Genomic DNA, 144,179 nt, shown 5'->3' with positions numbered 1-144,179 from the left:
GGTTCTCTTTTTGCCTATGGATATCCAATTGCTACAGCACCATTTATTAAAAACATTACCCTTCCTCTATTAAATTGCTTTTGCTACTTTGGAAACCATCAGTCAGTTGTATATTTATGGACATATTTCTGAGTTCTCTATTCTGTTCTATCTTTATGCCTACCCTTCTACAAATAACACAGCCCTTATTACTTGAGTTATGTAATAAATCTAAAGATCAGGTGTAGTAATGTAACCCACTTTATTCTTCATTTCAGGATTGTATTAGCTAAAAAATTATACTTCTGTTCTTTCTATATTAAATTTATGATAATATCTGCCCCACAAGTTTTCCAAAGAGTGGCTGGTGGATTTAAACTGCTGACCTTTTGGTAGCAGCTGTAGCTCTTAAACACTGTGGCACCAGGACTCCAATCCATGAGCAGATGTATTTATTTATTTATATCTTCTTAGCTTTCTTTCATCAGCATTTCATAATTTTTAGTATATAAGTCCTCTACAGATTGTGTTAGGTTTATGCATAAGTATTTTTTTTAAGTCTCACGCTCTGTCAGTCTGTGGTAGCTTGCATGTTGCTGTGATGCTGGAAGTTATGTCACTAGTATTTCAAATACCAGCAGACCACACATGTTGGACTGGTTTCAGCAGAGAATCCAGCCTCAGACAGACTAGAAGAAGGACCTAGCAGTCCACTTCTGAAAAAAGTGACCAGTGAAAACCTTATGAATAGCAGTGGAACATTGCCTGGTATTGTGCCGGAAGATGATCCCACCAGGTTGAAAGGCACTGAAAATACAACTGGGGAAGAGCTGCCACCTCAAAATATAAAAAAATATATAGTCTATATTAATGACATGGATGGAGTCAAGCTTTCAGGACCTTCATTTGCTGATGTGACTCAACTCAAAATGAGAAGGAAACAGCTACAAACATCCATTAATAACTGGAACATGGAATGTATAAAGTATGAATCTAGGAAATTTGGAAGTTGTAATGAAATGGAAGGCATAAACATTGATATCCTAGGCATTAGTGAGTTGAAATGGACTGGTATTGACCATTATGAATAGGACAGTCATATTGTCTACTCTGGTGGGAATGACAGCTTGAGGAGGAATGACATTGTATTCATCATTGAAAAGAACATTTCAAGATCTATTCTGAAGTACAACTTTGTTAGTGATAGGATAATATCTATACGCTTACAAGGAAGACCAGTTAACAGGACTATTATTGAAATTTAAGCACCAAATACTAATGCCAAGGATTAAGAAATTGAAGGTTTTTATTAATTTCTGTAGTCTGACATTGATCAAACATATAACCAAGATGCATTGATAATTACTAGTGATTGGAATGTGAAGGCTGGAAAGGAAGGATCGGTAGTTGGAAAATATGGCCTCAGTGATAGAAATGATGCAGGAGATCACATGATAGAATTCTGCAAAATGAATGACTTCTTCATTGGGTATACCTTATTTCAACAACATAAATGGTGACTATACATGTGGAGCTTGTCAGAAAGAATACACAGTACACAGAACTCAAATTGATGAAATCTGTGGAAAGATATGATGAAGAAGCTCAATACCATCAGCCAGAACAAGGTAGAGGGCCGACTGCAGAATAGACCATCAATGGCTCAGATGCAAGTTCAAGTTGAAGCTGAAGAAAATTAGAGCAAGTCCAAAGGAGCCAAAGTACGACCTTGAGTATATCCAACCTGAATTTAGAGGCCATCTCAAGAATAGATTTGACTCATTGAACACTAATGACTTAAGACCAGACAAGTTGTGGTATTACGTCATGGACATCATACATGAAGAAACAAAAATGTCATTAAAAAGAGGGAAGAAAAGAAGGACTAAAATGGATGTCAGAAGAGGCATTGAAACTTGCTCTTGAATATAGAGTAGCTAAAGGGAATGGAAGAAATGGTGAAGTTAAAGGACTGAAGAGAAGGTTTCAAGGGGGAGCTCTAGAAGACAAAATATCGTAATGAAATGTGCAAAGACCTGGAGTTAGAAAAAGGAAAGAGAAGAACACACTCAACATTTCTCTAGCTGAAAGAACGGAAGAAAAAATAGAACACTCGAGTTGTAATTTTGAAGGATTCTACAGGGAAAATATTGAACGACACATAAAGCGTCAAAAGAAGATGGAAGGAATAAAGAGAGTCACTGTACCAAAAAGAATTGGTTGATGTGCAACCATTTCAGGAGGTAGCCTATGATCAGGAACAGATGGTACTGAAGGAAGAAGTCCAAGCTGCACTGAAGTCACTGGTGAAAAACAAGCCTCCTGAAAATGACAGAATACTAATTCAGGTGTTACAACAAACGGTTGCAACACTGGAAGTGTTCACTCATCTATACCAAGAAATTTGGAAGGCAGCTACCTGGCCAACCAGGTGGAAGAGATCTATGTTTATTCCTATTCCGAAGAAAGGTGATCCAACAGAATGTGGAAATTATGGAACGATATCATTGATATCACATGCAAATAAAATATGGCTGAAGATCATTCAAAAGCAGCTGCAGCAGTATATCAACAGGGAACTGCCAGAAATTCCAGCAAGATTCAGAAGAGGATGTGGAACTAGGAATATTGTTGCTGATTCCAGATTCATCCTGGCTGAAAGCAGAGAATACCAGAAAGTAATTTACCTGTGTTTTATTGACTATGCAAGGCATTAGATAATGTGGATCACAACAAATTACAGATAACATTGCGAAGAATGGGAACTCCAGAACACTTAATTGTGTTCATGAGGAACCTGTACACCAATCAAGAGGCAGTCATCTGAACAGAACAAGGAAATACTGTGTGGTTTAAAGTCAGAAAAGGTGTGCATCTCGGTTGTATCCTTTCACCATACCTATTCTATCTGTATGCTGAGCAAATAATCCAAGAAGCTGGACTCTGTGAAGAAGAACAGGGCATCAGCATTGGAGGAAGACTCATTGACAACCTGTGTTATGTAGATGACGCAGGCTTGCTTGCTGAAAGTGAAAAGGACTTGAAGCACTTAGTAATGAAGATCAAAGACCACAGCCTTCAGTATGGATTACACCTCAACACAAAGAACACAAAAATCATCGCACTGGACCAATAAGCAACATCATGATAAACAGGGAAAAGATTAAAATTGTCAAAGATTTCATTTTACTTGGACCCACAATCAACACCCATGGAAGCATGAGTCAAGAGATCAAAAGACACATTGCATTGGGCAAATCTGCTGCAAAAGACCTCCTTGCAGTGTTGAAAAGGAAAGATGTCACCTTGAATATTAAGGTGTGCCTGACCCAACCAATGTTGTTTTCAATCACCTCATTTGCATAAGAAATCTGGACACTGAATAAGAAAACCAGAAGAAGAATTGACACCTTTGAATTGTGGTGTTGTCAAAGAACACTGAATATACTATGGACTGCCAAAAGAATGAACAAATCTGTCTTGGAAGAAGTACAACCAGAATGCTCCTTAGAAGCAAAGATTTTGAGATGAGTTTCAGGTATTTTGGACATGTTATCAGAAGGAATCAGTCCCTGGAGAAGGATCATGTTTGGAAAAGTAGAGGGTCAGTGAAAAAGAGAAAGTTCCTAACGAGATGGATTGACACAATGGCTGCAACAATGGGCTCAACCATATCAACCATTCTGAGGATGAAGCAGGACTGGATGGTGTTTCCTTCTGTTGTACATAGGGCCTCTATGAGTTGGAACCTAGCTGATGGCACCTAAAAACAACAACAGGCAAATGCCTTCTTTTTTTTTTTTTGTATTTAAAAAAAATAACTGCAAGATGATTATGGATCAGTTAACTGAATAAATATTTATCAAGTGCTAATGTGAAACCTTGGTGATGTGAAACTCTGGTGATGTAGTCCTTAAGAGCTACAGCTGCTAACCAAAAGGTCGTCAGTTTGAGTCCACCAGACGCTTCTTGGAAATCCTGTGCGGCAGTTCTGCACTGTACTATAGGATCACTATGAGTCAGAATCGACTCCACGCAATGGGTTTGATTTGTTTTTGTTTGTTTAATGTGATAAGAAGCAGCTCTAGTGGTATAATGGTTAAATACTCAGCAGCTAACTAAAAGTTTAATGGTTCCAACCCATGCAGCGACTCCAAAGAAGAAACACCTGGCCATCTGCTTCTACAAAGGTTACAGCCAAGAAAACCCTATGGGGCGATTCTACACTGTCAAATGGGGTTGCTATGAGTCAGAATCAGATGTAAGCACTGTGCTAGGTGTACACAGGGGGCTATGCTTGGGCAGGGGTAGAGGACACTGTGATCAAAAGCAAGTACACAGCTGGCTTTCTTGGGGCTTAGAGTTTAGGGAAGGAGTCCTGGTGGCGCAGTAGTTAAATGCTCGGCTTCTGACTGAAAGGTTGGTGGTTCGAACTCACCAGCCTTTCCATGGGAGAAAGATGTGGCAGTCTGTTGCAGTCTGTTTCCATAAAGATTACAGCCTTGGAAACCCCAAGTGGCAGTTATACTCTGTTCTATAGGGTCACTATGAGTTGGAATCAATTCAAGAGCAATAGGTTTTAGAGTTTAGGGAGAAAACAGACACATTTTCAATCACAAATACATATAAATTTTATGGCAGCATAAGTGCTACAAGGTAGGGATATTTGCTCATGGATGCATTGAAGGACGTGAACTTTATAAAAAATATTTAGAACAGCAGAGCCTGGCTCATGGGAGGTGTTTGTTTATGGAGCACGTGGATAGACACGCTAATCACGTGGCACTGCTTTAATCCATCACAAGGTGGCGAAAGCACATAGAAGAAAATGATGAAAGCCTCTTTAACTTTCCATTCCACATCCAACTCCCTTCAAATTTAGCTCTCTTCAGATGAGATAATTTCCTTTTAACAGAGTTTTTAAATTTACATTTGCCTAAAAAAAAAAAAAAATTATAAAAGCTTCCTTGCAATTACAATATTTTACCACTGGGATCTCTTCCTGAGGGTTGTTCCTGTCAGTTGCCATGTAGTTGGCCCCCTAATCATGGCAACTCTGCATAAAAATACAAAACTCTACTTGAGCAGCTGCAATCCATAGGATTTTCATTGCCTGATTTTTAGGAGCCCATTATTGGCTTTTCTTCCTAGTTTGTCATAGTCTAGAAGCTCCACTGAAACCTATTCAGTATCGAAGAAACATGCAAGCCTCAACTGACAGACGGATGGTGGTTGTGCCTGCGGAGCACCGGTGGGCAATGAATCCGAGTGTTCAGCATGGAAGGCGACAATTCGACCACTCAACCATCTTGAGGGTACTCATTGCTGTCCAGTCAATTCCGACTCATAGCAACCCTGTAGGACAGAGTAGAACTGCCTCAGAGAATTTTCAAGGCTGTAATTGTTACAGAAGCAGAGAGCCACGCCACTCTGTCATGGAGCAGCTGATTAATTTGAACAACCTACCTTTCAGTTAGCAGGTGAGCACTTAACCACTGTACCACCAAGACTCCTTACTTTGAGGGTAGGGACTACATTTTTGTTTGCTTGTTTTGTTTTTTAACCAATGGCAATCCTAGTTGGGTGGAGGATACACACACACATACCCAAGTGCACACACACATACAATATACATGTGGGATATTAAATGAATGACCAAAACTCCTTTATTGGGTTAAACTATGTTACAATTCAAGTTCTTGAGAAGTTTCATCTTTCTTCTGAACAGTGACTTCAAATTCAGTTTCTTTCCAATTTTTGATGCACCCAGATCCAATACATGACCGCCATGGTTTGGCAGAAGACAGTGGATGATTATGGAATTTTATGGCCAGAAAAGAAATTGTATACTCACTTTTGTGCTATGCCATTGGTCAGATATAGTCGCATGGCCTTAGCTTAAATACAAAGCGTGCTGGGAAATGTAGTCTTCCTGAGTGCTCAGAAAGAGAAGATGGGCTTGGTGAGCATCTAGCCTGTTTATGCCACTCAGTAGAAGGTAATCTCCCTGAGGAAAGGAACATTCTTTTGAATCATAAATGAAAGAATAAATTATTGTTCTGGAATTTTTACATACATTGATGCTGTTATTTCATACAAATGAATTACAGTCACTCTTATTGAAGTTCACGTAAAACCAGTAATCCTTCATTTAGGAAGTTCTTCTCTTTTTTTTTTTTTTTTTTCTGATAATCATTACAGTGAAATATCAGTATAGTCTTACCTATTCCCTTTCCTTGACAATGTTTCATACTATTTAAATCTAGTTTTCTTCCTCTTTTATTCATTTTCAGAGTAATAAGATGAGAAATGATTTTAAAGTTTGGCTGACAACTCTTTCCAAGTCTATAAGATCAAAGTTCTCTGGAAATATAAAGGAAATTTCATCTGGTTTCCCTTTTATTACTCCAAGTCCTTTAGTAAAATCCATTTCAGGAAGTGTCTCCCTCATTCTAGAAGGCTTTTAGTTTGAGGAATGCAAATAAAAAGCCTGTAGCTCAAAAGCTCTGAACCATGAACCCTACTGAGAATCCAATAGAAGCTATGGGCCCTCCTGAACACATATGCATACTGACAAAATTGCCATGTCTCATCTTCAGAGGTCTTCTTTGACCCCTTGTAGCACTCCCTAATGATCAAGGGACCCAACATTAGAAATCTCTGCTCTAATAAAGGCAGAGAAAGCCATTCAAGTGAAAAAGAAGATGGAGGACTAAGTGCTAAAGAACATAAAACAAGGCACAATCAAAGGAGAGCTAATTATACTAGCTCTACGGTTAACTCTCTTCATGGCCTTGAGTGAGTCATATCAACTCTCACAATCATACTAGGCAACGGCTTTCCATTTGAAACTATAAGTAGCACAAGAACAAAGATTGTGTCTGCTTTGTTCACCTGGGCTATTATTGAATCTAACTCTCCTTTGTGCCTGGAAGCAAAGAGGGGTGTTGGGGTTGGGACTTAGTAGACACTGGCATCCCTTGCAAGTCAACTGCTTTAGACAAAGTCATTGAAAGATTTGTTTCTTTTATTTTTCTCTGGGTAAAACCATTTCCCTGAGACAAAAGAAGAGGGACTGATTTAGCAGCCAAGAAAATTTCAGGGGTATTTGGGGGTTCAAAGTTATTAGCACAAACTCCTGTATATATTTCTTTCCAAATATCTCAGATTCATCTGTTTCTCACCAAATCCATTGCTATTAAACCAATCTGACTGCCATCAGACATCTGACTTAACTACTCTATCTTCACACTTCTGTTCATCACATTATAAAGAGAAGTCTTTTTTTTTTTAACTAAATTTTACTTGGTCAAATTGTGCATCTGATTAAAACGATTCAATGGCTCGCCATTGAAATTAAGGTATATTCTAAAATATCTAAAATGGACTACACAGTCCCTGTGCTGCCTGGCCCTGCTGAATCCACCTGCCTAATTTGTTTTGATGAATAAATATATTCATGGTCTGATGTAGAGGTAAAATTTACACTTATGATATGACTGCCTGTGAACCATTAATTTTTCTGTCTCTCAATTTCATTATTTGTAAAATGAGTCCTTTTTTTAAGTAGTATTCAGCATGTTTCAGGACTAAAATTCTATGGTATTTTCAATATTGTTACAGTTATATTAAAATTATTGTGAACTGTAAATGATTCCTGAGCATCTACTGTCTGCAGACTGTTCTGTTAGCTTAGACCTTTTTGTTCTGTTTTTGTCTCAAATGCATAAATGAAACTCTTCAATCAGCAGAGTTTTCGGGTTAATTGGAACAATTACATTCATGAAAATCTCTCCCCATATCCTTCCAGAAAGCCAGTTGAGCATTGTAGTTGGTCACTTGGCACTGGAACAGCCCTTGAGGATTCTCTTTGTTTTCAGCGGTATATCCCAAAGGGATGCTCAAGCTTATGTGTTCTCCATACTAGGAAGAAGATGCTTGTGGAAGGAGTAAAAGGCACTTTGTATTCTGAGGCAATGTGGAAAATTTTGAATTTCAGTTGAAATTCTAATGAAATGACTATTTATATTCCTGACAATAAGCTTTGTGTTTAATTATTCTGGGGGAGAAGGACAATAGGTCACAATATGGACAAAGATTAAAAAAAAAAAAATCTTAATTTATATTATAATTATATTTCATGAAACAAAGTAAGGTTTTCTTTGGTGAAGAAAGCTAAGGTATCCCCAGATGTCCCCCTTCAGGCCTTGTTTCCTCTTGTAGTGAAGCAAGGAATTAGAGACGTAGGGGATGACTACTTGGGAGATGCTTTCATTCTCACAAAGCCTCTGTAGCTGCGGCAGACTGTGGTCCCTGCTGTCATCATTCAGGAGCAGCATTCGTCCTCAGAGTATGTCAATTTGTAGAAAGCTTAAAATGTGTCAGTATTTTCATAACTTCAAAATGCTTTATTTTCTATATTAGGCAGTTCCTGGCATAGAAGCTCCTTGAGAGAGGGAGTGCAATTATATGTCTCTTTGGGATAATACAATACATTCATCTTTAATATATGATTTAAGAAGTATCCAATTAAGGTACCAAACTAAATTGTACATGTGCATTAACCCTTGAGAAGAACTGAGAAATCAGTAAGAGGTCAGCTCCTTTCTGTGTGACCACTCCAGAGGGAGCTACTTCTAAAAGAGGCTTCCTGGTGAAGGAAGATACCTGATGGACGAGAAGGAGATTTTTTGTGAGGAGAAAGCATCTCAGGATCCCTCGAATCCAGTACGGATTGCAGCTACCTTTAAATCTATGAAAGTAATGGCAAATAAATGTAGCTCAAAAATACTCCCTTGTATCTATAAAAATACTTTTAAATATATCATACACTGTATTTCAATCATTTTATAAGGAAGCTCTAGAGAAATGATTTCTAAAGTTTGTATCAAGAGTGGTAATGACTGGCTTTTTGATTGAGGGTTTGTATTGTTTTGTTTTGTTTGGTATTGTGGACAGTGCTAAGTATGTATATGGGCTGCAGGAATTATGAGTCAAATTTGTGGTCCACCCAGAACAGTGAATAGGACTTTCTGTGTGATTTTATGTAGCTTTTATCTCTGCTTCCATTTCATAGACTGTTCTTTTTTTTGCTTTTCATAACTTCTTAATAAATGTATTTACCTACATCTTAGGAATCATAGGCTGAGTAGGTATCATAGTAAGCAACCTTGCTGTTGTTGCTGTTAGGTGCCATTGAGTTGGTTCCAGCTCATAGAGACCCTATGTACAGAAAAAGGAAACACTGCTTCGTCCTGCACCATTCTCACAATTGCTGCTATGCTTGAGCCCATTGTTGTGGCCACTGTGTCAATCTATCTCATTGAGGGTCTTCCTCCTTTTTTCTGTCCTTACATTCCACTTTGCAATTATTAATGGATTTTGCAGCTATTGCTTCTCATTTTCAGTTATGCCACATCAGCAGATGAAGGTCCTGAAAGATTTTCTCCATCCTCATCACTAAAGTTGAATCTACTTTGAGGAGGCAGCTCTTCCCGGGTGATATTTTGAGTGCCTTCCAACCTGAGGGGGCTATATCTTAAGGGGTTGTATCAGACAATGTTCCGCTGTTATTCATAAGGTTTTCACTGGCCAATATTTTCATAAGTAGATAGCCAGGTCCTTCTTCCTAGTCTGTCTTAGTCTGGAAGCTCCACTGAAACCTGGCCACCACGGGTAATCCAGTTGGTATTTGAAATACCTGTGACATAGTTTCCAACATCACAGCAACACACAGGTCAACACAGTACAACAAATTGACAGATGTGTAGGGAAGCAACCTTAAACCCTTTTTAATTTGTAAAGCTTTGAAAAACGTTTTCATATATGTATATAAAAAAATATAGTCACACTTATATTTGTTTTATACTTTAATAACTGTAGAGGAAAACAAGAGAGGCTAGAGGAGAATCATCCCTTAAAACATTAATGAGGAGGTGGGGCCAAGATGGCGGACTAGGTGGACGCTACCGCGGATCCCTCTTGCAACAAAGACTCAGAAAAACAAGTGAATCGATCACATACATAACAGTCTACGAACCCTGAGCAACAAACACAGATTTAGAGACGGAGAACGAACAAATACAGGAAGGCAGCAATTGTTTTCAGAGCCTGGAGCCAGCGTACCAGTCAACGGATTTTCTGGAAAAACTAGTTCCCCAGTGATGGCTCAGAGACAGCAGTTGATATCAAATCACATAAAGAAGCAGACCATGACAGCTTCTCCAACCCCCCAAACAAAAGAATCAAAATCTTTCCCAAATGAAGATACAATCCTGGAATTATCAGATACAGAATATAAAAAACTTAATTTACAGAATGCTTCAAGACGTCACAAACGAAATAAGGCAAACTGCAGAAAAAGCCAAGGAACACACCGATAAAACTGTTGAAGAACTCAAACACATTATTCAAGAACATAGTGGAAAAATTAATAAGTTGCAAGAATCCATAGAGAGACAGCATGTAGAAATCCAAAAGATTACCAATAAAATTACAGAATTAGACAACGCAATAGGAAGTCAGAGGAGTAGACTCGAGCAATTACAATGCAGACTGGGACATCTGGAGGACCAGGGATTCAACACCAACATAGCTGAAAAAAAAACAGATAAAAGAATTAAAAAAATGAAGAAACCCTAAGAATTATGTGGGACTCTATCAAGAAGGATAACTTGCAAGTGATTGGAGTCCCAGAACAGGGAGGGGGGACAGAAAACACAGAGAAAATAGTTGAAGAACTCCAGACACAAAACTTCCCTGACATCATGAAAGACGAAAGGATATCTATCCAAGATGCTCATCGAACCCCATTTAAGATTGATCCAAAAAGAAAAACACCAAGACATATTATCATCAAACTCGCCAAAACCAAAGATAAACAGAAAATTTTAAAAGCAGCCAGGGAGAAAAGAAAGGTCTCCTTCAAGGGAGAATCAATAAGAATAAGTTCAGAATACTCAGCAGAAACCATGCAGGCAAGAAGGGAATGGGACGACATATACAGAACACTGAAGGAGAAAAACTGCCAGGCAAGGATCATATATCCAGCAAAACTCTCTCTGAAATATGAAGGCGAAATTAAGATATTTACAGATAAACACAAGTTTAGAGAATCTGCAAAAATCAAATCAAAGCTACAAGAAATACTAAAGGATACTGTTTGGTCAGAAAACCAATAATATCAGATACCAGCACAACACAAGGTCACAAAACAGAACATCCTAATATCAACTCAAATAGGGAAATCACAAAAACAAATTAAGATTAATTAAAAAAAAAAAATGCTCATAACACGGAATCATTGAAGTCAATATGTAAAAGATCACAATAATCAAAAAGAGGGACTAAATACAGGTGGCATAGAACTGCCATATGGACAGTGATACAAGGCAATATACAACAATACAAGTTAGGTTTTTACTTAGAAAAATAGGGGTAAATATTAAGGTAACCACAAACAGGTATAACAACTCCATAACTCAAGATAAAAGCCAAGAAAAACATAACAACTCAACAAACATAAAGTCAAACACTACGAAAATTAGGATCTCACAATTTACAAAGAAAAACGTTTCAGCACAAAAAAACATGCGGAAAAATGAAATTGTCAACAACACACATAAAAAGGCATCAAAATGATAACACTAAACACTTACTTATCTATAATTACGCTGAATGTTAATGGACTAAATGCACCAATAAAGAGACAGGAGTCTCAGACTGGATAAAGAAACACGATCCGTCTATATGCTGCCTACAAGAGACACACCTTAGCCTTAGAGACACAAACAAACTAAAACTCAAAGGATGGGAAAAAATAAATCAAGCAAATAATAAGCAAAAAATAAATCAAGCAAATAATAAGCAAAAAAGAAGAGCAATATTAATTTCTGACAAAATAGACTTTAGACTTAAATCCACCACAAAGGATAAAGAAGGACACTACATAATGATAAAAGGGACAATTGATCAGGAAGACATAACCATATTAAATATTCACCCAATGACAGGGCTGCAAGGTACATAAATCAAATTTTAATGGAACTGAAAAGTGAGATAGACACCTCCAAAATTATAGTAGGAGACTTCAACACACCACTTTCGGAGAAGGACAGGACATCCAGTAAGAAGCTCAGTAGAGACACGGAAGACCTACTTACAACAATCAACCAACTTGGCCTCATTGACTTATACAGAACTCTCCATCCAACTGCTCCAAAGTATATTTTTTTTTCTAGTGCACATGGAACATTCTCTAGAATAGACCACATATTAGGTCATAAAACAAACCTTTGCAGAGTCCAAAACATCGAAACATTACAAAGCATCTTCTCAGACCACAAGGCAATAAAACTAGAAATCAGTAACAGAAAAACTAGGGAAAAGAAATCAAATACTTGGAAAATGAACAATACCCTCCTGAAAAAAGACTGGGTTATAGAAGACATCAAGGAGGGAATAAGGAAATTCATAGAAAGCAACGAGAATGAAAATACTTCCTATCAAAACCTCTGGGACACAGCAAAAGCAATGCTCAGAGGCCAATTTATATCGATAAATGCACACATACAAAAAGAAGAAAGAGCCAAAAGCAGAGAACTGTCCCTACAACTTGAACAAATAGAAAGTGAGCAACAAAAGAACCCATCAGGCACCAGAAGAAAACAAATAATAAAAATTAGAGCTGAACTAAATGAATTAGAGAACAGAAAAACAAGTGAAAGAATTAACAAAGCCAAAAGCTGGTTCTTTGAAAAAATTAACAAAATTGATAAACCATTGGCTAGACTGACTAAAGAAATACAGGAAAGGAAACAAATAACCCGAAGAAGAAATGAGAAGGACCACATCACAACAGAACCAAATGAAATTAAAAGAATCATTTCAGATTACTACGAAAAATTGTACTCTAACAAATTTGAAAACCTAGAAGAAATGGATGAATTCTTGGGAAAACACTACCTACCTAAACTAACACATTCAGAAGTAGAACAACTAAATAGACCCATAACAAAAAAAGAGATTGAAACGGTAATCAAAAAACTTCCAACAAAAAAAAGCCCTGGCCCGGACGGCTTCACTGCACAGTTCTACCAAACTTTCAGAGAAGAGTTAACACCACTACTACTGAAGGTATTTCAAAGCATAGAAAATGACGGAATACTACCCAACTCATTCTATGAAGCCACCATCTCCCTGATACCAAAACCAGGTAAAGACATTACAAAAAAAGAAAATTATAGACCTATATCCCTCATGAACATAGATGCAAAAATCCTCAACAAAATTCTAGCCAATAGAATCCAACAACACATCAAAAAAATAATTCACCCTGATCAAGTGGGATTTATACCAGGTATGCAAGGCTGGTTTAATATCAGAAAAACCATTAATGTAATCCATCACATAAATAAAACAAAAGATAAAAACCACATGATCTTATCAATTGATGCAGAAAAGGCATTTGACAAAGTTCAACACCCATTTATGATAAAAACTCTTACCAAAATAGGAATTGAAGGAAAATTCCTCAACATAATAAAGGGCATCTATGCAAAGCCAACAGCCAATATCACTCTAAATGGAGAGAACCTGAAAGCATTTCCCTGGAGAATGGGAACAAGACAAGGATGCCCTTTATCACAGCTCTTATTCAACATCATGCTAGAAGTCCTAGCCAGGGCAATTAGGCTAGACAAAGAAATAAAAGGCATCCGGATTGGCAAGGAGGAAGTAAAATTATCTCTATTTGCAAATGACATGATCTTATACACAGAAAACCCTAAGGAATCCTCCAGAAAACTACTGAAACTAATAGAAGAGTTTGGCAGAGTCTCAGGTTATAAAATAAACATACAAAAATCACTTGGATTCCTCTACATCAACAAAAAGAACACGAAGAGGAAATCACCAAATCAATACCATTCACAGTAGCCCCCAAGAAGATAAAATACTTAGGAATAAATCTTACCAAGGATGTAAAACACCTATACAAAGAAAACTACAAAGCTCTGCTATAAGAAATTCAAAAGGACATACTTAAGTGGAAAAACATACCTTGCTCATGGATAGGAAAACTTCACATAGTAAAAATGTCTATTCTACCAAAAGCCATCTATATATATAACGCACTTCCGACCCAAATTCCAATGTCATATTTTAAGGGGATAGAGAAACAAATCACCAATTTCATATGGAAGGGAAAGAAGCCCCGGATAAGCAAAACATTACTGAAAAAGAAGAAGAAAGTGGGAGACCTCACTTTACCTGACTTCAGAACCTATTATAGAGCCACAGTAGTCAAAACAGCCTGGTACTGGTACAACAACAGGCACATAGACCAATGGAACAGAATTGAGAACCCAGATATAAATCCATCCACGTATGAGCAGCTGATATTTGACAAAGGACCAGTGTCAGTTAATTGGGGAAAAGATAGTCTTTTTAACAAATGGTGCTGGCATAACTGGATATCCATTTGCCAAAGAATGAAACAGGACCCATATCTCACACCACGCACAAAAACTAACTCCAAGTGGATCAAAGACCTAAACATAAAGACTAAAACGATAAAGATCATGGAAGAAAAAATAGGGACAACCCTAGGAGCCCTAATACAAGGCATAAACAGAATACAAAACATTACCAAAAATGATGAAGAGAAACCCGATAACTGGGAGCTCCTAAAAATCAAACACCTATGCTCATCTAAAGACTTCACCAAAAGATTAAAAAGACCACCTACAGACTGGGAAAGAATTTTCAGCTATGACATCTCCGACCAGCACCTGATCTCTAAAATCTACATGATTCTGTCAAAACTCAACCACAAAAAGACAAACAACCCAATCAAGAAGTGGGCAAAGGATATGAACACACATTTCATTAAAGAAGATATTCAGGCAGCCAACAGATACATGAGAAAATGCTCTCAATCATTAGCCATTAGAGAAATGCAAATTAAAACTACGATGAGATTCCATCTCACACCAACAAGGCTGGCATTAATCCAAAAAACACAAAATAATAAATGTTGGAAAGGCTGCGGAGAGATTGGAACTCTTATACACTGCTGGTGGGAATGTAAAATGGTACAACCACTTTGGAAATCTATCTGGCGTTATCTTAAAAAGTTAGAAATAGAACTACCATACGACCCAGAAATCCCACTCCTCAAAATATACCCTAGAGATACAAGAGCCTTCACACAAACAGATATATGCACACCCATGTTTATTGAAGCTCTGTTTACAATAGCAAAAAGCTGGAAGCAACCAAGGTGTTCATCAACGGATGAATGGGTAAATAAATTGTGGTATATTCACACAATGGAATACTACGCATCGATAAAGAACAGTGACAAATCTGTGAAACATTTCATAACATGGAGGAACGTGGAAGGCATTTTGCTGAGCAAAATTAGTCAGAGGCAAAAAGACAAATATTGTATAAGACCACTATTATAAGATCTTGAGAAATAGTAAAAACTGAGAAGAACACATACTTTTGTGGTTACAAAGGGGGGAGGGAGGGAGGGAGGGAGAGGGTTTTTTATTGATTAATCAGTAGATAAGAACTGCTTTGGGTGAAGGGAAAGACAACACTCAATACATGGAAGGTCAGCTCAATTGGACTGGACCAAAAGCAAAGAAGTTTCCGGGATAAAATGAATGCTTCAAAGGTCAGCGGAGCAGGGGCGGGGGTCTGGGGAACATGGTTTGAGGGGACTTCTAAGTCAATTGGCAAAATAATTCTAGTATGAAAACATTCTGCATCCCACTTTGAAATGTGGCGTCTGGGGTCTTAAATGCTAACAAGTGGCCATCTAAGATGCATCAATTGGTCTCAACCCACCTGGAGCAAAGGAAAATGAAGAACACCAAGGTCACACGACAACTAAGAACCCAAGAGACAGAAAGGGCCACATGAACCAGAGACCTACATCATCCTGAGACCAGAAGAACTGGTTGGTGCCCGGCCACAATCGATGACTGCCCTGACAGGGAGCACAACAGAGAGCTCCTGAGGGAGCGGGAGATCAGTGGGATGCAGACCCCAAATTCTCATAAAAAGACCATACTTAATGGTCTGACTGAGACTAGAGGAATCCCGGCGGCCATGCTCCCCAGACCTTCTGTTGGCACAGGACGGGAACCATCCCCGAAGACAACTCATCAGACATGAAAGGGACTGGTCAGCGGGTGGGAGAGGATGCTGATGAAGAGTGAGCTAATTATATCAGGTGGTCACTTGACAGTGTGATGGCAACTCTTGTCTGGAGGGGGGATGGGAGGATAGAGAGAGAGGGAAGCTGGCAAAATTGTCACGAAACGAGAGACTGAAAGGGCTGACTCAATAGGGGGAGAGCAAGTGGGAGTATGGAGTAAGATGTATGTAAACTTATATGTGACAGACTGATTGGATTTGTAAATGTTCACTTGAAGCTTAATAAAAGTTAATAAAAAAAAAAAATTAACTCCCAATTTGGTCTCTGTAAACAAATTTCAGCAATTGCTCAGCTTGTATAAAGTTCCACAGTAACAAGGAATAGTTTCTGTGAGAAAAAACTAGAAACTCTGGAAGTCATATCATGGGTACAATTGGAAATCTTTGGAATTTAAAGCAAGTATATCTGAGAAAAAAATTTTTTTTTTTTTTTTTTTATATCTGAGAGGGGATTTGAGATGAGGAACTTGCAAAACTTTCGAAAATGTAATTCCCAGTTTACGACATCTAGTGTTAAATGTTTTTTCACATGTGATCTCATTTGAATTCATGAAATTCTACTAAACTAAGAAAGTAGAGTTTCAAAGGGCATGATTTTTAAAAATTGTCAGTGGTCATCTTACATCAAAGCAAGTATCTCCTGATTCTGGGTCCTAAGCTGCTTATAGATATATGCTTTGTTACAAATGACCTCAGCACCGACAATCATGAAATACTTGTCATGTATTCCAATCCTCTTTTTGTTATTATGAACAACTTCTACTTTAATAATGTTGTTGTATTGTTGTTAGATGCCTTCCAGCCAATTCCGAGTCACAGCAACCTTATGTACAACAGAACGAAACACTGCCCTGTCCTGCGCCATCCGCACAATTGTTATTCTTGAACCCACTGTTGCAGCCACTGTTTCAATGCATATCATTGACTTTAACAAAAATTATGGCATTAAAATGTGTTCTAAAATTTGAAAATTATACCTTTTTACACTCTAGTGACTCAACTAGATGGCAACTATTGACAAAAAACAGCCACTGTAGTAGAAAGAAATTTTCTCTCATCAAATAAATGAAGTTCCAAGAGAATATTCTTTATTTTTCCAGCTCTATTTTAAGTCCATGGGGTGGCATAATGGCCAAAGCAAGATTTTTTATTTCCCCTAGCATAAGATATTTTCAAGTCATAGACCTATTAGCAAAAATTTTAACATCCCCTGCCAACCAAGAATCCTTGCTATTGTGATTTAGCTCTTCCTTGAGCCTTGGTGGTGCAGTGGTTAAGAGCTTGACTGCTCATCAAACGGTCAGCAATTCCAATCCACCAGTCGCTCCTTGGAAACTCTATGGGGCAGTTCTACTCTGTCCTATGGGGTGGCTATGAGTCAGAATCATCTCAATGACAATGGGTTAATTGTTGTAGATTGTAGCAGAGGTCCTCTAGGCTATAACACAGAAGTTGAGATGATCCTTCTCCCATGGTGGGATATACTCCAATCTCCCATTTGTACCTCTGTGGGCTTTCAGAGACTATGTTCCATAACTTCCCAAAACCATTCTTCCAGACAGTTTTTAAGAACTCTTTATTCTATAGAAATTGCAACACACATTATGAACATTACCATCCATAACTTAGTATTGTCACTTCTCTCCAGAGTATATTTGGGGATTATAAAGTAGCCATGGCTCAAATTCTATTATCTAAATAAATCTAGTCTTTTGTTCCACAATTTGTATATTATGACAAACTTTCTGTTTGGTTTTGGGGATAAAAAGAGAACAAAATATAGTTATTGCCTTCAAGAATATCACAGTTTAGTAAACTTTCACAGATAGTTCAAATTCTGTTGGAATAATGAGATTAAGCTTCTGTATATAATTCTATGGAAAAAGACAAAGAACTCAAAGACATGAAAAGTTGTCAGAGCATTCTTTCAAATTTTCATTTTTATGTCCTTCACATAGTCCTCAATCACCTAAGTGTGGCCAAAAGAGGAAGTTATTCAAATCACTCTTTCCTCAAAAGAAAGAAAAGTTAGATCAAAAATATAAGGTGATACACACTATTTTAGATGCATAACAACTGAGTTCTTAAAACTATACCATGGAACTGGTTTCCCAGCTGTGTCAAAAGGAATAACACCCAGGTTACCAGGAACACATCTCACAAACAACAATGTATGTGCATCAGTTGGATTTTTTCATTATCTAAAACAGCAAATTATGAGACAAGGGAGCTTCTAATATTTTAATTCATGACCTATTTGTTAATTCTCTCACAGGAAAGAGCAACTGAAACCCAAGATCAATGGAAGAGAAAAACTTCACCAAAGTGAAGGAGCTCATACTTTTAGGGTTCATAGCCAACTTGAGGTTACAGAGAGTGCTCTTTTTCATCTTCCTGGTCAATTATGTCATCAGTGTCTTAGTAGGAACATCTCCCCGATTTCTCTGATCTGTGGTGACTCACGGATCCACACACACACGTATTTCTTCTTTGGGAATCTATCATTCCTGGATCTCTGGTATTCCTCTGTCTACACCCCAAAGATCCTAGTGACCTGCATCTCTGAGGACAAAAGCATCTCCTTTGCTGGCTTGTCTGGCTCAGTTCTTCTTCTCTGCTGGGCTGGGATACAGTGAGTGTTACTTGTCTGCCATGGCTTATGACCGCTACGTGGCCATCTCCAATCCCTTGCTTTATCCCTAAGCTATGTCCCCAAGGTTATGTACCAGTCTTGTTGCAGCTTCATACCTTGGTGGATTTATTAGCTCAACTATCATCACCAGTGAAACATTTACCCTGAACTTCTGTGGCATATCATTGGTAATTTCTTCTGTGATCTTCCCCCACTTGTGAAGTTGGCATGTGATGTGCAGGACAGTTACCAGACTGTGCTATATTTCATACTTGCCACCAACGTCATTACTCCCACCATGCTCATTCTTGCCTCCTACCACTTCATCATTGCTGCCATCTTGAAGATTCTCTCTGCCCAAGGCCACCTCAAGGCCTTCTCCACTTATGGCTCTCACCTGACAGCAGCCACCTGTACTATGGCTCCATTCTCTTCATTTACTCCAGGCCAAGCACTAGCTATGCCCTGGAATGGGATAAATTGGTGTTAGAGTCCTACACTGTGGTGTTTCTGATGTTGAATCCCTTGACCTATAGCTGAAGAAATAAAGGTGTCAACGATGCTCTGAACAAAATGTTAGACAGAGAGCAAAGTTTTCTTAAGTGGAAATACCTGGTAAGCAACAGCTACTTTTCGACAGTTATCTCCATTTCGTTGTTATCAGCCTTTACTCTTAGAAATCAAAATTTAAAAAAAGAACCAAACAGACAAACAAAAAACAATTGAGCAATGTAGAAATACCATTTTGCATTTGTCTTTTTAACTCATGTACTAATGTAATTCAATGTATTTTTAAAATAAATGGCACTGGGGCATTTGGAAAAACTTCTGTCTGCTAGTCTAGAACACAGTCTATTAAACTGCTGAGATTCTGAGATGGCTAAAAGAAAAGCTGATTTTTTATTTCCACTTGAATATTCATAAATTGCCTGTGTTTAATATTTTGATCTATAAATAGGAATAATATACCTGATTGTCGAACCATTGTCCAGATTAAACGAATTAAATGTCTTCCTTCAAATCCTGTAGTCCATGGGGAGAAAGGAGGAATGTAAATCCACAAGTCCCAACTCCAAAGGTCCTTATCCTGCTTATTGGGAGAGAGTGAGTTAGAAAGAAAAATACCTACTGTAAAAATGCACTAGAAACAAGTTTGCTTGTTTGTTTTCTTTCCTGATTCTGATTCTTGAGTTGCTATGACATAAAGATAACAGGTTTCATTGGCAATAGGCACGTGAGGGAACAAACACTTTTGGTTAGAGTCACTGTGAGCTTTCAGCAAAATATTTTGTTTTTCCTCCAACAATTAAAGAATCGAGAGCTAAATTATAGAAGCTGTATGAGAGAGGCAGAATTAGAGCTGGAGATACAGATAGAAAAGGAGGCAGAAAGAGAGAGATTCCAATAAGTATTAAATCTAAAGGAATACTTAGTGTGAAATCTTTATTGAGGTAGTGATTAATAACCATTAAGCCAAAATCAAGCCAAATCCACTGTCGTCAAGTCAATTTTGATTCGTAGTCTCCCTATAGGAAAGGGTAGAACTGCCCCATTGGGTTTCCAAGGGTGTAAACATTTAAGGTAGCAGACTGCCTATCTTTATCCTGTGAATGGACTGATGGGTTCGAACCACTGAACCTTCAGGTTAGCAGCTGGGCACTTTCACCACTGCACCACCACGGCCCCTAATACCCATTAAGGCATATAAATATTTACATCTGTTTTCTCGTTCAGCTTTATTTATGGAGAATTTACAATGAAATAGTAGAGCCTGTTTCCTTGAGATGAACACTTTTCTTAATTGTAGTAGTATTTTTACATATAAGACATGAGGTTTTAACAATGTAAAAAGGCCCTGTAGTTGGTTTCCCAGAATGGGTAGTGGTTTGCTGAAGGACAAGACAAGGAAGAGTAGCTAGGACAGAGGGAACAAGGAACAAAATTATGGACCACGTAACACATTCTAGAAAATGTAATGAGTACAGTTTGGAGAATTTCTATTATCAGACATATTTAGTGTTTATATGCTGGCTTACATCATAAAGAAAAAGCTAACTTTTAATTTTTAGTAGAATACTCCTCATTTCATCCTGTTCTAATTAATGTATCGTCCCTAAACTCCAAGTGAGATCTAATTGAGTCTTTGGGGGCTAAGGTAAGTATTTCTGGGCTGCTATGTGGAAGAAGTCCCAAAGGACAGCTGAGGAAATGCATATATCCCCTCTAACTAAGGCAGGTCAAAGCACCAGAGAGGGGACTGTGTGTCATTTCCAGGAATCAACCTCGCCAACAAAGGGTAAGCACCTGGGGTCAGGGCCAGCTAAGTGGCTTGGCCTCTCTGTGACCTCAGCTGCAACTGGAATGGGGCTGTGGAGTCTGGGCAGGTCTTCAAAGGATCACTGTGTGCCAAACTCCTATGTGCACACACACACATAAGTTCCCTTCTAAACTGTATTCCATCCAAGATCTATCTGATTCCATCTAGAATTGGAAGTTCAGTCCTATAGTTACACTGAGGAGTCACTGTCTGGTGCAAAGGTTAACATCCTTGGCTGCTAACCAAAAAGTTGACAGTTTGAATCTACTCAGACGGGACGCAGAAGAAAAGCCTAAAGATCTACTTGTAAATAATCAGCCATTGAAAACCCCATGGAGCACAGCTCTACTCTGCACACTTGGGTCACCATGAGTCAGAATCGACTCCATGGCAACTGTGTGTGTGCGTGTGTGTGTTTAATTAGTTACTAGGAACTGCTCTTTTTCTGGGGGTATAGCAATAAACAGAACTCACCCTTCTTTCCGCTCTTGAGGATGTTGTATTCTGGTGAATGAGAAACAGACAATATATTTTTAATGAGCAGGAGTTGGAGAAAGACAGTAGGTATGGGGGACAATCTGAGTAGAGAAGGAAGGAGGGAGAGTGCAGGGGTGGGGTGGGAATGGAATTTTAAACAGAGTAATTAGGATGGGGCTTAGTATGCAAATGACATTTGAAAAGGACATAAAGGAGATCAGGGGGTGAGCCATGCAAATCTATGGGGGAATAGTATTCCAGGAAGAGAAGACAGACAACCTAAAATGTCTAATGCTGGGCTGTGCCTGGCATGCATGTTTGAAGAAAGGGTAAGAGAGCCAACAGACTCAGAGCAGGGTAACCCAAGGGGTGTGAGTTAGGAGACGAAAGTGCACAGGTTATGAAAGGCCAGCTCATGTAGGACCTTTAGACTATTGTACAGATTTGACTTTAACTTCAAATAAACTGGGAACCTTAAAAGGTATTAAGTACAAGAGTGACATCATTTGAGTTTTTTTTCTTTTTCTAAAGGTCCATAATGGCTGCTGTACTGAGAATAGGCTGTAGGGGACAAGAGTGTAGACCAGTTAGGAGGCTACGGCAATAGTCTTGGCAAAAGATGGTGTTGGTTTGGACCAGGATGGTAGCATTGGAGGTGGTGACAAGTGGTCAGATTCAGAATACATTTTGAAGTTTTAAAACAAACAAATGAAAAAAAAAAGTGTTGCCATGGAGTTGATTCTGACTCACAGCGACCCTATAGGACAGAGGAGAGCTGCTCCATAGGGTTTCCACAGAGTGGCTGGTGGTTTTGAACTGCTGACCTTTATGATTAGCAGTCGAGCTCTTAACCACTGTGTCAGAATTTCCTGGAAGACTGAAGATGAGGTGTATGAAAAACTTTTAAATACTGAGGTGCCTGTAGGCCTAATGGGAGAGATTTCAGAACTAAAATTAAGCACTCCATTCAGAAATTAAACTGAGGGCTTTGCTTCTACACTCCTGATAACCATTAGACTTCTGTTAAAGTTGCCTTTTGAAGAACAAAGTTCAGTCATGGTGTTTGTTATGCTAAGAGTTTTCCCCTGGCTGGCTTTAGAAAAAGCTTCACTGAGTTATTGAAATAAATTAGAGCCTACAGGTAAATATTTTGTTTTAACTGACTTTAAAGAAGTTCCCCTTGTGGCACAGAGGCTAAGAACTCAGGCTGCTAATCAAAAGATTGGCAGTTTGAATCCACCAGCCACTCCCTGGAAACCCTGTAGGGGCAGTTTTGCCCTGTCCTATAGGGTCCTTATGAGTCAGAACTTATTTACACTTTCCTAATTAATGGTCAGCAGTTCAATTCCACCAGGAGCTCCTTGAAAACCCTATGGGGCAGTTCTACTCTGTCCTATAGGGTCACCATGAGTCGGAATCGACTCATTGGCAACAAGTTCTTGTTGGTTAACTAATGGTTGGCTCTCTGATGGCACAGTGGTTCAGAGTTAGGCTGCTAACCAAATGGTCTGCAGTTCGAATCCACCAGGCACTCCTTGGGAACACTCTGGGGCAGTTCTACTCTGTCATATAGCGTCACTATAAGTCGGAATCAACTCGATGGCAAGCGGTTTGGTTTTTGGTTTCAGGTAACTAGTGATCAGTTGTATATTCAAAGATTTAAATTAAATTGGCCCAGCTATAATTATATCACTAACTTCCATATCACTAAACTTTCATGTTGAAATTGCTAAAATTTTCATTTAAGAAATATTACCTTAGTTAAAATGTACGAAGTAAGAGAGATTTGTGTTAGACTTGAAACTGATGTAAAGAAAGTTTCATAGTTAATTGCCACCCTTGTCAGTCTCACCTCCTTTCCTGCCATTGCTTTGATGTGAAGTTGTTATCAGTAGCCACTCGGCTTGTTAAATATCTCTTTGTTTTCCCTTAAGACAGAGCATACCATTACAGCCCAAACTGAATGCATGCTTTCCTGTGGTTCATTCCTTAAATAAATTTAATTTGTTTAAATATCAAATTAGAGTGTTGCTCCAGTGACTTCACGAGGACAGAGGTAAGAGGAAAAAAAAAAGAGTAAGATAACTTCAAATTTTTGCTTTGATGAACTGGAATAGTAGAATTTTATTAAATGATATGGAGAATGAATGAACTGATAGACCAATTTTTGAAGATTGTTGTCCAGTTAGAGTCCATGCCTTGAAGCAGTCGGGCCAATGATACCTACTCCAAGTCAGAAAGAGTGAGAAAGTTTATTCGGGAGATGTATACATCACTGGGAAGCCAACAGCAACACAGATTGTCTCTATGGAGTCCCAAAAAGCAATTTTACATTAAAGCTTATGTAGAATTTTTACAAGACTTGGAAGTATCTTTGTAGGCTACAGATGGTGTGGCCCGAGGAATTATTCATTACAAGATAGTGACAAAAGACTCTTTATCAGACTAAAGAGATACATACCTGACATCTCCTTATCAGGCTAAAGATATACTTGTCAGACACCTGGGCTCTGATTTCCAAATTTTTCATAAGGTGAATGTGTTCCAAAGTCACAGATGGTCAGACAGAACGAAACAAAGTTATTTGCATTGGATCAAACAAAGAACAAAGTCATTAGTATTAGGTTAAAACATAGTCTTTAACGAAGGTATAAGAAGGAAGAGGCAGGCAGAGGGAGGAGAAAAACTTAAAGGTTCATGATGGCCTTAGTTATGTCAAGCTCTCAGTTGCCATTTTGAGAAGGAGAAAACATGCCGGGGAGAATTAGGGTCACAAGAAGCACACTAGGAATTCAGTTTTAAACATGTAAAGTTTGATATATCCATTATTCAAAGGATCTTTTATAATTACAGAATGTTAACACTGGTGAGAAATGTAGACATCTTGTAGTTATGAAAATGTTAATGGAGAGTTATAACAAGGAAATCCATGGATAGATTTATGGGGATTTCTGAGCCCTCTGAAAATTTGTTTTTTGGTTTTTTTTTTTGGTGGTGTGGAGGAGTAGAAACACTGTCTTTTTGTCAGAATCTCAAAGAGATCCATGATTTCAAAAAAAATTAAGAACCATTTATTATTTGCAGATAAAGAAATTCAGGAAGGGAAGAGTTAGAGAACACTCACAAGCATACAGTTTGGATTTTTAGTGAAAAAAGAATGAGAATCCAAATCTTGAAGTGAAAAGAGGAAGGACATTGTCTTTAGTCCATTCTGTCGCTCACTTCAACCAAATGTGATACTGTCCTATGTACCCAAAGACAGATGTGTATAAAAGGGCTCTTAATCTCTTCTATCATACTGTATTGCTGAAGTTATCTATTCTTATCTTTATAATTGATTCTACAAGACAGGCTAAAAAATTGGAACCATAGAAGGATGGCTCTGGAAAACGGATCAACCAAAATTTTTGTATGGGTGAATGCTGTTCCAGAGAGGAGAGGTGACATTCTTCAAATAATGAAGGTGATTAGTATCAGGATTGGGTCCCAATCACAAGATTCCTCAATCCAATGAACTTTCTACTTCTAAGCCTGCCACTCTTTTGCCAAATTACATAAGAATAAAACCAAAAGCCTGTTGCCTTCAAGTTGATTTCTACTCATAGCAAACCTAAAGGACAGAGCAGAACTGCCCTGTAGGGTTTCCAAGGAGTGGCTGGTGGATTCAATCTGCCAAACTTTTGGTTAGCAGCCAAGCTCTTAATGACTATTCTACCAGGGCTCCTAACATCAAAAAGAGGTGACAAAATATTAAACCTTAAGATTTTAGAAAGACTATTAATGACACCCTGGTGGTACAGTGGTTAAGAGCTCGACTGCTAACGAAAAGGTCAGCAGTTCGAATCTACCAGCCACTCCTTAGAAACGCTACGAGGCAGTTCTGTTCTGTCATTTAGGGTCACTATGAGTCAGAATTGATTCGATGGCAATAGGTTTGGTTTTTGGTATGAGTGATATCACCATTCTGTCTTATGTTGACTTTTTGTAGAAAATTTTCCTTATTTTTCTTCCTCAAGCTGAGCTTTTATTAATGTCAGGTATTATTCCTCTCACTATGAATAAAAATATCCACCATTTGTTAAGTATATTTGATGTGAAATACCTGGCTAAGCATTTAACTTACATTTTCCCTAATCCTCAAATTATCTTATTGCATAGGTATTGTTCTTACCTTTTTCAAAAGTGATGAAACTTAAGTGGAGGGGTTGTTAAGAGACTTTCCCAAGATTACAGAGCTACTAAATAGTGGAATTAAAATTTGATCTCAGGTACCATTTCCATTATGCAATCCTACCTATGCCAGACCTGTCTGCTGTCAGCTAGTCTTGTTTAGAGTTTGTGGTCAGTTGTTAGTTCGGTTAGGTCTGGATGATCTAGAATGGCCCCACTCACATGTCTGGGGGTTGCTGTCAGGGAGCAACACTTCTCTGATAGATGTCACCCTGGGGTAACAGAGACAAGCCTTCCAGGTGTCTCATTATCCAGCAACCTAACCCAAGCTGGTTCACATGGTGGTGGCAGCATTCCAAACTGATTAAGAGAAGCATCAAAGTCTCTTGATGTTGATGGCTACTGACTGATTACAGTGGCGGTGCTGAAGATTGGGGTGGCTGTGGCAATTTCTTAAAATAAGTCAATGAAGTTTGCTGCATCTATTGACTCTTCCTTTCATCAAAGATTTCTCTGTAGTATGCAATGCTGTTTGATAGCATTTTACCCACAGTAGAACTTCTTTCAAAATTGGAGTCAGTCCTTTCAGAATCTGCTACTACTTTATCAACTAAGTTTATGTAATATTCTAAACCCTTTATTGTCATTTTAACAATATTCGCAACATCTTTACCAGGAGTCCAGTCCATCTCAAAAAAATCACTCTCTTTGCACATCCTTAAGAAGCAGTTCCTCATCCATCAAGGTTTTATTATGAGATTGCAGTAATTCATTCAGCCACATCTTCAGGTTCCACTCGTAACTCTCGTTCTCTTGCTATTTCCACCACATCTGCAGTTACTTCTCCACTCAAGTCTTGAACCTCTCAAAGCTGTCCATGAGGGTTGAAATCAACCTCTCCCAAACTCCCATTAGTATTAATATTTTGACTGCCTCCCATGAATCAAAAATGTTATTAATGACACCTAGAATGGTGAATCCTTTCCAGAAGGTTTCAATTTACTTTGCCAAGTTGCATCAGAGGAATCACTGTCTATGATAGCTATAGTCCTAAATAATAAGACTTGAAAGTCAAATGTAATCCTTCATGCATGGGCTGCAGAATGTATGTTGTATTAGTAGGCATGAAAACAACATTAATCTCCTTGTACATCTCCATCAGAGTTCTTGGGTGACCAGGTTCATTGTCAATAAACAGTAATATGGTAAAAGGAATCTTTTTTTCTGAGCTGTAGGTCTCAACAGTGGACTTAAAATATTCAGTAAACCACGTTGTGAATAGATGTGCTGTCACCCAGGCTTTGTTATTCCATTTATAGAGCATGGGCAGAGTAGATTTAGCGTAATTTTTTAAGAGCCCTAGGATTTTCAGAATGGTAAATGAGCACTGGCTTCAATTTAAAGTCACCACCCACATTAGCCCCTAACAAGAGAGTCAACCTGTTCTTTGAAGCTTTGAAGCCAGGCATTGATGTCTCCTCTGTAGCTATGAAAGTCCTAGATGGCATCTTTTCCAATATAAGGCTGTTTTGTCTACACTGAAAATCTATTGTTTGTTGTTCCACCTTCATCAATTATTTTAGCTAGATTTTATGGATAACTCGCTGCAGCATCTACATCAGCACTTGCTTAATCTTGCATTTTTATGTTATTGAGATGGTTTCTTTCCTTAAATCTCATGAACCAACCTCTGCTAACTTCAGACTTTTCTTCGGCAGCTTCCTCACATCTCTCAGCCTTCATAGAATTGACGACAGTTAGGACCTTCTTCTGGATTAGGTTTTGGCTTAAGGGAATATTGTGACTGATTTGATCTTCTATCCAGACCACTAAAACTTTCTCCATGTCAGCAATAGGCTGTTTCACTTTCTTATCATTCGTGTGTTCACTGGTGTAGCACTTTTAATTTCCTTCAAGAACATTTCCTTTGCATTTACAATTTGGCTAAATGGTGCAAGAAGCCTAACTTTTGGCTTATCTAGCCTGTTGACACGCCTTCTTCCCAAAGCTTGATCATTTCTAGCTTTTGATTTAAAGTGGGAGACATGCAACTCTTCCTTCCAGTTGAACACTTAGAATCCATTGCAGATGGTCATTGTAAGATCATTAATTGGCCTAATTTCAATATTGTTGCGTCTCATGGAATAGAGAGGCCCAAGGAGAGGGAGAGACACAGGGAATGGCCAGTCATTGGAGCAGTCAGAGCACACACCACATTTATCCATTAAGTTCCCCATCTTACGTGGGTGCTGTTCGCAGTGCCCCAAAACAATTACAGTAATAACATCAACGATCACTGATCACAGATCACCATAACAGATATAATAATAATGAAAAAGTTTGAAATATTGTGAAAATTACTGAAATGTGACTCGGAAACATGAAATGAGCGCTTGCTGTTGGAAAAATGACACCAATAGCCTTGCTTCATGCAGTCAGGGTTGTCACAATCCTTCAATTTGTGAAAAATGCAATGTCTGTGAAGTGGAATAAAGTGTAGCACAATAAAAGCCATATACCTACTGTCTTAGTCATCTAGTGCTGCTATAAGTGAAATACCACAAGTGGATGGCTTTAACAAAGAGATATTTATTCTATCACAGTTCAGTAGGCCAGAAGTCGGAATTCAAGGGATCAGCTCCAGGGGAAGCCTTTCTCTCTCTGTTGGCTCTGGAGGAAGGTTCTTGTCGTCAGTCTTCACTTTTTCTAGGAGTATCTCAGCACAGGAACCTCAGGTCCAAAATAAGTGCTTTGCTCCTGGCTCTGCTCCCTTGGTGGTATGAGGTTCCCCTATCTCTCTGCTCGCTTCTTTCTTTTGTATCTCAAAAGAGATTGGCTTAAGACACTGCCTAATCTTGTAGGTCTCATCAGTATAATTGTCTGTAACCCATCTTATTACATCATTGTGATAGAATTTATAACATATAGGGAAATCACATCAGGAGATAAAATGTAGATAATCATACAATCATATAAGGGAATCATGACCTAGCCAAGTTGACAGATATTTTGGGGTGACACAATTCAATCCTTGACACCTACACTGCCTCATAATGTCAGTGGCTTCCATTTGTGCTGGCTTAAAGGCCAAAATTCTTAATATGGCTTCCAATAAGCTTTGTGATTTTGTGACGTCTGTGGCTCATCTGCCAGTACCTTGCTCCACACCATCTTTCTTTACCCTTTCTCAGTTCCTTGAACTCACCAGGTTCTCTCCCTTGCAAGCGCTTGGATACTTACTCTTTCTTCTTATGGAACTGCTCTCTCTCCTTACCACTACGAGGGACTGCTGTCACACTCAACATTGTCAATTTTTTTGATTGTTTGTTTTTGGATCTCTTTTCAATATCTCTTCTGAGAAGACTTTTTGAGCAGTAGACCAGAAGGTTTATTTTATTACTAATTTACCTCTAAAAAGAAAACAACATGGACTATAGTAATTGATTCCATCCAGATTTTTCCATTTTAAGCCACATTACATTGAATTAAAAATGCATTTAATAAGTCCCAGCAGTGGTGTCACTACAGTCGTATGGGAGTTTGAACTGCTCTAGGTGACACTGTCAGAGGGAGTGTCACCAGAAAGACTGTCTATAAAATTTTTGTGCAGTGTTTTAGCAGAAATTTATTATTTTTTATACAAATATCACTGTTGGAAACAGGGATATTTTGTTGTTGGAAACAACAAAAACTATTTCCTTAAGCCCAGTTTACATGTATCAATATACCTACAAGACTAAAATTCTATGCTAATTTACTTTTGAACTTTCTAATGCCCTCAAGTCAGAGCTACCATTATTACCCAATTACTATGACATTTCCAATACGTGGTTTCCCCTACACACACCACAACCACGTGCTGTTTTCTTTGCTGCCAGTGTTTTTATTGTTGCCGATTTTGTTAAATTTTCTGGTGACTTAGCTACAATATTGTGGTAATCAGTATTTGTGGACCTATATCAATAACTTTTTTGAGAACGAAGTAGTAATTAAAGAAAAGAAGGAGTAATATCAGAGAATTATGATTTACAAGTAATATTACTACAAAAAACATTATCAAGAATTATATATGGTCTGGTATGAGAGGAGGTCCATGAGGGGGTTGACACCATGAGTTGTTGCATTGGGTGACACCAACCCTAGTGATGCCACTGAGTCCCAGATATGTTTCCTTGTATAAACAAATGATAACGTTGCAGAGAAAGTTCAGAATAACCTTTGAAATGGTGACTACAGTAAAACTTTTTTATACATTAAACATACATTAATCACATTTCAGCCAAGGCAACATGTATTCAAACTTAAGCAGATTCAGAAATAATATTATATTAAACATATGGATGGCAACACAACATAATAAATCTACCTGTGAAGCTGGTAGTCTGTATGAGATTATTATGGGGAAAGAGATCACGAAAGTGATCTAGTTTTATTGAAGTCTTGTGTGGATAAAGACAAGCAGCCAGAAAGGATGTTGGGAAGGCAGATTTAATCCAGCCTTTGGAGAACCTCAGGTATAAGGCTAAAGCATCTGTATTTTATGTGCTAATGGGTACCAAAGCCAAACTAAACCTGTTGCTGTTGATTCTGATTCATATTGACCCTATAAAACAGAGTAGAACTGCTCCATAGAGTTTCCAAGGAGTACCTGGTGAATTTGAACTGCTGACCCTTTGGTTAGCAGCCGTAGCACTTAACCACAATGCCACCAGAGTTTTAGAGATCCATTATGTACTAATAGATAGAGAAATGGAATAGTTTTCAGGACCCTAGCTGCTTTTTTCCATAGTGTCTTTAATCAAGTCACGTCCTTTATGAATATCATCGGCTATATTTGAAAAATGAGTACGCCCATGCCTCAATTCTTAATAAGCAAGAACAGTAGAACTTGAGCTAGGGTCTTGGTATGGCATTCCAGTTACAATGCTGACCTGGGCTCAGGCCAAAAGTGAAAGTTTTAAACATTGAAATAAATTGCAGCCCTCTCTTGGATTCAGCTTTCCCTCACTGCAATTAGAGCCATGGATAGCCAGTTGGTTACTGGGATATCAGCCCAAATTCAGTAATGTTTTTATTGTGGTACCTTAATTGATATTCTCATTTACTTCTTACAATAGAAAAATTACTGTTTTTTTTTTTTTTTTTCCTCATAACTTTAAACAGACTTTCACCTCTGTGGACATGGAAGTGGGAAATCGCACGATCCTGACTGAATTCATCTTGATGTGCTTCTCAACAGACACCCGGTTGCAGCTGATTCTGTTTGGAATATTTCTGTTGCTGTATTTGGTAGCTTTGTCAGGGAACATGATTTTGGTTATCTTAATCCGGATTAACTCCCGTCTTCACACACCTATGTACTTTTTCATAGGCAATCTGTCTTTCCTAGATTTCTGGTACATCTCTGTGTATACCCCCAAAATCCTAGTTAATTGTGTCTCAGAAGATAAGCGTATTTCCTTGGCTGGCTGTGCAGCCCAGATGTTCTTTGCCTGCTTTCTAGCCTACACTGAGTGCTATCTCCTAGCAGCCATGGCGTATGACCGCCAAGTGGCAATTTGTAACCCCTTACTCTATTCAGGTACCATGTCCAGTTCTCTCTGTACTGGGCTAGTTGCTGGCTCCTACATTGGAGGGTTCTTGAATGCCATAGCCCATACTGCCAACACTTTCCGCCTGAGTTTTTGTGGTAAGAATATCATTGACCACTTCTTCTGTGATGCACCACCATTGGTAAAAATGTCCTGTACTGACACAAAGGTCTATGAAAAAGTGCTCCTGGGTGTGGTGGGCTTCACAGTCCTCTCCAGCATTCTTGTCATCTTGATTTCTTATTTCAACATCTTGCTGGCTATCGTGAGAATCCGCTCGGCCACAGGAAGGTGCAAAGCCTTCTCAACCTGTGCTTCCCACCTGATCTCAGTCATGCTCTTCTATGGATCCTTACTCTTCATGTATTCAAGGCCTAGTTCTACCTACTCCCTGGAAAGAGACAAAGTGGCTGCTCTGTTCTATACTGTAGTGAACCCATTGCTCAACCCTCTCATCTACAGTGTGAGGAACAAAGACGTCAAAGAGGCTTTCAGGAAAGCTATACAGACCATACGACCACAAGGATGAAGGTCATCATTTATCTTCTTAATGAATGCTTTTACTGTATTTTCCAAATCATTGACTTTAAGACATGTTTGAAAGAATTGATCTATTTTGATGAAATTCCACAAGTTAGATTTAATGAAATAATAAGTAAACAATTCTTTAATTTTTATTATTATGTTGGTTAAGACATGTTTAGCCAACAACCCAACCCAGCCCAGTCCCGTTGAGTCGGTTCTACGCAGAGTAGATCTGCCCCATAGAGTTTCCCAGGGGCGCCTGGTGGATTTGAACTGCCTACCCCCTTGGTTAGCAGTGGTAGGACTTAACCACTAAGCCACCAGGGCTTCCAAGGAGATGTTTAGATTATAAAAAAGAATGCTTCTAAATTCATAGATAAAGATAGCTCTATAGATTTGTCTATCACCTTTTTAAAAAAGAGTGATTTCTCCCTCATACAGTGAGTATACCACAGAATCATCCCTCGAGCCACACCACCTTATATGCCCCTACTAGGGGAAAATAACAAACTCAGGTGCAACAAAATGAAACAGAAAAAAAAAATTAAAAACCACTGTTTCTAGACTCATCTTTTGTTTTCTTCTACCAGAAAAATTTAAAGAAAGTTCACAGTTCAATATCTGACACAGAACAGATGTTTAGTAAAAATTATTTCAATACATTCTAGGACACTGCAAGTTAACAATTATTAATTCCATTTTACAAACGAGGACTTTGAAGCTCAGAACTTAGACCTTTGATACTGAAAGATTGTAACTACTACTGGAATGAATACCTTTACAAAATGCATCTAAATTAAAATTTTAGGAAAAATAATTATAGCCACTTTACCTTTTGTGTTACTTGCGGCATATCTGATCTTTCTTTTCACCTGTATTTATTTTCTAATGGATCAATGTCCACATTCTTTTCATCACAAACTTCTTAACAACCTGTATTCTTCTATCACCATGGAAACCCTGGGAGTACTGGACTGAAAAGATTTGGGATGTATTCCATAAATTTTAACACTCCATATAACATTTTCTTCACGTTTCCCTAGTAACCATCACTTGAGGAAAAAAGAAAAGACAATTTCAGGGGAGAAAGCCATGTAAAAATTAAAACATTGGGCTCTAGAAGTAATACATACATCTGTTTGTTTTACATTAAACCAAGATTCCTTTTTTTAAAAAACTACATTAATATTAAACAGACTCTTCCTTATTTCACATTAAACCAAGATGTATATTTTTTAAAAACTACATTAATATTAAAAAAACAAAAAAATTTAATATTAAACTGTAGGTATATTATATAGTGGTCCGTGAGTGACACAAATAGTCACATACTCAGCTAGTAACCATAAACATTGGAGGTTAAAACCCACTCGGAGGCACCCCTGCTTCTGAAAGGTCATGTTGTTGTTGGTAGGGGCCATGGAATCACTTCCAAATCACAGTTACACTATGTAGACAAAACAAAGTACTGCTAGGTCCTCTACCATTCTCTCAATCTTTGCTGTGCTTGAGCCCATCTCATACCCACTGTGTCAGTTTTCTTGTTAAGGGTCTTCCTTTTTTCACTGACCCTCCACTTTACAAAGCATTATGTCATCCTACAGGGACTAGTCCCTCCTGATAACATGCCCAAAGTATGTGAGAAAAAGTCTTGCCATCCTCACTTCTAATAGCTCTTAAAAACCCTATTAAGGCGAAGCCAAGATGGCGGAATGGACAGACGCTTCTGGTGAGCCCCCTTTACAATAAAGAGCCAAAAAAACAAGTGAAATGAGTATATTTGTGACAAGCTGGGAGCCCTGAGCTTCAAAGGGAAGCTTAGAAATGAATTGAGGGGGCAAGGGGAGGAAGAGACCATTCAGAAGTGGAGAGGAGTACCGGATCTGAATCACGGGGAGCCCTCAGGAACCATTCCCAAAGAGATGGTGGCAGGCTGGTACTAGTGTTCAGCCGCAGTTTCCTCAGGGAGAAGCAGCCAGTTACACAGCCTATTCACACCTCCGCATCCAGAGAAGAACAGCACTTTAAGCAAAAGCTAAGTTCTTGTGTATATTTTACCTTGTCCCCCCACCCCCAAGCCAGCTTCAGTGGCTGAATTCCCTGGGTCTCAGGTAGGCACTCTTGAACACCTAGAGCCATTCTCTCGGCCTTAGGGAAGGAAAAAAATTTGCAATTGGGGGAAAAGATAATTTGCTGTCTCCACTACCTGGGGGAGCTCAGGACAGAGGCAGCTCCTGTCCAGGTATAAACCATCCATCGCCTTTGAGCACCTTTCCCTTCTGTATGGACCTGTGTGGGCCTATTTTCGGAGAATAGGCCCTTGTTGGCAGACTCCAACCAGTTCAGCTGTGCGGTGGAGAGGTGGGTGTTTGATGTTTGACAACGATTTGCCTGTTAAGCAAGGTCTTCACCTACCCACATCAGGGGCCTAAGGACTGGTAGCTCCACTCAGGTCACCCAGCCCCTCGACAGGGGTCCAAAGATAACTGGTACCACCCAGTCCTTACAACCAAAACCTTTGGGTGTCCATGGTCTGTCTGCAGAACCCACCCACCTGCATGCTTTAGGAAACAGGGATGTGCTTTCCTCATAGACACTCGGGGGTCAGTTCTCAGCCAACTGTCTTGTTCAGAGCATGACCCCCTTCTGGAACCAGTTACGCCAACCACCCCTATCCCTCTAAGACTGTAGGACAGAGCCTATACCACACACTTGATTATCACCTACCTGGACACCTAAGCTGAATTCATACAAGAAAACTGAATGAACTCCTAGACTGATATACTGGATAACGGCTCCAGCCATCTGGGGAAAGGATATCAGGGCTCCAAAGGCGAAAATAATCAAGCTAGCTCACTCAAGCAACCCATAGATGTACCCAAAACAAAACAAAGCAAGAAGCTACAACACAGTAAGGAAGCATAAACTAATACAATAACTTATAGATGGTTTGGAGACAACAGTAAATATCAAGTCACATAAAGAAACAGACCATGATCACCTCAACAGGCTCTCAAAACAAAGAATCCAGGGATCTTCTAGATGAAATTACATTCCTAGAATTACCAGAGCCAGAATACAAAAGTTTAGTTTACAGAATCTTTCAAGCCATCGGAAAGGAAATGAGGCAATACTCAGAACAAGCCAAGGAACACACAGATAAAGCAATTGAAGAAATTAGAAAGATTATTCAGGAACATAATGAAAAGTTTAGTAAGCTGGAAAAATCCATAGACAGACAGCAATCAGAAATTCAGAAGATTAACCATAAAATTACAAAAGTAGACAACTCAGTAGAAAGTCAGAGAAGCAGAATTGAGCAAGTAGAAGCTAGAATTTCTGAACTCAAAGACAAATCACTTGGCACTAATATATTTCAAGAAAAATCAGATAAAAGAATTTAAAAAAATGAAGAAACCTTAAGAATCATGTGGGACTCTATCAAGAGAAATAACCTATGCGCAATTGGAGTACCAGAACAGGGAGGGATAACAGAAAATACAGAGAGAATTGTTGAGGATTTGTTGGCAGGAAACTTCCCTGATATCGTGAAAGATGAAAAGATACCTATCCAAGACGCTCATCAAACTCCACATAAGGCAGATCTTAAAAGAAAGTCGCAAAGGCATATTATAATCAAACTTGCCAAAACCAAAGATAAAAAGAGAATTACAAGAGCAGTGAGGGATAAAAGAAAAGTCACCTACAAAGGAGAGCCAATAAGAACAAGCTCAGACTACTCGGCAAAAAACCATACAGGCAAGAAGGCAATGGGATGACATATTTAAAAAACTGAACGAGAAAAATTGCCTGCCAAGAATCATATATCCATCAAAACTGTCTCTTAAATATGAAGGTGAAATTAAGACATTTCCAGAAAAGCAGAAGTTTAGAGAATTCATAAAAACCAAACCAAAACTAAAAGAAATACTAAAGGGAGATCTTTGATTAAAAAGTCAATAATATCAGGTATCAACCCAAGACTAGAACACTGGGCAGAACAATCAGAAGTCAACCCAGACAGGAAAATAAAAAAAAAAAAAAAAAAGAACATTAAAAAAATAAATAAATAAATAAGGCCAACACGGGGTAACAGCAATGTTATTATAAAAAGAAGACAACATTGAAGTAATAAAGAGGGACTAAAAACTGTAATCATACACCTTCGATACGGAGAGGAAGACACAGTGATACAAAGGAATAAAAGTTAGTTTTAAACTTAGAAAAATATCCTGCTCATCAAAACAAAATACAAGGAAAAATAGAGACATAGCAGAAACAAAATCGACAACAACAAATATGAGGAAAGGACAATACATAAAGATAATCTACTAAGCACAGAAAATTAAGTGGGAAAAAGGAACTGTTTACTACACACAAAAAAAGACATCAAAATGATAGCACTAAATTCATACCTATCCATAATTACCCTCAATGTAAGTGGATTAATTCACCAATAAAGAGACAGAGAGTGGCAGAATGGATTTAAAAAACAAGATCTGTCTATATGCTGCCTACAAGAGACACACCTTAGACTTAGAGACATAAACAAACTAAAACTCAAAGGATGGAAAAAAATATGTCAAGCAAACAACAATCAAAAAACAGCAGGAGTGGCAATATTAATTTCTGACAATATAGACTTGAAAGTTAAATCCACCACAAAGGATAAGGAAGGACACTGTATAACGATTCAAGGGAAAATACGTCAAAAAAATATAACCATATTAAATATTTATGCACCCAATTACTGGGCTGCAAGATACATAAAACAAACTCTATCAGCACTGAAAAGTGAGATAGGCAGCTCTACAATAATAGTAGGAGATTTCAACACATCACTTTTGGTGAAGGACAGGGCATCCAGAAAAAAGCTCAACAAAGACATGGAAGATCTAAATGCCACAATCCACCAATTTGACCTCATAGACATATACAGAACACTCTACCCAACAGCAACCAAGTATACTTTCTTTTCTAGTGCACATGGAACATTCTCTAGAATAGACCACATATTAGGTCAGAAAGCAAGCCTTAGCAGAATCCAAAACATTGAAATATTACAAAGCATCTTCTCTGACCATAAGGCCATAAAAATGGAAATCAATAATAGGAAAGTCAGGGAAAAGAAATCAAACACTTGGAAACTGAACAATACCCTGCTGAAAAAGGACTGGATTATAGAAGACATTAAGGATGGAGTAAATAAATTCATACAATCCAATGAGAATGAAAACACTTCCTATCAGAACCTTTGGGACACAGCAAAAGCGGTGCTCAGAGGCCAATTTATATCAATAAATGCACACATACAGAAAGAAGAAAGGACCAAAATCAAAGAATTGTCCCTACAACTTGAACAAATAGAAAGAGAGTAACAAAGGAAACCCACAGGCATCAGAAGAAAACGAATAATAAAAATTAGAGCTGAACTAAATGAAATAGAAAACAGAAAAACAATTGAAAGAATTAACAAGACCAAAAGCTGGTTTTCTGGAAAAAATCAACAAAATTGATAAACCATTATCCAAACTGACAAAAAAAAAAAAAAAAAGAGGAGAGGAAGCAAATAACCCGAATAAGAAATGAGATGGGCCATACCACAACAGACCCAACTGAAATTAAAAGAATCATATCAGACTACTATGAAAAACTGTAATCAAATTTGAAAACCTAGAAGAAATGGATGAATTCCTAGAAACACACTGCCTACCTAAACTAACACAAACAGAGGTAGAACAACTAAATAGACCCATAACAAAAGAAGAGACTGAAAAGGTAATCAAAAAACTCCCAACAAAAAAAAGCCCTGATCCGGATGGCTTCACTGCACAGTTACACCAAACTTTCAGAGAAGAGTTAACACCACTACTACTAAAGGTATTTCAGAGCATAGAAAAGGATGGAATACTACCAAATTCATTCTATGAAGTCACCATATCCCTGATACCAGAACCAAGTAAAGACACCACAAGAAAAGAAAACTATAGACCTATATTCCTCATGAATGTAGATGCAAAAATCTTCAACAAAATTCTACCCAATAGAATTCAACAACATATCCAAAAAATACTTTACCATGACCAAGTGGGGTTCATACCAGGTATGCAGGGATGGTTCTACATTAGAAAAACAGTTAATGTAATCCACCACATAAATAAAACAAAAGACAAGAATCACATGATTTTATCAACTGATGCAGAAAAGGCATTTGACAAAATTGAACACCCATTCATGATAAAAACTCTCAGCAAAATAGGAATAGAAGGAAAATTCCTCAACATAATAAAGGGCATTTATACAAATCCAACAACCAACATCACCCTAAATGGAGAGAGCCTGAAAGCATTCCCATTGAGATCGGGAACCAGACAAGGATGCCCTTTATCACCACTCTTATTTGACATTGTGTTGGAGCTCCTAGCCAGAGCAATCAGGCTAGATAAAGAAATAAAGGGCATCCAGATTGGCAAGGAAGAAGTAAAAGTATCTGTATTTGCAGATGACATGATCTTATACACAGAAAACCCTAAGGAATTCTAAAGAAAACTACTGAAACTTACAGAAGAGTTCAGCAGGTAGCCGGATACAAGATAAACATACAAAAATCAAATGAATTCCTCTATACCAACAAAAAGAACATTGAAGAGGAAATCACCAAATCAATGCCACTTATAGTAGCTCCCAAGAAGATAAAATACTTAGGAATAAATCTTACCAGAGATGTAAAAGACTTATACAAAGAAAACTACGGTACACTTCTGCAAGAAACCAAAAGACTTACATAAGTGGAAAAAATACCTTGCTCATGGACAGGAAGACTTAACATTATAAAAATGTCTATTCTACCAAAAGTGATCTATACATTTAATGCAATTCCAATGCAAATTCCAACGACATTCCTTAATGAGATGGAGAAACAGATCACCAACTTCATATGAAAGGGAAAGAGGCCCCAGAAAAATAAGGCATTACTGAAAAAGAAGAACAAAGTGGGAGGCCTTACTTTACCTGATTATAGAACCTATTAAACCTCCACAGTAGTCTAAACAACCTAGTACTGGTACAACAACAGATACATGGACCAATGGAACACAATTGTGAATCCAGACAGAAATCCATTCACATATGAACAGTTGATATTTGACAAAGGTCCCAAAACAGTTAAACGGGGAAAAGACAGTCTTTTTAACAAATGGTGCTGGCATAACTGGATATCCAGCTGCAAAAACATGAAACAAGGCCCATACCTCACACCATGCACAAAAACGAACTCAAAATGGATCAAAGACATAAACATAAAATCTAATATGATAAAGATCATGGAAGAAAAAATAGGGACAACTCTAGGAGCCCTAATATGTGGCATAAACAGTATACAAAACATTATTAAGAATGCAGAAGACAAAGTAGATAACTGGCAGCTCCTAAAAATCAAACACCTATGCTTATCCAAAGACTTCACCAAAAGAGTAAAAAGACTACCTACAGACTGGGAAAACATTTTTAACTATGACATTTCCAATCAGCTCAACTTTGCAAATTGATTTGGACCTTCCTTAAAAAGCTAGAAATAGAACTACCATATGATCCAGTGATCCCACTCCTTGGAGTAAATCCTAGAGAAATAAGAGCCTTTACACGGACAGGTATATGCACACCCATGTTTACTGCAGCACTGTTCACAACAGCAAACAGATGGAAGCAACCAAGGTGCCCATCAACGGTCGAATGGATAAATAAATTATGATGTATTCACACAATGGAATCCTACGCATCGATAAAGAACAGTGAGGAATCTGTGAAACATTGCATAACATGGAGGAACCTGGAAGCATTATGCTGAGTGAAATTAGTCAGTTGCAAAAGGACAAATATTGTATAAGACCACTATTATAAGAACTTGAGAAATAGTGTAAACTGAGAAGAAAATATTCTTTTGTGGTTACAAGAAGTGGGAGGGAGGGAGGCTGGGAGAGGGGTATTCACTAATTAGATAGTAGATAGTATCTACTTTAGGTGAAGGGAAAGACAACGCTCAATACAGGGGAGGTCAGCGCAATTGAACTAAACCAAAAGCAAAGAAGTTTCCTGAATAAACTGAATGCTTCAAAGGCCAGCCTAGCAGGGGTAGGGATCTGGGGACCATGGTTTCAGGGAACATCTAAGTCAATTGGCATAATAAAATCTATTAAGAAAACCTTCTGCAACCCACTTTGAAGAGTGGCATCTGGGGTCTTAAACAGTAGCAAGCAGCCATCTAAGATGCATCAATTGGCCTCAACCCACCTGGATCAAAGGAGAATGAAGAACACCAAGGACACAAGGTGATTAGGAGCCCAAGAGACACAAAGGGCAACACGAACCAGAGACTACATCATCCTAAGACCAGAAGACCTACACGGTGTCCAGCTACAACCGATGACTGCCCTGACAGGGAACACAACAGAGAACCCCTGAGGGAGCAGAAGAGCAGTGGGATGCAGACCCCAAATTCTCATAAGACCAGACTTAATGGTTTTACTGAGACTAGAAGGACCCCGGTGGTCATGGCCCCCAGACCTTTTGTTGCTCCAGGACAGGAACCATTCCCGAATCCATCTCTTCAGACATGGATTGGACTGGACAATGGGTTGGAGAGGGATGCTGGTGAGGAGTGAGCTTCTTGGATCAGGTGGACACTTGAGTCTATGTTGGCATCTCCTGCCTGGAGGTGAGATGAGAGGGTGGAGGGGTTTAGAAGCTGGTGAAATGGACACGAAAAGAAAGAGTGGAGGGAGAGAGCGGGCTGTCTTACTAGGGAGAGAGTAATTGGGAGTGTGTAGCAAGGTGTATAGGGGTTTTTGTGTGAGAAACTGGTTTGATTTGTAAACTTTCACTTAAAGCACAATAAAAATTATTAAAAAAAAAATTGGAAGGAAACTGATGTTGAAGTCACGATTTAGAGGAAAGATGAAATTTCCCAAGAACTTGAATTATAACATAGCCTGTCCCAGTAAAGGAGTTTTGGTCATTCATTTAAAATCAAACATATATATGTGTACGTGTGTGCATGCACGTGTGTATGTGGATCCACCACCCAACTAGAATGGCCATTGATTAGAAAACAAAACAAACAAGCAAGCAAACAAACAAAAAAATATAGTCCCTACCCTCAAAGTAAGGAGCCCTTTGGGTACAGTGGTTAAGCGCTCACCTGCTAACTGAAAGGTAGATGGTTTGAACTAACCAGCTGCTCCGTGGCAGAATGGTGTGGCACTCTGCTTCTGTAATGATTACAGCCTTGAAAACCCTCTGTGGCAGTTCTACTCTGTCCTATAGGGTTGCTATGAGTCGGAATTGACTGGACAGCAACGGGTACCCTCAAGATGGTTTAGTGGTAGAATTGGCACCTTCCACGTTGGAGACCCAGGTTCATTTCCCATCAGTTCTCCTCAGGCACAACCACCTGTCAGTAGATGCTTGCATGTTGCAGTGAGACTGTATAGGTTTCAGTGGAGCTTCTAGACTAAGACAAACTAGGAAGAAAAGCCAATCAATAAAAAAATAGACTTCTGGAAATCAGCCAATGAAAACCCTATGGATCACAGGTGTTCAAGCAGGGTTTTGTCCTTTTATGCATTGAGTTGTCTTGATTAGGGGGCCAACTACATGGCAGCTGACAACAACAACCCTTAGGAAGAGAACCTAGTGGTAAAATATTGTAATTGCAAGGAAGCTTTTATAGTATGATTTTTTTTTTTTTTAGACAAATGTTAATTTTAAAACTGTGTGAAAAGGGAATTATCTCTATCTCGTAGGAAGAGAGTTGAATTTGAAAGGAGCTGAATGTGGAGTGGGAAGCTGAAGGGGCTTTCATCATTTTCTTCTATGTGCTTTTGCCAACTTATGGTAGATTAAAGCAATGCCACTTTAGTGTATGCATCCATGTGCTCCATAAGCAGGCACCTCCCATGAGCCAGGCTCTGCCGTTCTAAATATTTTTTATAAAATTCACTTCAATGCATCCATGACCAAATATCACTACTTTGTAGAACTGCTGCTGCTATAAAACTTTTATGTGTCTGTCTTCTCCCTAAACTCTAAAACCTCTTGCCCTTGAGTTGTTGATTCAAACCCTATAGAACAGAGTAGAACTGCCACATGGGGTTTCCAAGGCTGTAATCTTTATGGGGACAGATTGCCACATCTTTCTCCCATGGAGAGGTTAGTGGGTTCAAACTACCAATCTTTCAGTGAGCAGCCAAGCATTTAACCACTGTGTCACCAGGGCTCCCTCCCTAAACACTAAGCCCCAAGAAAGCCAGTTCTGTATCTGTTTTTAATCACAGTGTACTCTATCCCTACCCAAGCATAGCCCCTGGATACACCTAGCACAGTGCTTAGATTTAATTCTGACTTATAGCAACCCCATCTGACGTGGTAGAATTGCCCCGTAGGGTGTTTTTTTTGGCTGTAATTTTTGTAGAAGAAGTTGGCCAGGTATTTCTTCTTTGGAGTCGCCGTACTTTCAGTTAACTGCCAAGTGCTTATCCATTGTATCACTAGAGCTCCTTCTTTTCACGTTAAAACAAACAAACAAACAAACCAAACCCATTGTGGTCCAGCCGATTCCAACTCATAGCGACCCTATATTACAGAATAGAACTGCCCCATAGGGTTTCTAAGGAGCTCCTGGTGGATTCAAACTGCTGACCTTTTGGTTAGCAGCTGAAGCTCTAAGCACTAGGTCACCAGGGTTTGACATTAGCGCTTGATAAATATTCAGTTAACTGATTCAGAATCATCTCCAAGTTATTCTTTTTAAATACTAAGAAAAAAAAAAGACCCAGAACAGTGTGTAAAATATCCCATTTGCCTGTTGTTGTTAGGTGCCATCAACTTTGTTCCAACTCATAGCGAATGAAACACCACCTGGTCCTTTGCCACCCTCACAATTGTTGCTCTGCTTGAGCCCATTGTTGCAGCCACTGTGTCAATCCATCTCGTTGAGTGTCTTCCTATTTTTCACTGACCCTCTACTTTACCAAACATGATGTCCTTCTCCGGGTACTGGCCCCTCCTGATAACCTGTCCAAAGTATGAGAAACAAAGTCTCGCCATCCTTGCTTCTAAGGTGCTTTCTATTTGTACTTCTTCCAAGATAGATTTGTTCATTCTTTTGGCAGTCCGTGGTGTATTCAACGTTCTTCATCACCGCTACTATTAGAAGGTGTCAGTTCTTCAGTCTTCTTTATTCATCGTGCAGCTTTCAAATGCAGATGAGGTGATTGAAAACACCATGGCTTGAGTCAGGCACACCTTAGTCTTCAAGGCGACATATTTAATTTGCTGATTTGCCTGATGCAATGTGCCTTTTGATTTCTCAACTGCTCCTTCCATGGATGGTGACTGTGAATCCAAGTAAAATGAAATCCTTGACAACCTCAGCCTTTTCACTGTTTATCTTAATATCACTTATTGGACCAGTTGTAAGAATTTTTGTTTTATGTTGAAGAGTAATCCACACTGAAGCCTGTGGTCTTTGTTCTTCATCAGTAAGTGCTTCAAGTCTTCTTAACTTTCAGCAAGCAAGGTTGTGTCATCTGCATAAAGCAGGTTGTTAACAAGTCTTCCTCCAATCCTGATGCCCTGTTCTTCTTCAAAGAGTCAAGATTCTTGGATTATTTGCTCAGCATACAGATTGAATAGGCATTGCTGGTGGGAATGTAAAATGGCACAGTCACTCTGTAAAAAAGATTGACTGTTTCTTTAAAAAACTAAACCTGCAGTTACCATTGTTGTTATTAGCTGCCTTCAAGTTGGTTCCCACTCATAGCTACCCTATGTATAACAGAAAGAAACGCTGCCCAGTCCTACCTACATTGACCTCACAATCGTTACTATGTTTGAGCCCTTGTTGCAGTCACTGTGTCAAGCCATCTTGTTGACGGTCTTTGTTTTTTTCACGGATGCTATACTCATCATACTCATAACAACCCTATAGGACAGAGTCGAACCTCCCCGAACACCTAGTGGATTCGAACTGCTTACCTTTTGTTTAGCAGCCGTAGTTCTTAAGTACGCCACCAGGGTTTCCATACTTACCATACAACCCTGCAATTGCAGTCCTGGGCAATTATGTTTACATATTATGTGCACTAAAACCTATATATAATTTTTTATAGCAACTTTATTTGTAATAACCAGAAAGTATAAACAATCAAAATGTGCTACATTAGGTGAATGATTAAACAAACTGTGGTACATTTATACCATGGAATACTACTCCACAGTAAAGAGGAAAAATTATTGACTATGGGATAGCAGAATGGGTTACAGATGGCTACATACCAGTCCGCTGCCATAGTAGCCAGGAGGTAACAGTTGGTAGGCACAAATGTAATATAAGCCAATAATTGTATTACACATCCCATGAATGATACTGATTTATTTTCAACTATGAGTCCGTGCAGCGTCTTGGGAGTAATGGCAGAGGTATAACAGATGTTAACGAAAGCCAAATGTTGTAGGAAAAATGTACATGGGTGTTTGAAGCCTGGAATCTGTTTTGATGAGTAGTATCATTCCAATATTACCCACCATGGAGGTCATACAGATCACTAGAAATACAATAACAGGGTATAAGAAAACTTGTGTTGGCCACCAAATCTGAGAAGAAAGAATTCAGTCATTTCCATGTCATTTCCTTGTGTTATGGCTACCAAAAGTCTTGCAAGGGCCAAGAAAAGGACCAAGAAAAGAGGGGAAATCTTTGTGATGTCTTGAAATTAAAAAAAAAAAAAAAAAAAAAAGGCTCTTGTGTTTCAGGTTATCTTTTTGACTCGGATTTTCACAAAACTCACAACACTGTTTATTGATTCTCCAATATTTTTTCTATATTCTTGGTAGAACACTACCAGGTAAGTGGTGATACTTGAGCAATGAATTCATTTTTGAAATGAAAAAGATTATCATAGAAGGTGATTTCTAGTATGTGTGGTTCTGAGAAATATTGACACACTTTTCCATTGATCAAACAAGTATCCATATTTGCATAAAGCAATATTCAAATATGATTATGTACATTTCAACAAGCAATAGTGTTTCTCAGGCACTAATAATTTCAATCATAGTCCAAGCTCTTGAAAGATAAGAGTGAGATATAATATTTTTCAGTTTAGGGTATAAAAGTAATTTTGTAATCAATCAATCCAAATGAAGGCCATAAATCCGATATCAGAGGATAATAAAAAAAAAAAACAAGATGAACACAGATCACATTAGATGGCATAAATAAATCCACATCTTGTAGTAAGGAAAATAAATGTAAGTAGACTAAACTCACTACTAAAATTCAGAGATTGTCACATTGGATTGTAAAAAATAAAAATGAAGCCATCTGGTATAACAGGAAAAAATTGGAAAGAAAATGAGTGACTAATGATTAAATCAATTCTGGCATACAATAGAAGAGAATATTCTGTGGCAGTGAAAATGAATTTCACTAGAGCTACTTTTCTCAACTCAAATCTTAAAATCATCACATTGAGGTAAAGAGCTAACTGATTACTCACAGCACAGTATAATAAAAAATATACTGGGGCTTAATTCTATCGATGAAACACCACAGCTATTTGGTAGTTAGCAATATTCATTGTTTATTCTATAAATGCTTTCTGTAACTGTTAGGTATTTCTTAAATGCATTTTAATCCCTTATATTTTCTTTAAAGCACAGTTTATAGACATACTACCTTTCAGCAAGTCAAAACACTGCCAGTTTCAACCCTAGCACTGAGACAAATTCTATTTTCTTGGCTGAGTTCTAATCGAAGTTGTTTGCATTCAGGGATTGTGTTTCATACAAAATCTTTTTCTGGAAATACTAGACTCAAATTCATTCTTTGGTGTTTAGAGCTTCAGTAGTTCAAGAAAGGAAAGGAGGCAATGAGAGACTGATTCCTTCCTAAGGCCAAGGAGGGAGTTAGTCTGCTGACGTAGTTCCTGAAAGGTTTTTTCAATCAGCCATAATGAAACAAATATGCATACCCCAAGGAGTCCACTTTGAAAGTCTACATTCATTTGGATCTATGAATTCAGGTGCCTTGAACAAGTAAAATCATTCCCAAATTCAACAACGCTCAGAATAAAGCAGTTATTTAATCAGAGCCACGCCTGTTTTACAAGGCATTAGATAAATCAGTTACTAGCATTCTTAGAGTTAAAAAGCGTCAATACATTTGAAAATAAAAATTGAGCATTGTGTATGCTGAAATTTATGTGCAGAGACTTAGGGTCTACAATGGTAAGTTAAATCCTCAGTCCTCGAAATATTTAGATCACTTCTCCATAGTAAACATCAGAGAAAAGGGTGTGCAAACAGGGATGCAAATCAAATGTTGTTTGATTTTCATTTAGGGAAAGAGCTCATCTGGTAGGGGATCCAGAAACCTTACCCCAAATAAGTGAGGTCGCATTTGGTTTTAGAAATACATTTGGGATTGTACCAGGTGGAGATGGGCACTGCCAGGGAAGACAACTCCAAGCAGAGGAAGAAACTTGAGCAAAAGCACGGTGACAGTGCCTCATAAGCTAAGGGCGAGAAGCAAAAGAGACGGATATCTGTACACAATTAAGTCAATGTTGCCTTAATTGGCAGCAGTTTCTACATTCAAGCATTACTGACTTTTCCTGTAGCCCTTTCAGAGATATTCTTAACTAAAGCAAACTTTGGGTCTAGGTGTGGCTTCTCTCTTACCCAAATGTTAGTTGGTAACTAAGACAAGTTATTTACTCTGGAGTTCCAGACCGTCAGTTCAGAGAGCTCTAAGGATCCAGCTAGAATTCAGCTGCCAAGTGGTTCTACAGGATTGAAATCCTTTCCCAGGCAGTAGATGCCCTGGCAGGGAGTTTTTGCTGAACACCAATGGATTGTCATAAATTCTTCTTTTAATACTTCCTCTCCTTATATAATAGTGATGCCCTATGAAGTATTGAATGGCTTTTTTTGTTTGGTTTTGTCTTGTTTCATTTTGTTTGTTTATTTTTTCCTAGGACTGTGGGCAAGTTGAAGTATGGCATTGGGTTTAAAGCATGAACTCTTGGAGTCATTCTGCTTGGGTCCAAATCCTGAGTCCAGTATTTATTAACCGAGTTAAATGGTCAAGGTCTGAACCTCTTTGAGACTTCAGTTTTCAGGTTTCATGGGTTTAAGTATGGTATCTTTCCTTCAATTATTTAGTCAATATTTATTGATGTGTTCAATACATTTGAATTTGTTGCTTGCATATCTGCCAAGTACAGGGCAGTATTCTATTTGCAGTTTGACTGGCCAAATGCTAACTATACTAGAAGAAGAATCCACACGGAACTTGCTAGCGGTGATCAGAATTGCTTACCATGTGCCACACCCATCAGACTGGTGAATTAAATGGAGATATGATTAGGAATGAGGCCCAGGTGACAGAGTTCTTTGGCTTCTAACCAAAAATCAGCAGTTCAAATCCACCAGCTGTTCCTTAGAAACCCTATGGGGCAGTTCTACTCTGTCCTATAGGGTCACTATGAGTCCAAATTGACATGATGGCAAAGAGTTTGGTTTGGGTATGATTAGGAATACACCTTGGCAGTGTTAAATCTTAGAAAGTAGTGCCTCTCCACTCTCATCTATTCCACCTGGGATGTTTCTGAGACACTGTCCTGTTCACTCCCTACCAATCCACCTGTTCTTTTACTACGTAGGTAGGACGTCATTACCTTTTACCTGCTAGCACCAACACCTTTGGCAATAATCTGATGACCTTTTTCTTAACCACACTAGTCAGTTACTACATAACAAATCCTATCAGCATTAGAGAACAATCCATCAGATGTGTGATTTTCCTGGATGGGGATGATGCGGGCAATACTCAAGCTTCCATTGCCATAAATGCCCAATGTTCCTCTGAGTAGAAGGACAGCCTTGTTCATACCCTCTTTGGCGTCATAATTACCTTCTGCCATTAGGTACTCTATCCACGTTTCCTCTGTCTGTGTGGACCTCTTTCTCACTAGCACACACATACCTGGCCTCAAAAACAGAACAAAGTCAAACAATATCAATAATAACGAAAAAGAAAAAAGGCAAAGAGCCCTGTTCTTGTGAACAGAGATCTCCGATAGCTTGCTCAAGCTGGTGTTTATATATTTATTTTATAAAATGCATATTAAAAGCTGCTAACTTTAAGCTATTCAGGATCTGAAAGAATATATCTGCCCACCTTTCATCTTGCCCATCTTCACTGAGTAAAATAACAGAGACTTACTTTAAACTTTGATTCTGTGTGTTTATTTCCAATAATGCTATTGTGATACTGTTACAGGCAGTTGCTCCATCCAATAAGCTTGGCTATTTTCAATAAGCTCTGCCTGCTGCTGAAATATTCATCCCAGGAAGGGCTGTGCTGGGCTGCAGTTTACTGCTTCTGACTCATGTGAGCTTGTCCTGGCTAGGTTTCTGCTCTGTCCTTTCTTCTTTCATAAATCTATTTATTTATTCAACAGTATTTATTGAGCACCTACAATGTGCTAGGAATAGGCTGGATATTGGGAATAGAATGGTAAGTTATTTTCCTCACTACAAAGTATCTGTATCATCTGTAGAGACAACCATCTCTTCTGGTGACAGGATGAATAACACCATGGTGAGAGAGCCTACCAAAGGCGAACATTAGCCATCAGCTAGAAAAAAGGCCGTTACGACATTTCTGACATAACTAGGCATCTCCCCAACAATCCTCAGGGAGCCTTCTCCTTTAATTGTTTCATGCCTGGTATGCTGTAGTCAGTGACTGCACAAACTAACACAGCATCAGAATCTCCTGGGAAGTTTTTAAAAGTTCTTCAAATTGCATACACTGAATACTATAGGAATTTTTGCCAGAGATCTATTCTTAAAAAAAACTACAAACCCAGCTGATTTTCATCTAGCCAGTCCAGTTTGCTATTTGTATAATATGAATACTGTTCATGTTACAGTTTTTGTTTGTTTGATCCTTACCACATATCTACTGTGGGTAAGACTCAGTACTACGTGTAAAGGATCTACAAAGTTTTGATGCCTGGAGTAAGCCTTGCATGTCTATTTTAGGCTGCTGTAAAGCCTGTTACCATTAGTGAACGAGACTATTGGGCATCTTACTGCCATTTTTCCTCTTAATTATTATTTTCTGAAATATTTCTCATGTCAATCAAGAGCAGTAACTATCTGGATATTTGGCATGGTGGGTGTGTTTATCGAAATTGAGTTCTAGGAAAAGAAACTATACCAGACATTTCAATCAGAGAGAACTTTAATAAAGGTGATTTGATGCTTAGAAAGTCTTTTGAGGGGATGGAGGGATGGACTTCAGGAATGCATCAAGGAAGCTGGGATCCATAGGGCAGGAAGCCACTGCTACTCCTTCTATTGCTGCTGCCACAATTGCCTCTCAGACTCTGAAATTGATGACTAGACATAGAATTCCACGTCTGACCTTGCCCACCACATCTAACCACTCATGTCTCTTTTTCCTTGCCTATCAGTAAAAAGACATTCTTTAATTCAATTTTACTTTCCAATTCTCCCATGAATATACCTGATTTGTATGTGGACTTCTAGGTGGAAAGACATCTGGGAAATGCAGTTTTAAGCTTTCCAATCTCCAATTAGAAGGGTGGAATGGAATTTAAAAGAGACAGTCCATAGTATCTACCAGAAAAGGCCACAGGATGATCTAAGTGCATTCTGCTTTTCAGGAGTGTTTCCGACTTATGGTGGAGCTTTGGGATGGGCTTCACGGGTATTTGCTCAGTCTTCACGCTGCCTGGGCTCCAGCTGCCTTTCCAGTTGGTTTTCTCAGGTACCTGGTTGCTATACTAGGCTGTGAATGAGTCCTACATCTCAGTTCACTATTTTCCTTGGGAAAACAGGATCTTTTTCTTTGGGGGCCAGGGATGAGGAACTCAGGTGCTTCACCAGTCTCTTACTAAAAACAGCATCTAATTCAATTACTGGTCTCCAGTGCCTCCATACTGCTGTGGTATGCTGTGGAGTCATTTTTTGACATGTAACAAAACCGTGAGACAGAGTTGAACAGTCACATAGGTTTTTCTATGCTACTATCTTTACAAGAGCAATCAAGTCTTTTTCCCACAGAGTCACTGAATGGGTTTGAACCACCAACCTTTTGGTTGGCAGCTGAGTGCTTAACTATTGCACCATCTTGCTGCTATACTAGTCCCTCAGCAAATGTTTGCAATTGCAAAAAAAAAAAAAAAAATGTATAAATGAAGTATTCGTTCAGCCAAGCTTGATCTATATTTTCCTTCCTTTCTCTGTCCTCAGTCTAGCCTGGGCTCAAACAGCCTAAAAGTATAGATGATGATTTAGGAAACATTTTTTTTTTTTATTTTCAATATAAAAGCACTACTCCTTACATAAGTAGTAATGTCAGTATACGCATTATACTTTGTCTCTTTTGGTTAAATGCTAACAATGACTGATCAGTCTCAGACCGGGACCTAACACTGCTGTTTCTGCCTCACATCAGCCTCAGAGACTTGGCTGTTTGTCTATTTACGGCGGAACTCATTTCCTTCACCCCAGCATTGGTTGTAGAATTCTCTATTTTGCTTCCCATTACCATGTTGGTCACTAAGACTTTCCAGTGCTTACAAAGCTTCTTCTTAACTGGATCTCCAACTTTCCCTTTCTACCTTTCAAACCATGTTCTGTCTACTTTGCTAATGACTCTTCAGCAGAGTCCCGGACCTGGTCCACAAATATACTTGGACATTCCCTGGGATAAAATATTCTTTCTTTTATAAAGGAAGTCTTTTCAGGGAGATAAAGGTATTCCTACAATGACTTCAAGTTATTCTTTTTCTCTGTCTTAAAATTTATGTTGGATATTGGATTTGAAAAATGTATCTTCTTCTCTTGCCCAATTCTCTGTGTGCGTTGCTTTCCATTGCATTTTCTGGTTAGTTCTCTAGACGAGCTGGTGTAACTTTGACATCAGACTTGTTCTTTTTTCCAGCTAGTGTGGACTCTTAAGAATTCAGATAGGGATTGCCCTCATCTACTGTCAGTCTAAGTACCAAAGTTTTTCTTTCAATGGTTTCTCTCTCTGATTCAAAAGACTCTTGGCCTCCTTTGGACTCCCTATGGAGTTTCCGTAGTTTAAAGCTACTTGTCTGAACTAAAATGATTGGTATGCCTTTTGAATAAATGAATGTTAGTCATTTCTCAATGTATTAAATCCTGAGAGTCTGTAGGAATCTACAACCCTGGGGATCCAAAAACTGATATAAAAGATTCTGGGAGCAGCGGGTTTGAGCTCTGTTGCAACGATGGTGTTGCTGAGAATTTTAGGTAGATTACCGAATTCAGAAGTGGATGGAAGATTTTGTTTGTGCCTCACAGCCAGTCCAGTCACCATTTGCATACTAAGACATGATAATGGCTAAGGAAAGGCCTTCTTTAAAAATCACAATCATCCAATTGTCATCTCTGAAACTGCTGAAAGCACAAGAAGAGATGTATTATTTCTTGCTGCTAGTGGCATAAAAAGGGGAACTAGCATTACAGTGAAGGACACGGGAGACAAAACTACATTAGCAAACGAGAAACCATTAGGATCTACTTGGCCAATAGCCCTTGTGAATGTTTCAGGAGTAACTGGACCAAGAGAGGGAAGGAGCAGAGGGTAGGGGTCTAAGGGTCAAAAGAGAAGCATAAATTTCCTTCACCATGGTAGTCCTTTAAATATGGTGTATTTAAGAAGACTTTCAGGCAACAGAGGCTTACTTCTTTCCAACAGAGATAGAGAATCTAAACTGTGGGGAAAAAAAAAAAAAAACTGTAGATGATTATAATGAATAATAATAACAATAACAATAATATTAAGAACAACTGATACTCATTTCAGCATTTCTCAGATGTGATCTACAAAACACCTGCATCAGAAACACTTGCGCTGCTTGAGAGAAAGCAGGTTCCTGGGTTTCACCCATATCTTGGCAAATTGAAATCTCTGGGGTAGAATCCAAGTTGTTCTTATGTGCTCTGAACCACTGTTCGCTTGAGCATTGACCATCTCTCAGGCACTGTGCTCAGCCCTTATATGCGTTATCTCCTTTAATCTTGACAATAGCCCTGTTGGTGAGTGGTTGCTGTTCAGTTTATTCCCTCTGCAACCCTGTTGTTGTTTTGTATATTGATAACAACCCTAGAGAGAGATAAATTACATCTATACTATAATATGAAAAAAATTAATGCTTACCTAGGTTGGTTAGTGATCTCTCCAAGGTCCCACAGCCTTTATGTCATAGAGATAGAACTTGAATCCATGTTATTTGCTCAAAGGTCAAATGTATTTTCTCATATCCCAGCCATCTCCAGTTTGAGCAGTCAGCTCTGATTTCTGAGACATGCTTCACCTCCATCATTACATATAATGACAATCTGTTGCTAAGCTGAGAAACGCCTTCTTCACAAACCCACTCACTTGGGAAAACAAATGATCTGACATTTGGTCAGGCTGACTGTTTTGTGGCAGATTTCTTTTCTTTTTCCTATATGTGTCGGCAAAGGTCACAAATGCCAGGGATTACTGGTGCTGGGAAATAGATGTGAGTACCACAGAATTCTGCTGGTGGTTATAGGGTAAAAAGATATCATTAGGAGACCACCCAGAAAAGAGATTCTGTTGACTTGCTTCTCTTTAGAATCAGGGTGGTCCACTCATTCATTCATTTATTAATTCCTTCGGCTAATATTCATTATGTATCTGTTATATGCCAGACACTATTCTAGGCACTAGGAATGTAGGAATAAACAAAACTGACAAAAATCCCTCATCTCATGGAGTTTACACCCTTGTTGTTGTTGGTAGTTGCCGTCAAGAAGATACCAATTCATGATGCCCTGTGTGTTACAGAGTAGAAGTGTTTCATAGGTTTTTCAAGGCTGTTACCTTTTGGGAGCATATTGCCAGGCCTGTCTTCTGAAGTATCTCTGGTTGGGTTTGATGCTAGTGGTGGAGTGCTTTCAGTTTGTGCCACCTAGGCATCTGGGGGTTCCATCAACATTCTAGTAAGCTTCTATCTCCTCTTGACCCCAGAGACACAGTGGATTTATGAAAACGTAGATGGAGCAGCATATTGCTACAGATGATTTGGCCACTCAATGATTTTCTCCAGTTATCTTCTGTTCCTTCCCATAATTCCTAGAAGACTGCTATGAAAAATTACAAAGCTATTTACAAATCTGTGACATTCTTAACAAAGTAGTCAAATCCCTTAAGAAACATTTTTGAAATATGTGTTCAGATTTTTGATTGTCACAAATATTGAGGCCCCTCCTGGCCATGTAGTATGTAGGAGACAAAGATGAAAGATGTCCTGCACCCATGGGGCAGCCCATTACAAACAGAAATGTCCCACTTCTCATACTCCATCTTGATAGACATTTGTGCGTGTGGAACTCTTTATAATAATGAATCTGAAATCGATTCTACTTTAAAGATAAACACAAGGTATATTTTGCAAAGTTTTAATACATATGATTTTTTCTAGAAATCCAATGACTGAAAATTAAGATCATAATATTTTTTTTGGATTTTATCAAGAATTTTTCACTAGTCCAGAAAAAAAAAGTTACATATCCACAAAGTGTATTTTGCAAGGTTTTAATATGTACCAACTTGCCTAGGAATTCAAAATTGAAGGAAGATTGTTATTTGTTTTGTTTGGGAGTTTATCAGGAATTTTCCACTTGTAAGAAAATTCTTGTTACCAATGTAAATGTCACTTCTGACATTTGAGTCATGGGTATATTCACAAGGATTCTATATATGTGTGTGTCTTTCATTATTTCAGTATTTACATATTTAAATCGACATTGTTTTATATAATTCCTATATTTTATTTATTACAATGTACTACTCTCCATTTACTTAACTTTGTATTAGGCTTCATATATTTCTATACATATATATGTTTATAAGTAGTTTAAATGATCTGTAAATTTCATTTCAGGAGTATAAAGAAGGCATTAAAAATGTTTGTTACTGTAGAATAAGGCTAAATGCTAATCTTTGATTCTATAGAATAATCCTAAATGGTAATGAAGAATAATGCCAAATGCTAATGTTTGGTACTTTAGAGTAATGCTAAATTCCAGGCTTTTCAACACTGAAAGACAACAATGTTACATGTAATTTATTTGACATAACCAGATGGATTCCATCATTTATCTCCTTTCTGTAATTTTGCCCTGATTCTCAATCTAGTCCTCACCCTTGGGATTTGTGATGGTTGCACCAAAGGCCCCTCTAGGGTAGCTGAGGGGAAAACTTTGTATTTGCAGAAGAGGAGAATGTTCTCATTTTGTAAACTGCGGGGACCTTCCTACCTCTCATTGGATCTGAACAACTTGTCCACTCGTTTCCTTCTGGGAAATCAGTGAAGGGAGGGTTTCCCTGGGTGTTGAAATGTAATTAGATCCTCTCCCACCTTTTTTTTTTTTTTAAACCCATCACCCACTCTTACTTTTCTCATAACATTTAACATTATCTACAAATCTTTCTATACTTATTTTTTATTGTTATTTGCCCATTCCTCTAGAACAAAAGCTCCATAAGAATAAGGAACAGCTCCTGCCTAGAACAGCATCTGAGGCTCAAAAAATTTTGTTTTGAAAATAATGAACAGACTCCAGGAGCATTATGGCTGTACTGGTACAAATGCCTTTTACTGAAATGAATGTATTGAGACGGAGAGAACTCCCATCAATTTCTCAAATCAAGATTTCTGCTCAGAACTCCTAGTTCTAATACCTTTAGTCTTGACCACGTCACATATACCTGGTGCATAGATTGTCTTCATTTGATATGAGTTGAGGGAATTATCCTGCATTTGTAGGTGAGGTTCCTTTAGCCATGGACAGGAAGCAAGCACACTATGACTAAGTTCATCCTGGTGGGCTTCACAAAAGACCCTGTGACCCAGTTGGTCCTATTTGTAGTGTTCCTTGGTGTGTACTCTGTGACCCTGGTGAGAAATACCACACTCATAATGTTGATCTGTAATGACTCTGGGCTTCACACGCCCCTGTATTTTTTTTATTGGCCATGTGTCATTCCTGGATCTCTGGTATTCCACTGTCTATACCCTGAAGATCCTAGTGACCTGCATCTCTGAGGACAAAAGCATCTCCTTTGCTGGCTGCATTGCTCAGTTCTTCTTCTCTGCTGGGCTGGCATATAGTGAGTGTTACTTGTTGGTTGCCATGGCTTATGACCGCTATGTGGCCATCTCCAACCCCTTACTTTATGCTGAAGTCAAGTCAAAAAGACTGTGCATCTCTTTGGTTATATATTCCTATACTGGAGGTTTTGTTAACACAATAGTACTCACCAGTAACACATTCACGTTGGATTTTTGTGGTGACAATGTCATTGATGACTTTTTCTGTGATTTCCCACCATTGGTGAAGTTGGCATGTGATGTAAAAGAGAGCTACAGGAGGTGCTGTACTTCCTCCTGGCCTCTGATGTCATCCCCCGCACCCCACTGTGCTCATACTCACCTCCTACCTCTTCATCATTGCCGACATCTTGAGGATCCACTCCACCCACGGCCGTCTCAAAGGCTTCTCTACCTGCTCTTTCCACTTGATCTCTGTCACCTTATATTATGGCTCCATTCTCTACAGCTACTCTCGCCCAAGCTCCAGTTATTCCCTTGAGAGGGACAAAATGGTTTCTACCTTTTGTACTGTGGTCTTCCCCATGTTCAATCCCATGATCTACAGTCTGAGGAATAAAGATGTGAAAGAGGCTCTGAAAAAACTCCTCAAGTTAAAACAACTAGAAACCTAAATTGACATAAACTTCTTAATTCAGTGCTAAGTGATAAGGGATTGCTTCAGGGTAAGTTGGGGAACTGGAAAAAAATTATCTTTTTTATTAAAAGAATTCATTGAAAAAGTTGTATTTCTTTGTTTTAGATCCTTTGTTTTGTTTTAGTAGTGATCAGACTCTAATCTGTACTATAGAATATGTAGCAACAGAAGAAGAAAGTTGCCATCTAGTCAAATTGAGTCAAATTGAAGCAGACTCCTATTGAGCATGTGTTTTGAAGAACTGTGCTTAACGGGTTTTTTTTTTTAAATAATTTTTATTGTGCTTTAAGTGAAAGTTTACAAAGCAAGTCAGTCTCTCACACAAAAACTTATATACACCTTGCTGCATGCTCCCAATTACTCTCCCCCTACTGAGTCAACCCGCTGTCTCCTTCTACTCTGTCTTTTCATGTCCATTTTGCCAGCGTCTAACCCCTTCTACCCTCTCTTCTCCCCTCCAGGCAGGAGATGCCACCATAGTCTCAAATGTCCACCTGATTCAAGAAGCTCACTCCTCACCAGCAACCCTCTCCAACCCATTGTCCAGTCCAATTCCTGTCTGAAAGAGTTCACTTTGGGAATGGTTCCTGTCCTGGTCCGACAGAAGGTCTGGAGGCCATGACCACCGGGGTCCTTCTAGTCTCAGTCAGGCCATTAAGTCTGGTCTTTTTATGAGAATTTGGGGTCTGCATCCCACTGCTTTCCTGCTCCCTCAGGGGTTCTGTGTTGTGTTCCCTGTCAGGGCAGTCATTGCTTGTAGCCGGGCACCATCTAGTTCTTCTGGCCTCAGGATGATGTAGTCTCTGGTTCATGTGGCCCTTTCTGTCTCTTGGGCTCGTAATTACCTTGTGACCTTGGTGTTCTTCATTCTCTTTTGATCCAGGTGGGTTGAGGCCAATTGATGCATCTTAGATGGCTGCTTTCTAGCGTTCAAGACCCCAGACGCCACTCTTCAAAGTGGGTTGCAGAAGGTTTTCTTAATAGATTTTATTATGCCAATTGACTTAGATGTCCCCTGAAACCATGGTCCCCAGACCCCTACCCCTGCTACGCTGGCCTTCGAAGCATTCAGTTTATTCAGGAAACTTCTTTGCTTTTGGTTTAGTCCAGTTGTGCTGACCTCTCCTGTATTGTGTGTTGTCTTTCCCTTCAGCTAAATTAGTTCTTATCTACTATCTAATTAGTGAATACACGTCTCCCACACTCCCTCCCTCCCCCCTCTCATAACCACAAAAGAATGTTTTCTTCTCAGTTTAAACTATTTCTCAAGTTCTTATAATAGTGATCTTATACAATATTTGTCCTTTTGCAGCTGACTAATTTCACTCAGCATAATGCTTCCAGGTTCCTCCATGTTATGAAATGTTTCACAGATTCCTCACTGTTCTTCATCGATGCGTAGTATTCCATTGTGTGAATATACCATAATTTATTTATCCATTCATCCATGGATGGGCATCTTGGTTGCTTCCATCTTTTTGCTATCGTAAACAGTGCTGCAATAAGCATGGGTGTGCATATATCTGCTCGTGTAAAGGCTCTTATTTCTCTAGGATATATTCCAAGGAGTGGAACTGCTGGATGGTATGGTAGTTCTATTTCTAGCTTTTTAAGGAAGCACCAAATCGATTTCCAAAGTGGTTGTACCATTTGACATTCCCACCAGCAGTGTAGAAGTGTTCCAATCTCTCCACAGCCTCTCCAACATTTACTATTTTGTGTTTTTTGGCTTAATGCCAGCCTTGTTGGAGTGAGATGAAATCTCATTGTAGTTTTGATCTGCATTTCTCTAATGGCTAATGGTCATGAACATTTCCTCATATATCTGTTAGCTACCTGAATGTCTACTTTAGTGAAGTGTCTATTCATGTCTTTTCCCCGTTTTTTAATTGGGTTACTTGTCTTTTTGCAGTTGAGTTTTTGCAGTATCATGTAGATTTTAGAGATCAGGTACTGATCAGAAATGTCATAGCTAAGAACTTTTTCCTAGTCTGTAGGTAGTCTTTTTACTCTTTTGGTGAAGTCCTTGGATGAGCATAGGTGTTTGATTTTTAGGAGCTCCCAATTATCTAGTTTTTCTTCTGCATTCTTAATAATGTTTTGTATACTGTTTATGCCACATATTAGGGCTCCTAGAGTTGTCCCTATTTTTTCTTCCATGATCTTTATTGTTTTAGATTTTATATTTAGGTCTTTGATCCATTTTGAGCTTGTTTTTGTACATGGAGTGAGGTATGGGTCTTGTTTCATTTTTTTTGCAAATGGATATCCAGTTCTGCCAGCACCATTTATTAAAAAGACTGTCTTTTCCCCATTTAACTGTTTTCAGGCCTTTGTCAAATATCAACTGCTCATATGTGGATGGATTTCTGTCTGGATTCTCAATTCTGTTCCACTGGTCCATGTATCTGTTGCTGTACTAGTACCAGGCTGTTTTCACTACTGTGAAGGTGTAATAGGTTCTAAAATCAGGTAAAGTAAGGCCTCCCATTTTGTTCTTCTATTTCAGTAATGCCTTATTTATCCGGGGCCTCTTTCCCTTCCATATGAATTTGGTGATTTGTTTCTCCAACTCATTAAACAATGTCATTGTGATTTGGATCAGAATTGCATTAAATGTATAGATCACTTTTGGTAGAATAGACAGTTTTACAATGTTAAGTCTTCCTATCCATGAGCAAGGTATGTTTCTCCACTTATGTAAGTCTCTTTTTTTGGTTTTTTTGGTTTCTTGCAGAAGTGTACTGTAGTTTTCTTTGTATAAGTCTTTTACATCTCTGGTAAGATTTATTTCTAAGTATTTTATCTTCTTGGGGGTTACTGTAAATGGCATTGATTTGGTGATTTCATCTTCGATGTTCTTTTTTTGGGTGTAGAGGAATCAAACTGATTTTCTTATGTTTATCTTGTATCCCGATACTCTGCTGAACTATTATCATTTAGTTCTGTGGTTTATCAATTTTGTTGAGTTTTTTAAAAAACCAGCTTTTGGTCTTGCTAATTCTTTCAATTGTTTTTCTGTTTTCTATTTCATTTAGTTTCAGTAGTTTTCTGGAGGATTCCTTAGGATTTTCTGCGTATAAGATCATGTCATCTGCAAATAGAGATACTTTCACATTTTCCTTGCCAATCTGGATGCACTTTATTTCTTTATCTAGCCTAATTGCTCTGGCTAGGAGCTCCAACACAATGTTGAATAACAGCGGTGATAAAGGGCATCCTTGTCTGGTTCCCAATCTCAATGGGAATGCTTTCAGGCTATCTCCATTTAGGATGATGTTGGCTGCTGGCTTTGTATAAATGCCCTTTATTATGCTGAGGAATTTTCCTTTTATTCCTATTTTGCTGAGAGTTTTTATTTTGAATGGGTGTTGGACTTTGTCAAATGCCTTTATGCCCCCTTTGATAAAATCATGTGATTCTTGTCTTTTGTTTTATTTGTGTGCTGGATTACATTAATTGTTTTTCTAATGTTGAACCATCCCTGCATGCCTGGTATGAATCCCACTTGTTCATGGTGAATTATTTTTTTGATATGTTGTTGAATTCTATTGGCTAGAATGTTGTTGAGGATTTTTGCATCTATGGTCACGAGGGATATAGGTCTATAATTTTCTTTTCCTGTATTGCTTTTACCTCATTTTGGTATCAGGGATATGGTGGCCTCATAGAATGAGTTTGGTAGTATTCTGTTGTTTCCTATGCTCTGAAATACCTTTAAAAGTAGTGGTGTTAACTCTTCTTTGAAAGTTTGGTAGAACTCTGCAGCGAAGTCCTCCGGACCAGGGCTTTTTTTTTGGAGAGTTTTTTGATTACCATTTCAATCTCTTCTTTTGTTATGGGTCTATTTAGTTGCTCTACCTCTGTTTGTGTTAGTTTAGGTAGACAGTGTGTTTCTAGGAATTCATCCATTTCTTCTAGGTTTTCAAATTTGTTTGATTATAGTTTTTCATAGCAATCTGATATGATTCTTTTAATTTCAGTTGGGTCTGTTGTAATATCGCCCATCTCATTTCTTATTCAGGTTATTTGCTTCCTCTCCTCTTTTTCTTTTGTCAGCTTGGCCAGTGGTTTATCAATTTTGTTGAGTTTTTTTAAAAACCAGCTTTTGGTCTTGCTAATTCTTTCAATTATTTTTCTGTTTTCTATTTCATTTAGTTCTGTGGGTGCCTGTGGGTTTCTTTTGTTTTGTTTTTTTTTTTCCTCATATTTGTTGCTGTTGATTTTGTTTCTGCTGAGTCTCTATTTTTCCCTTGTATTTTATTTTGATGAGTAGGATAGTTTGTCTCCTTTGTGGTTACATTATTATTTACCTCTATTTATATTTTTCTAAATTTAAAACTAACTTCTATTTTTTTCTATCGCCGTATCTTCCTCTCCATATGAAAGGTGTATGATTACATTTCTTAGTCCCTCTTTATTATTTTAATGTTGTCTTCTTTTATATAATAACATCAGTGTTACCCTGTTTTGGGCTTTTTTTTTTTTAATCTTGCTTTGTTTTTTTGGATTTCCCTGTCTGGGTTGAATTCTGGTTGCTCTGCCCAGTGTTCTAGTCTTCTGTTGATACCTGATATTATTGATTTTCTAACCAAAGAACTTCTTTTAGTATTTCTTGTAGTTTTGGTTTGGTTTTTATGAATTCCCTCAACTTGTGTTTATCTGGAAATGTCTTAATTTCACCTTCATATTTCAGAGACAGTTTTGATGGATATATGATTCTTGGCAGGCAATTTTTCTCCTTCAATTTTTTCAAATATGCCATCCCATTGCCTCTTTGCTTTCCTGGTTTCTGCAGAGTAGTCCGAGCTTATTCTTATTGGTTCTCCCTTGTAGGTGACTTTTCTTTTATCCCTTGTTGCTCTTATAATTGTCTCTTTATCTTTGATTTTGGCAAGCTTGATTATAACATGTCTTGGTGACTTCTTTTCAGATCTACCTTATGTGGAGTTCAATGAGCATCTTGGATAGATATCTTCTCATCTTTCACAATATCAGGGAAGTTTTGTGTCAAGAAATCTTCAACAATTTTTTCTGTATTTTCTATTACCCCTCCCTGTTCTGGTACTCCAATCACTCATAGGTTATTTCTCTTTAAAACATCCCACATGATTTTTAAGGTTTCTTCATTTGTTTTCATCCTTTTATCTGATTTTTCTTCAAATATGTTAGTGCCAAGTGATTTGAGTTCAGAAATTCTAGCTTCTACTTGCTCAATTCTGCTCCTCTGACTTTCTATTGAGTTATCTAATTCTGTAATTTTATTGTTAATCTTCTGAATTTCTGATTGCTGTCTGTCTATGGATTTTTCCAGCTTATTAAACTTTTCATCATGTTCCTGAATAATCTTTCTAATTTCTTCCATTGCTTTATCTGTGTGTTCCTTGGCTTGTTCTGCATGTTGCCTCGTTTCCTTCCTGATGTCTTGAAGAGTTCTGTATATTAAACTTTTGTATTCTGGCTCTGGTAATTCCAGGAATGTACTTTCATCTAGAAGATCCCTGGATTCTTTATTTTGAGAGCCTGTTGAGGTGATCAAGGTCTGTTTCTTTAAGTCACTTCATATTGCCTCTTGTCTCTGAGCCATCTATAAGTTATTGTATTAGTTTATGCTTGCTTACTGTGTCGTGGCTGCTTGCTTTGTTTTGTCTTGGTATACTCCTATGGATTGCTTGAGTGAGCTAGCTTGATTATTTTCACCTTTGGAGCTCTGATGTCCTGTTTCCCACTGGCTAGGACTATCAGGTATACTATCAGGTATGTCAGTCTAGGAGTCCATTCAGTTTTCCTGTATGAATTCAGCTCAGGTTTCCAGGTACCTGATCATCAAGTGTGTGGTACAGGCTCTGTCCTACAGTCTTAGAGGGGCAGGGGTGATTGGCATATATACCAGTATCTGATTGCAGCAGGGGTCACGCTCTGAACAAGGCAGGGGGCTGAGAACCGACCCCTGAGTGTCTCTGAGGAAAACGCGTCCCTGTTCCCTAAAGCGTGCAGGTGGGTAGGTTCTGCAGAGGGACCATGGACACCCAAAGTTTTTGGTTGTAAGAACTGGGAGGTACCAGTTTTCTTTAGACCCCTGTCGCGGGTGGCTGGGTGACCTGAGTGGAGTTACTAGTCCTTAGGTCCCTGATGTGGATAGGTGAGGACCTTGTTTAATAGGCAAAGTACTGTGAAATGTCAAACACTCACCTTTCCATCGCACAGCTGAAATAGTTGGAGTTTGCCAACAAGGGCCTATTCTCCTGAAATAGGCCGAAATAGGTCCATGCATAAGGGAAAGGTGCTCAAGGTCCACGGACAGTTTATGCTTGGGCAGGAGCTGCTTCTGTCCTGGGCTCCCCCAGTTAATGGAGCTAGCAAATTATCTTTTCTCCCCAATTGCAAATTTTTTCCTTCCGCAAGGACAGAAGGATGGCTCTAGGTGCTCAACAGGGCCTATTTCCTGCCCAGTGATTCAGCCACTGAAGCCAGCTTGGGGGTCGGAGAGCGTGGTAAAATATATGCAAGTACTTAGCTTTTGCCAAGAGTGCCGTTCTTCTCAGGTTCCAGAGGTGTGAGTAGGCTGCGTGGCTGGCTGCTTCTCTCTGAAGAAACTGTGGCCAAATGCTAGTACAAGCCCACCGCCGCTGCCACCGCCACTCTGGTAATGGTGACTGAGGGCTCCCCACGATTCAGGTCCAGTAACTCCTCTCCACTTCTAAACGGTCAGTTCCTCCCCCTGCCTCTCAGTTCGTTGTCTAAGCTTGCCTGTGATGCGCAGGGCTCCCAGCTTGTCACAAATATACTCATTTCACTTGTTTTTGGGGGTCTTTGTTGTTAAGAGGGCTTGCTGGAAGCGTCTGTCTATTCTGCCATCTTGGCTCCACCCTCCTTTCCTTCCAATTTTTGATGCACCCAGATCTAATACATTTCCACCATGGTTTGGCAGAAGAGGATGGATGATTCTATGTGGAATGTTATGGCCAGAAACAGAAATGATGTTACTCACATTTGTCCCTATTCCTTTGGCCAGATGTAGTCACATGGCCTTAGCTTAAGTAGCAAGCATACTGGGAAATGTAGTCTTCCTGAGTGCTCAGAAAGAGTAGATGGGCTTGGTGAGCATGTAGGCTGTTTATGCCACTTAGTAGAGGGTAAACTCCCTGAGGAAAGGCACACTTTTTATAATTATAAATGAGAGAATAAATCATTGTCCTAGAATTTTAATGTACATTGATTCTGTTATTTCACACATATGAGTTACAATCGCTTTCATTGAAATTCATGTAAAACCAGTAATCCTTCATTTAGGAAGGTCTTCTTTTTTTTTTCCTGACAATGTTTTCAATGAAATATCAGTACAGCCTTACCTACTCCCTTTCCTTGACAATGTTTCACACTATTTAAATCTAGTTTTCTTCCTCTTTTATTTATTTTTAGAATAATAAAACGAGAAATGGTTTTAATGTTTGGCTGACACCTATTTCCAAGTCTACAAGATCAAAGTTCTTTGCAAATATAAAGGAAATTTCATCTGGTTTCCCTTTTATTACTCCAAATCCTTTAGTAAAATCTATTTCAGGAAGTGCCTCCATCATTCTGGAAGGCTTTTAGTTGGAGGGATGCAAATAAAAAGCCTGTAGCTCAAAGGCTCTGAACCATGAACCCTACTGAGAATCCAATAGAAGCTATGGGCAGTCCTGAACACATATGAATACTGACAAAATTCCCATGCCACATCTTCAGAGGTCATCTTTGACCCCTTTAAAAAAAAAAAAAAAAAAACCCTTTTAAGCCTATTTTTATATACTCCATAATGGTCAAGGGACCCAACATTAATAATCTCTGCTCTAATAAAGGCAGAGAAAGCCCTTCAGGTAAAAAAGAGGGCGGAGAACTAAGTGCTAAAGAGCATAAGACAAACAAGGCATAATCCAAGGAGACCTGATCATACTGGCTCTACCATTAACTCTCTTCATGGTCTTAGGTGAGTCATATCAACTCTCACAATCATACTAGGCAAATGTTTTCCTTAAACTATAAGTAGCCCAAGATCAAAGATTGTGTCTGCTTTGTTCGTCTGGGCTATGACTGAATCTAACTCTCCTTTGTGCCTAGAAGCAAAGAGGGTTTTAGGGTTGGGACTTAGAAGACACTGGCATCCCTTGCAAGTCAACTGCCTTAGACAAAGTCATTGAAAGCTTTGTTTCTTTTATTTTTCTCTGGGTAAAACCATTTCCCTGAGACAAAAGAAGAGGGACTGATTTAGCAGGCAAGAAAATTTCAGGGGTACTCGGGATTCAAAGTTATTAGCACAAACTCTCGTATGTATTTCTTTCCAAATATCTCAGATTCATCTATTTCTCACCAAATCCATTGCTATTAAACCGATCTGACTGCCATCAGCCCTCTCTTAGGCTGTTGTGTTAGTCATCTGACTTAACTACTCTATCTTCATACTTCTGTTCATCACATTATAAAGAAAAGTCTTTTTTTAACTAATTTTTACTTGGCCAAATTGTGCATCTGATTAAAATGATTCAATGGCTCTCCATTGAAATTAAGCTATATTCTAAAATGGACTACACAGTCCCTGTGCTGTCTGGCCCTGCTCAATCCACCTGCCTAATTTGTTTTGGTGATTAAATATACTCATGGTCTGATGTAGAGGTAAAATTTACCCTTCTGATATGACTGCCTGAGAACCATTAATTTTTCTGTCTCTCAATTTCATTGCTTGTAAAATGAGTCACTTTTATTAGGTGATATTCAACATGTTTCAGAACTCAAATTCTATGGTATTTTCATTATCATTATATTTTTTTTATAGTTATATTAAAATTTATTTTGAACTGTAAATAATTCTTGAGCATCTACTGTCTGCAGACTGTTCTGTTAGATTAGTCCTTTTTATTTTGTTTTGTTTTGTTTTTATCTCAAATGCATAACTGAAACAAGTCATTAGAATTTTTTGGTTTAATTGGAACAATAGCATTCATGATAATCTCCCCCCATATCCCTCCAGAAAGACAACTGAGCATTATAAATGGTCACTTGGCACCAGAATAGCACGTGAAGGTTCTCTTTGCTTTCAGCAGTATATCCCAAAGGGGTGCTCAAGCTTATGTGTTCTCCCAGTATTGTTACACTAGGAAGAAGATGGTTGTGGAAGGAAGAGAAGACACTTTGTACTCTGAGGTAATGTGGGAAATTTTGAAGTTCTAATAAAATAACTGTTTATATTCATGACAATACACTTTGTGTTTCATTAATCTGGGGCAGGACAATATGTCACAATATGGACAAAAGATAATAATTCTTAATGTAATGAAGCCATATTATAATTATACTTCATAAAATAAAATAAAGTTTTCTTTCCTATGACAATTGGTGAAGAAAGCTAAAACACCCAGTCCTAAGGAGTCCCCACATGTCCTCTCTTCAGGCCTTATTTTCTCTTTTAGGGAAGCAAGGAATTCGAGGTGTAGGTGATGTCTACTTCGGAGATGCTTTCATTCTCACAAAGCCTCTGCAGCTGCAACACACCGTAGCCTCTGCCATTTTCAGGGGCAGCATTAGTCCTCAGAGTAGGTCAATGTGTAGAACCTTAAAATGGGTCAATATTTTCATAACTTCAAAATGCCTCATTTGCTATATTAGGCAGTTCCTGGCATAGAAGCTCCTTACAAGAGGAAGTGCAATTATATATCCCTTTGGGATAATAGTGTACATTCATCATTAATACATGGTTTAAGAAGTATCTGATTAAGGCACCAAACCAAATTGCACAAATGCGTTAATTCTTGAGACAAACTGAGAAATCAGTAAGAGGTCAGCTCCTTTCTGCGTGATCACTCCAGAGGCAGCTACTTCTGAAAGAGGCTTCCTGGTGAAGGAAGATGTCTGATAGACAGGGAGGAGATGTTTTGTGAGGAGAAAACTTCTCAGCATCCCTCGAATCCAATAAGGAAAGCAGCTAGCTTTAAATCCACGAAATAATGGCAAATAAATGTAGCTCAAAAACACTATCCCTTGTATCAATATACATAAAAGTACTATTAAATATATCATACACTGTATTTCAATCATTCTCTTTATAAGGAAGCTCTAGAGAAATGATTTCTAAAGTTTGTATCAAGGATGGTAATATGTTGACTGGCTTTTTGATTGAGAGTTTGTATGGTTTTGTTTTCTTTTGTTTGGAATTATGGACAGTGCTAAGTATGTATATGGGCTGCAGGAATTATGAGTCAAATTTGTGGTCCACCCATAACAGTGAATAGGACTTTCTGTGTGATTTTGTGTAGGTTTTATCTCTGCTTCCATTTCATATACTGTTCTTTTTTTGCTTTCCATAACTTCTTAATAAATGTATTTACCTACATCCTAGGTATCATAGTAAGCCACCTTGCTGTTGTTGTTGTTAGGTGCCATTGAGTTGGCTCCAACTCATAGAAGCCCAATGTATAACAGAAGGAAACACTGCTTGGTCCTGCACCATCCTCACAATCTCTGCTATGCTTGAGCCCATTGTTGTGGCCACTGTGTCAATCTGTCTCGTTGAGGGTCTTCCTCCTTTTTTCTGACCTTATATTCCACTTTGCAATTATTAATGGATGTTTGCAGCTATTGCTTCTTATTTTCAGTTGTGCCACATCAGCAGGTGAAGGTCCTGAAAGCTTTACTCCATCTTCATCACTAAAGTCGACTCTATGATGAGGAGGCAGCTCTTCACCAGTGATATTTTGAGTGCCTTCCAACCTGAGGGGGCTATATCTTAAGGGGCTGTATCAGACAATATTCCGCTGCTATTCAGATTTCACTGGCTGGTATTTTCATAAGAAGATGGCCAGATCCTTCTTCCTAGTCTGTCTTAGTCTGGAAGTTCCTCTGAAACCTGGCCACCATGGGTAATCCTGTTGGTATTTGAAATACCTGTGACATAGTTTCCAGCATCACAGCAACACACAGGTCAACACAGTACAACAAATTGACAGATGTGTGTGGAAGCAACATTAAACACTTTTTAATTTGAAAAAGCTTTGAAAAACATTTCCATATTTGTATATATTCACACTTATATTTGTTTTATACTTTAATAACTGTAGAGGAAAACAAGAGAGACTAGAGGAGAACCATCTCTTGCAATTTTACCTCCCAACTTGGTCTCTGTAAACAAATTCAGCAATTTCTCAGCTTGTATAAAACTCCACAATAAGAAAGGAATAGTTTCTGCAAGACAAAACTAGAAACTCTGGCCGTCGTATCATGGGTACAGTTGGAAATCTTTGGAATTTAAAGCAAGACTATCTGAGGGAGGATTCGAAATGAGGAACTTGTGAAATTTTAGAAAATGTAATTCCCGGTTTTTACTGTCTAGTGTTAAATGTGCTTTTTCACATGCGATCTCATTTGAATTCATGAAGTCCTACTAAACTAAGAAAGACAGGTGAGAAAGCAGAGTTCCAAAGGGCATGATTTCTTTTAAAAATTGTCAGTGACCATCTAAGATCAAAGCAAATATCTCCTGATTCTGGCCCCTGAGCTGCTTCTAGGTATATGCTTTGTTAAAAATGACCTTAGCACTGACAATCTTGAAATACAAAGGGAACCTAAAAATGTCACTTATTCCAATCCTCTTTTTGTTGTTATGAACAACTTCTAGTTTAACAATGTTGTTGTTATTGCTGTTAGATGCCTTCCAGTCGATTCCAACTCATAGCAACCTTATGTACAACAGAACGAAACTCTGCCCTGTCCTGCACCATCCTCACAATTGTTATGCTTGAGCCCATTGTTGCAGCCACTGTATCAATCCATCTTTTTTAACAGTAATTATGGCGTTAAAATGTGTTCTAAAATTTGAAATTTATACCTTTTTACCACTCTAGTGACTCAGTTTGGTGGCAACTAATGACAACAACAACCACTGTAGTGGAAAGAGATTGTCTCTCATCAAATAAATGAAGTTCCAAGAGAATATTCTTTATTTTTCCAGCTCTATTTCAAGTCCATGGCACAGCATAATGGCCAAAGCAAGATTTTTTATTTCCCCTAGCATAAGATATTTTCAAGTCATAGACCTATTAGCAAAAAATTTAACATCTCCTGCCAATCCAAAATCCTTGCTATTGTGATTTAGCTCTTCCGTGAGATCTGGTTGTGCAGTGGTTAAGAGCTTGCCTGTTAACCAAACGGTCAGCAATTCCAATCCACCACTCGCTCCTTGGAAACTCTATGGGGCAGTTCTACTCTGTCCTATGGGTTGGCTATGAGTCGGAATTGACTCAATAGCAATGGGTTAATTGTGATAGGTTGTAGCCGAGGTCCTCTAGGCTGTAACCCAGAAGTTGAGACGGTCCCTCCCCCATGGTGGGCAATAGTCCAATCTCCCACTTCTACCTCTAAGGGCTTTCAGAGACCACATTTCATAACTCTCTAAAACCATTCATCCAGCCAGGTTTCAAGAACTCTTCATTCTTTAGAAATTGCAAACCACGTTATGAACTATAATCATCCATAACTTAGTATTGCCACTTCTCTCCAGAATATATTTAGGGATCATAAAAGTAGCCATGGCTCAATTTCTAGTTATCTAAGTAAATTTAGTCTTTTGTCCAACAGTTTCTACTCTATGACAAACTTTGTACTTGATTTGGGTGTAAAAAGAGGAATAAAATATAGTTATTGCCTTTGAGAATATTACAGCTTAGCGAACTTTCAAAGGTATTTCAAAATTCAGTAGAATAATAAGATTAAGCTTCTGTATGTAATTCTATGGAAAAAGACAAAGAACTCAAAGCCATGAAATGCTATCAGAGCATTCTTTCAAATTTTTATGTCCTTCACATGGTCCTCAATCACCTAAGTGTGGCCAAAAGAGAAAGTTATTCAAATCACTCTCTCCTCAAAAGGAAGAAAAGTTGGATTAAAAGTATAAGGTGATACACACTATGTTAGTGCATCATAGCTGAGTTCTTAAGACCATAGCATGGAACTGGTTTCCCAGCTATGTCAAAGGGAGTAACACCCAGGTCACCAGGAACACATCTTACAAACAACAATGTATGTGCATCACTTGGATTTTTTATTATCTGAAGTGGCAAAGTATGAGACAAGGGAAGTTCTAATATTTTAATTCATGACCTATTTATTAATTCTCTCACAGAAAAGAAAGATTGAAGCCCAAAATCAGTGGAAGAGAAAAACTTCACCAAAGTGAAAGAGTTCATACTTTTAGGGTTCACAGTCGACTCGAGGTTCAGAGAGCGCTCTTTTTCATTTTCCTGGTCATTTATGTCATCAGTCTCTTAGGAAACATCACCCTGATTTCTCTGATCTGTGCTGATTCACGGATCCACACACCCATGTATTTCTTCATTGGGAACCTCTCATTCCTGGATCTCTGGTATTCCACTGTCTACACCCCGAAGATCCTAGTGACCTGCACCTCTGAGGACAAAAGCATCTCCTTTGCTGGCTACCTGCATCAGTTCCTCTTCTCTGGTCGGCTGGGATATAATGAGTGTTACCTATTAGGTGCCATGGCTTACGACCAGTATGTGGCCATCTCCAATCCCCTGCTTTATTCCCAAGCTATGTCCCCAAGGTTATGTACCAGTCTTGTTGCAGCTTCATACCTTGGTGGCTTTATTAACTCAACCATCATCACCAGTGAAACATTTACCCTGAACTTCTGTGGCAAAAATATCATTGATGATTTCTTCTGTGATCTTCCTGCACTTGTGAAGTTGGCATGTGATGTGAAGGGCAGTTACCAGGCTGTGCTATATTTCACACTTGCCACCAATGTCATTACTCCCACCATACTCATTCTTGCCTCCTACCTCTTCATCATCACTGCCATCTTGAAGATTCACTCCACCCAAGGCCGCCTCAAGGCCTTCTCCAATTGCGGCTGACACCTGACAGCAATCACCTTGTATTATGGCTCCATTCTTTTCATTTACTCCAGGCCAAGCACCAGCTATGCCCTTGAACGGGATAAATTGGTGTCAGAGCTCAGTAGTGTGGTGTTTCCAATGTTGAATCCCTTGATTTATAGCTTAAGGAATAAAGATGTCAAAGATGCCCTGAGGAAAATGTTAAGCAAAGCAAAGTTTTCTTAAGTGAAAATATTTTGTAAGCAATGGCTATTTGTTAACAGATTATCTCCATTTCATTGTTATCAGTCTGCACTCTTAGAAATAAAAAAAAAAGCAAACAGACAAGCAAAAGATAATTGAGTAGTGTAGAAACAGCATTTTGCATTTGTTTTTTAAGTCATGTACTCATGTATTTCAATGTATTTTTAAAATAAATGGGGCTGGGACATTTGGAAACACTGCTGTCTGATAGCTTAGACCAGAGTCTATTAAACTGCTGGGATTCTGAGATGGTTGAAAGAAAACCTGATTTTTAATTCCACTTGAAAGTCCATAAATTGCCTTGTGTAATATTTTAATCTATAAACAGGAATAATACAGCTGGTTATGGAACCATTGTTCAGACTAAATGGATTGAATGTCTTGCTTCAAATCCTGTAGTCCATGGGTGAGAAAAGAGGAATGTAAATCCAGAAGTCCCAACTCCAAAGGTCCTTATCCTACTTATTGGGAGAGAGAGAGTTAGGGAGTAGTAAGGAAAATGCCTACTGTAAAAAGGCCCTAGAAAGAAGTTTGATTCATTCATAAAGATGACAGGTCTCATTGGCAACAGCCACAAGAAGGAACAAACACTTTTTAGTTAGAGTCACTGTGAGCTTTCAGGAAAAGAACTTTTTTCCCCCAACAATTAAAAAGTCAAAAGCTAAGTTATAGAAGCTATGTGAGAGAGGCGGAAATAGAGATGGATATACAGATAGAAAAGGAGACAGAAATAGAGAGATTCCAAAAATGTTAAATCTAAAGGAATACTTAGAGTGACAGTCTTTATTAGAGGTAGTGATTTATAACCATTAACCCAAAATCAAACCAAATATGTTGTCTTCAAGTCAATTCTGACTTTTAGTGTCCATATACGACAGAGTAGAACTGCCACATTCAGTTCCCAAGGGTATAAATATTTAAGGTAGTAAACTGCCCATCTTTATCCTGATAAGAGGATGCTGGGTTGGAATTGCTGATCTTCAGATTAGCAGCCAGGTGCTTTGACGAATGCATCACCAGGGTTCCTAATAACCATTAAGGTATATAAATATTTGTATTTGTTTGCCCAGTTTTATGTATGGTGAATTTATAGTTAAATAATAGAGACTGTTTCCTTGTGATGCACACTTTTTTTAATTGTAGTAGTATTTTTACGTATAAGACATAAGATTTTTACAACATAAAAAGGCCCTATTGTTGGTTTCCAAGAATGGATAGTAGTTTGCTGAAGGCAAGATAGGGAGGAGTAGCCTGGACAGAGGGAAAAAGGAACGAAATTATGCACCACATGATACATTCTAGAAAACCCAACGAGTACAGTTTGAAGAATTTCTGTTATTAGACACATTTAGTGTTTATATGCTGGTTTACATCAAAAAGAAAAAGTTAACTTTTGAGTTTTAGTAAATACTCCTGATTTTATCATATTTTAATTAATGCACCATCCCTAAACTTCAAGTGAGATCTGATTGAGTCTTTGGGGGCTGAGGTAAGTATTTCTGTTTTTTTTAATGTGGAAGAAGTCCCAAAGGACAGCTGAGGAAATGCATATATCACCTCTAACTAAGGCAAGTCAAAGCACCAGAGAGGGGACTGTGTCATTTCCGGGAATCAACCTTGCCAACAAAGGGTAAGCACCTGGGGTCAGGGGAAGCTAAGTGGTTTGGCCTTTCTGGAGCCTCAGCTGCAATTGGTATGGGGCTGCCGAGTCTGGGCCAGTCTTCAAAGGATCCCTGTGTGACCAACACCTATGTGCACACACACACATAAATTCCATTCTAAATTGTATTCCAACCAAGATCTATCTGATCTCAACTAGAATTGGTGGTTCAGTCCAATAGTTACACTAGGGAGTCACTGTCTGGTGCAAAGGTTAACATGCTTGGCTGCAAACCAAAAAGTTGGCAGTTTGAATCTATTCAGAGAGACCTAGGAAGAAAAGCCTAAAGATCTACTTGTAAATGATCAGCCATTGAAAACCCCATGGAGCACAGTTCTACTCTGCACACTTGGGTCACCATGAGTCAGAATCGACTCCATGGCAACTGTGTGTGTTTAATTAGCTACTAAGAACTGCTCTTTTTCTGGGGATATAGCAGTAAACAAAACTGACCCTTCTTTCCGCCCTTGAGGATGTTATATTCTGGTGAGTGAGAAACAGACAATACATTTTTAAGGAGCAGGAATTGGAAAAACAGTAGGTATGGGGGACATTCTGAGTAGAGAAGGAAGGATGGAGAGTGCAGGGGTGGGGTGGGATTGGAATTTTAAATAGAGTGATTAGAATGGACCATAGTATACAAATGACACTTGAAAGGGACTTAAAGGAGATGAGTGAGCCATGCAAATCTTCGGGGGAATAGCATTCCAGGCAGAGAAGACAGACAGCTTAAAATCTCTAATGCTGGGTCATGCCTGGAATGCATGTTTGAGAAAGAGTGAGAGAGCCCACAGACTCAGAGCAGAGTAAGCCAGAGGGTATTTAGGAGATGAGAATGCATGGATAATGAAAGGCCAGCTCACGAGGACCTTTAGGCTATTGTATAGATTTGACTTTAACTTCCAATAAAATGGAAACTTAAAGGGTATTAAGTACAGGAGTGACATCACTTGACTTTTTTTTTTCTTTTTTTAAAGCTTCATGCTCCTTGCTGTATTGAAAATAAGCTGTAGGGGACAAGAGTGTAGATCAGTTAGGAGGCTGTTGCGATACTCTTGGCAAAAGACAGTGGCGGTTTGGACCAGGATGGGGTAGCGGTGGAGGTGGTGACAAGTGGTCAGATTGAGAAGACATTTTGAAAGTTTAAAACAAACAGAAAAACTGTTGCGATGGAGTCAATTCTGACACACAGTGACCCTATATGACAGAGTAGAACTGCTCTATAGGGCTTCCAAGGAGTGCCTGGTGGTTTCGAACTGCTGACCTAAATTTATGGTTAGCAGTTAATCTCTTAACCACTGCACCAGAATTTCCTGGAAGACTGAAGGAGAGGTGTATGAGAAACTCTTAAATACAGAGGTACCTGTAGATCTAATGGGGGAGAGTCCAGAACTAAAATTAAGCACTCCATTCAGAAATTAAACAGAGGGCCTTACTTCTATGCTCCTGATAACCACTAGGCTTCTGTTAAAGTTGTCTTTTGAAAAACAAAGCTCAGTCATGGCTTTTGTTATGCTAAGAGTGTCCCCTTAGCTGGCTTTAGAAAAAGCTTCACTGAGTTATTAAAATAAAGCTTATAGATAAGCATGTTGTTTTAACTGATCTTAAAGAAGTTCCCCTGGTGGCACAGTGGCTAAGATCTTGGGCTGCTAATAAAATGTTGGCAGTTTGAATCCACCAGCTGTTTCCTGGAAACTCTATGGAGGCCATTCCACCCTGTCCTACAGGGTCATTATGAATCATAGTTTATTTACACTTTCCTAACTAATAGTCAGCAGTTCAAATCCACCAGGCACTCCTTGGAATCTCTATGGGGCAGTTCTACTCTGTTCTATAGGGTTGCTATGAGTCAGAATCAACATGATGGCAACAAGTTGTTGTTGGTTAACTAATCATCGTATCCCTGATGGCACAGTGGTTAAGAGCTAGGCTGCTTACCAAAAGATCAGCAGTTCAAATCCACCAGCCACTCCTTGGAAAAGCTGAGGGTTCAATGGGTTGGAATCAACAAGATGGCAAGGGGTTTGGTTTTTGGTTTCGAGTAACTAATGGTCAGTTCTGTATCCAAAGATTTAAATTAAGATGGCCCATTTGCAATTATATCACTAACTTTTTTATCACTAAGCATCCATGTTGAAATTGCATATACTTTTCATTTGTGAAATAATGTTGTAGTAAAAATGTATCAAGTATGAGAGATTTGTGTTAAACTAGAAACTGATGAAAAGAAAGTTTCACAGTTAATTGCCACCCTTATAAACCTCACCTCCTTTCCTACCATTACTTTGCTCTGAAGTTGTTAGCGGTAGCCACTCTGCTTGTTAAATATCTCTTTGTTTTGCCCGTAAGGCAGAGCATACCCTTACAGCCCAAACTGAACACATGCTTTCCAGTGGTCCATTCCTTCAATAAATTTAATTTGTTTAAATAACAAATTAGATTGTTGGTGCAATGACTTCACGAGGACAGAAGTAAAAGAGAAAGAGAGTAGGATAACTGCAAATTTTTGCCTTGAGAACCTGGAAAGTGGAATTTTATTAACTGATATGGAGAATGAACGGACCGATAGATCCAATTTTGGAGATGTAGCCTAGGAAATCAGTTTTAAACATGCAAAGTTTGATATGTCCATTATTCAAAGGACCTTTTACATTATAGAATATAAACACTGGAGAGAAATCACAACTAGACATCTTCTAGTTGTGAAAATTTTAATTGAGAGTTATAACAAGGAAATCCATGGATAGATTTATAGGGATTTCTGAACCCTCTAAAATTTTGAGTGAGGATACATATGTCCTTTGATGTTGTTGTTTTTGGTGGCATGGAAGAGTAGAAACACTGTCTTTTTGTCAGAATCTCAAGGAGATCCATGATTTCAAAAAATTAAGAGCCATTTGTTATTTGCCGATAAAGAAATTCAGGAAGAGAAGAGTTAGAGAACACGCACAAGAATACAATTTGGATTTGTAGTGAAACAAGAATGAGAATGCAAACCTTGAAGTGAAAAGAGGAATGATGTTGTCTTTAGTCCATCTGTCTCTCGCTTCAACCAAATCTGATACTGTCCTATGTGCCCAAAGACAGATGTGTATAAAAGCTCTCTTAATCTCTTCTATCATACTGTGTTGCTGCAGCTGAGGTTATCTATTCTTATCTTTATGGTGGATTCTACAAGAGAGGCTAACAAATTGGAATCATAGAAGGATGGTTCTGGAAAAAGGATCAACCACATTTTCCGTTTGGATGAATGCTGTTCCAAAGAGGAGAGGAGGTTTTCTTCAAATAATGAAGGTGATTAGTGTCGGGACTGGGTGCCAATCACAAGACTCCTCAATCCAATGAACTTTCTACTTCTAAGCCTGCCAATCTGTTGTCAAATAACCTAAGAATAAAACTAAAAGCCTGTTGCCTTCAAGTTGATTTCTACTCATAGTGAACCTAAAGGACAGGGTGGAACTGTCCTGTAGGGTTTCCTAGTTGTGGCTGGTGGATTCGATCTGCCGAACTTTTGGTTAGCAGCCCAGCTCTTGATCACTATGCCACAAAGGCTCCTAACATAAAAATAGGTGACAAAATATTAAAGCTTAAGATTTTAGAAAGGCTATGTGATACAGTGGTTAAGAGCTCGGCTGCTAACGAAAAGGTCAGCAGTGCGAATCCACCAGCCACTCCTTAGAAACTCTACGAGGCAGTTCTACTCTGTTCTATAGGGTCCCTGTGAGTCAGAATTGATTCGATGGCAATAGGTTTGGCTTTTGGTATGAATGGCATCACCATCCTGTCTGACGTTGACTCTTTGTGGAAAATTTTCCTTATTTTTCTTCCTCAAGTGAGCTTTTATTAATGTCAGCTATTATTCCTCTCACTCCAAATAAAAACATTTATCATTTGTTAAGTATATTTGATGTCGAACACTGAGCTATGCATTTTAGTTACATTTTCGCTAACCCTCAGTTTATCTTGTTACATAGGTATTGTTCTTACCTTTTTTAGATGTGAAAAAACTTAAGTAGAGGGGTTGTTAAGAGACTTTCCCAAGATTACAGATCTACTAAGTGGTGGAATTAAGATTTGAACTTAGGTACCATTTCCATTATGCAATCCTACCTATGCCAGACCTGTCCACTCTCAGCTAGTCTTGTTTAAGTGTCTGTGGTCAGTGTTAGTTCAGTTGGGGCTGGATGATTTAGAATGGTCCCACTCACATGTCTGGGGGTTGCTGTCAGGGAGCAACCCTTCTCTGATAGATGCCACCCTGGGGTGACAGAGACAAGCCTTCCACATGTCTCATTATCCAGCAACCTAGCCCAGGCTGGTTCACATGGTGGTGGCAGAATTCCAAACTGATTAAGAGAAGCATCAAAGTCTCTTGATGTTGATGACTGCTGACTGATTACAGTGGCGGTGCTGAAGGTTGGGGTGGCTGTGGCAATTTCTTAAAAAAAGGCGATGAAGTTTGCTGCATCTATTGACTCTTCCTTTCATCAAAGATTTCTCTGTAATATGCAATGCTGTTTGATAGCATTTTACCCACAGTAGAACTTCTTTCAAAACTGGAGTCAGTCTTTCAAAATCTGTCACTGCTTTATCAACTAAGTTCATGTAATATTCTAAACCCTTTACTGTCGTTTCAACAATATTCACAACATCTTCACCAAGTGCAGTCCATCTCAAAAAATCACTTTCTTTGCTCATCCATAAGAAGCAGTTCCTCATCCATTACAGTTTTATTATGAGATTGCAGTAATTCATTCAGTCACATCTTTGGGTTCCACATGTAACTTTAATTCTCTTGCTATTTCCACCACATCTGCAGTTACTTCCTCTACTCAAGTCTTCAACCTCTCAAAGCCACCTATGAGGGTTGGAGCCAACTTCTTCCCAAACTCCTGCTAATGTCGATATTTTGACCTCCTCCCACAAATGTTCTTAATGACATCTAGAATAGTGAATCCTTTCCAGAAGGATTTCAATTTACTTTGCTGAGCTTAATCAGAGGAATCACTATCTGTGATAGCTATAGCCTTAAAAAATGTATTTCTTAATAATAAGACTTGAAAGTCAAAACAGCTCCTTGATGCATGGGCTACAGAATGTACATAGTATCAGTAGGCAAGAAAACAACATTAATTTCCTTGTACATTTCCAGCAGAGCTCTTGGGTGACCAAGTTAATTGTTAATGAGCAGTAAAATTTTGAAAGGAATCATTATTTCTGAATAGTAGGTCTCAAGAGTGGGCTTAAAATATTCAATAAACCATGTTGTAAATAGACGTGCTGTCACCTAGGCTTTGTCATTCCATTTATAGAGCACAGGCAGAGTAAGTTTAGCATAATTCTTAAGGGCCCTAGGATTTTCAGATTGGTAAATGAGCACTGGCTTCAATTTAAAGTCACCAGCTGCATTAGCCCCTAACAAGAGAGTCAAGCTCTCCTTTGAAGGTTTGAAGCCAGGTATTGACGTCTTCTCTCTAGCTATGAAAGTCCTAGATGGCATCTTTTCCAATATAAGGCTGTTTTGTCCACATTGAAAATCTGTTGTTTGTTGTTCCACCTTCATCAATTATTTTAGCTAGACTTTATGGATAACTTGCTGCAGTATCTATATCAGCACTTTCTTCACCTTGTACTTTTAAGTTATACAGACAGCTTCTTTTCCTTAAACCTCATGAACCAACCTCTGCTAACTTCAGACTTTTCTTCTGCAGCTTCCTCGCCTCTCTCAGCCTTCATAGAATTGAAGGCAGTTAACACCTTGCTCTGGATTAGGTTTTGGCTTAAGGGAATATTGTGACTGATTTGATCTTCTATCCAGACCACTAAAGCTTTCTCCATGTCAGCAATAATCTGTTTCATTTTCTTATCATTCGTGTGTTCACTGGTGTAGCACTTTTAATTTCCTTCAAGAACATTTCCTTTGCATTCACAATTTCATTTAATGGCACAAGATGCCTAGCGTTCAGCTTCTCTAGGCTTTTGACATGCTTTTCTCACAAAGCTTGATCATTTCTAGCTCTTGATTTAAAGTGAGAGACAAGCAACTAACTCTTCCTTTCACTTGAACATTTAGAAGCCATTGTAGGGTTATTAATTGGCCTAATTTCAATATTTTTGTGTCTCATGGAATAGGGAGGCCCAGGGAGCAGGAGAGACACGAGAAATAGATTCCATCCAGAGTTTGCCATTTTAAGTCAAATTATATTGTATTAAAAATGTATTTAATAAGTCCCAGCAGTGGCATCACTACAGTGGTATGGGGGGTTTGAATCATTCTGGGTGACATTGTCAAAGGGGGTGTCACCAGAATACTGTCTATAAAATTTTTGTGCAGTGTTTTAGCAGAAATTTATTATTTTTTATACAAATATCCCTGTAATTATAACAACAAAAACATTTTTCATAAGCCCAGATTACATGTATCAATATACCTACAAGGCTAAAATTCTGTGTTAATTGACTTTTTGAACCTTCTAATCGCCTCGAGTCAGAGCTGCCATTATCCAATTACAATGACATTTCCAATCATGTGGTTTCCTCTACACACATCACAAGCACACACTGTTCTCTGTGCTCCCAGTGTTTTTATTGTCCCTGATTTTGTTCAATTTTCTGGTGTTTTAGCTACAATATTGTGATAATCAGTATTTGTGAACCTAATAACTGTTCTGAGGATGGAGTAGTAACTAAAGGAAAAGAAGTCTTAATATAAGGGAAGTAGAATTTACAAGTAACACAAGTATAAAAAACATTATCAAGGATTATGTATCACCTGGTATGGGAGAAGGTCCATGCGAGGGGTGACACCGTGAGCTGTCACACTGGGTGACACCAACCCTAGCGACACCACTGAGTTCCAGATATGTTTGCCTGTATACACGAGTGATAACATAGCGGAGAAAGTTCAGAATAACCTTTAAAATGGTGACTAAAGCACAACTTTTTTATACTTTAAACAAACATATATTAATCACATTCCAGCCAAGACACATGTATTCATGCTTAAGCAGATTCAGGAATAATATTATAGTGTACATATGGATAGCAGCACAACACAATAAATCTACCTATGAAACTCCTAGTCTGTATGAGATTATTATGGGGAAATAGGTTATGGGAGTGATCTAGTTCTGTTGAAGCCTTGATTGGATAAAGACAAGCAGCAAGCGAGAAGGTTGGGAAGGCAGCTTAAATCCAGCCCTCAGGTATAGGGCTAAAGCATCTGTACTTTATGTGCTAATGGGTACCCAAACCAAACCAAACCTGTTGCTGTTGAGTTGATTCTGATTTATATCAACCCTATAAAACAGAGTAAGACTACCCCATAGAGTTTCCAAGGACCAACTGGTGAATTTGAACTGCTGACTCTTTGGTTAGCAGCTGTAGCACTTAACCACTATGTCACCAGAGGTTTAGAGATCCATTATGTACTAATAGTCAGAGAAATGGAATAGTTTTCAGGACCCCAGACTCCTTTTTCCACAGTGTCATTAATCAAGTCATGTCCTTTAGGAACATCATCAGCTATATTTAAAAAATAGGTACACCCTTGCCTCACTTCTTAACAAGCAAGAACAATAGGCCTTGAGCTAGAGTACTTGGGTTGGCATCCCAGTTACAATGCTGACTTGGGCTTAGCCCAAAAGTGAATGTTTTAAACTCTGAAATAAATTGCATCCCTCTCTTGGATTCAGCTTTCTCTCACTGCCATGAGAGCCAGTGGAAAGCCAGTTGGCTACTGGGATATCAGCCCAAATTCAGTAATGTTTTTAATGTGATGCCTTAATTGATATGCTCATTTACTTCTTCTAATAGAAAAAAATACTGTTTTTTGTTTTGTTTTTGTTTTTTTTGTCTCATAGTCTTAATCAGACTTTCATCTCTGTGGACATGGAAGTGGGAAATCACACGATCCTGACAGAATTCATCTTGATGGGCTTCTCAACAGACACCCGGTTGCAGCTGGTTCTATTTGGAATATTTCTGATGCTGTATTTGATAACTTTGTCAGGGAACATGACTTTGGTTATATTAATCCGGATTAGCTCCCGTCTTCACACACCTATGTACTTTTTCATAGGCAATCTGTCTTTCCTAGATTTCTGGTACATCTCTGTGTATACCCCCAAAATCCTGGCTAATTGTGTCTCAGATGATAAGCGTATTTCCTTGGCTGGCTTTGGGGCCCAGTTGTTCTTTTCCTGCTTTGTAGCCTACACTGAGTGCTATCTCCTAGCAGCCATGGCGTATGACCGCCAAGTGGCAATTTGTAACCCCTTACTCTATTCAGGTACCATGTCCAGTTCTCTCTGTACTGGGCTAGTTGCCGGCTCCTACATTGGAGGGTTCTTGAATGCCATAGCCCACACTGCCAACACTTTCCGCCTGAGTTTTTGTGGTAAGAATATCATTGACCATTTCTTCTGTGACGTACCACCGTTAGTAAAAATGTCCTGTACTGACACGAAGGTCTATGAAAAAGTGCTTCTGGGCCTGGTGGGCTTCACAGTCCTCTCCAACATTCTTGCCATCTTGATTTCTTATTTCAGCATCTCCCTGGCTATTCTGAGAATCCGCTCGGCCACAGGAAGGCGCAAAGCCTTCTCAACCTGTGCTTCCCACCTGATCTCAGTCATGCTCTTCTATGGATCCATGCTCTTCATGTATTCAAGGCCTAGTTCCACCTACTCCCTGGAAAGAGACAAAGTGGCTGCCCTGTTCTACACTGTGGTGAATCCATTGCTCAACCCTCTCATCTACAGTGTGAGGAACAAAGATGTCAAAGAGGCTTTCAGGAAAGCTATACAGACCATATGACCACAAGGATGAAGGTCATTATTTATGTTCTTAACGAATGCTCTTACTGTATTTTCCAAATCATTGACTTATAGGCATGTTTGAAAATATTGATGTATTTCAATGAAATTCTACAAGTTAGATTTAATGAAGTATTAAGTAAACAATGCTTTAATTTTTATTATTACGTTGTTGTTTAGGAAGATTATAAAAAAGAATGATTCTAAATTCATGGAGAAAGATAGCTCTACAGATTTTCATGTCACCTTAAAAAGACTGATTTCTCCCTCATACAGTGAGTACACCACAGTACTGTCCCTCGAGCCACAACATCCTTTATGCCTCCATTAGGGGAAAATAACAGACTAAGGTAGAACAAAATGAAACAGACAAACAAAAAAAAATTAAAATCACTGTATTCTAGACTTGACATTTGTTTTCTTCTACCAGAAAACTTTAAATTTAAAAAAGTTTACAGCTCAATATCTGGCACAGAACAGATGTTTAGTAAATATTTTATTCAATACCCTCTAGGACACTGCAAGTTAACAATTATTAGTTCCATTTTACAAATGAGGACTTTGCAGTCCTTTGGTACTGAAAGACTGTAACTACTACTGGAATGAACACCTTTACAAAATGCATCTAAATTAAAATTTTAGATAAATAATTTTAGCCTCTTCACCCTTTGTGTTACTTCTGGAATTTCTGGTCTTTCTTTTCACCTGTATTTATTTTCTAATGGATCAATGTCCACACTTTTTTCATCACAAACTTCTTAACAATCTGTATTCATCTATTACCAAGGAAACCCTGGAGTACTTGACAGGAAGGATTTGGGATGTATTCCACAAATTTTAACATTCCCTATAACATTTTCTTCACATTACCATAGTAACCGTTACATAAGGGTAAAAGGAAAGTCAAATCAATTTCAGGGTAGATTGCCGTGTAAAAATTAAACGTTTGGGATCTCAGAAGTAATCCATACATCTGTTTGTTTTACGTTAAACCAAGATTCTTTTAAAAAAAAAAAAAACTATATTAATATTAACAACACTCTTGTTTCACATTAAACGAAGATGTGTATTTTTTTTTAAACTACATTAATATTAAACTGGAGCTATATCATGTAGTGGTTCCTGGGTGGCACAAATGGTCATGTGCTCGGCCAGTGACCATAAAGATTCCAGATTAAAACCGACTCTGAGGCACCTCTGCTTCTGAAAGGTCATGTTGTTGTTAGGTGCCATGGAATCCCTTCCAAATTACAGTTCCCCTATGTAAACAAATCAAAGTACTGCTGGGTCCTGCACCATCCTCACAATCTTTGCTACGCTCTAGCCCATCTTATATCCACTGTGTCAGTTATCTTATTGAGAGTCTCCCTCTTTCTCACTGACCCTCCCTTTTGCTAAGTGTTATGTCATTCTCCAGGGACTAGTCCTTCCTGATAACATGCCCAAAGTGTGTGAGACAAAGTCTCGCCATCCCTGCTCCTAGTAGCTATTGAAAACCCTATGGACCACAGTTCTTCAAAACACGTTGTCAACATGAGTCTTTCAATTTGACTCAATGGCAACTTTCTTTTTCTGCTGCTGTTTATTCTATAGTACAGCTTAGAGTCTGATCACTACTAAAACAAAGATTCTAAAACAAAGAAATACAACTTTTTCAATGAATTCTTTTAATAAAAAAGTTTTTTTTTTTTTTTTTCAATCCCAGTTCCCCAACATGCCCTGAAGCAATCCATTCTCACTTGGCACTGAATTAAGAAATTTATGTCAATTAAGACTTCTGGTTGTTTTAAGTTGAGGAGTTTTAAAGATGTGAAAGCCTCTTTCACATCTTTAAATTGCAGATGGTAGATCCTGGGATTGAGCATGGGGAAGACCACAGTATAAAAGGTAGAAACCATTTTGTCCCTCTCAGGGGAATAACTGGAGCTTGGGAGATAGTAGATGTGCAGAATGGAGCCCATAGTACAAGGTGACAGAGAGCAAGTGGGAAAAGCAGGTAGAGAAGGCTTTGAGGTGGCCCTGGGTGGAGCGGATACTCAAGATGGCACCAGTGATGAAGAGGTAGGAAGCTAGTATGAGCACAGTGGTGATAATGACATTGGAGCCCAAGAGGAAGTACAGTACCTCCTGTAGCTCTCTTTTACATCACATGCCAACTTCACCAATGGTGGGAAATCACAGAAAAAGTCATCAATGACATTGTCACAACAAAAATCCACTGTGAATGTGTTCCTGGTGAGTATTAATGTGTTGACAAAATCTCCAATATAGGAATATATAACCAAATAGATACACAGTCTTTTTGACATGACTTCAGCATAAAGCAAGGGGTTGGAGATTGCCATATAGCTGTAATAAGCCATGGCGGCCAGGAAGTAACACTAACTGTATGTCAGCCTAGCAGAGAAGAAGAACTGAGTAATGCAGCCCGCAAAGGAGATGCTTTTGTCCTCAGAGATGCGGGTCACTAAGATCTTCAGGGTATAGACAGAGAAATAACAGAGATCCAGGAATGACAGGCTGCTTATGAAAAAATCCATGGGTGTGTGAAACTAGGAGTCATTAGAGGTCAACATTATGAGTGTGGTATTTCCCACCAGGGTCACAGAGTAAACGCCAAGGAACACCACAAATAGGATCATCTGCATCACAGGGTCTGTTGTGAAGCCCACAGGGATGAACTCAGTCACAATGTAATTGCCCCTCTCCATGGCTTAAGGAATTTCACCTACAAATGCAGTTTAATTCCCTCAACTCTTGTAAAATAAAGGCATTCTATGCACCAGGTATATGTGATGTGGTCAAGACTAATGGTATTAGAACTAGGAGTTCTAAGCAGGAATGTTTTCTTGAGAAAGTGATGGGAGTTCTCTGAGTCTCAAAACATTCATTTTGGTAAAATGCATTTGTACCAGTACAGCCACAATGCTGCTGGAATCTGTTCATTATTTTCAAAATAAAATTTTTTGAGCCTCAGGTGCTGTTCTAGGTAAGTGCTGTTCCTTATTCTTATGGAGCTTTTGTTCTAAAGGAATAGACAAATAATAAAAAAAATAAGTATAGAAAGATTTGTAGATAATGTCAAATGTTATGAAAAAAGTAAAAGTGGGTGATGGGTTTAAAAAAAAAAGGTAGGAGAATGTCGAATTGAATTTAAACACCCAGGGAAACCCTCCCTTCCCTGATTTCCCAGAAGGAATGGACAAGTTGTTCAGATCCCATGAGAGGTAGGAAGGTCCCCGCAGTTTACAGAAAGAGGACCTTCTCCTCTTCTGCAAATACAAAGTTTCCCCCTCAGCTACCCTAGAGGGGCCTTTGGTGCAACCATCACAAATCCCAAGGGTGAGGGCTAGATTGAGAAACAGGGCAAAATTTCAGAGTGGAGTAAATGACAGAATCCATCTAGTTATGTCAAGTAAATCAAATGTCACATCATTGTGAGTCTTTCCGTGTTGAACAGCCTGGAATTCAGCATTATTTTAAAGTATCAAACATTAGTATTTGGCATTATTCCACATTAGCATTTAGCATTATTCTATAGAATCAAAGATTAGCCTTTAGTATTATTCTACAGAATCAAAAATTAGCATTTAGCCTTATTCTATAGTAACAAATATTTTTTAATGCCTCCTTTATACTCCTGAAATGAAATTTACAGATCATTTAAACTACTTATAAACATATATATGTATGGAAATATACTAAGCCTAATACAAAGTTAAGTAAAAGGAGAGTAGTGCATTGTAATAATTACAACGTAGGAATTATATAAAACAATATCAACCTAAATATGTAAGTGCTGAAATACTTCATAAAACAGACACACACATATATAGAATCCTTATGAGTATACCCAGAATTCAAATATCAGAAGTGACATTTACGTGGTAACAAGATTTTTCTTACAAGTACAACAATTCTTGATAAAGTCCCAAACAAAACAAATAATAATCGTCCCTCAATTTTGAATTCCCAGGCAAGTTGGTATATATTAAAACCTTCTAAAATATACTTTGTGGATATGTAACTTTTTTTTCTGGAATAGTGAATAATTCTTGGTAGAATTCCAAGCAAAAATATTATGATCTTAATTTGCAGTCATTGCATTTCTACAGAAATTCATATGTATTAAAACTTTGCAAAATATACATTGTGTTTATCTTTAAAGTAGAATCGAATTCAGATTCATTATTATAAAGAGCTTCACGTGCACAAATGTCTATCAGTGCTGTGTATAAGAAGTGGGGCTTTTTTGCCTGTATGGGGCTGCTTCATGGGTTCAGAACATCTTTCATCTTTGACTCCTAGATACTAAATGGCCAGGAGGGGCCTCAATCTTTGTGACAATCAAGAATCTGAACACATATTTCAAAAATATTCCTCAAGGGATTTTACTACTTTGTTAAGAACTTCACAGATTTGCAAATTGCTTTGTAATTCTTCATAGCAGTCTTCTAGGAATTATGTGAAGGAACAGAAGATAACTGGAGAAAATCACTGAGTGGCCGAATCATCTGTAGAGATATAGTGCTCCATCCACCTTTTCATAAATCCACGGTGTCACTGGGGTCAAGAGGAGACAGAAGCTCACTAGAATGTTAATGGAACCCCCAGGTGCCTAGGTGGCACAGGCTGTAAGCACTCCACTACTAGCCAAAAGGTTGGTGCATCAAACCCACCCAGAGACACTTCAGAAGACAGGCCTGGCAATATGTTTCCAAAAGGTAGCAGCCTGGACAACCCTATTCAGCAGTTCTACTCTGCAACACATAGGGCATCATGATTTGGAATCATCTCCAGGGCAACCACCAACAACAACAAAAATGTAAACTCCACAAGAGGAGGGATTTTGTCTGTTTTATTTATTACCATATTCCTAGTGCCTAGAATAGTGTCAGGCATATAACAAATACATAATGAATATTAGCCGAAGGAATTAATAAATGAATGAATGAGTGGACCACCCTGATTCCGAAGAGAAGCAAGTCAACTGAATCTCTTTTCTGGGTGGTCTCCTAATGATATCTTTTTACCCTATAACCACCAGCAGAACTGTATGGTACTCACATCTATTTCCTGGCACCAGTAATCCCTGGCATTTGTGTCCTTTGCCGACACATATAGGAAAAAGAACAGAAATCTGCCACAAAACAGTCAGCCTAACCAAATGTCAGATCATTTGTTTTCCCAAGTGAGTGGGTTTGTGAAGAAGGCGTTTCTCAGCTTAGCAACAGATTGTCATTATATGTCATGATGGAGGTGAAGCATGTCTCAGAAATCAGAGCTGACTGCTCAAACTGGAGATGGCTGGGGTATCAGAAAATACATTTGACCTTTAAGCAAATAACATGGATTTAGGCTCTGTCTCCATGACATAAAGGTTGTGGGACCTTGGAGAATTCACTAATCTACCTAGGTAAGCCTCAATATTTTTCATATTATGATGCAGATATAATTTCTCTCTCCCTGGAGTTTTTATCAACACACAAAACAACAACAGGGTTGTTGAAGGAATCAACTGAACAGCAACCACTCACCAACAGGGCTGTTGACAAGATTAAAAGAGATAACCCACGTGAGGTCTGAGCACAGTGCCTGACAGGCGGTAAACACTTAAGCAAACAGTGGACTCCACCCACGAGATTTAAATTTGCTAGGACATGGGTGAAACCCAGGAACCTGCTTTCTCTCAAGCAGCCCAAGTGTTTCTGATGCAGGTTTTTTTGTAGATCACATCTGAGAACTGCAGAAATGAATATCAGTTATGTTATTAATATTATATTGCTGTTATTATTACTTATTATTTCAACAGCCCTGCATACATTGCAGTATTGTAAATAATCGAGGATCTAACCAATGCAAAGATTTGCACAGCGTTATACATTTGACAAGATGAGCAATAAAGAGATCTCCATGTGAACTCTGATGTCAATTATTTCAATCTCCCTAAATGTCAGTTGTTAAAGTGGTCAGTATGCTGCCAACTGAAAGGTGGGAGCTTTAAGTCTACCCGAGGCAACTTAGAAGAAAGGCCTAGTGATCTACATCTGAAAAATCAGGTATTGAAAATCCTGTGGAGTATAGTTCTACTCTGATATACATGGGGTCACCAAGAGTTGGAGTCAATTCAAGGGAAACTGGTAAAAATTTTAGAAAACATTTTTGATTTCGCCAAGCCTCATTTTCCTTATCTATTAATGGGAATGATAATAATTTTCTCATATGATTTTAGGAAATCTTAAAGGAGGCGTTGTATATAGAGTGTTTAGTAAGGGTTTGACTGTAAAAAATACCTGTCATGTCATACGTAAGTAATGATGTTATACGGTTTCAAAGCAGTGGTATTGCTTTTTTATGTAAAATATTGCAGGAGTAAAGTTTGTATCCAATGAATTTCCTACATATTCTGATACATATTCTTTCTTCTCATCTTGCATCTTCTATACTCTCTCACAACCACAATTTACCCCACAGTCATCTCAGCGCCTTCCGTCATTTTGTCATACTGTGGTGGTGGCTTGGGTGTTGCCATGATGCTAGAAACTATGCCACTGGTAAATCAAATACCAGCAGGGTCATCTGTAGTGGACCAGTTCCAGTAGAGCTTTCAGACTAAGACAGACTAGAAAAAAAGGCCTGGTGATCTATTTCTGAAAATTAATCAATGAAAACTTTATGAATTACAACAGGACATGATGTTTGGTAAAGTAGAAGGCCAGTGAGGGCCAGGGAGACCCTCAGTGAAATGGGTTGGTACAATAGCTGCACTGATACACTCAAACATGTTGATGATTGTGAGGATGATGCAGGACTGGACAATGTTTTATTCTATTATGCATGATGTCATAATAAGTCATACTTGATTCCAAGGCAAATAATGACATCAATGACCTAACCATCCTTCATGGACCCCAGTGTGGTGCCCTGTACTTTGCTTCCCTCATCCTTCCACTCTTGCTTTATGCTCTCAGCTCCATTCCTTTAGAGCTGGTAATTCTCTTCTAGTGTGTTTCAGACCCTTTTGAGATTCTTAGGAAAGCCATATAATTACATTCACAAGGTAAAAAAATAAAACACAACGAAACAAAAACCCTCATAACTCAAGCAGACACACAAAAACAAAATAGAGCCCGTATTTTCTTGATGTTTTCCTTTAAACCCACCTGTGTCCACCAGCTGTGAGTCTGGCTTAAAGAGCTGAGTAACGTAAATTTTATCAGAACCAGATTCTACCTACCTGACAGTGTGTGTTAACCAAGTAACATGTTTATTCTACTAATCAGTTTACATTCATATTATAAGCTAAAACAGAATTTTCTACCCACCCAAAATTATTACAATACAATTTTTTTTTTTTTTTTTCCGTTTTAGGAGTAAGCCTCTGTTGCCTGGAGTCTTCTTAAATATGCCATATTTAAGGAATATCGAGGTGAAAGAAATTTAAACTTCTCTTCTGACCTTTAGACCCCTGCCCTCTGTTCCTGTACTCTGCTGCTCCAGTTACTCCTGAGACATTCATGAGGGCTATTGGCCAACTGGATCCTAATGGTTTCTTATTTGCTAATTTAGTTTTTGTCTCCATTGTCCTTTGCTGTAACGCTAGTTCCCATTTTTATGCCACTAACAGCAAGAAATGGTACATTTCTTCTTGTGCCAGTTTCAGAGATGACATTTGGATGACTGCGATTTTTAAACAGGGACTTTCCTCAGCCATTATCATGTCTTAGTATGCAAGTGGTGATTGGACTGGTTGTGAGAAACAAATAAAATCTTCCATCCACTTCTAACATCTGAATTAGGCAACTTACCTAAAATTCTCAGCAACACCACCAGGCCAACAGAACTCAAACCTTCTGCTCCCAGAATTTTATATCAGTTTCTGAATCCCCAGGGCTGTAGATTCCTACAGCCTCTCAGGATTTAGTAAATTGAGAAATGATTAACAAGGCAATTAAACAAAATTTTATGTTGACAAACTGGGTGTTATTTGATAAGATGGAGAGAGTTATTATTATTGTGCTTTAGTTGGAAGTTTATGGAGCAAATTAGTTTCTTAATCAACAATTTACACAAAAGTTGTTTTGTGAGATTGGTTGCAATCTCCTTGATGTGTCAACACTCTCCTCCAACGCTGGTTCCTCATTTCCATTCATCCCATTTTCTTGTCTCTACCTTTCTTCTCGTCTTTGCTTTTGGGCAGGCGTTGCCCATTTAGGCTCCTTTACATGATTGAGCTAAGAAGAACATTCCTCACTTGGGTTTTTGTTTGTTTTATACACCTGTGTAATCTTTTGCTGAAGGCAGAACTTCCAAAGTGACTTCAGTTCTGAAATAAAAGGTGTCTTTTTTTTTTTTAAGTACCGTTAGTCTCGAGGTTCCTTCAGTCCCTGTCTGAACAGTAAGTCTGGTCTTTTTTCGTGAATTTGAAATTTGTTCTACGTTTTTCTCCTACTCTGTTTGGGACCCTATTTTGTGATTCCTGTCAGAGCAGTCCGTGGTGGTAGCCAGAAACCATCTAGTTGTTGTGATCTCAGGCTGATGGAGGCTATGGTACTTGTGGTTCGTTAGTCCTTTGGGCTAATATTTTCCTTATATCTTCTGTTTTCTTCATTCTCCTTTACTCCAGATGGGATATGACCAGTAGATGTATCTTAGAGGGCCACCCTCAGGCTTTTAAGACCCCAGATGCTACTCACCAAAGTCAGATGTACATTTTCTTTATGAACTATGTTATGCCATTCACCTAGATGTCACCCAAGATCGTGATCCCCAGCCCAGTAACTTGGTCCTTCAGGGTGTTTGGATGTGTCTGTGAAATTTCTATGACTTTGCCTTGGTCACTTAGTGATGATGTCCCTATAATGTGTACTGTCTTTCCCTTCACCAAAATTACCGCTTACCTACTACCTAGATAACCATCAAAGATTGTTTCTTTCTGTGTGTAAACCTTTTCTTGAGTTTTTATAAGAGTAGTCTCATACAGTATTTGTCCTTTTGTGATTGACTTATTTCACAAAGCATAAGGCCCTCCAGATTCATCTATCTTGTGAGATATTTCATGGATTCATCATTGTTCTTCACCATCGCATAGTATTCCATCATGTATATGTACCATAGTCTGCTTACCCATTCATCTATAGATGGGCACTTCGGGTGTTTCCATCTTTTTGCTATTGTAGATAATGCTACAATGAGCATGGGTGAGCACATGTCTATTCGTTCAATGACTCTTGTTTCTCTAGGATATATTCCTAGGTCTGGGATTGCTGAATCATATGGTATTTCTATTTCTAGCTTTTTAAGGAAGGGTATATCATTTTCCATAGGGATTATACCATTTTGCATTTCACCAGCAGTGCATGAGTTCCGATCTCCTCACAAGCTCTCTAATCTTTGTTATTTTTTATTTTTTTGATTAGTTAGTGCCAGTAATGGTATTTCATCATAGTTTTCATTTGTAGTTCTCTGATGGCAAGATTCGAGAGAAATACAAATGGCTAAATTCCCTCCACGTGTCTGTCAGTTTGTCGTACTGTGGGGGCTTGTGTGTTGCTGTGATGCTAGAAGCTATGCCACTGGTATTCAGATACCAGCAGGCTCACCCATGGAGGACAGGTTTCAGCTGAGTTTCCAGACTAAGACAGAGTAGGAAGAAGGATCCAGCAGTCTACTTCTGAAAAGCATTAGCCAGTGAAAACCTTATGAATAGCAGCAGAATGTTGTCTGATATGGTGCTGGGAGATGAGCCCCCCAGGTTGGAAGGCACTCAAAAGACAACTGGAAAAGAGCTACCTCCTCAAAGTAGAGTCAACCTTAATGACCTGGATGGAGTAAAGCTTTTGGGACCTTCATTTGCTGCTGTGGCATGACTCAAAATGAGAAGAAACAGCTGCAAACATCCCTTAATAATCAGAACCTGGAATGTATGAAGTATGAATCTAGGAAAATTGTAAATTGTCAAAAATGAAATGGAACGCATAAACATCGATATCCTAGGCATTAGTGAGCTGAAATGGACTGGTATTGGCCATTTTAAATTGGACAATCATGTAGTCTACTATGCTGAGAATGACAACTTGAAGAGGAATGGTGTTGCGTTCGTTGTCAAAAAGAATGTTTCAAGATCTCTCCTGAAGTACAACGCTGTCAGTGATAGGATAATATCCATACAGCTACAAGGAAGACCAGTTAATATGACTGTTATTCAAATTTACGCACCAACCACTACGGCCAAAGATGAAGAAATAGAAGATTTTTATCAGCTGCTGCAGTCTGAAATTGATCCAACATGCAATGAAGATGCATTGATAACAGGCAATTGGAATGCGAAAGTTGGAAACAAAGAAGAAGGATCAGTAGTTGGAAAATATGGCCTTGGTGATAGAAACAATGCCAGAGATCGAATGAAAGAATTTTGCAAGACCAATGACTTCTCCATTGCAAATACCTTCTTTCACTGACATAAACGGTGACTATACATGGACCTCGTCAGATGGAACACACAGAAATCAAATTGAGTACATCTGTGGAAAGAGACGATGGAAAGGCTCAATATCATCAGTCAGAACAAGGCCAGGGGCCAACTGTGGAACAGACCATCAATTGCTCATATGCAAGTTCAAGCTGAAACTGAAGAAAATCAGAGCAAGTCCACGAGAGCCAAAATATGACCTTGAGTATAAAAAAAAAAAAGTATATCCCACCTGAATTTAGAGACTGTCTCAAGAATAGATTTCACGCATTGAACACTAGTGACCAAAGACCAGACGAGTTGTGGAATGACATCAAGGACATCATCCATGAAGAAAGCAAGAGGTCACTAAAAAGATAGGAAAGAAAGAAAAGACCAAGATGGATGTCAGAGGAGACTCTGAAACTTGCTCTTGAGCATCGAGCAGCTAAACCAAAAGGAAGAATTGATGAAGTAAAAGAACTGAACTGAAGATTTCAAAGGGCCCATCGAGAAGACAAAGTAAAGTATTATAATGACATGTGCAAAGCGCTGGAGATGGAAAACCAAAACGGAAGAATACGCTCAGCGTTTCTCAAGCTGAAAGAACTGAAGAAAAAATCCAAGCCTCGAGTTGCAATAGTGAAGGATTCCGTGGGGAAAATATTAAACAATGCAGGAAGCATCAAAAGAAGATGGAAGAAATGCACAGAGTCATTATACCAAAAAGAATTAGTCGATATTCAACCATTTCAAGAGGTGGCGTATGATCAGGAACCAATGGTACTGAAGGAAGAAGTCCAACCTGCTCTGAAGGCATTGGTGAAAAACAAGGCTCCAGGAATTGATGGAATATCAATTGAGATGTTTCAACAAACAGGTGCAACGCTGGAGGTGCTCACTCGTCTATGCCAAGAAATATGGAAGACAACTTCCTGGCCAACTGACTGGAAGAGACCCATATTTATGCCTATTCCCAAGAAAGATGATCCAACCAAATGTGGAAATTATAGAACAATATCATTAATATCACAAGCAAGCAAAATTTTGCTGAAGATCATTCAAAAGCGGCTGCAGCAGTATATCGACAGGAAACTGCCAGAAATTCAGGCCAGTTTCAGAAGAGGACGTGAAACCAGGGATATCATTGCTGGTGTCAGAGGGATCCTGGCTAAAAGCAGAGAATACCAGAGGGATGTTTACCTGTGTTTTATAGACTATGCAAAGGCATTTGACTGTGTGGATCATAATAAACCATTGATAACACTGCAAAGAATGGGAATTCCAGAACACTTAATTGTGCTCATGAGGAACCTTTACATAGATCAAGAGGCAGTGGTTTGGACAGAACAAGGGGATATGGATTGGTTTAAAGTCAGGAAAGGTGTGCGTCAGGGTTGTATTCTTTCACCATACCTATTTCATCTGTACTGAACAAATAATACGAGAAGTTGGACTATATGAAGAAGAACAGGGCATCAGGATTGGAGGAAGACTCATTAACAACCTGCTTTATGCAGATGACACAACCTTGCTTGCTGAAAGTGAAGAGGACTTGAAGCACTTACTAAAGAACAGCAAAGACCACAGCCTTCATTATGGATTACACCTCAACATAAAGAAAACAAAAATCCTCACAACTGGACCAAAGAGCAACATCATGACAAATGGAGAAAAGATTGAAGTTGTCAAGGGTTTCATTTTACTTGGATCCACAATCAACAGCCGTGGAAGCAGCAGTCAAGAAATCAAAAGACGCATTGCATCGGGCAAATCTGCTGCAAAGGACCTCTTCAAAGTGTCAAAGAGCAAAGGTGCACCTGAAGACTAAGGTGCACCTGACCCAAGCTGTAGTATTTTCAATCTCATCGTACACATGTGAAAGCTGGACAATGAATAAGGAAGACTGAAGAAGAGTTGACGCCTTTGAATTGTGGTGTTGGCAAAGAATATTGAATATACCATGGACTGCGAAAAGAACAAACAAATCTGTCTTGGAAGAAGTGTGGCCAGAATGCTCCTTAGAGGCAAGGATGGCGAGACTGCGTCTTACACACTTTAGACATGTTGTCAGGAGGGATCAGTCTCTGGAGAAGAACATCATGCTTGGCAGAGCTCAGAGTCAACAGAAAAGAGAAAGACCCTCAACAAGGTGGATTGACACAGTGGCTACAACAATGAGCTCAAGCATAACAATGATTGTAAGGATGGCACAGGACCGGGCAGTGTTTGGTTCCGTTGTGCATAGGGTCACTGTGAGTCGGAACTGACTCGACAGCACCTAACAACAACAACATGTTTCTTTGGTGGAATGTCTGTTCATGGTTTTTGCCCATTTTCTAATTGGGTTGATGGATTTTAATGTTGAGTTTTAAAAGTTCTTTGAATACCCTAGATATGAGTCCTTTGTCAAATATGTGGTTTACATTTTCTTCCAGTCTGTAGCATACCTTTCCATCTTCTTCATAGTGTCTTTCACAGAGCAAAAGGTTTTAATCTTGATGATGTTCAATATACTGATTTTTTTTTCTTCGATGGATTGTGCCTTTGGTATCATGTCTAAGATCTCTTTACCAAGCCCCAGGTCCCAATGTTCTCATCTAAAAGGTATATTATCTGAAATGTTTATAGTTTTACATTTTATATATAAATCTATAACTCATTTTGAGTTAATTTTGGAAAAGCTCTGAGGTTTAGGTCGAGGTTCTTTTACTTTGCCTATGGATATCCAATTGCTTCAGCACCATTTGTTAAAAATGTTATCCTTCCTTTATTGAATTGCTTTTGCTTCTTTGTAAACAATCAGTCAGTTGTATATTTGTTGATGTTTTTCTGAGTTCTCTACTCTGTTCCATCTTTATGCCTGTCCCTCCAAACAGTAACATAATCCTTATTACTTTAAAAAAAAAAAAATTTTTTTTTCTTTTTTTTAGCTACATATTAATCTCAAGACTAAGTGGAGTAATGTGCCCCACTTTATTCTTATTTTCAGGACTGTGTTAGCTAAAAAATTATAGTTCTTTCTATATTAAATTTATGATGATGTTATAAATAACTAACCATATTGCAGATATTTTGATACAAATCAATGTGGGGAAAATTGACATTTTACTATATTGAACCTACCAATCCATGAACCAAAAAGAAAAAAAATCAAACCCATTGCCATTGAGTTGATTCTGACTCCTAGCAACCCTATAGGATGGGGTAGAACTGACCTATAGGGTTTCCAGGGAGTGTCTGGTGGATTCAAACTGCCGACCTTTCAGTTAGCAGCCTTAGCTGTTAACCACTGTGGCACCAGGGCTCCAATCCATGAACAGACATATTTACTTATTTATATCGTCTTTGCTTTCTTTCATCAGCATTTCATAATCTTTAGTAAATAAGCGCTGTACAGATTTTGTTAGATTTATACCTAAGTATTTTTTTTAGCCTCATACTTCTGTCAGTCTGTGGTAGCTTGCCTATTGCTGCAATGCTGGAAGTTATGCCGCTGGTATTTCAAACACCAGTGGGTCACCCATGTTGGACTGGTTTCAGCAGAGCATCCAGCCTAACACAGACTGGGAAGAAGGACCTGGTGGTCCTCTTCTGAAAAAAATGACCAGGGAAAACCTTATGAATAGCAGTGGAATATTGTCTGTTATAGTGCTGGAAGAATGATCCCCTCAGATTGGAAGGCACGGAAAATACAACTGGGTAAGAGCTGCTCCTCAAAGTAGAGTCAACCTTAATGACACGGATGGAGTCCAGCTTTTAGGACCTTCATTTGATGATGTGGCAGGACCCAAAATGAGAAGAAACTGCTGCAAACACCCATTAATAACTGGAACATGGAATGTACAAAATACAAATATAGGAAAATTGGAAATCTTCAAAAATGAAATGGAAAGCATAAACATTGATATCCTAGGCACGAGTGAGCTGAAATGAACTGGTACTGGCCACTATGAACAGGACAATCGTATTATCTATTATGCTGGGAATGACAGCTTGAATGGCACTGTATTCATTCTCAAAAAGAACATTTCAAGATCTATGCTGAAGTGCAACACTGTCAGTGATAGGATAATATCTATATGCTTACAAGGAAGACCAGTTAGCACGACTATTATTCAAATTTATGCACCAACTACTAATGCCGAGGATTAAGAAATTGAAGATTTTTACTGACTTCTGCAGCCTGACATTGATCAAACATATAACCAAATTACATTGATAATTACTGGTGATTGGAATACAAAAGTTAGAAACAAAGAAGGATTGGTAGTTGGAAAACACACCCTGGGTGATAGAAATGATGGAGACCACATGATAGAATTTTGCAAAATAAGTGACATCTTCATTGCATAAACCTGTTTTCAACAACATAAATGGTTATTATACATGCTGAGCTTGTCAGACAGAATACACAGTACACAGAAGTCAAGTTGACTAAATCTGTGGAAGATATGATGGAGAAGCGCGATATCATCAGTCAGAACACAGCCAAGGGCCAAATGCAGAACAGATCATCAATTGCTCATATGCAAGTTCAAGTTGAAGCTGAGGAAAATTAGAGCCAGAGTACAACCTTGAGTATATCCCACCTGAATATAGAGACCATCTAAGAATAGATTTGATGCAGTGAACACTAATGACATAAGACCAGACAAGTTGGGGGATTAGATCATGGACATCATACATGAAAAAACAAAAATGTCATTAAAAAGAGGGAAGAATAGAAGGACCAAAATGGATGTCAGAAGAGGCATTGAAACTTGTTCATGAACACAGAGTAGCTAAAGAGAATGAGAGAAATGATGAAGTAAAAGTGCTGAAAAGAAAATTCTAAAGGGTGGCTCTAGAAGACAAAGTAAATTATTATAATGAAATGTGCAAAGACCCGGAGTTAGAAAAACCAAAAGGGAAGAACACACTCAGCATTTCTCAAGCTGAGAGAACTGAAGAAAAAAATGAAACCTCACTGTACAAAAAGACATTCAACCATTTCAGGAGGTAGCCTATGATCAGGAACCAATGGTACTGAAGGAAGAAGTCCAAGCTGCACTGAAGGCATTGGCAAAAAACAAGCCTCCAGAAATTGACAAAATACCAATTAAGGTGTTTCAACAAACGGTTGCAACACTGGAAGTGCTCACTTGTCTATGCCAAGAAATTTGGAACACAGCTACCTGGCGAACCAACTGGAAGAGATCCATATTTATTCCTATTCCCAAGAAAGGTGATTCAACAGGATCTGGAAATTATCAAACAATATCATTAATATTACAAGCAAGTAAAATTGTGCTGAAGGTCATTCAAAAGTGACTGAAGCAGCGTATCGACCAGAAACTGCCAGAAATTCAAGTAGGATTCAGAAGGGGACTTGGAACCGGGGATATCATTGCTCATGTCAGATGGATCCTGGCTGAGAGCAGAGAATACCAGAAAGATATTTACCTCTGTTTTATTAACTGTGCAAAGGCATTCGACAGCATGGATCTTAACAAATTATGGATAACATTACATAAAACGGGAACTCCAGAACACTTAATTGTGCTCATAAGGAACCTGTACACCTATCAAGAGGCAGTCATCCAAGCAGAACAATGGGATATTGTGTGGTTTAAAGTCAAGAAATGTGTGCATCCCAGTAGTATCCTTTCACCATCCCTATTCAGTCTGTATGCTGAGCAAATAATCTGAGAAGCTGGACTATATGAAGAAGAACAGGGCATCAGGATTGGAGGAAGGCTCATTAACAATCTGCGTTATGCAGATGACACAACCTTGTTTGCTGAAAGTGTAGAGGTCTTGAAGCACTTACTGATGAAGATCAAAGACCACAGCCGTCATTATGGATTACACCTCAACATAAAAAAAAAAAAAAAAAAAAAAAACAACATAAAGAAAACAAAAATCCTCCAACCGGACCAATAAGCAACATGACGATAACCGAGAAAAGATTAAAGTTGCTAAGTATTTCATTTTACTTGGACCCACAATCAACACCCATGGAAACAGGAGTCAAGAAATCAAAAGACACACTGAATTGGGCAAATTTGCTGCAAAAGGCTTCTTCAAAGTGTTGAAAAGCAAACGTGTCACCTTGAAGACTAAGGTGGTCCTGACCCAAGCCATGGTGTTTTCAATTGCCTCATTTGCATGAGAAAGCTGAACAATGACTAAGGAATACAGAAGAATTGACACCTTTGAATTGTGATGTTGACAAAGAATATCGAATATAGCATGGACTGCCAAAAGAATGAACAAATGTCTCTCGGAAGAAATACAACTAGAATGTTCCCTAGAAGCAAAAATGGCGAGACTAGTCTCACATACTTTGGACATGTTATCAGGAGGGATCAGCCCATGGAGAAGGACATTATGCTTTGTATGGTGGAGGGTCAGCAAAGAAAGAGGAAGACCCTCAATGAGATGGATTGACACAATGGCTACAACAGTGTGGTCAAGCATAGCAACAATGGGGCAGGACTGGGTGGTGCTTCATTTGATTGTACAAAGGGTCTCTGAGCTGGAACCCCACTGAGGGCACCTAACAACAACAAGCAAATGGGATGACATTGTACACACTGTTCTGTGCCTTCTTTTTTTTTTTTTTTTTAGTATTTAAAAAAAATAACTTGGAAATGATTCTGAATCATTTAACTCAATAAATATTTATCAAGTGCTAATGTGAAACCCTGGCGAGTAGTGGTTAAGAACTATGGCTGCTAACCCAAGGTCAACAGTTCGAATCCACCAGGTGCTCCTTGGAAACCCTATGGGGCAGTTCTACTCTGTTCTATAGGGTTGCCATGACTAGGAGGAATCAACTCCACAGCAACGAGTTTGTTTTCTTTTTTTTTTTTTAATGTGAGAGGAAGGAGCTCTAGTGATACAATGGTTAAGCACGCAGCAGCAAACTGAAAGTTTAATGATTCAAACCTGTGCAATGACTCCAAAGAAGAAACACCTGGCCATCTGCTTCTACAAAGATTATGGCCAAGAAAACCCTATGGGGCAATTCTACTCTGTCAATGGGCTTGCTATGAGACAGAATCAAATCTACAGCACTGTGCTGGGTGTATACAGGGGGCTGTGCTTGGGCAGGGGTAGAGTACACTGTGATCAAGAACAGATATAGAGCTGGCTTTCTTGGGGCTTAGAGTTTAGGGAAGGACCCCTGGTTGCACAGTGGTTAAATACTCGGCTGCTAACTGAAAGGTTTGTGATTCGAATCCACCAGCCTCTACATGGGAGAAAGATGTGGCAGTCTGTTGCAGTCTGTTTTTGTAAAGATTACAGCCTTGGAAGTCCCTGTGGCAGTTCTACTCTGTTCTGTAGGGTCACTATGAGTTAGAATCAACTCAAGAAAAATAGGTTTTAGAGTTTAGGGAGTAGGCAGACACATTTTCAATCACAAATACATATAAATTTTATAGCAGCAGAAGTTCTACAAAGTAGGGACATTTGGTCACGGATGCTTTGAAGGAAGTGAATTTTATAAAAATATGTAGAACAGCAGAGCCTGGCTCATGGAGGTGCTTGCTTATGGAGCACATGGCTGGATACACTAAACATGTGGCATTACTTTAATCTACCACAAGATGGTGAAAACTCATAGAAGGAAATATGAAAGCACCTTCAGCTTTCCACTCCACATTCATCTCCCTTCAAATTAAGCTCTCCTCCTATGAGATAGGAAACCCTGGTGGTGTAATGGTTAAGTGCTACAGCTGCTAACCTGAAGGTCAGCAGTTCAAATCCTCCAGGTGCTCCTTGGAAACTATGGGGCAGTTCTACCCTGTCCTATAGGGTTGCTATGAGTCAGAATCAGCTTGATGGCAAAGGTTTTTTTCCTATGAGATAATTCTCTTTTAACGGAGTTTTTAAATTTACATTTGTCTAAATATATATAAAAAAAAAAATACTATAAAAGCTTCCCTGTAATTACAATATTTTGCCCCTAGGTTCTCTTCCTGAGGGTTGTTGCTGTCAGCTGCCATGTAGTTGGCCCCCTAATCATGGTAACTTCACGGATAAAGGGACAAAACCCTGCTTGAATACCTGTGACCCATAGTGTTTTCATTGGCTGATTTTCAGAAGTCCATTGATTGGCTTTTCTTCCCAGTTTGTCTTGACCTAGAAGCTCCGCTAAAACCTATTCAGTATTATAGGAACATGTATTATAGGAACATGCAAACCTCTACTGACCGATGGTGGTTGTGCCTGAGGATCACTGGTGGGGAGTGAATCTGAGTCTCCAGCAGGGAAGGTGACAATTCTACCACTGAACCATCTTGAGGGTACCCACTGCTGTCCAGTCAATTCCAACTCACAGCAACTCTACAGGACAGAGAAGAACTGCCTCATAGGGTTTTCAAGGCTGAAATCGTTACAGAAACAGAGTGCCACACCGTTCCACCATAGAGCAGCTGGTTAGTTCAAACCACCTACCTTTCAGTTAGTGGGTGAGTGTTTAACCACTGTGTCACCAGGGCTCCTTACTTTGAAGGTAGGGACTACAGTTTTTGTTTGTTTTGTTTTTTAACCAATGGCAATCCTGGTTGGATAGAGGATACACACACACACACACACACACACACATTCATGTACATACATACACATGTATATGTTTGATTTTTAACGAGTGATCAAAACTCCTTCATTAGGATGGACTATGTTACAATTCAAGTTCTTGAGAAGTTTCATCTTTCCTCCAAACAGTGACTTCAAGATCAGTTTCCTTCCAATTTTTGATGCACCCAGATCCAATACATTTCCACCATGGTTTGGCAGAAGAAGATAGATGATACTGCATGGAATTTTATGGCCAGAAACAGAAATGATGTTACTAACTTTTGTCCCTATTCCATTGGCCAGATGTAGTCACATGGCCTTAGCTTAAATACAAAGCATCCTGGGAAATGTAGTCTTCCTGAGGGCTCAGAAAGAGAAGATGGACTTGGTGAGCATCTAGCCTGTGTATGCCACTCAGTAGAGGGTAAGCTCCCTGAGGAAAGGAACATTTTTTTTAATTATAAATGAAAGAATAAATCATTGTCCCAGAACTTTTGCATACATTGATGTTGTTATTTCACACACATGAGTTACAGTCACTCTTACTGAAATTCATGTAAAACGGTAATCCTTCATTTAGGAAGATCTTCTCTTTTTTTTTTTCTACAATGTTTACAATGAAATATCAGTATAGTCTTACCTATTCCCTTTCCTTAACAATGTTTCACACTATTTAAATCTAGTTTTCTTCCTCTTTTATTTATTTTCAGAATAATAAAATGAAAAATCGTTTTAATGTTTGCCTGACAACTATTTCCAAGTCCATAAGATCAAATTTCTCTGGAAATCTAAGGGAAATTTCATCTGGTTTCCCTCTTATTACTCCAATTCCTTTGGTAAAATCCACTTTGGAAAGTGTCTTCATCATTCTGGAAGGCTTTTAGCTTGAGGAATGCAAATAAAAAGCCTGTAGCTCAAAAGCTCTGAACCATGAACCCTACTGAGAACCTAGTAGAAGTTAGGGGCCCTCTTGAACACATATGAATACTGACAAAATTCCCATGCCACATCTTCAGAGGTCATCTTTGACCTCTTGAAGCCTATCTATATACTCTGTAATGATCGAGGGACCCAATATTAATAATCTTTGCTCTAATAACGGCAGAGAAAGCCATTCAGGTGAAAAAGAGGATGGAGAACTAAGTGCTAAAGAACATAAGACAAACAAGGCATAATCCAAGGAGACCTGATCATACTGGCTCTACCATTAACTCTCTTCATGGTCCTGGCTGAGTCATATCAACTCTCACAATCATACTCGGTAATTGCTTTCCTTAAACTATAAGTAGCACAATAACAAAGATTGTGTCTGCTTTGTTCTTCTGGGCTATGATTGACTCTAACCCTCCTCTGTGCCTGGAAGCAAAGAAGGGTGTTGGAGTTGGGGCTTAGAAGACACTGGCATCTCTTGAAAATCAACTGCCTTAGACAAAGTCATTGAAAGGTTTGTTCCTTTTATTTTTCTTTGGGTAAAACCATTTCCCTGAGAAAGAGGAGGAAGGGCTGATTTGTTAGGCAAGAAAATTTCAGGGGTATTTGGGGATTCAAAGTTATTATCACAAACTCCTGTGTGCATTACTTTCCCAATATCTCAGATTCATCTATTTTTCATGAAACCTACTGCTATTAACCCGTTAGTGGGTTTTTAGCCCAGTCCAAGTGCCATCAGCACTCTCTTAGGCTGCAGTGATAGTCATCGGACTGAACTGCTCTGTCTTCACACTTCTGTTTATCACATTATAAAGAGAAGTCTTTTTTTTTTTTTTTTTACTAAATTTTATTTGACCACATTGTGCATCTGATAAAAACGATTCAGTGGCTGTCCATTGAATTTAAGGTATTCTAAAATCTTTAACATGGTCTACACAGTCCCTGTGCTGTCTGGCCCTGCTCATTCTACCTGCCTTATTTTTCCTGATGAATAAAAAATGTACTCATGGTCTAATGTAGAGATAAAATTTACACTAATGATATGACTGTCAGTGAACCATTAAAGTTTTTTGTCTCTCAATTTCATTGTTTGTAAATTGAGTCAGTTTTATTAAGTGGTATTGAACACGCTTCAGGACCCAAATTCTATGGTATTTTCATTATCATGATACCTATATTAAAATTATCGTGAACTGTAAATAATTCTTGAGCATCTACTGTCTGCTGACTATTCTCTTAGCTTAGTCCTTTTTATTTTGTTTTGTTTTTATCTCAAATGCATAAATGAAACAAGTCATTAGAGTTTTTCCAGGTAATTGGAACAATTACATTCATGATAATCTCTCCCCATATCCTTCCAGAAAGACAACTGAGCATTGTAATTGGTCACTTGGCACTGGAATAGCAGTTGAAGATTCTCTTTGCTTTCAGCAGTATATCCCAAAGGGATGCTCAAGCTTATATGTTCTCCCAGTATTGTTACGACTAGGAAGAAGATGCTTGTGGAAGGAGGAGAAGGTACTTTGTATTCTAAGGTAATGTGGGAAATTTGAATTTCAGGTGAAATTCTAATGAAATGACTGTTTATATTCACGATGATAGGCATTATGTTTAATTAATCTGGGGGAGAAGGACAATATGTCACAATATGGACAAAAGATTTTAAAAAACTCTTAATGTAATGAAAAACCATAGTATAATTTTACTTGATGAAACAAAATAAAGATTTCTTTCCTATGATGATTGATGAAGAAGGCTAAGGTGTCCCCAAATGTCCTCTCTTCAGGCCTTATTTCCTCTTGCAGTGAAGCAAGGAATTAGAGGTGTAGGGGATGTCTACTTGGGAGATGCTTTCATTCTCACAAAGCCTCTGTAGCTGCGGCAGACTGTGGTCCCTGCTGTCATCATTCAGGAGCAGCATTCGTCCTCAGAGTAGGTCAGTGCGTAGAAAACTTAAAATGGGTCAATATTTTCATAACTCCAAAATGCCTCATTTTCTGTATTAGGCAGTTCCTGGCATAGAAGCTCCTTGATAGAGGGATTGCAATCACGTACCCCTTTGGGATAAGACTGTACATTCAATTTAACATACGGTTTCAGAAGTATCCGAGTAGGGTACCAAACTAAATTGCACATGGACATTAACGCTTGAGGGGCAATGAGAGATCAGTAAGAGGTCAGCTCCTTTCCGTGTGGTCACTCCAGAGGCAGCTACATCTGAAAGAGACTTCCTGGTGAAGGAAGATGTCTGATAGACGGGAAGGAGATGTTTTGTGAAGAGAAAGCTTCTTAGCATCCCTCGAATCCAATAAGAAATACGGCTAGCTTTAAGTCCGTGAAGTCATGGCAAAGAAATGTAGCTTAAAAACACCATCCCTCGTATCTACATAATTAAGAATGCTATCATATACCTCATGTACTATATTTCCTTCATTGTCTTTATAAGGAAGTTCTGGAGAAATGATTTTTGAAGTTAGTATCAAGAATGGTAATATGTTGCCTGGCCTTTAATCAAGGATTCTTTTTTTCCCATTTTTTTTCTTTTTTAATGGACACTGCTAATTATATATACAGGTTGAAAATTTTTAAGTCAAATCTGTGGTCCACCCAGAGCGGTGAGTAGGGCTTTGTGTGTGTGATTTAGGAAGCAGAGATTAAAAAAAAAAAATTTTTTTTTTAATCTCTGCTTCCTTTTCATGTAGTGCTTTTTGTTTGTTTTTGTTTTTCACAACTTCTTAATATATGGTACTTACCTGTACTCTAGGAAGCCCTGGTGGCATAGTGGTTAAGTGCTATGGCTGCTAACCAAAGGGCCAGCAGTTCAAATCCACCAGGCGCCCCTTGGAAACTCTATGGGGCAGTTCTACTCTGTCCTATAGAGTCGCTATGAGTCAGAATCAACTCGATGGCACTGGGTTTTTTTTTTTTTTTTAACCCGTACCCTATGTCTCATACTAAGCCACCTTGTTGTTGTTAGGTGCTGTTGAGTCTGCTCCAACTCAAAGGGGCTCTGTGTACAATAGAATGAAACACTGCCCAGTCCTGCGCCATCCTCACAATCATAGCTACCTTTGTGGCCTCTGTATCAATCCAGCTCATTGAGGGTCTTCCTCTTTTTTGCTAACCCTGCATTCCAAGTTCTGATTATTAATGGATGTTTGCAGCTGTTGCTTCTCATTTTGAGATGTACCACAGCGGCAGATGAAGGTCCTGAATGCTTTACTCCAACCACGCCACTAAGGCTGAGCCTACTTTCAGGAGGCAGCTCTTCCCTGGTAATATTTTGAGTCCCTTCCAACCTAAGGGGTCCATCTTCCAGCACTATATCAGTGTTCCCCTGCTACTCATAAAGTTTTCACTGGCCAACTTTTTCAGAAGTAGATGACCAGGTCCTAATTCCTAGTCTATCTTAGTCTGGAAACACCGCTAAAACCTGTCCACCATTGGTGACCCTGCTGGTATTTGAAATACCGGTGGCATAGTTTCCAGCATCATAGCAACACATAAGGCACCACACTACAATAAACTGGCAGACAAGTGGGGAAGCCATTCTTAAACCTTTTTTAATTTGTAAAAGCTTTGATATATGCATTCAGATACGTATATATTCACACATATTTATTTTATACTTTAATAACTGTGGAAGAAAAATAGAAAGGCTAGAGGAGAATTGTCTCTTGCAATTTTAATTCCCAATCTGGTTTTGTAAACAAACTCAGCAATTGCTCAGCTTGTGTAAAAGAGCCACAATAAGGAAGGAATAGCTTCTGCAAGAGAAAACTAGAACCTCTAGGAGTCATATCACGGGTGCAGTTGGAAATCTTTGAGATTTAAAGCAAGTATATCTAAGGAAGGATTTGAGATGAGGAAATTATGAAATTTCAGAGAACGCAATTCTCAGTTTTAACATCTAGTATTTAAAATGCTTTCTCACATGTGATGTCATTTGAATTCAAAAAGTCCCACTGAACTATGAAAGTAGAGCTCTGTAGGGGATGATTTTATTTCAAATTGTCAGCAGCCAACTAAATGAGAACAAATGTCTCCTGATTCTGGATCTTAAGCTGCTTCTAGAGATATGCTTTGTTAAAAATGACCTTAGCACCCACAATTCTGAAATACAAAGAGAACTTAAATGTCACATATCCCAACTCTCTTTAGGCTGTTAAAAAAAAACTTCTAGTTTAACAATAATTGTGATATCAAAATGTGTTTTAAAAATTGAAAATTATAGATGTATACCACTCTAGTTACTTGACAGGATGGCAACTAATAACAACAACAACCACTCTAGTGGGAAGAATTTGTCTGTTATCAAGTAGATGGAGTTCTGAGAGAACATTCTTTATTTTTCTAGCTTAATTTTAAATCCATGTCCTGGCATAATGGCCAAAGTAAGATTTTTTTTTCCCTAGCTTGAGAAATTTTGAAGTCATGGACCTATTAGCAAAAATTTTAAATGCCCTGCCAATTGGGAATCCTGGCTATTGCCATTCATTTCTCCCTTGATTGTAATAGGTTGTAGTAGAGGTCATCTGGGCTGTAACACGAAAGCTGAGATGGCCCTTCCCCCATTGTGGGCAATAGTCCAATCTCCTACTTCTACCTCATTTAGCCAGTTTTTAAAAACTCTTAATTCTAGAGAAATGCCATCAGTATTACGAACATAATTATCTATCAACTAGTGTCTTCACTTCACTTCAGAGTGTATAAAAGTAGCCATGGCTCAAATTCCAGTTACCTAAGTAAATCTAGTCTTTTGTTCAACAATTATGCAATTTCTATTCTATGACAAACTTTGGGCTCGGTTTTGGGGATTAAAAGATGAAAAAAAGTTACAACCTTCAAGAATATTATGATTTAGTGCACCACCAAAGATATTGCAAAATTCAGTTAGAATAATAAGATTAAGCTTGCCGATATAATTCTATGGAAAAAGACAAAGGACTCAAAGACATGAAAGAGTTACCGGAGCATTCTTTCAGACTTTCATTTTTATGTCCTTCACATGGTCCTCAGTCGCCCAAAGTATGATCAGAAGAGAAAGTTATTTAAGTTACTCCCTCCCCAAAAGGAAGAAAAGTTAGGTTAAAAATACGAGGCAATAAAAACTATGTTTCTTGCATAATGACTGAGCTCTTAAGACCGTAGTATAGAACTAATTTCCCAGCTATACAAAAGAGTAACACCTGGGTCAGCAGAACCATATCTCACAAAGAACAATGTATGTGCATCAGTTGGGATTTTTCATTATCTAAAACTGCAAATTATGAGAACATGGGAGTGTTGATATTTTAATTCATGACCTATTTATTAATCCTTTCACAGAAAGCGAACATTGAAGCCCAAAAGCAATGGAAGAGAAAAATTTCACCAAAGTGAAGGAGTTCATACTTTTAGGGTTCACAGCAAACTCAAGGTTACAGAGAGGGCTCTTTTTTATCTTCCTCATCATTTATGTCTTCAGTCTCTTAGGGAACATCACCCTGATTTCTCTGATCTGCAGTGATTCACGAATCCACACACCCATGTATTTCTTCATTGGGAACCTGTCATTCCTGGATCTCTGGTATTCTTCTGTGTATCTCCCCAAGATCCTGGTGACCTGCATCTCTGAGGACAAAAGCATCTCCTTTGCTGGCTGTGTAGCTCAGTTCTTCTTCTCCGCCGGACTGACATATAGTGAGTGTTACCTCTTAGCTGCCATGGCTTATGACCGCTATGTGGCCATCTCCAATCCTCTGCTTTATTCCCAAGCTATGTCCCCAAGGTTATGTACCAGTCTTGTTGCAGCTTCTTACCTTGGTGGCTTTATTAATGCAATCATCATCACCAGCAAAACATTTACCCTGAGCTTCTGTGGCAACAATGTCATTGATGATTTCTTCTGTGATCTTCCCCCACTTGTGAAGTTGGCGTGTGACGAGAAAGACAGTTACCAGACTGTGCTATACTTTATACTTGCCTCCAATGTCATTACTCCCACTGTACTCATTCTTGCCTCCTACCTCTTCATCATTGCTGCCATCTTGAAGATCCGCTCTACCCAAGGTCGCCTCAAAGCCTTCTCCACTTGTGGCTCTCACCTGACAGCAGTCACTTTGTACTATGGCTCCATTCTCTTCATTTACTCCCGGCCAAGCACTAGCTATGCCCTGGAACGGGACAAAGTAGTGTCAGTGTTCTATACTGTGGTGTTTCCAATGTTGAACCCTTTGATCTATAGTTTAAGAAACAAAGATGTCAAAGATGCGCTGAAGAAAATGTTAGACAGATCAAAGTTTTGTTAAGTGAAAATACTTTGTAAGCAAGGGTTATTTTCATCAGATTATCTCCATAACACTGTTATCAGCCTGTGCTCTCACAAATAAAAATTAAAAGAAGAAAAAATAAAACAAAAAATAATTGAGTAATGCAGAAACACTGTTTTGCATTTGTCTTTTTAGTTATGTACTAACGTATTTCAATGTATTTTTAAAATAAATGGGGCTGGGACGTTTGGAAAACCTGCTGTCTGCTAGCTTAGACCAGAGTCTATTAAGCTGCTGGGTTTCTAAGATGGTTAAAAGAAAAGCTTATTTTTTATTTACACGTGAAAGTTCATAAATTGCCTTGTATAATATTTTAATCTATAAATAGGAATAAGACAGCTGGTTATGGAACCATTGTCTGGCTTTGATGGATGAAATGTCTTGCTTCAAATCCTGTAGTCCATGAGTGAGGAAGGAGGAATTTAAGCCCAGAAGTCTCACCTTCAAAGGTCCTTATTCTACTCATTGGGAGAGAGTGGTTAGGAAGCAGTAAGAAAAATACCTACTGTAAAAAGGCCCTAGAAACAAGTTTTTTTTGGGGGTTTTTTTTTTTTTTTCACTTCTGATTCTGATTCTTGACTTGCCATGATCTAAAGATAACAGGTTGCGTTAGCAAGAGGCACTTGAGAGAACAAACATCTTTAGTTAGTGTCATTGTGAGCACCCAGCAAAATAATTTTTTCTCCTTCAACAATTAAAGATTCAAGAGCAAAAGCATAGAAGGTGTATAAGAGAGGCAGAAGTAGAGATGGAGATACAGACAGAAAAGGAGGCAGAAATAGAGGGTGAGAGAGAGAGATTCCAAAAAGTGTTAAATCTAAAGGAATACTTAGAAATTCTTTATTGGGGTAGTGTGACTAAAAAAAAATTATTCAAAACCAAACCAAAACCATTGCCTTCATGTTGATTCCGACTCATAGTGTCCCTATAGGACAGAGTAAAACTGTCCCATAGGGTTTCCAAGGCTGTAATCTTTAAGGAAGCAGACTGCCAGGTCTTTCTCCTGAGAAGAACCTGGTGGGTTGGAACTGCCGGCCTTCCAGTTAGCAGTCAATCATTTTAACCACTGCACCACCAGGGCTCCTAATAACCATTAAGGTTATATAAATATCTGTATTTGTTTTCTCTTTCAGTTGATGAATAATGAATTTATAATTAAATTAAAAAAAAAAAAAAACCCACTGCTGTCTAGTAGAGTCCGGCTCATAGCGACTCTATAGGACAGAGTAGAACTGCCCTGTAGAGTTTCCAAGGAGCGCCTGGTGGATTCAAACTGCTGACCTTTTGGTTAGCAGCCATAGCACTTAACCACTACGCCACCAGGGTTTCATTATAATTAAATGATAGAGAATATTTCCTTGTGATGCACGCATTTCTTAATTGTAGTAGTATTTTAACATATAAGACATGCAATTGTAACAACATAAAAAGGCCCTATTATTGGTTTCCAAGAATGAATAGTAGTTTGCTGACAGACAAGACAGGGAAGGGTAGCCTGGACATAGGGAAAAAGGAACAAAATTATGGACAACATGACACATGTCTACAAAATCTAACAAGTACAGTTTGGAGAATTTCTATTATCAGACGCACTTAGTGTTTATATTCTGGCTTAGATCATAAAGAAAAAAGTTAACTTTTCATTTTTAGTAAAATACTCATTTCATCATATCCTAATTAATATATCATCTCTGTTTAAATGAGATCTAATTGAGCCCTTTCCACCTGCACTTCCCACTTGATCTCGGTCATCCTTTTCTATGGATCCTTGTTCTTCAAGTATTTTGCAAGAACAATGACTTCTTCATTGCAAATACCTTTTCTCAACAACATAAACTGTGACTAAACATGTGGACATAGCCAGATGAAATATACAATAATCGAATTGACTACTTCTGTGTAAAGAGATGATGAGAAGTTCAGTATCATCAGTCAGAACAAGGTCAGGGACCAACCGCTGAACAGATCGTCAATTGCTCATACCTAAGTTCAAGTTGAAGCTGATAAGAATTAGAGAAAAATTACAGAAGTCCACGAGAGCCAAAACATGTCATTGAGTAAGTGTATCCCTTCTGACTTTAGAGACCATTTCAAGAAGAGATTTCATGCATTGAAGACTAATGACCAAAGATCAGGTGAGTTGTGGAATGACAACAAGGACATCACATGTGAAGAAACCAGGAGGTTATTAAAAGAAAGTAAAGAAAGAAAAGACCAAAGTAGATGTCAGAAGAGACTCTGAAATTTGTTCTTGAACTTAGAGTAGCTAAAGCTAATGGAAGAAACGATGAAGTAAAAGAGCTGAACAGAAGATTTCAAAGGGTGGCTCGAGAAGACAGTAAAGTATTACAATGAAAATGTGCAAAGACCTAGAGTTAGAAAACCAAAAAGGAAGAACACACTCATCATTTCTCAAGCTAAAAGAACTGAAGAAAAAATTCAAGCCTTGAGTTGTAATATTGAAGGGTTCTACAGAGACAGTATTGAACAACACAGGAAGCATCAAAAGAAGATGGAAAGATACAAAGAGTCACTGTGTCAAAAAGAATTGGTCAACATTCAGTCATTTCAGGAAGTAGCATATGATCAAGAATCAATGGTATTGAAGGAAGAAGTCCAAGCTGCACTGAACACATGGGTGCAAAACAAGCCTCCAGGAATAGACAGAATATCAATTGAGGTATTTCAACAAATGGATGTAGCTTTGAAGGTGCTCACTTATCTATGCCAAGAAAGTTGGAAGACAACTAGCTGGCCAACTAACTGAAAGAGACCCATATTTGTGCCCGTTCCTAAGAAAGGTGATCCAACAGAATGTAGAAATTATCAAACAATATAATTCATATCACACACAAGTAAAATTGTGCTGAAGATCATTCAAAAGTGGTTGCAGCAGAGCGTCATCAGGGAACTGCCAGAAATTCAAGTGGGATTCAGAAAAGGACATGGAACCAGGGATATCATTGCTAATGTCACATGGATCTTGGCTGAAAGCAGAGAATGCCAGGAAGTTGTTTACTTGTGTTTTATTGACTATGCAAAGGCATTTGACTTTGTGGATCATAACAAATTATGGATAACATTGCAAAGGATGGGAATTCCAGAACACCTAATGGTGCCCATGAGGAACCTGTACACAGACTAAGGGCAGTCATTCCCACAGAACAAGAGGATACAGTGTGGTTTAAAGTCAGGCAAGGTGTGCATCAGGGCTATATCTTTTCATCGTAGTTATTCAATCTGTATGCTGAGCAAATAATTTGAGAAGCTGGACTATATGACAAACAGGGCATCAGGATTGGAGGAAGACTCATTAGCAACCTGCTTTATGCAGATGACACAACCTTGCTTGAAGCACTTACTAATGAAGATCAAAGACTACAGCCTTCCGTATGGGTTGTACCTCAACATAAGGAAAAGAAAAATCCTCAAAATATACCAGTAAGCAAATCATGATAAATGGAAAAAAGATTGAAGTTGTCAAGGATTTCATTTACTTGAATCCATAATCAACGCCCATGAGGGTAGCAGCCAAGGAATCAAACAATGTATTGCATTGGGCAAATCTGCTGCAAAAGATCTCTTTGGAAAGCAAAAATATCACTTTGAGGAATTAAAAAAAAAAAAAAACCCTCTGCTGTTGAGTCAATTCCACTCATAGAGACCCTATAGGATGGAGTAGAACTGCCCCATAGAGTTTCCAAGGAGCACCTTGTGGATTTGAACTGCCAACCTCTGGTTAGAAGCCGTAGCTCTTAACCAGTACACCACCAGGGCTTCTGACTCAAGCCTTGGTATTTTCAGGTGCTTTATATGCATGCAAAAGCTAGACAATGAATAAGGAAGATTGAGGAAGACTTGATATCTTTGAATCATGGCATTGGTGAAGAATATTGACTATACCACGGACTGCCAAAAGAACAAGCAAATCTGTGTTAGAAGAAGTACAGCCAGGATACTCCTTAGAAGAAGCAAGGATGGTGAGACTTCATCTCACATACTTTGAACATGTTATCAGGAGGGGCCAGTCCCTGGAGAAGGACATCATGCTTGAGAAAGTACAGCCTCAACGAAAAAGAGGGAGACCCTAAACAAGATGGATTGACACAGTGGCTGCAACAATGCACAGCAAGCGTTATGAGAAAGGTGTAGGACGGGGCAATGTTCTGTTCTGTCTTACATGGGGTTGCTAGAAGTCGGAAGGGATTCGATGGCACCTAATCACAATAACAAGGCACACAGCTTTGCTGACCATGGGTTATTTATAATCAAGGAAAAACGGCCTAGAATTTGAACTCTTTTCTTGGAAGGTTAATGTTTTGGATTAGTGTCCATATCCAAGTAGTTGCCCAGGAACTGGAGATCTCTGGCCCAGTTAATGCTTCAGTTACAATCTTTATGACTACTCTTCTCATATCTCATAGCCATTCATAGCAACCTACAAATTGAAATTGACTTGACAGCAATGTGTTTGCATTTTTGGTACCCTTCTCACAATATCGGCCCTCCAAGACCCTCCATTTTAGGCTCTCAGGCCAGGAAGTGCATGAACTGATAAATATGCCTGGACATTGCTTGCAGCTTGGAGTCCTCACCAGGAGGTAACTACAGTCTGACTCTCCCAGTTACTGTCACAGCATGGTTGTGAACCCTTGCTCATGCACACAAGAGCTCCACAACTGTCAGGTGCTACAACAAAATAGATCCCCTTGAGTAAAACCCTTTCTGGATCATAAAGGAGCCATGCTTGAAAAATCACTTAAATCCCAAACTTAGAGCTACTGTTCCAGGTAATAATCATGTATTTGAAAAAGTTGGCATCTCTGCATGCTGCTTATTTCCTCCTGGTTACAATGATCTCAGAGTTCTTCTCTGTTGTTATCAAATGCAGATCAAGCCAACTGCAACAAAGCCTTGTCATGCTCTGCCCTGAGCAGTTGGCCTTCAAAGGAAAAAGCACAAGCATTTTTTTCTTGGACCATGTGTGAGAACCTACTATGGAAACCTAGGAATTTATGAAGCACAGCTTAAGGAACATGCATTTAATCAACCAAAATGTTACAGAAATATTTTCCAATTGTGAATTGTCACCCTCCCCCCGAAAAAAGAGGCATTTTGTCATTATAACCAGAAACAGGGTTTATCTTTATAATTTTTGGAAGAAAGACCCGACCATCTACTTCCAAAAACTCAACCATTGAAAACCCTGTGGAGCACAGGTCTACTCTGATGCATGTGAGTTTGCTGTGAGCGGGAGTCCACCTGACAGCCACTGGCTTAGGTGGTTTTGTTTTTGTTTTTAGTTATAATCCTTAAGTTATTGTTAAAATTATTTTTAAAATTCAAAATTTCTCATAAAACTTTAGAATCACAAATGATACAACTAAGGAGCCTGCCAACTCCAGTCTGGGCGGGACTGGCCTAGACCAGTTGTTTTCAATGTAGCTGCGTATCAGAATCACCTGAGGGCTTTATACAAAGACTGGAGCCTGAGCCATTCTAAGGTAACCAATCAGGCTCTCCAGGTTGGCCCCAGACAGTGGCATCACTAGGGTTGATGCTTCCCAGAGCAGTAACTCATGGTGTCATCCTCCCCGCAAGCCAGGGGTGAAGACCCTAGGTGGGTGGAGCACCCTAGCCCCGCACCCTTCAGCTTCGGGCAAGTCCTCCCCTCTCCCACTGGCCAAGGTAGAGACCCTCCCCAGTGGTGAGTACTGCAGCCCGCCCACCCATACCCTGACTGGCAGGTGACGGGGTGGATGGTGACGAGTTACCACACTGGGTGGCAGGTGACACCAAACCTAGCGACGCCACTGCCTTATCAACTCCTCCCCCAGTAGCTGTTGTACCACACACTGCTGCCGCCATGGACCCTGGGGTCATTTTGGTGTCACCTGGAGTTCATACCCACCCCCCCACATACACACCCCCCTCTACTGATGCCACTGGTCTCAGGTAATTCTAATGTTCGTTCACTGTTGCAAGCTCCAGACCTAGAACCTAACTCGGCCTCCTAATGGGCTTTCCACCTTCATTCTCTGCCCTCTAGCCCAACCTGCAACCAGCACCTGCATTTAGATAATGGGCAAGACATAGACATTAAAAGCCTCTTGAGAAAGCTCCTACGCTCAGATTTTTGTGTAGGAAAGATTTCAGTCTGGTCTCCCTTCCTCCTCAAGGCCTCACAAACCACCTTTCCAATGTCATATCCCACCTCCCCCTTTACCCACACTGATGTTCAATCCTGAGTGGCTACCCACTCTCCCCTTCTCTGAATCTTCCTAACACTAACACTATTATGTTTTAAGTTGTTGTTGTTGTTAGGTGCCGTCGAATCGGTTCGGACTCACAGTGACCCTATGCACAACAGAACAAAACACTGCCCGGTCCTGTGCCCTTCTTACAATTGTTGTGCTTGAGCCCATGGTTGCAGCCACTGTGTCATGCCATCTCGTCGAGGGTCTTCCTCTTTTCCGCTGACCCTGTACTTTGCCAAGCATGGTGTCTTTCTCCAGGGAGTGATTCCTCCTGACAATGTGTCCAAAGTATGTAAGACACAGTCTTGCCATCCTTGCTTCTAAGGAGCATTCTAGTTGTACTTCTTCCAAGACAGATTTTTTCGTTCTTTTGGCACGTTTCAAAATGCTACCTAGTTTTCAGGATGGCTTCAAAATAACCTCCTGCAATAAAGCCTTCCTTCTGAGATGTGCTGCCCAAAGTGATTTCCCCGTCAAACTTTCAAAAACATGTTGTCATAAGGGAACTTATCAGTGCTACCTTGTATTATGATGGCTTCTTGTAGAGCTTACTATCCCGTACAAGACTGTGATCATTGAGGATGGAGACTATCGCTTAAGTCAATTCAACAGATACTAACGGTGTCCAGGGAGGTACTGACATGGCTGCACCGGACATGACGTACACCGATGCCATGAACTTTAGAGAATCTAACGAAAGCTCTGGTCCTTTCCTCTGAAGTAACGTGCATGTACACAGACACAAAACGTACATATGGTTTCAAGGACTTTGCAGCCCTCCAAAAGTCATTTTTAGGCTTTTAAACATCCTTCCCAAGCCTTCTATCTTAATAATACTTTAAATATTAAAAGAAACGTTACCGATATGTGTATTGTAATTGATGAGCTAACGCTGCCATCTAGTGGCCAGGTTTAATACCACCATAAGAAGGAACCATTACTGTGTTTTCATTGAGACTGTGATAACAGTACATGACTAAGAGTGAAAGAAGAAAAAAATACATGTTTCACTAAGAATGTGAAATTGGGCTTGTCACAGGTACTGCAAGAATATACTACAAAAGAAACTCTGGCCCTCATATTCTAAAATAGACTAAATATTTAAAACTCAGTTCTTAAGCGCCCAGGGTATAAAGTCCTTTTGAGGGAAACTAACAAAGAAATTGTAGAAAGACTAATATTGACCTTCCCAAATTCCTCTCACAATGACACTTGAGGAAAATAAAAGCTTGATTTGCTCAATCGGGTTTTAAAAAGTTCAATTGAATCATTACTCTGTGCCAATCACAGCGCCAGGCTCTGCTGATTTAAAAAAAAAAAAAAGACATTTTTCCAAGACGTATAAGGTAGAATATATCTATTTCTGAGCTACTAAAATAGTGTATGCTTTAATCAGGAGCAGATGATGTCCTATGCCTTTCTAATGAGCATATGGAATTTTTATTAACCTAAGTAATGATAATAGTACCATCAGTCACCACCTTCTGAGGGCTTACCTGTATTATCTGATTTAATTTCCATAATAATATAATGTTATCCTGACTTCCTAGATCAGTACAGTGAAGATAAGAGATATAAATAAATTACTCACAGTCTGGCTGGCTGGCACCAAAGCGAGGGCCCTTCATCACTCTACCATACCATATAAAACATGCATAAGGGGGGTTCCTAATTACGAATCACTCCTGCATTACAGAAAATCCTCTTTTGTTCAAGGTGTAGTACCCATTTAACCATGTGGGACTCCATTTGCTGGTTTTGTATGAACTGTCTTGCACCTGTAGAGCACTTCTACTTTATCACTAAGTTTTGGTGTCAGGGTTAATGAATTGAGAAGATTCTCATCATTTTTTGCACTCTGAAACTGGTCAGTCAGTTCGAAAACAGCACAAGGTTTTGGTCATTTTATTATGATTTTTTTCAGAGGCCCAGGGCTGCCTGAATCCTACGTTTTGGACCATCAGCCTGATCACTTCCTAACACAGGGCCTTCTGGAAAAAGGTGGATGAAAACACACGGCTTACCTGAAGGGGCAGTGTGTCTGCTTTCTTCTCCTGAGCCAAAATCTCAGTGTGGGGATCTTATCATCGTCTGTCCAATCTTACATTATGGGAAACTGAGAAGTGATGGGTGAGCATGGGCAAACTAAAAAAGAAGAGGGAATGCGAAAGATTGCTAGGCTGTAAGGGGGCAGTGGTTTGGTTTACCTATCCCAGAACATGAAGAAAACTTGGTCATATGACAATACTCATTGCTGTCGAGTAGATTCTGACTCACAGCGACCCTATAGGACAGAGTAGAACTGCTCCAATAAGATTTTCAAGGAGCGGCTGGTGGACTTGAATTGCTGACCTTTTGTTTAGGTGCCATAGCTCTTAACCACGGCACCACCAGGGCTCCCACAAAGGAGACTGGAAAAGACAGACTTTAATCTCCAATTTATATTAAAGAAGAAGAAATAGAAGATAGGACACTTATGCTGTAGAGGTAAATGGAACTTACTGGCTTCTTTTCTTTTCAGCCATTCTTCTCCTCACATGAGCTCAGTTACCATGATGGTGTTAGTACAATAACTGAAATCATAAATTTTGGAGTCTGGCAGCCTGAGTTAGAACATAACCACATTAGATACTAGCTACATGATACTTCTTCCTCCCTAAGACATACCCCACCCTATTACCTCTTTTCTCTTTTTGTCATCATATTGATCCCTGTCTGATTTGCCTTTTTTTACTTGCCTCTCTCCTGTCAATGGAAGGTTAGCTTCACAGACGAAGAGACCTTGCCTGTCTTACACTGCTATATTCCAAAATCTGAAATGTTGTGCCATCAAGTCAGTTCTGATTCATAGTGACCCTATGTACAACACAACGAAACACTGCCCAGTCTACTGCCATTCTCACAAGCATTGTTATGTTTGAGCCCATTGTTGGAGCCACTGTGTCAATCCATCTCATGGAGAGTCTTCCTCTTTTTCACTGACCCTCTGCTTTACCAAGAGTGATATCCTTTTCCAGGGACTGGTCCATCCTGATAATATGTCCAAAGTACGTGATTAAGTCTTGCTATTCTTGCTTCAAGGAATACTCTGGCTGTATTTCTTCTTAGACAGAACTGTTCATTTGTCTGGCACTCCATGACATCTTCAATATTCTTCACCAAAGTCATAATCCAGAGGCATCAATTCTTCTTTGGTTTTCCTTATTCAATGACCAGCTTTCCCATGCATATGAGGCGATTGAGAGTATAATGAGTTGGGTCAGGCACACCTTATTCCTAAAAGTGACATCTTTGCTTTTCAACACTTGAAAAAGGTCTTTTGCAGCAGATTTTCCCAGTGGGATATGTCCTTTGATTTCTTGACTGCTGCTTCCATGGGCATTGATTGTGGAGCCATGAAAATGAAATCCTTTACCACTTCAATCTTTTCTCGATTTATCATGATATTGCTTATTGCTCCAGTTGTAAGACTGTTTGTTTTCTTTACCTTGAGGTGTAATCCGTACCGAAGACTGTGGTCTTTGATCTTCATTAGTAAGTGCTTCAAGTTCTCTTCACTTTCAGCAAGCAAGGTTGTGTCACTTGCATATCAAAGATTGTTAATGAATCTGTCTCCAATCTTGATGCCACATTCTTCTTCGTACAGTCCAGCTTCTCAGGTTATTTGCTCAGCATACAGATTAAATAAGCGTGGTGAAAAGATACAACCCTGATGCACACCTTTCCTGATTTTAAAACACACAGCATCCCCTTGTTCTGTTCGAATAACTGCCTCTTGGTCTATGCAGAGGTTCTGCATGGACACAATTAAGAATTCTGGAATCCCCATTTTTCATAATGTTATCCATTATTTGTTATGATCCACACAGTTGAATGCCTTTGCAGAGTCAATAAAACACAGTATTATTATCTGGTATTCTCTGCTTTCAGCCAAGATACATCTGCCATCAGCAATGATGTCCCTGGTTCCACAATCTCTTCCGACTCCGGCTTGAATCTCTGACAGCGTACTGCTGCAACTGCTTTTGAATGACATTCAGGAAAATTTCACTTGAGTGTGTTAGTAATGATATTGTTCGAAAAGTTCCCCATTCTGTTGGATCACCTTTCTTTGCCATGGGTACAAATATGGATCTCTTCCAGTTGGTTGGCCCAGTAGCTCCATTCCAAATTTCTCTGCATAAATGAGTGAGCACCTCCAGTGCTGCATCCATTCATTGAGCCTTTGTTGTTGTTGTTAGGTGCTGTCGAGTCGATTCTAACTCATAATGATCCTATGTACAACAGAACGAAACACTGCCAGGTCCTGTGCCACCTTCACAATTGTTGCTATGCTTGAGCCCATTGTTTTTCTCCAATTCCTTCAGTGCAGCTCAGACTTCTTCCTCCAGCACCATGGGTTCTGATGATATGCTACCTCCTGAAATGGTTGAATGTTGACTAATTCTTTTTGGTATAGTGACTCTGTGTATTCCTTCCTTCTTCTTTTGATACATCCTGCACTGTTCAAATTTTGTCCATAGAATCCTTCAAAATTGCAATTCAAGGCTTGAATTTTTTTCTTCAGTTGTTTCAGCTTGAGAATGCAGAGAGCATTCTGCCCTTTTGGTTTTCTAACTCCAGGTCTTTGCACATTTCATTATAATACTTTACTTTGTCTTCCTGAGCCACCCTTTGAAATCTTCTGTTCAGGTCTTTTACTTCATTATTTCTTCCGTTGGGTACATTCAAGAATAAGTTTCAGGGTCTCTTCTGACACCCGTTTTGGTCTTTTCTTTCTTTCCTGTCTTTTTAATGACATGTTGCTTTCTTCATGTATCAATTCATCAATTAGGAGTTGGTTCATACACATTTGTTGAATTAATAATAAATTATTTTAGTCATTAAAAATACTGTTGACCCCAGGACACACTTTTAACTCAGCACTTCAGTCACTCCTGAGGTTCACCCTTTAGCCAAAGATTAGACAGGCCTATAAAACGTAGTTCAACCTTGTATATGAGACTAAAAGGTGAAAAGGCAGAAATGTGGGCAAAGCTGGACAAATGGAAATGGGGAACCCAAGATCAAGAAAAGGAGATTATCGGCACATCATGGGGTTGGCAACCAATGTCACAAAACAATATGCATATTAATTGTTTAATGAGAAGCTAATTTCCTCTGGAAACTTTCCCCTAAAGCACAAGAAAAAAATAAATAAAAATACTGATGAGGAGAATATTTAATAGCAAATAATTTTATTAGAAAATTTTTAGGCTTCATGATTTAGTTAAAAATAGGCTAAAATAGTATTTTTATGTTTAATCTTGTAAAAATAATATATACTTTATTATTTATATATTATTAATATATATATAAATATATATTATTATATTTATAATAGAAATATATGTAAACAGAAAAATACTGAAAGAGTATCAGCAAAAGATTTATTGTCGTTAGGTGCCGTTGGGTCAGTTCTGACTCACAGCGACCCCACGCACAACAGAAAGAAACTCTGCCCGGTCCTGTGCCGTCCTTATAATTGTTATGCTTGAGCCCATTGTTGCAGCCACCCTCATTGAAGGTCTTCCTCTTTTTCACTGACCCTCTACTTTACCAAGCATGATGTGCTTCTCCAGGGACTGATCCCTCCTGACAACATGTCCAAAGTATGTAAGACACAGTCTCTCCATCCTTGCTTCTAAGGAGCATTCTGTTTGTACTTCTTCCAAGACAGATTTATTCATTCTTTTGGCAGTCCATGGTATATTCAATATTCTTTGCCAACACCACAATTCAAAGGCATCAATTCTTCTTTGGTCTTCCTTGTTTATTGTCCAGTTTTCAGGTGCATATGATACGATTGAAAATACCATGGCTTGTATCAGGTGCACCTTAGTCTTCAAGGTGATATCTTCACTTTTCAACACTTTAAAGAGGTCCTTTGCAGCAGATTTACCCAATGCAATGTGTCTTTTGATTTCTTGACTGCTGCTTCCATGGCTATTGATTGTGGATCCAAGTAAAACGAAATCCTTGACAACTTCAACCTTTTCTCCCTTTATCATGATATTGCTTATTGGTCCTGTTGTGAGGATTTTTGTTTTCTTTATGTTGAGGTGTAATCCATACTGAAGGCTGTGGTCTTTGATCTTCATTAGTAAGTGCTTCAAGTCCTCTTCACTTTCAGCAAGCAAGGTTGTGTCATCTGCATAAAGCAGGTTGTTAATGAGTCTTCCTCCAATCCTGATGCCCTGTTCTTCTTCATATAGTCTAGCTTCTCTGATTATTTACTCAGCGTACAGATTGAACAGGTATGGTGAAAGGATACAACCCTGATGCACACCTTTCCTAACTTTAAACCGTTCAGTATCCCCTTGTTCTGTCCAAACAACTGCCTCTTTATCTATGTATAGGCTCCTCATGAGCACAATTAATTGTTCTGGAATTCACATCCTAGCAAAAGATTTGGCATAGATTATCTATACAAATAAAATTATATTACAATTTAATACAATTTTTTATGTTAAATTTCTGTAAGATTTATAAAATGAACTCTGCATTTTGTTTTATAAAATGGACTTTGCATTTATATATTTCTGAATTCTATATTAAAAAAAAGAAAAAGAAAAACCCATTGTCATTAAGTCGATTCCAACCCATAGGGACCCTATAGGACAGAGTAGAACTGCCTCATAGAATTTCTGAGGAGCACCTGGTGGATTCGAACTGCAGACCTTTTAGTTAGCAGCCATAGCTCTTAACCACTATACCACCAGGGTTTCCTATGCCACCAGGGATTCTATATACACTATATAAATATACACCTATAGAAAGATATTAGAAATAAATATACCAAAACAGTCACAGTTTTTCTGTGAGTAGTGGGATTCCATGTGATTTTCACCTTTTTGATGTTTTAAATTTTTTACATTAAGTTTAAGCCAAAAAAAGTAGTGATTTTATTGCTTTTCCCAGTCTACAACAAGAAAAATCATTTAAGGTGTGTATTACATATTCTTGTTAGTCCAAAAATCCTTCTGATTATACAATAATTGAAATAAATTGGAATATTTTCTCAATTCAATTTTTTTTTTTCTTTGCCACGTTATTTAAAAAACAAGAAAAACATTTTAAAAAAGCCATGGTCAGAGATGGTGATGAGAAGAGGTCTGTGGTGATTTATGGAATCTCTAAGAGGACACAAAGGCTCTCATCACACTCACTGGAATCTTTTGCTAGGTTACAGACAGGTCTGCTCCCCATCAGCATCAGATTTTCCTCAATCTCATTATATTTGGCATTGGAGTTGCTCGTGCAAAATTCAAGGAGATTGAAGTTAGCCACCCATCACCTTGAATTCATTTCCGTGTAACAATGTCCAACTGCCCACTCCTTGAATAAGCTGCCCATATCAAGAATCTGGTCAAAAGTAGAGAGTCTACACAGGTAATCCCAGTGTGCTTCAGAGAAGTTTTAAAACATCTGAAGACCTGATAGCACCTGATCCATTCCAAAGACTGGGTTCTGCATCGAAAAATGTCTTAGATGCTCAGGGGCTTATAGTCGGCTGTGTCCCCTTTCATGACCAGCAACTCATTCGTAAATTGTTTATGAAACTTTCTCCTTTGAGTGACACATAAAATGTGACATAGCCTGTTCTGGTGGTATCTCCAGACCTTATGAGATGAATAGAATATAAGACGTGTGAGTCGCTTCATTTCTTTCACCACTGCAGCTCCCTGGCCACAAGGATCAAGTATTATGGGAGCAGGATGTTTGACTGTGATTTGGTTCAACAATTGCTGTTGAGAGTCAGGGCGGCCACAGGGTGACCACGAATGCCCTGGCCTTACTGTAATATAACTACTTCCCGGATTGTCTCAGAGGTGGCCAGTGTCACCTCCCTCAACCCAGAGGGAGCCTGGGGCTTACAAAGACTCCTAAAGGTCATGCTTGAACCAAAGCTACCTGGATCCTAAAAACCAGGGTGAGAACATAACTGGCTGCTGGTTAGCAAACATTCAGATGAAGGAAATTTTCTTTACATATTTTTCCTAGTCAAAATCATAGAGAAAAGAGATCAGACATGTGAGCATACCCTGCAGCGTTAAACTTACAAATTAGAAATTTTACTGCAAAAAAAATGTATTAGGGGTATTAAAAAAAAAAAAGTGGGAATGTTTCAAGAACCTTCCTTGGTTGTGGGAATCAGATAACAAACCCGACTTGAGTTCCTGAGCATGAGTTTTAATTTTTATTTTTCCAGGAAAAAGAAGGAACAGGAAAGGTGGGCAAAATGGCAGAAATTGAGCAGCTATTCCTTTACGCATTCATCCAGAATCATTGCTAAGGGGCCTAGAATCATAGGGACACTTAGAATAATTGCAATACTCAAAGTAGGTCCTACTCCTCCTGGGGTGGAAGGAAATGATCGTGACACTGACGTTCTAGCAATGCTGCCTAAGAAAACATTCACTTGTCCAAGAGCCATACCATGCAATTCATTTGGGCAGGGGGCTTGAGCTAAATCTACACCCTATGTTTTCCTTGTTTATCACCACTACGCCCTGTCTCTTCCAGCTTTTTTTTTTTTTTCCTCTGTCCACCTGTATAAATTTCTATAATCTAGAGAGAAATTTTATATTTTTAGATTATGTTCAACTATCATGGCTAAAAGTGCCTGAAGGCTTTGGCTTATACCAAAGAGACACTTTTCAAAAATCATTTTAATTTCCTTGAAAATAATTGTAATTCTCTTGAATTCTTCAAAATGTTTTCAGAGGGGCAGAAAGGTATTAATTTTTTTTTAAGTTTATCCCATTGTATTCCATTTTTATTTGGAAATAACCAAAAAAAGACAAACATGAAAATGAGGTACAAATTTTCTGTATTTTAATTTTCCTCTGACAGCCATTGCCCCTGTATTTGTAGAATTTTTCTGGTGTTTCTAAGTCACTTTTTTTGCATTTTATTTTTAAGCTGATGGTAAGCTCTTCCTACTTAATTATTCTAAAATAACTAGGAAGAACTAAATACCAAATATTAAAGTAATAATTGGAACAACTTAAGGGTCAAATACGTAGAGAGACATCTGGAAACTATTACGAGGATTTGTCATGGGGTAGAAAAGCAAGATTATACGGATTTTATTTTTATTGTTCGTCTGCTACTGCTTGTCTGTATTTTCTTTCTTTTTTTCCTGTGATGATTATGACTTATTTTATTTCTAGAAGACAAACATAAAGAAAATAAGCATTGAAAGAAATTAAAAACTACATGACATGGGGAATTCCGCTTGCTTGAAAAGTCAGTGTAAGCTAAGTAAGCCTTGTCTGCTTGATGTTTTCAGTTCTGCATATAGGGGTGGGAATATATATGCTGTTCTGATGAATCTCATCTGCTTTGGACATTTAAATTGCTTTAATTAGTGTGATAGTATGGTTGTTCTGACATTTTTACATTTTATCGTATTCGCAGTAAAGAAGGTGTTTGGGGAAAGTAGAATTTTTCTGACTCTGTGGGTCACCAGGAATTTTTTTTTATCATCTATAGTGTCATTGGTGGCGTAGTGGTTAAGTGTTACAGCTGCTAATCAAAAGGTCAGCAGTTCAAATCCACCAGGCACTCCTTGGAAACTCTATGGGGCAGCTCTACTCTGTTCTATAGGGTCGTTATGAGTTGTAATCGACTCAATGGCAATGAGTTTGCTTTGGTTTTGGTATAGGGACATTGGAAGAAGCCTTCATGGTGTAACAGTTAAGCACTCAGCTGCTAACCAGAAGGTTGTCAGTTCTAACTCACCCGGCTACCCCATGAGAGAAAGACCTGGAGTTCTACTTCTGTAAAGATTATAGTCTAGAAAACCCTACAGGGCAGTTGTACTTGAAACTGACTTGATGGCACCCGACAACAACAACATTGGGACATTGGAGTCTGGGTGATGCAAATGGTTAGCACACTTGACTGCTGACTAAAAGGTTTCAGATTCAAGTCCACCCAGAGACATCTCGGATGAAAAGCCTGGTGATGTACTTCCAAAAATCAGCCGTTAAAAACCATCTAAAGCACAGTTCTACTCTGACACACATGGGGTCCCCACAAGTCAGAGCCAACTAAATGGTAACCAATATAGGAACATTATGAAATGCAATCTTAACCAAAAAAAAAAAAAAAAGTAGGTGGTAAAATAAAAGTTATGTGGAAGGATGGAAGAATGCTATCCCAAAATATTACAAATGGTTTAGCAACTTGTGATCATGACCAGGGCATCTAACCGTCATCTGGATGCTTTTTCTTTTATCTATTTTCTATTCTAGATGGGACTTTAAGTTGTGATGCAAAGCTTCCACCTTGTGATCATCCTGTGAATGGCATCTTTCACTTCTTTATTTCTTAAGCTGTAGATGAGGGGATTCAGCATGGGAATCACCGTTGTGTAGAACACCGACACCATTTTATTGAGGTCCAGAGAAAAAATTGCCCCTGGCCGCACATAGATAAAGAAGAGAGTGCCGTACAAGACAGAAACAGCTGTTAGGTGGGAAGAGCAGGTGGAAAAGGCTTTGTGCCTCCCATCAGTAGAGCGGATCCTCAGGATGGCAAGAAGGATGTAAAAATAGGAGATTATAATGGTCAGGCTACTGACGACTAGCACAGCTCCAGCCACAATGAAGACTAACAACTTGTTGATCCATATATCAGCACAAACGAGAGAAAGAAGAGGAGACATGTCACAGAAGAAATGATTGATAATGTTGGAGTGACAAAAGGGTAATTGAAAAGTAGCTATTGTGTGAGTCATGGTGTTTAGGAATCCAATGGTGTAGGATCCAGCCACCAACTGTATGCAGAGTCTCTGGGACATGGCAATGGAATACAATAATGGTTTGCAGATGGCCACATAGCTGTCATAAGCCATGGATGCCAAGAGAAGGCACTCAATGGCCACAAAAAAACCAAAGAACCACTGCTGCAAGGCACATCCCAGGAAAGAGATGACTTTCCTTTCCTCGAAGAAGTCAGTGAGCATCTTGGGGCCGACGACTGAGGAAAAACAGATGTCCACAAAGGACAGGTGGCTGAGGAAAAAGTACATGGGTGTGTGAAGACGGAAATCTACCTGAATAAGGAGAATCATGCCCAAGTTTCCTGTCATAGTAACAAGGTAAAAAAACAAAAAGAGCAAGAAAAGGAAGACCTGCAGCCGAGGGTGGTACTTTAAGCCTATGAAAATGAACTCTGTGATCCTCGTAGAGTTTCCATCAGCCATTGGTTGGCTTTTGTCTCTATAGTGAAAAAAACAAAGAACTGATAACTCATGCAATTTAAATTTCTTAAAATAATAACATAATACAAAGGAAAAAATTAAAGGTTGAATTTACTTACGAACATTGATGTAAAAGAAGTCTCAATAAAATGTTAGCAAATCAAATACATCACCATCCTAGAAACATGACTTAACTGTTTTTAAGAGAAAATTAGAGTTTAACTAAGAAACAATTCATCATTAGAACACCTAGAAAATTATTCACTACATTTATAGATTAAAGGGAAAATAATTTGAAATAAAAGTTTGAAAATAATTTGATAAACTGCAGCCATTGAAAATATCTTTTCACCCCCAGATGCTCTGTTAACCCAAAGCTAAAACCACTCCCAAAGCTCATTCTTCAGACAAAGTTTAGACTGAAATATGAAACATAAACTAATACTCTTGAAGAGTGTGCTTCTTAGCTTAGTCAGATACAGGAGACCAAATGGGCGGCTCCTGCTCAGAGATGGGATGAGAGGGTGGGAGGGGACAGGAGCTGGTTGAATGGACACAAGAAACCGGGGTGAAAAGGGAGAGTGTGCTGTCACATTATAGGGACTGCAACTAATGTCGAATAATAATATGTGTATAAATTTTTGTGTAAGAAATTAACTTGAGCTGTAAAGCTTCACCTAAAGCACAATAAAAAAAAAAAAAACTTTTCAAATTAGAAGTAAAAAAGAACAATTTAACTTAATAAAGAGAATCTTCCAGAAGTTTTGAGAATGTGCAATGGTAAAACATTAGAAACAGTGACATTATAACCCGAAACTATCTAAAGATGCCCATTACTTATACTGTTTAACATTATTCTGGAAATCACTGTCAAAACACTAAAACATGAAACACAAGAATTGTAGAAGGGGGGGGAATGATTACTATTTGCAGTCAAAATCATCATCCACATAGAAAACACAAAAGAATCAACTTATAGGATAAATTGTTAGAAAAAAAAAATAAGTTCAACAACGTAGTAGGATAGAAGATGTATTTTAAAAAATCAACAATAATGACATAAATTATAAAAGAAAAATTTTATGTATTATTATCATAGCCATCAAATTGATAAAATAACCAGGAATAAGCCTTACAAGGAATCTTTCAGTATTTTTATGAAGAAAAATATAAATTATGAAATCTTACTTAATCAAAGGATGGAATTTCCAAATAAACAAAAAAGAAATCTATTTTATGGTTCAAAAGACTTAATTGTCAAGATCAATTTTCTTCTGAGAAATGAAATTAACTCAGACTTGGAAATTAAAAACCTGCTTGACCATTCTTCAGACTGGAATAACAGATTAAGCCAACTGTGAGGTTAACAGGAAATATTTCTCCAACAGACATGCTGCAACTGTGAAGTGTCCTCACGACCTTTTTGTTGAGTGACTTCTGCTCTCTTACTTACTGAGAAACCTTATTTTCTAAAATCAAAAAACAAAACAAAGCAAAAAAACCTGTTACCATTGAGTCTATTCTGACCCATAGCAACCCTATAGGACAGAGTAGAGCTGCCCCACAGAGTTTCCAAGGACCACCTGGTGGATTTGAACTGCCGACCTTTTGGTTAGCAGTCATAGCACTTAACCACTATACCACAAGGGTTTGCTCTAAAATCATAGTATTCCACATCTGTCTTAACTTTGTAGCTTCCAAAGAAACAGGGCCGTGCATCTGCTTTGTGGTTTGGACCTAATGTTGACCCCTTTATGTATGGTCCAGGTTTGATATAAAAATAAGCCTATCACAATTTTGCTTCATTTTTAAATTTCAGCTAAAGACCACCCTTCTCAAAATTTTAAAATAATTCCACGTGTCCTTTGTTTGGTGGAACACTCAGGGTTCATCTGGTGTGAAGTCTCCTTCACGGCAATGGATCAATGACCCTGATTTGGTCATTCTACAATCCTCCTCTCGGGTGTCTTTTGCTGATTGGGCTAGGACATTCACTAAATTATTTTGTAAATTTAATGTAAATCTAACCAAAACCTCAAAATAATTTTTTTGAACACTTCATTGTGTTTTAGGTGAAAGTTTACACAGCAAATTAGTTTTCCATTCAGCAATTCAAACACAAATTGTGCCATGACATTGATTGCTATCCCCACAATGTGTCAGCACTCTCCGCCTTTTCCATTCTGCTGCCTTCCCTGTTTCCATCCCCCCAGTTTCCCTGCCTTCCTTGCCTTCTAATCTTTGCTTTGGGGCAAATGTTGCTCTTTTGGTCTCAAATAAAGGAGCACATTCCTCACTAGTGTCTTGTTTATTTTATAGGTCAATCTATTGTTTGGCTGAAAGTGACCTCCGGGAGTAGCTTCAGCTCCAGATTAAAAAGTTGTTTTAGGGCAATAGTCTTGGGTTCCTACAGTCACTCTCTGTCCAGTAAATCTGGTATTTTTTATTAATATGAGTTTTGTTATACATTTTGCCCATTATAACCGGGACCTTCTACTGTATCCCTGGTCATAGCAGTCAGTAGTGGTAGCCTCGCACCGTCTAGTTCTTCTGGTCTCAAGCTAGAGGAGGCTGTGGTTCATGTGGGCCATTAGTTCCTGTGGACTGCTTTTTTCCTTGAGTCTTTGGTTTCCTTCACTCTGTTTCTCTCCAGATGGGAGGAGACCGATAGTTGTTCAAAATAATTTTTTTTCTTTTTTTAATTTTTATTGTGCTTTAAGTGAAAGTTTATAGATCAAGTCAGCCTCTCATACAAAAATTTATATACACCTTGCTGTATAATCCTAGTTGCTCTCCCCTTATAGAGACAGCACACTCCTTCTCTCCACTCAGTATATTCAGGTCCATTCAGCCAGCTTCTGACCCCCTCTGACCTCTCATCTCCCCTTTAGGCAGGAGCTGCCCACATAGTCTCATGTGTCTACCTGATCCAAGAAGCTCATTCCTTATCAGTATCAATTTCTATCCCATAGTCCAGCCCAATCCCTGTCTGAAGAGATGGCTTTGGGAATGGTTCCTGCCTTGGGCTAATGGAAGGTCTGGGGACCGTGACCTCCTGGGTCCTTCTAGTCTCAGTCAGACCATTAAGTCTGGTTATTTTACGAGAATTTGAGATCTGCATCCCACCGCTCTCCTGTTCCCTCAGGGGTTCTCTGTTGTGTTCTCTGTCAGGGTAATCATCAATTGTATCCAGGCACCATCAAGTTCTTCTGGTCTCAGACTGATGTAGTCTCTGGTTTCAAAATAATTTTTAATTAAGCAATCTGATTTTTAAATTTATATGGAAGAAAAAATGATCAAAAATAGCCAAGACAATTTTGAAAAAGAAAAAGAGAGAAGATGTGCTACACCAGATATGAACACATATTATAAAAAAAAAAAAGCTGTAGCAATTAAAACAATAAAGTGAAGGTACTAGAATAGACAAATAAATGAACAAAAAATTCATAAGCAGGCCTATCTATGCACATATGTCAATTTATTATGATAAATGTTTTATCTCAAGTCAGGAGAATAAAGATTAATCATAAAAAGCTGTTGGAATATATGGATGACCATTTGAAAAAAATAAAAAATATTAAAATTCTACCCCATGCTACTCAAACTAACAAATTCTAACTATAAATATATGAGAAGAAAATAGTACAGAATATTTTTATGATTTTGTTGTAGGGATAGTCTTTTTAAACAGAACATAAAAATTACATGAAGTAGATTTTGATAAATTGACTATATTATAATTTTAAATGACTATATGACAACCAACGTAAGTCAAGTTAAAACAAACAGACTGGGAAAAAATATTGCAACATATATTACAAAGGGTTAAAATCAAAGCAACAAAGATCTAACACAAGTCATCAATTCAGAACAGCAGAAAATTCATTGGAAAAATTGGTAAAGGATATATAATGACATGCCACAAGAGAGGAGACTAAAAGATCCAATAGGCATGAAGAGAAAATGCTTAATTTCTTTAATAATCAGGCAACTCAAAGTAAAACAACCATGGGATACTATCCATAATCATCAAATTGAAAAAAAAGAAATGTGAAAATATAAAATACTGATGAACCAGTTGCCATCAAGTTGATTCTGACACATCACAACCCTACATGTTTCAGAGTAGAGTGACTCCATAGGGTTTTCAATGGCTGTGACTTTTTGGAAGCAGGTTGCCAGGCCTTTCTTCCAAGGTACTTCTGGGTGGCTTTGTACTGCCAAGCTTTCAGTTAGTGGACCAGTGTTTAACGATTTGCGCCACCCAGGGACTCCAAAAATACTGATGAGGGGATAGGAAAAGGAATAATCACTCATACCATGATGGGGGGGTAGTGGTCCTCTGGGTGGCAATTTTTCAGGAACTATTGTTTTTTTTTTTTTTTTCAACTATGCATGTCTGATGACTCAGCAATTCCACTACTCACTATGTACCTGGGGAAAACACAAAAAGAAATAAACAATGATGCCCATTTCAACATTGTTTAAAATAATGAAAAACTGGAATCTATCTAAATATTCTCCAAAAGAGGAAGGACAAAATAAATGTTGGTATATTCTATGGAATACTGGACAGAAGTTTAAAAATGAGGTATTACTACAGGTATAGGCATAGTTATTTCCCAAGGAAGGATAAGCAACTTGCAGATTGGTGTGTACAGTGTGACTTTATTTTAACTCAATATTGTTTTAATTATAGTTTCATATAATGTGTGTAAATAAAATAAAAGCATATCTGGAGGGATAGACACAAAGTGAACTGTCATTACCTAGTAGAGCAGAGAGGCAAGGAACTGGCTTTTGAGTTGATAATCAAAGGGAACTCTGTTTACTTGCAATTTTAAATTTATGTTATAAAGAGTAAGTACACAGCTATAACCATTTTAATAAAAAAAAATCTAAAACAAGTATTTAAGATATTTCACCAATTAGAAAAAGAAAGAAGACAACTACAATCAATTTGTGATAGGAATAAGAAGAGGCAAGAAATGTGTGAAGTTTAGGAGGTACAAAGTGAAAAATAAACAAGTGCAAACTATCCCCTCAAAGCTCTGTAATTCTAAAAAGTCTAGAAAGCTCCAGCCCCAACCTCTCTCTTTATAAGAAAATGGAAGCTCCAAGATGTCTGACCCAAGACCACAGAAATAGTGGTAAGAACACAACAACTTTCCACCATGTAGTGCTGACAACTGGACATGACTGGCTTCAAGACCCAATAAAGTTGAGGCTACCATAAGAATGAGGGAAGGAACAGTATCTGTAGAATATTCAAGATTTACCAGACTCTGGACCAGGTGTTTTACAAATGTCAGCTCATTTCATTTCCATGCAACCCTGAGTAAGAAACATTTTGTCATTCCCATTTTACAGAGGAGGCAAATGAGTCCTTTAGTGTGAAGGTAGTGCCTAAAGTCCCGAGCTAGTATTTCCGAAGAGTGCTCTGTGATTATAACACCACCCTGTCTGAATCCAGAATCTCTATTCTCTCAACAATTACACTGTCCCAGGAAAAACCTTTAGGTCTCTCAATGCCCCAGCCCAACCCTGCATCCTCTTTCTGGGATAAAGAATCCAGCAATGTCCAGATGCACCTAAAATGGGCTATTGACTACAAAGAAAATGATGATGTCCCAGAGAAATCGTGTATAGGGTTCAAGTCTGCTCAAGGAGCGGAGTTCCCAAATGTCTTCAAATAGTGCTCCCATTTATGGTTCCCTCATCATCCTCCACACTTGTGCTTTGATTATGATGCTCATAACTCAATCAATCGTCTACACTGATGGCACTACACCTGGAGTGAGCAGCCCAGCCTCTTTTCTGTTCAGGGCACAGTCACTCTACCAATATAGTCTAAGAAACAATGAGGTCCTTTGGGTTTGAATAGGGATTTAAATTGACCGTAACCTATTTCTACATCTTGCAAGACTTTATGTCCTGCTCTATTTGGTGCAGCATTCTAAATAGTTATGATCTGACAATGGCTATTTCTATGTGTACCAAATAAACACGTTTTAAATATCACTCATTTACATGTTTCCATACAACCACTTAATTTGTTTTGAGCTTGAAACAGGTTAAAATTTACCTAAACATATATTCCTGTGAGTTTCTTTTCTTCTTTAGAGACGACAAAAAGGACTAAAGCTAAGATGGAATATAAATTTTAGTGTTTTCCAGCATGCAACCCCCCAACCCCACCTGTGCCTCTGCACAGAGAAGAGATCAGGCCCTAGGAGTTACTCGGTTTTATTCTTAATCTCCCCAAGGAACTGGAAAAATCCCACTCTGAAACAAATTAAGCATCTTCTTCACTTGGATAAAAGTTTACAGAAGAAGTTGCACCATTTTTTTGTACTGGAATAAAGTATGTCCCCAAAGTATGCCACGCCTTGGGGATTTTATTGTTGAAAGGAAAAGAAATTAAACTCTTAAAAAATCCATTGGGATCAACTTATTTATGTTTTTGACTAGGTAAACCTCCCTCCCCCCTTATTTTTCTAACCTCCTTCCTAGACAAAGAAATATCCCCTTAAACTTGTGTGCAATGATGTAACAACGGCTGAGTTTTCCCCACAAGAAGTACCACAGAATTTCTGCAACTGCCACCAGGATGCCTTCGATCCCTTATCTTCCAAATGCTTTACTTCTTTGAACTCTGAAACCAGAAGAAATGAAGGTAAACAGCAGCATTTACCAAGTAATGCTGAGGAAAAAAATCAAACTAAGCAGAGTGATCTTACTGTCATTCATAATCTTGGCATCCACGTATGTCCATCAATTCATTCATGGTTTTTCAATACCACATCCTTTTAAGATACAATGTCAGCAGGAAGATGTCCTCTTGACTTAGCCATCCACACAAACACATATACTGTAAAATGCCAAAATGGGACTGAATATTCATCAATCCTCATCTCCTCTCCTTCTGTTTCAGTGGAAGAAACATAAACACACATACACACACGCACGCACACACACGCATGCATGCAAACATTTTTCCTTGTTTTTTAGTCTTAAGGGTTTTTTTTTTCCAAATCTAATATCCTGCTCTTTCTCAGGTGACTAAATATTATTTCACAACTCTGTGTGACTTGTTTTCTCTTTCTTCGTTCTTTAATGAGGATACATCAACACACAGAGTATTTATCTAGTGAGATTCTATAGACGCAGGATGAAGCCTTTGCGTTACAACTTTACAACCTGAACTTCTGACCCCCAGAGAGACACATCAGTACTTCTCAAAATTTAATATGACTATATACTACCTCCACTGCCCATCTATCAGTTTGTTGAACTGTGGTGGCTTGTGTGTTGCTGTGATGCTGGCAGCTATGCCATGAGTATTCAAATACCAGCAGTGTCACCCGTGGTGGGCAGACTTCAGTGAAGCTTCCAGACTGAGACAGACTAGGAAGAAAGGCCTGGTGATCTACTTCCGAAAATTAGCCAATGAAAACCCTTTGGATCACAGCAGAATACCATCTGACGTAATGCTGGAAGATGAGCCCCCTAGGTTAGAAGGCACTCGAAACACACAGTGGCAGCAACAGTGGACTCGAGAATACCAATGATCATGAAGATGGTGCAGGACTGGACAATGTTTCATCCTGTTGTGTATGGGTTCACCTTGAGTCACAGCCAACTAGATAGCAACTAAGAATAAAAACATGTACTACCTGGGGTCTTGTTAAAAATGCAGATTCTGATTGAGTTGATATAGGATAATTCTCCATTTCTAACAAGCTCCCAGATGATGTCAGTAATGTTGGTAAGAGCCCACACTTTGAGTAGCAAAGATACACGAGATATTAAAAATAAGGAGTCCCAGAATACAGTGCTCTTGCTAACTCTACTTCGAAGTCTATACTTTATTGATGAAGGCTCTCCTATACAGAATAACATGTGGACAATTCCAACCTACTCATATAATACTCTAGAATGTATTCTCATTGCCTTAAAAACCAGTGCCTGAACAGCACATGGATAAATGCTATTTTCTGATTGATTCTGATCCTGAATCCCCAGATACATGAGCTGTGGGGGAAATATTTCCCTACCTTGTTTAGAACAGTTGGGTGGGTTGTTGTATTTTATGAAAGAAATCTTGGGGTTAGACACTCAAACTTAAAATTACTTTGCAGTGGTATTGTGATAGTTCATCTTCTCTTTAAGACTGATAAGAAAACTACTGAATCAAAATGTATGAAGGAGTTCCATTATAACTGTAAGGTATTTCCACATAAGACTGAGAGAAGTTTTAACAAGAAACGCAAGCCTGGTGCTGCATTTTTAAGCTTTTATTGACAACTCTTACACAGAAAAGTATGCAAAACTTAAGTGCACAGCTCAATGAAGTATTACAAAGCAAATACACTTATGTAACCACCACCCAAGTCAGGAAATAGAATATCACTACCATCCATATCGGAGCCCTGGTGAAGCAGTAGTTAAGAGCTATGGCTGCTAACCGAAAGGTCAGCAGTTTAAATCCACCAGCCACTCCTTGGAAACCCTGTGGGGCAGTTCTATGCTGTCCTATGGTATTGCTTTGAGTCAAAATCAACGTAATAGGTTTGTCTGTTTTTATTTACCATCCGTATTATGTTTGTGAAGTTCATCCGTTATTGAATAAATCTCCAGATCTTTTATTTTTAATGCTAATAGTATTCCATTAGATGAATATTCAACAGATGATTTGTACATCCTTTTGAGCTTGGTCATTCGAGTCGTTCCCAGCTTTTAACTTAGGAATTTTTCTCCAATGTACATTCTTCTCCATGTCTTTTGGTATACGTGAGTATGTAATTATATTTTTTATTCCTCTTGGAAATATACCTGGGAGTAGAATTGCTTAGCTACAGTGTTCATGTACGTTCAAATCTGCCAATAACTCAAGTTTTCCAAAGTGGTAGCACCACACTCCCATATGTAGTGGGTGACAGGCTGTGAAGTCTGGGGGCAAAGCAGTGAACATACAACATCCTTGGTCTTATGAATCTCACCTCCTACAGGGGAGACACAGACAATGAGTAAACAACTAAATAGAAAATATTTGGGTATTGTTAAATATCTCAAAAAATAATGAATAAAAAAAAGGAAGGTGGTAATTGGACCAGAGAATTGTTTTAGGTACCAAGGTCCAGGAAGGTTTCTTTGATGATATGACATTTGAGTAGACTTAGATCAAGTGAGGAGTGAACCACGGATACTGCTCCAAGTTGAGGAAACAGCAAGTGTAAAGGCCATATAAGACCCTAAGCCTGACTTCCTCCCACAAGGGGAAGCCTCCGGTGGTATACACACCATTGTAGGGAAGTGTGCTTCGGATGGTGATAAAAAAGGAATCCAGCTGCAGTTTTTAAGGCTACCAGGACCCTCACCTTTAGTTCAGTTTTGTTTTGCTTTTATCTTGTTTTCATGGCCCATGGGGGCTTGGAGTGACTTAGAAACAGACCACAATTAGTCTGGCAGGAAGTCACTTGGAAGACTTTATCAACATATGCAGCAAAGAGTGACCTGGCAAAAAGGCAACAAGTATTTTAATCTATTCTCAGAAGTTATTATTTTTATTAGCACTCATACTCATACAGTTCATAGTAAATTTCTTCCCCTAACAAAGCACTGCATAATCTACTCCTACTTTCAGTCCTCTCCATTCCCAGAAACGCCTACATCACACAATAGGATGAAGAAACATATACTGTGGATCAGGGTAAATTAGCTGCAGCCTTTGTCCTCTGTTCTGGGAAATTCAGAGGCCCCTCTTCCTGTTTTGTGCAGGGCTTTTTCTCCTTTTATAATCCAAATAATGATATCCAGAATCTGTGGAAAATCATATCATAAAATAGAATGTCTTCATTTTTTCCCAACCCCTCAATTCCTACCCTCTTTAAAGAAGCCTTTCTTTACCGTCTTTTCTAACATATGCCATTTAAAATTCCATCTTGGCTCCTTGACTTTTTTTGTCCAATTACCATGGATATGTAATTCTTTTATTTATTTGCTTGTCTTCTTAATCCACTTTATGGATTGAATTTTGTCCCCAAAAAATGTGTGTTAATTGGCCAGTCCATGATTCTCAGTATTGTGTGATTGTCCACCATTTTGTCATCTGATGTGAAAAGCCTATATGTTGTAAATCCTACCTCTGTGATGTCGAGGCAGGATTAGAGACAATTATGTTAATGAGGCAGGACACAATCTACAAGATTAGGTTGTGTCTTGAGTCAATCTCTTTTGAGATATAAAAGAGAGAAGCAAGCAAAGAGACACAGGGACCTCATACCACCAAGGAGCAAGAGCCAGGAGAAAGCGTGTCCTTTGGACCCAGGGTCTCTGTGCTGAGAAACTCCTAAACCAGGGAAGACTGATGACAAGGACCTTTCACCAGAGCCAGTAGAGAGAGAAAGGCTTCCCCTAGAGCTGGTGCCCTGAATTCGGACTTCTAGCCTCCTAGACAGTGATAGAATAAATTTCTCTTTATTAAAGCCATCCACTTGTGGTATTTCTATTATATCAGCACTAGATAACTACGACTCTCCACTAGACTGTAACCTCATGAGTACTTTCCTTCCCAATATGCATAACACAGAATAAAGTATCTGCCACATAGTAAAAAACATAGTAGGCACACTTAAAATTTTGTTAAGTAACAGTTGCAGCAGTCTTTGCCTCCCTGTCCCCCTTAATAGAATGGCATCTTACTGCACCTCACCCCAACACATTACCCAACACAGAGAGCCCCACTGGTAGAAAGCATGATGAAGAAACATGCAGACAAAAAAAAAATTAAATGGCACACGAGATTATTTGTATCCTTTCATAGGCATTGGACTAAAATATCTTTTAATAAAGTTCTTCCAAGATCACGCAGAGTGTGGATCTGCTTGAGTCTCATACCTATATAAATCACATGTGCAATTCCCTCATCTCCTGGATTCATTTCTATGTTCTGGCAAAGGAACATGGAGGGCAATTAAAGAATATCTGGAGAAAAAAATGTGGGACTAAATTACAAGGTCATGGGCAATCGACTGAGTCTTCATGGCTGTTTGGTTCATCACCTATAAAATTGGCATTAACACCCTACATACAACACAAAAGTCAGTAAATAGTAATAACTACCATTTTATTAAAGAACTGCATGCATTCTTAACTTTTACAGTGGCAAAATCCCAACGAGATGTTTCCATCCTGTTATGCATTGAATTGTGTTCCCCCAAAACATTTATCAGCTTGGCTAGGCCATGCTTTCTGGTATTGTGTGCTTGTCCACTATTTTGTGATCTGATGTGATTATCCTATGTGTTATAAATCCTAACCTCTATGATGTTAATGAGGCAGGATTAGAGGCAGGTAGGTTAATGAGGCACGATTCAATCTAAAGGATTATGTTGTATCTTGCATTAATCTCTTTTGAGGAGTAAAAGAGAATTGAGCAGAGATGAGAGGGACCTCATACCCCCAAGAAAGAAGCGCCAGGAGCCGAGTGTGTCCTTTGGACCTGGGGTTCCTGCACTGAGAACCTCTTAGACCAGGAGAAGATTTATGACAAGCACCTTCCCCAAGAACTGACAGAGAGCAAAAGGCTTCCCCAGAGCTAGCATCCTGAATTCAGACTTCCAGCCTCCTAAATTGTGAGAGAATAAATTTCTCTTTGTTAAAGCCACCCATTTGTGGTATTTCTATAGCAACACTAGATAACTGAGACACAGCCCCAAAGGGAATAGTGGATATAAAAGCCCTTTGTACAATGTCTACTCCAAACATAAAGATAATATTTAGAAAGTGCTACATACTGTTAGAAAAATAGACTTTATAACAGTTTATATTTAAACAAGTTGAGGTCAAGCTTGCAAACAATTAAGCGAACTCAACAGCCTGGATGGCAAAACTGAGGTACTACTAAGTTCAGTGGCTGTGATTCTTCCATTATATTCAGGATGTAACAAAGAACTTCTCATTTTCTAGTCACAAAAGCTTGAGAATATTTTCTAAATTTCGGTTTTTTTTTTTTTTTCTAATCCATTCATCTCAGTTTAAAGTTCTAAATCTTATTCCTACTGAATGAGGAATTAGGAAACAGAATGAGAAAATTATTACCTAAAGATGTCACATGACTTGTCAATAAACAACAACAACAGGGAAAAAAAAAAAACATTGTTGAGTCAATTCTGAATCATAGTGACCCCATGCATGTCGGAGTAGAATTGCATTCCATAGAGTTTTCGATGACTGATTTTTCGTTAGTAGATTCCCCAGCTCTTTCTTCTGAGGCATTTTTGGGTGGACTTGAAATTCCAACCTTTTGGTTAGCAGCCAAGTGTGTTAACCATCTGTACCACCCAGAGTTTTTGATTTGTCAATAACACAGAGGAATAAAGAGTGAATCTCCACTTAAATGTAGGTTTCCCAACATCGAGCCTGGTGTTGTTTCTTCTATAATACATTACCTTTCAATTTATGGCACAAAGTATATTCTAGTTTACCTACGTATCGGAAACTTCTTCCTTTCAAATGTCCTTCTGAATGAATCTTTTACCTCCTTGTTTCTCAGGCTGTAGATAAGTGGGTTCAACATGGGGGTCACTACTGTGTAGAACAATGACACCACCTTACTGACGTCCAGGGAGAAACTAGAACTGGGACATACATAGATAAAGAAGAGTGTCCCATAGAGGATGGAGACAACCATCAGATGTGATGAGCAGGTAGAGAAGGCTTTGTGCCTTCCATCAGCAGAGCCAATCTTCAGGATGGCAGTGATGATGTAAATATAGGAGACAAAGATGATCACACCACTGAGTACTCCTAGGGCTCCAGCCAAGATGAAAAGTAAATTTTTATTGACCTGGGTGTCTGCACATGCCAGGGAGAGAACAGGAAGAAGGTCACAGAAGAAGTGATTGATGGTATTTGAACCACAGTACGGTAGGCAAAAGGTAAAAGCTGTGTGAGTCATGGTGCTTATAAGACCCACAGCATAAGGTCCTACCACTAGCTGTACACAGACCCTTTGGGACATAATGAGTGTGTACAACAAGGGCTTACTGATGGCGGTATATCGGTCATATGCCATGGAAGCCAAGAGGAAACATTCGGTCACTACAAACTGACCAGAAAACCATATTTGAGCAGCACAACCAAAGAAAGAAATTATTTTTTTCTCCACAAAGATATCAGTCAGCATCTTGGGACCAATGGCAGAAGAGGAGCAGACATCCACAAAGGACAAGTGGCTGAGGAAAAAGTACATGGGAGTGTGGAGTCTGGAATCCATCCAAATGAGGGTGATCATCCCCAAGTTTCCCAGAAGAGTGACAAGATAAACAAAAAGAAATACGAGGAAGAGAAGAACCTGGAGGTGGAAGTGATTTGTTAAGCCTGTGAAAAAAAATTCAACCACCAAAGTTTGATTTCTGTAATCCATTTTTCTGATCTAATCTGTTATGAGAAAAAGAATTTTTTCTTTGCAGTAAATTCATAATTAAAGGCTTCTTAATTTTGCCTATGAAGTTAGCTTTCATTTTTTGTTACATAGATAGCATAGGCTGACAGCCAAGAGACTTGGGTTCTAGTCCTATTTGTCCTGCTAACGATCTGAGTGACACCAGCTGAGAGACTTGGGTTCTAATCCTGGTTGTCCTGCTAACTATTTGGGTGACACTGATCAAGTCACTGAACCTCAGCTCTTCAGATTCCTTCTTGTTTGAAAGAGGATTTTTGTAGAGAATCACAGAATTTTAGAGCTAGATGTGAACTATGAAGATTATCTAAGGCAAATCCTCAAACTTTTCCAGATTACCTTTCTAAAAATGCCTGCCTTTGTACCAAGGATATTTTAAAAAACATTTTAGAGAAAAAAGTATGATGTGAACTTAATGTATTTGGCTGATACTCACCTTCACTCCATGTTGAAAATGAGCGGGTGTTAAGAACATACCTTTCTTCCCAGTTCCCTTGGATTCTATAACAAATTTTAGTTGAATTGTCTGAAAGATAACTTCTGATAGACAGGCTGAGACAAGAGAAGTTGGCTTTGGAGTTGGGATCAAAGTTCTCAACAGTAACTCCTCTCTGATGCCGTCTCCAATCTGCCTGCGTACCATCATATCACGGGTGCATATACCTACTAACCCAGCCACTGTCCATCAAATTTTGAAGTCCATCAGAGAAGGAACCAGTTCTTAAATACTGAGTAAGTGCTGTGACCCAGTTAGCATATCAGGTGCTTAAGCGAGAAAGATAAATTCTTTTTTATATATTTTTTATTGTACTTTAGATGTTTATAGAACAGTTAGTACACATATTGTTTTACGACATTGGTTAACAACCCCACAACATGTCAACACTCTCCCTTCTCGACCTGGGGCCCCCTATTACCAGCTTTCCTGTACCCTCCTGCCTTCTAGTCCTTGCCCCTGGGCTGGTGTGCCCCTTTAGTCTCATTTTGTTTCCTAAGCCTGTCTAATCTTTGGCTGAAGATTAGGAGTGACTCCATTACTGAGATAAAAGGATGTCCAGGGGCCATACTCTCAGGGTTTCTCTTACTGGTCTCTTGTCAGACCAGTAAGTCTGGTCTTTTTTGTGAATTAGAATTTTGCTCTACATTTTTCTCCAGCTCTGTCCAGGACCCTCTGTTGTGATCCCTGTCAGAGCAGTCAGTGGTGGTAGCTGGGTACCATCTAGTTGTATTGGACTCAGTCTGGTGGAGGCAGAAAAATTAATGTTTTGAGAAAGAAAGGGGCACTCCGGGGCATTTATCTCAGAAAAATGAAAACAGGTCTACAAAATAAATTGTACTAAATTTTTAATAGCAGCTTTTTTTTTTTTTTGTAATAGCCCAAAACTGTAAACAATCAAAATGTTCTACAACAGGTGAATGATTAACAAACTGTGGTACACTCGTACCATGAAATACTACTTAGCAATAAAGAGAGACAAAATATTGGTACTCACAACTTGGATGGATCTCAAGGGTATAAGGCTGAGTGAAAAGAAAAAAAAAGGTTGCATACGCTATGATTCCACTTATATCACATTCTTGAAATGGTAAATTTATAGCTCTGGAGGGTAGATTAGTGAATGCCAGGGATTAGGGCTGGTGGGAAAAAAGGTGGTGGGTGTGAGTCTAAAGCGGTAGCACAAGAGCAGACCTTTGTGGTGACAGAAGAGTTCTGTATCCTGATAGTGGTACAAGAATCCACACATGTGATAGAATGACATAGAACTATACACACGCAGTATACCAATAGCAATATCCTGGTTCGATGTTGCACTGTGGTTACATAGGATGTAACTTCTAGAGAAAACTGGGTGAATGACATATGTACTCTCTGTAAAACTTCCTGTGAATCTATAATTATTTTAAAGTAAAAAAAGTTTAGGGGGACAAAAAAAAAAGAATGAAACAGAAGGGAGGAGAAGGGAACTGAGGACAATGACAAAAAGGGGTAACTGAGGACAAGAAGCATGTATTTTAGTCTTGGAAATAATCATAAGGATTCCAGCAGCTCAGTCACACAAAAATATTCACAGGATGTGGCAGAAAAGAAGCTTTCACAGAAGCCTAACAACTTGCCTGGTAAGAAAGCTTGAAAAGGGCTTTGGTTAACCAGGGAAATAAACTAAATGAATTAAATCAAATGAAAAGCTGTTGACCTCTTGTGATCGGCAGGGCAACGGGACTTGGAAAATAAAAGACTTGGAGGCACTTAATTTAAGATTAGTCAGAAAAAACGTTAAAGAATTTTTAATATCTAGGAGTTGGAATCAACTTGACGGCAACAGGTTTGGTTTTTTTGTTTGTTTAACCTAGAAACATTTCAGGTAATTAATTTTTTTCTTACTTATTACTCAAGGAAGATACAAAGTATTTAAAATGTCAGAATAAATTTCAGATTATGGAAGAGTCTTATAACATCAAAAGTAGAATATAAGCATCTGTGATCTCAACTAATTGTAAACAAAGATCATGAAGTAGATACACCATTGATAATTGTGGTGTTTTTAAAACGTATTCAACTTGAAATCCTGCATGAAAGTAATAGATGCTGATCATGGAAAAGCCTATTAAGCTGTATTTTTCGGAACCTTACCCAATTCCAAGTTAATAATAGAGAAAAACCATGCTACTGTGTATGCATGTGACTTTGAGCATGAGTAGGATGACAACTTACGTCAGTTGATTCGGAAATCCGTTTTGTACTTATAATGCTCAATCTAGGAAACTGAAGAAACCAGAACTCGGGGAAACAAAGACCTCTTTAATTCTAACATTTTACAAGCCCGTAAATCTTCGAAGACATTTCAGTATCTCTATGCCAAACACAAAATTCTACCAAAATATATATTCAGGTGAGGTAATTGAGACCAAGAGAGCACAGACTAGACATTATGATTTGTACCAAATTATCCTCCAGGGTAAGCTTACAGATTATGTTTGCCCAACTTCTAAACCCATTTTTGCAACCCTGGCCTCCTGAAAGCAATTCAGGAAATCATTTAACACACGTCTGAAGAAACAGGCCCCTAGACTCTTTGCCTGCCTGCATCAAAGTAAATTTTTAAAGTAACAGTTCCTGATATGAAAACAAATTACCCTATAAGTGGTGACTTGTCATTCCTCTCAGCTTCTTCAAGTGTCTAGGCAGATAAACAATATGGAGATGTCATCTTAAAAGCTGTTCCTTCCAGCCACGCTTTAAAAAAAGAGTTCGCTGGCTCTCAATTCTGCATAACACACGAAGTTTTCCAGTAAATTGGAGCAAACTCCCTTAAGGAACCAGAGGCTCAAGAGATTAAGCCTAAAGGGATGGTATTAAAGTTACGTTTTGAGAAAATAATTTGGGGGCTTGGAATCATGGGCAAATGCACAAAATAAAGCTTTCTTACCCTTTGGGGCTGCCTCTCCCTTAGAGATTCTAGGACGGAGCCTTCCATAGCTGCGTGCTGAGCACCAGCACATGGCCCTAGGCAGATGGAAGAATTCTAAAATAGGTCCCTTCCTCAGAGAGATTACAGTCAGAAGGGGAGTCAGAAGACACACGGGAGGAGTTACAAGGAGGGTGGGATCGCTGTAACCAGTAGGGTTTGGACATGATTTCATGACAGTGATGAATCTCAAAGGGAGGCTAAGAAATCAATAAATATAAATAAAGTGGAGAGAGGATTACTAGGCAGCAATGGACAGCTACAAATTTGGACGGCATCTTTGAGAGACAAAGAGTTGGACATATTGGCTGTGTGAAAATTTCCAACTATAAAGGTTGTAAAAATATATTTGAGCCGAGACTTCATAAATATTTTAGCAGTAGGCAAAGGAGTTTGAACTTCTTTCTGCACTCTCTGAGAACTCTCACAAGGTATTTCAAAATCCACCACCAGTTGCTGTCGTACAGATCTGACTCGTGACGACCCCTTGTGTGTCAGAATAGAACTGTGCTCCATAGGGTTTCCAGTAGCTGATTTTTCAGAAGTAGATCACCAGGCCTTTCTTCTGAGGTGGACTCAAACTTCCAACTTTTCGGTTAGCAGACAAGTGCTTAGCAAACAAACACATTAATGTTTGCACCCAATAGAGATGACATTTATTCACATGAAATTTGCTGCAGGATTCTAATCTTGTTACTAGTGATGCTTACTTACAGTGCCAAGCACTCTCAAAGTGCTTTGAGAGTAAAACCTCATTCAAACATCAAAACAACCCAAAGTAGTGAATTAATAGAAAGACTGGAATCCCTTACCTCCCCTCCTCTCAGTCCACTTTCTGTTCTTGGAACAAGCAAATCATGATCCTACCTCAGAATTTTTTCTGTCTCTTCTTTCTGCTTGCAACACTTTTCTCTTCAGATATCTGCACACGTTACTTCTGCACTTCATTCAGGTCTCTATTAAAATGTCCCCTTATCAGAGAGTTTTTTTCTAATCATCCTTTGAAAAGAGTACAGCTGACCCCACCTAAACCCTCATTCACTTCTCTTTTCCCAGGTTTATTTTTTCTTCAAAGCAATGACCATTATCTAACATTAAATTGTTATTGTATCTCCCCATCCCTCAAGAATGAGTATAGAGTTTTGGGGGTTTCTCCATACTATATGCATAGCTTCCAGAATAATGCCTTGAAGAATAGATGCTCAATATATATTTTTAATTAAATAAATGAATGAACAAAGGATTCGAAGAGGGTGGCTGTAGGGAACAAGTTGGGAGATTAATCTAACTTCTTTTCGGAGTTGGGTGATGAAACCATTCTGTGAGAATGAAAGGAATTAAGGATATGTCTTTCACAGAGAGTCCTAGGTAGACTGAACTTGGATGAGTAGGATTATGGGAAGGAGAGAAGTTGGGTCAAGGTTGAATTCTAAGTGCTAGATTTGAGTGGCTGGAACAATGCTCATTCTATGATATCTTTCTAGACCTCAATTGTCTACTTGGTTTTTCACTTTTGCCTACTACTTCTACTGCTACTACTTCTGTCGCTTATTTCTACCAAGGCCGTGCCTGACCCAGGAGACTGGAACGAGATCTCACACCACGCAGATCATTAGACTTTAGAGATCTATGTCTATTTATTTGTCTTTAAAACCAGTTGCCACCCAGACGACTCTGACCCATGGCAATACCATGTACATCAGAGCAGAGCTGTGATCCACAGGATTTTCAGTGGCTGATTTTCAGAAGTAAACACCAGGCCCTTCTTCTTAGGTGCGTCTGGGTGGACCCAAACCTCTTAACTTTTTTACTAGCAGTAAGTATGCTAACTGCACCACATAGGGACTGCCTAGAGACTACATTCTTGTTATTAGCTGCCTTTGAGTTGGCCCCCAACACATGGCGACAGATTTTATTGTTTGATTTCTCAGATGCACAATTCCAGGTCTTTTTTTACTAGTCTGTCTTAGTCTGAAGCCTGTTCAATATCCCAGTGAAAACTTTAAATAGAACAAATTAGGAGGGCATATTGGTGAAAAGGAGAGGGGCCCTGGCCGTGCTGTGGTTAAGTGCTTGGCTACTAACTGAAAGGTTGCCAGTTCAAACCACTAGCCGCTCCTTGGGAGAGAGATGGAAATCCTATGGGACCATTCTACTCTTTCCTATTGAGTCACTATGAGTCAGAATCAACTTGACAGGTAATTTTTTTTTTTTTTTTTTTTTTGGTTATTAGTGAAAGGAGAGGGACTCATGGGCTTGTGTGATGTATCAGGTACTTGAGACATGTGCATGAAACAGTAGCTATGAGGATAATGGGATTTAATGGCTATTGCTAAGCCATTGATCCTCTACATGAAAGGGAGAGTAACAAATAAGTAAAAGCTAGGTGTAAAGGCCAGGAGAACTCTTTGATTACATAGAATGAAGCTTTCATCTCCTTCAGGTGTGAGAAGAGACCAACAACCCCGCTCAGGATTTAATAATCACAGTGCCTGAACTTCAATGGCAGTTAAATGGCTAAATAAGGCAGGTCTCTTATACCAAGGTCAGTATGCAGGGTTCCAACTCTGGGGATGAGCACATTACAGTGGATACCTCTAAGGATTTTGACTCCTCAGACTCCTCTGAACCTTCTGAGCCTTTAGACGAGGCTCACCCCTCCTTATTAAGAACTATCATTTTTCCATGATGTAAAAAAATGTAGAAGTCTCTCTCCCCAAGGCAACATGTGCCCCTCTCAGAAACCCACTTCCCCTGGCCACTACGTCTGTATCTGGAATAAAGTCCTAGCATAATGCTGATGGCAGAGGGCTCGACTTTCTAAGTGAGGAAATAAACTATACCCTCAAAGGAAGTGCAAAAACTAGCTAGCATGTACTAGCAGTATGTGTAGCACAAGATTATGAGGGTGCTTGATTAAGGGAACCAAAACATAAAATTGAATAGAAAAGAGTTTTTGACTTGGAAGCACTCTCCCAAGATACTTTAATGACCACGCAAGGACCCCAGGAAAAAGTGGTGGTACATGTGTAACAGGAAAGATGGTGGAG

At 38.7% G+C, this 144,179-nt stretch overlaps 5 protein-coding genes and 2 pseudogenes across 5 annotated transcripts; 5 read left to right on the top strand and 2 right to left on the bottom strand.

Annotated features, from left to right (window-relative positions):
• The first annotated feature begins 30,974 nt into the window (after nt 1-30,974).
• On the top strand, nt 30,975-32,043 carry LOC100668397 (olfactory receptor 9G4-like). The gene has a single exon (XM_010600913.3). It carries the CDS (start codon nt 30,984-30,986, stop codon nt 31,920-31,922), a length of 939 nt encoding a protein of 312 aa, XP_010599215.2. The 5' UTR covers nt 30,975-30,983; the 3' UTR covers nt 31,923-32,043.
• A 15,255-nt stretch (nt 32,044-47,298) lies between these two features.
• Nucleotides 47,299-55,802, top strand: LOC100668678 (olfactory receptor 9G19-like; annotated as a pseudogene).
• A 7,821-nt stretch (nt 55,803-63,623) lies between these two features.
• LOC100668958 (olfactory receptor 9G19-like) lies at nt 63,624-69,936 on the top strand (annotated as a pseudogene).
• A 9,568-nt stretch (nt 69,937-79,504) lies between these two features.
• LOC100669235 (olfactory receptor 9G4-like) lies at nt 79,505-80,439 on the top strand. Its single transcript, XM_064288969.1, has one exon. It carries the CDS (start codon nt 79,505-79,507, stop codon nt 80,429-80,431), a length of 927 nt encoding a protein of 308 aa, XP_064145039.1. The 3' UTR covers nt 80,432-80,439.
• A 25,103-nt stretch (nt 80,440-105,542) lies between these two features.
• Nucleotides 105,543-106,755, top strand: LOC100669801 (olfactory receptor 9G19-like). Its single transcript, XM_003421361.3, has one exon. It carries the CDS (start codon nt 105,733-105,735, stop codon nt 106,666-106,668), a length of 936 nt encoding a protein of 311 aa, XP_003421409.1. The 5' UTR covers nt 105,543-105,732; the 3' UTR covers nt 106,669-106,755.
• A 16,500-nt stretch (nt 106,756-123,255) lies between these two features.
• Nucleotides 123,256-124,422, bottom strand: LOC100670091 (olfactory receptor 5G9-like). Its single transcript, XM_003421362.3, has one exon. It carries the CDS (start codon nt 124,198-124,200, stop codon nt 123,256-123,258), a length of 945 nt encoding a protein of 314 aa, XP_003421410.2. The 5' UTR covers nt 124,201-124,422.
• A 12,259-nt stretch (nt 124,423-136,681) lies between these two features.
• Nucleotides 136,682-137,971, bottom strand: LOC100670381 (olfactory receptor 5G25-like). The gene has a single exon (XM_003421363.3). It carries the CDS (start codon nt 137,624-137,626, stop codon nt 136,682-136,684), a length of 945 nt encoding a protein of 314 aa, XP_003421411.2. The 5' UTR covers nt 137,627-137,971.
• Nucleotides 137,972-144,179: the final 6,208 nt, after the last annotated feature.

Source organism: Loxodonta africana, chromosome 7, assembly GCF_030014295.1.
Source record: "Loxodonta africana isolate mLoxAfr1 chromosome 7, mLoxAfr1.hap2, whole genome shotgun sequence".
Taxonomy (NCBI): domain Eukaryota; kingdom Metazoa; phylum Chordata; class Mammalia; order Proboscidea; family Elephantidae; genus Loxodonta; species Loxodonta africana.
The sequence above is the reverse complement of the archived record's forward strand: the minus strand, read 5'-3'. Positions and strand labels throughout refer to the sequence as shown.

What these genes read in the sequence shown, in the direction of transcription:
- LOC100668397 (XM_010600913.3), top strand. Translation starts at nt 30,984, where the DNA reads ATGGAAGTGGGAAATCGCACGATCCTGACTGAATTCATCTTGATGTGC.
- LOC100669235 (XM_064288969.1), top strand. Translation starts at nt 79,505, where the DNA reads ATGGAAGTGGGAAATCACACGATCCTGACAGAATTCATCTTGATGGGC.
- LOC100669801 (XM_003421361.3), top strand. Translation starts at nt 105,733, where the DNA reads ATGGAAGAGAAAAATTTCACCAAAGTGAAGGAGTTCATACTTTTAGGG.
- LOC100670091 (XM_003421362.3), bottom strand. Translation starts at nt 124,200, where the DNA reads ATGGCTGATGGAAACTCTACGAGGATCACAGAGTTCATTTTCATAGGC.
- LOC100670381 (XM_003421363.3), bottom strand. Translation starts at nt 137,626, where the DNA reads ATGGATTACAGAAATCAAACTTTGGTGGTTGAATTTTTTTTCACAGGC.